The 144179-nt window shown below is 41.7% G+C and overlaps 1 protein-coding gene across 2 annotated transcripts; it reads right to left on the reverse strand.

Annotated features, from left to right (window-relative positions):
• Positions 1-22711: 22711 nt before the first annotated feature.
• On the reverse strand, positions 22712-93302 carry LOC109899537 (enhancer of polycomb homolog 1-like). 2 transcript variants are annotated; one of them, XM_020494860.2, is made up of 15 exons: positions 92994-93302; positions 86236-86343; positions 59238-59397; positions 47811-47956; positions 47435-47641; positions 46977-47125; positions 45522-45678; positions 41615-41773; positions 40231-40320; positions 39861-40009; positions 33599-34020; positions 25500-25654; positions 25135-25270; positions 24505-24928; positions 22712-24267 (listed from the first exon to the last, which is right to left on the reverse strand). In XM_020494860.2, exons 3-15 carry the CDS (start codon positions 59335-59337, stop codon positions 24195-24197), a joined length of 2367 nt encoding a protein of 788 aa, XP_020350449.1. In that variant the 5' UTR covers positions 59338-59397; positions 86236-86343; positions 92994-93302; the 3' UTR covers positions 22712-24194. The 2 variants fall into 2 exon arrangements, with proteins under 2 accessions (XP_020350449.1, XP_020350448.1); XM_020494859.2 differs by lacking the exons at positions 86236-86343; positions 92994-93302 and adding an exon at positions 72626-73132.
• Between the last annotated feature and the right edge of the window lie 50877 nt (positions 93303-144179).

A 144179-nucleotide genomic window follows, 5' to 3' on the forward strand; every position in this document is an offset into this window, starting at 1 on the left:
ACTCTGCTAACATTCTTCATTAACAAAACATTTCCCTTTTTTACAAAAGATTTCACAGACTCAAGCTCACGCTCTTCCTCCTCCCCCTCTCTTTCTTTGACCCCCTCTGCCTCTCCTTTTCCCTCCATTCCTCCTCAGTATTCCAAGTATAAGTCTCCTTGAGTTAAAACTGCACTTCTCCTGACATATATCTTGTTCTTGCCTTGTCAAGGGACGCCATTTAACCGGCTGTCACAATCTCCGTACAATCAGCACGAACCCCTCGGGATGTTTCTGTGGGTTTTATGGCGGACTTACAACCCAAAAATGTGTATTACCGCCACCAACAGGATGAACATTTTATCTGTTCATCTTTCCCTTATGCCACAGTTTGTACATCTCAGAAACCACATTTGTTTAAGCAAGTCAGCCATATCAGCTATGTTTTTAAAAAATGCATTAAATGAGGCTGAGTTAACTGTTTCGATGCCAGACAAGGCTCCGCTGATAGCCAGGGGTAGTGGTGGTAAGGAGTCACTCCATGGTGCTGAAAAGAAAGCTCTGCTGTTGGCACAGTTGTATGTAGGCCCTAACAGTTTGTGGGCACTGTTTGTCACCAATAGTGCCATTAATGTATTGTTTAGTGTTGCGCTGTGTAGTGGCTTTTCTGGCATGCATAAAAATACATGATTGCGTTTGCCCCACCAAGATTGACATGCCACTGCCATGACTCCCTTCTCCCCTCTTGTTGTAAACAAACAGGCAGGGTTTGGGTAGCTTCGCTAATCGCTACGGCAGGGGTTCCCAAACCTCTTTGGCCCACGACTTCATTTTGATAACTGAAAACTCAGCCAATGTTTACTTTTTTAATTGGGGCTATAGGCAGTCAATTGCAAAACATTTTTTTGTTGTTGTTGAATTTTACCCCTTTTTCTCCCCAATTTCATGGTATCCAATTGTTTAGTAGCTACTATCTTGTCTCATCGCTACAACTCCCGTACGGGCTCGGGAGAGACTAAGGTTGAAAGTCATGCATCCTCCGATACACAACCCAACCAAGCCGCACTGCTTCTTAACACAGCGCACATCCAACCCGGAAGCCCGCCGCACCAATGTGTTGGAGGAAACACCGTGTATCCATTATAGATCAGTGGGTGTACATGTGCCCATATGGCAGAGGGAGGGAGACATTCATAACTAGAGTGAAGAGGCCTGCCCACAGTCCCATGATAGATGGAGCCCCATCTGTGCAAAAGCCCACCATTCGATCCCAAGGAATCTGTTTTTCGTCAATATAGCCACACAGCACACTGAACATCGCCTGTGCTGTTTCATGCTTGGGTATCGTGAGACAACAATATATCCTCGTGAATAGCACCCCCCAACATGTAGCAAACAAAAGTAATTGCATGGGCATCTCGGCCCTCACAGCTAACGACCATTTGGAGAGCATAAGGTGGGGAGTTTTTGAGTTGTCCAGTAAGTTGCTTCTTGATTGCTATAGCATCAATTCTTCACAGTTTAATCTGACAAAGGTATTGATGTGAGTTTCTGTGCCTCTGCCTCCCCACACATTATTTTCACCATATCAATTGTGTTCGGTAATATCAAAGTCTCTGCAATAGTGTGTGATTTCATCGCGTAGGGGGCTTAGCCATTCACCATGGGAATGATTCAAGTGCAATAGTCAAGTGCAGCCTTTTCCTCAAGATCTAAGGACACTCTCTGGTTGAATAATTTTCCTTTAGATTTTTAAGGTTAACCACATTTACAATGATTTTGAGAGACAAAGATGATATTATAATGTATATTTAAACACAGTATATATTTTTTTTACCAAGATTTTGGATATTGTTTCGTGACCTCATTTTCACATCAAATGACCACACAGGGGGCCGCGACCCCTAGTTTGGGAACCGCTGCACTACGAAGTATAGCACAGCTAGCTATGACAAGGCAGATGATTGAAAAGGCAGATGCTCGTTGGGCAAGTCAGCAGAAGGTAGGCGGCAGGTAGCGTAGCAGTTAGAGCATTGGGCCAGTAACTGAAAGATCTCTGTGTCCAATACCACGCCGATAAGGTGAAAAATCTGTTAATGTGCCCTTGGGAAAGGTACTTAACCCTAATTTGTTCCAGGGGTGATGTACTACAATGGCGGACCCTCTAAAACGACATATTTCACTGCACATATGTGACAATAAAACTATTTATAATTAATTTTTGGGTTATGACCACTTGCCTGAAAATGTAAATTAGCTATTTACATACAGAAATTCCATATACAGTAGGCTATTTCCTGCCTTTCACCTACACATAAAGGAGGAATCAGAAAGATCAGTTCTGGAATTCTTAGTATTGTGGTTGTTGTCATTAAAACAAATTGCAGAACAGACTCAAATCAAATCAAAATCAAATTTTATTGGTCACATACACATGGTTAGCAGATGTTAATGCGAGTGTAGCAAAATGCTTGTGCTTCTAGTTCAGACCATGCAGTAATATCTAACAAGTAATCTAACAATTTCACAACAACTACCTTTTACACACAAGTGTAAAGGAATGAATAAGAATATGTACATATAAATATATGGATGAGTGATGGCCAAACGGCATAGGCAGGATGCAGTAGACGGTATAGAGAACAGTATATACATATGAGATGAGTAATGTAGGGTATATAAACATTATATAAAGTGGCATTGTTTATCAAACGCTGCCACCTGGTGGTCAGGATCAGTCTTTCAATGAGGAATGGTTTTAAGATTGAGGGCCACGGCTATCAGCGTTTCAGATGAAACATAAACCTGCTATGAAATGATGACATTCTTATGTAGATTTTTAACTTATACGCACGCCCATACACAGGCACACGCAAACATACAAACGCTCTAGAATGAAAGCGTACCCAAACACGGTTCAGCCCAGCTTGTACCAAAACGCACGCACTCACTCACTCACTCACTCACTCACTCACTCACTCACTCACTCACTGTCTCTGAGAATTCCGTCCTGTCCATCTCCCAACAGAACAGCCTCTTAATTATGGAGGTCTCTGCTGCTGCCAATTAGTGTAGCAGTCCCACTGGTCTTAATTATACAAACTACACTGATAATGACTACAACACAAACACACGCTGTCATTAGACTGGCTGCACACAAACACTGTGCATGTAATTCAAAACAACATGATGTTATACACAATTGCTGGAAAATAGAGCAGATTCTTAGTATTGAATTCACAATATGTTCTGAAGATTAAAAAGGATTATTCATCTAGGTATGGTACACAGTCACCTTGCTATTCATATGAGCTATTCATAAAATAAAATATGGTATTGAGATGTTCTAGACATTCATCTAAAGCAGTTTTTCACGAAGGTGTGGAGTACTTAGATAAGTAGCTGTGTGAAAAGTAATACATTTTTTAGGGGACCACTAGATGGCAGATGGAGCTCTAGTCTGAAAATGGGTAGGTTTAGATAGTCTGGTTGATACCGAACTCAAAATCCTGCTGACTTCATAATCTGGAAAAGCTGTTTTGATGTTGTCGGCACGATGCTTTGATAATGAATGCTGTACTTTACTGGTTGGTTCTCCCATGTGTCTTTCTCACTCAAACCCCCACAGGCACAGCCACACACACAGTTCCCTGTGTTGTTTTTGTGTTATTGTGAACAAGCCAACTCTTTCTACTGACACACTGGACTAATCATTCTTGAAGTACGTTGACGACACTATTATCAATGGAACCATTGGAATTTATGGCTCAATTATTCTCATACTTTGAAATCAGGTTGTGAGAAAATGTCTTCTGTTGGATTATTTTGTTGACGAGAGGCAAACCTTCTTATTCTGCCAGCCCTTTAAACACACACCACCAAACTCTGTTTGGCTAAAATCAATCAGTGCTTTAACCTCTTTGACTGGGGTCATACAATTTCCTCTATAACCCCACCCTCTCTGCCTGGGTCTACAGTAATTACCAGGCCATTTACTGAGTGACGTTCATGCCACACTGTCACGCGAATCATTTCTGAGCTAAGGGAGTGGTGAAAAAGCAATTCAGTGACAAAAGCGGGCCCCCAGGTGTGCGGTTGATGGAGATAACAGGAATTTTCTGTGTGCGCGTGCGTTACACTGACTCCTTTCCTTGATTATACATGTACACGGGGCTGGACATCACACACACATTCTCTCTCAGAAGGATGGATATAGGATACAAAAAGATGAGGGCCAATTCAGGATTATCCAGGGCCACACTCCAGTGTTAATACCACATTCAATCACATTGATTCAAGATACAATTTGAAGGTTGTTACAATTTGTTCCCGAGGCAACCAGAAAGGAAGGAATACACTGTAGCAAGGAAAAACATCAACTGAGTCTGAAATAAATGTAATGTTTGTTTTCCCTGTAATTCTGCCATTCATTCATGATGCCCATTTAATCTCTGCTTCCTTCGATATGCTCCCCATTAAATTCCCTTAAAGCAATACAGTGGCTTGTAAGAAAGTACTTTTTTCTTCTTTTTTTTTTACACAGTGAAACTCATTCTCACATTTCACTCTCTGTTCCCTTTTTTCCACAGTGAAAAAGAAACATTCACTCCAAATGACATCTTTTGTTTTATTTCTTATCAAAGACATTGTTTTGATGCAAGAACATGATATCAGTTTAAATGTTACTCTGCTATAATACGATACAGATCCTTATTTTTTTTTAAAGCGGAACACATTACACTACGGGGGAGGAAGATGATGTTATTCTCCATTTCAGTTTTCCTCGTTATTTCACATATAATCCCAAAGGCTGGCAACAACAAAAAAAGCTCTGGCACACAAAAGGACTAAACCACTTTGATCCAGAAGACTGATTCAATATAACTACACTTCTTTCTAAACAAGCATTGATGTGAAGACTATGATAACAGCACCACTGCAATATGGGACACACGACTCCAGACTCACGAACCAAGCAATCTACATATTCTGGACAAGAAGCTTTTGGATTGGTTCACCGTTTTTCATTTCCTCCATTGAGAAATATGAGATGTAACCAATAAAGTGAATAGTTAGTTTATTTCAGATAAACACTCAATCTCAGGATGGATCAATAATCAACCTAAAATCAAAACAAGGATTGGGGATCCACACTAACTTGCCCAGTTACAGTGCCTTGCGAAAGTATTCGGCCCCCTTGAACTTTGCGACCTTTTGCCACATTTCAGGCTTCAAACATAAAGATATAAAACTGTATTGTTTTGTGAAGAATCAACAACAAGTGGGACACAATCGTGAAGTGGAACGACATTTATTGGATATTTCAAACTTTTTTAACAAATCAAAAACTGAAAAATTGGGCGTGCAAAATTATTCAGCCCCCTTAAGTTAATACTTTGTAGCGCCACCTTTTGCTGCGATTACAGCTGTAAGTCGCTTGGGGTATGTCTCTAACAGTTTTGCACATCGAGAGACTGAATTTTTTTCCCATTCCTCCTCGCAAAACAGCTCGAGCTCAGTGAGGTTGGATGGAGAGCATTTGTGAACAGCAGTTTTCAGTTCTATCCACAGATTCTCGATAGGATTCAGGTCTGGACTTTGACTTGGCCATTCTAACACCTGGATATATTTATTTTTGAACCATTCCATTGTAGATTTTGCTTTATGTTTTGGATCATTGTCTTATTGGAAGACAAATCTCCGTCCCAGTCTCAGGTCTTTTACAGACTCCATCAGGTTTTCTTCCAGAATGGTCCTGTATTTGGCTCCATCCATCTTCCCATCAATTTTAACCATCTTCCCTGTCCCTGCTGAAGAAAAGCAGGCCCAAACCATGATGCTGCCACCACCATGTTTGACAGTGGGCATGGTGTGTTCAGGGTGATGAGCTGTGTTGCTTTTACGCCAAACATAACGTTTTGCATTGTTGCCAAAAAGTTCAATTTTGGTTTCATCTGACCAGAGCACCTTCTTCCACATGTTTGGTGTGTCTCCCAGGTGGCTTTTGGCAAACTTTAAACAACACTTTTTATGGATATCTTTAAGAAATGGCTTTCTTCTTGCCACTCTTCCATAAAGGCCAGATTTGTGCAATATACGACTGATTGTTGTCCTATGGACAGAGTCTCCCACCTCAGCTGTAGATCTCTGCAGTTCATCCAGAGTGATCATGGGCCTCTTGGCTGCATCTCTGATCAGTCTTCTCCTTGTATGAGCTGAAAGTTTAGAGGGACGGCCAGGTCTTGGTAGATTTGCAGTGGTCTGATACTCCTTCCATTTCAATATTATCGCTTGCACAGTGCTCCTTGGGATGTTTAAAGCTTGGGAAATCTTTTTGTATCCAAATCCGGCTTTAAACTTCTTCACAACAGTATCTCGGACCTGCCTGATGTGTTCCTTGTTCTTCATGATGCTCTCTGCGCTTTTAACGGACCTCTGAGACTATCACAGTGCAGGTGCATTTATACGGAGACTTGATTACACACAGGTGGATTGTATTTATCATCATTAGTCATTTAGGTCAACATTGGATCATTCAGAGATCCTCACTGAACTTCTGGAGAGAGTTTGCTGCACTGAAAGTAAAAGGGCTGAATAATTTTGCACGCCCAATTCTTCAGTTTTTGATTTGTTAAAGTTTGAAATATCCAATAAATGTCATTCCACTTCATGATTGTGTCCCACTTGTTGTTGATTCTTCACAAAAAAATACAGTTTTATATCTTTATGTTTGAAGCCTGAAATGTGGCAAAAGGTCGCAAAGTTCAAGGGGGCCGAATACTTTCGCAAGGCACTGTACTTATTGCCATTAGGAACTATGTAAAACGAGACTATAACATCTATGGGATTGTGTGCTCTGTCTTTGAATGTGACTCAATCCATGAACAGGCACCCTGTTATTCATGTTATCCTGTTACCTATCCTCGAGAAACTGTGACTCTACATATGAGGTGTGCATGTCAGTACAACCCCTTGTGACCCAAGTATCAATCCATTATTTGTTCAATTGTTGCCATGAGGTTATGTCGTTAGGGTGGGACTAGGGAACCAGATAGACAAAGTATCAATCTTATGTTCTGAATGGGATAACCAGGGGTAATCTGGTAAAAGGTTGATCTCTGTGCAGATCTGGTCATTGGAAACTAGAGTGTTGGTCAGGGCCTGATTAGTGCTAGTCCCCTAGTATAGTTTAGTGCAGTTAGCATAAGATATCTCCAGATTAGGGCTAAAATGTTTGTTAAAACATTATTCAACGGATTAAAATGTTACTTACTCAGAGGTTAAACCTGGACAATACAACAAGCACTGTGCAGGCAGAGGAGATTGTTGTTAGAACTGCTAGAATGCTAGAATGCTAGAACTGAATAGACAAAAATAACCATTGTTATTAATAGAAAAGGCTTCTGATAGCTTCACCAATAACTTGGTTAAATATCAGACATGATTTATTGTGATACTTTCATTCAGTCCCCTCACTCTTCTCATGTCGAGAGTGTTACTTCATCCTAGTACATGGAAAAGAATGATCTGATTATAGCCAAACAGCATGCTTATCGCAAAAACCATTCCACTACCACTGCATTGGTTGACATGACTGACCAGTGGCTCAATGCTATAGATAATGGCAAATTTGTAGGTGTACTATTTTTATATTTCGGTGCAGCATTTGATTTAGTGGATCATTAAATAATTTTGACAAAATTAATGCATTATGGTTTTAAGGAGGTAGCATTGAAATGGGTACAGTCATATCTAACTGACAGGAAACAGTCCACCTATATCAATGGTTCAATTTCTTCCCCTCAAGTGTTAAACTGTGTAATACCGCAGGGCAGCTGCCTTGGGCCACTTCTTTATTTAATATATACCAACGACCTTCCCTATGCCTTAGCTGAAACTCAAGCTACTATATTTGCAGATGATACTACAATTTATGCAGCAAGACAATCGGTTCAACAGGTACAGCAAGCTTTAGAAGGAGATTTGGAGAATATCAGGAAGTGGGTTTGCCAAAACAAACTTGTTTTAAACACCAAGAAAACCAAAGTTATGTTGGTCTGTTCAACTAGGAAAAGGCCAAAACAGCATGGGATACAATTAAGTATGGGAGGAGTACAAATTGAAGAAGTGGCAGAAACCAAACTACTGGGAGTGCAGCTAGACAACTGCCTATCATGGTCGTCTCAAATAACTAATATATGGAAAACAAAATATTAAAACAGCATGCATAATCAGAAGGATAGCTAAATATTTACCAGGAAAAATTATTCAGCAAATAACACAAGCTTTAATTGAGAGTCAGGTGAACTACTGTTCGGTGGTTTGGGGAAATGCATCATCAAGAGAAGTTAGGAGGTTGCAGAATGCACAGAATAAAGCCGCAAGGATTGTTTTAAGGTGGAGATATGGTTCTTCTGTTGCAGTCATGCGCAGTGTTCTTGGTTGGTCATCAATCGACAAGATAATTGAAAAAACATGCTTATTTTATTTCATAATATACATCATTTAAAACAGCCAAGTTCTATTTACAACGGTATTCAGTTGGTAAGAGACAGACATTCCGTAAATACTAGGAATAGATTGTCCACCATCTATGTGTTATCCAGAAAGAAAAGAGAAATATGCAAAAGAACATTTCGATTTAGAGCAATAAAGAAATTGAATAAATTAACTGAGCAAACTAGAAACCTTTCAACATATACATTTAAACATTATTTTAAAACAATTGAAATATAATACATAGAAATGTTGTGGGACTATAGTAGATGAAGAATCAATATTTTTTTAGATTGAGTATTTATTGGGTCATTATGCTAGTATATTATGTATGTTTGTAATAGTGTGTTATATTTGAAAATGTGTTTGTATTATAAATTCTATTTTAATGTTTAAGGACTCTTGGTCCAAATGGTCACTAAAAGAGATCCAAATCAAATCAAATCCTAGGGCACGCCAAACGCCCAAACCAAAGCAAGGGGCGATTAGGGACTGTGATACCTGCTCATGAATACATTTCAGATGGGATATGTCCCAAATGGCAGCTTAGGTAACACTGTATTTGAATAGTCCATCTTTAGATGCTCTAGAGACTATCAGTAACATTTCAACTATCTACTAACCTTAGCTCTAACCCTAACCTTAACGGTTATCCTAAACATAACCCTTAACCTAACCCTAATCGTAACCATAGCAAGCAGTTGCATCTAGATCTACAGATGGAAAATCCAGACTATCCAAATAAAGTGTGTGAAAACCTTGTGAAGACTTACAGAAAACGTTTGACCTCTGTCATTGCCAGCAAAGGATATATAACAAAGTATTGAGAAACTTTTGTTATTGACCAAATACTTATTTTCCACCATAATTTGCAAATAAATTCATAAAAAATCCTACAATGTGGTTTTCTGGATTTTTTTCCCCTCATTTTGTCTGTCATAGTTGAAGTGTACCTATGATGAAAATTACAGGCCTCTCTCATCTTTTTAAGTGGGAGAACTTGCACAATTCGTGGCTGACTAAATACTTTTTTGTCCCACTGTTATAGTGGCTGGCTGGTGTGCGTGTGTGTGCGTGTGTGTGTGTGTGTTGGAGGAGGGATTCTCCCCCAGGACTGGAGGCAATCCTAATCCACGTCATTAACCACACACACTAGAAGCGATCATTAATTAGATAGACACACACAGCTCGCTTGTATATGCCTATTTGCATAGCATACACACTCTGATGAACAAACAGTCACACACAGTGGTAAAACACACAGGCATTCATTAATTCTAACACACAAATATATCAATGCTTGCATCATGTATAAATAACAAATAAAACAGCCTATTTTTTTATTATAATGCACTGACTATACCAGACACTAGGAACACCTTCCTAATATTAATTCCCCTTTTGCCCTCAGAACAGCATCAGTTCATTGGAGCATGGACTCTACAAGGTGTCGAAAGAGTTCCACAGGGATGCTCATGTAGACTCCAATGCTTCGCACATTTGTGTTAAGTTGGTTGGATGTCCTTTAGGTGGTGGACCATTCTTCATACACACGGCAAACTGTTAAACATGAGAAACCCAGCAGCATTGCAGTTCTTGACACAAACCAGTGCAAACCAACTACCATACCCCGTTCAAAGGCACTTAAATATTTTGACTTTCCCATTCACCCTCTGAATGGCATACATACACAATACATGTCTCAATTGTCTCAAGGCTTTAAAAATCCTTCTTTAACCTTTCTCCTCCCCTTCATCTACACTGATTGAAGTGGATTTAACAAGTGACATCAATAAGGGATCATAGCTTTCACCTGGATTCACCTGGTCAGTCTATGCAATGGAAAGAGCAGGTGTTCTTATGTTTTGTATACTCAGTGTATATTCATAGCTGCCAGTAACTATCTGTAAAGATGCATAAGAAATAGAGGAAATAGAATGGAATGTTGCGAAGGAATAGAATAGAATGTTGAGTAAAGCCAGAAAGGTTTAGTGACACAGCAATGGGCTCTATATGGGACACACACTCCTCAGATCCTGTGCCAAACTGTGTGGGTGTAACACACACACACTGCCTGGGTGTAACACACACACACAAAACCTTTGTGTTACAATCTATAAATATTGTTTCTGTGTAAATCTTTAAGCGGTTTGGCAGAATTCATACTTTTGACATAAGCTGCCTATTTATTCATGCTGTCTTTTCCATATTGGCAAAAAACAGCAATAACAAACTGCTTCGTAGATATAACAGTTTAATTGAATAGTAACTCAGATTTTTTTATCATCCATTTAGCTCTGATGGTTAGAAGAAATTGGACCGATACAACCAAGCAGAACAATGCAACCTTTGTAACCTAGATGATCAACATGTATCCATGGACTACAGACCAGGTGGTCCATGTTGACACGTGGCTGCCTATCTAGCCACACACCATGCCCCAGATCTGTGTGTGCTAATGGCTCTCTCTTCCCTGCACCATGACACATACCATGGTCCACCACTTTCTAAATGACACCCTATTTCCTATTTAGTGCCGATACCATAGGTCAAAAGTAGTGCGAATAGGGTGTCTTTTGGGACACATGTTATGTCAAAAACATTGAATATCCCTTTGAGCATGGTCAAGTTATAAATTACACTTTGGATGGTGTATCAATATACCCAGTGACTACAAAGATACAGGCGTCCTTCCTAACTCAGTTGCCAGAGAGGAAGGACACCCTAGTGATTTCACCACGAAGCCAATGGCTGTGATGGATCAACAACACTGCGGTTACTCCACAATACTAACCTAAATGACAGTGTGGAAAGAAGGAAGCCTCTACAGAATACAAATACTCAAAAATGTGCATCCTGTTTGCAACAAGGCACTTAAGTAAAACTGCCACAAAAATCGTCAAAGAAATGTACTTTATGTCCTGAATACAAAGCGTTATGTTTGGGGAAAATCCATCACTGAGTACCACTCTTCATATTTTCAAGAATGGTAGTGGCGGCAAGAGTGTTGACAGAATTTTTGGGGACCATGAAAAAAACCTGCCGGGCCCCTAACATAGAAATCGGAATGTTTCAGATTAAAATAACGTACTGAACAGTAAGTTTAATGAAATGTACTAACTATAAGCTTCTGCTGCTCTCTACTACATTTGTGCAGATTCTAGTTTCCACCCTCATCATTTTCCTATATTTCCTATATATATATCAGTATTGCAAATATTCACAAAAGTTCTCTGTGTCATGAGATTTTTATGATGCTTTATTATAAATAACTACACAATTGGTGACTTATTTTTAATATATGGTATTGTAGTTAGTTTTAATGAAGAAATTACCAATGATCCATGTTTCAGATGAAATAATTGATTACCAACTCTTATGAACAAGGCTAAACCTCTTCTGCCCTATGCATAATTCCTAAATATATGCCTAAATATCACCCCCAAAATAAAACAAAATCCAGAACTATGTGGACTGCAGGCATAAATGTGGTACCTGCAGAGAACAAGCATCTGTGAAACTGCAACTGTGGTGTCAAGACCTTATGTGAGCATTCCTGAGTAAGTTCAACAGGAGATAAACAGTGTCACATCCACAATCCTTTCTAGAAGTGCCTTGTTTTTATACATTCCTGACTGGATTTGTTTCTGCAGCTGACTGTCTATACCTGTAGCTGTTGTTACGGTAATGCTGCAGATTTTTTTCAATTTCCAGTAACAGTTCTTGTGAGACACACCATCCTCATGCTCTGGTAGTGTGTCATACATTCTCTGCCATTTCTTTGATGATATCTTATAGACATCCTTACTATTCAGAGAACTGGGTGATGGTTTACTTTGCTCATGAGAAAAAATAAAACATGGAATGCAATATAATGCCTTTACACTCTTACTATAAATAAGCCAGTCTCTCTGCACCTTTTCTCTTCCGTTTGCTGACTTACTGTTCTGTAAATAGTTGGGGAATAGCTTGCCTTCTGAGTCTGGGGGCATGACTTTTTTTACAGTTCTCTGTTGGCTAGTCTGCAAACAATAGCTTCTCTTTCATGGTCTTGTACTTTCTCTGGCCACAGTGCTGGATCATCTAAAACCTCATCTTCCTCACTTTGAATCTGTCCATACTCTTCCTTTCCCTTATTACTTGCTTGTTCAATCTCTTCTGTCACTCCTTCATTGGCACTGCTGCTACTCCTTAACTCCTCTTCCTCCTTCCTGCTCTCCTCTGCATCAGAGTCTGTCTGACAGCTTTTTGCTGAGGTTCTGCCTACCTGGGTCACTCTAGGCACTAGGAAGTGGGTAAACAAAGGGAATGTTTGGGTTAATGTGCCTAACTTTACAAGTAAAAAATGGTCTAGTTATGCTTCTGCTACAAAACAACTGCCTCACCTCCAAGATCCACTGTTTCAATTTCATGTAGTAGACACACGTTGGGATGATTGGATAGAGAAGCCTGATCTGATTATGGTTATGCGTTTTAATTTTCATCACAGATTTTTAAAACACCTATAAAATTATAAACAAATCATTCTCTAAACATTTAGGGGGCCCTACCAGGCTAGGGGTCCATGAATCATTCATGTTTTCCCGACCTTAATGATGCCCTTGGGTGGCTGCATCATGTTATGAGTATGCTTGTCATCGGTAAGGACTAGGGATTTTTGGGGGGGGGGGGGGGGGGGAATAGAGCTAAACACAGGCAAAATCTGAGAGAACCTGGTTCAGACCTCCTTCCAACAGACACTGGGAGACAAATTCACCTTTCAGCAGGACAATTACTTATTGGTGGACACAAGACCAAATATACACTGGAGTTGCTTACCAAGATGACATTGAATGTTCTTTAGTGGCCTAGTTACAGTTTTGAGTTAAATTGGCTTGGAAATCTACAGCAAGACTAGAACATGGCTGTGTAGCAATGATCAACAACTAATTTGACAGAGCTTGAAGAATATTGTACAATCCAGGAGTGCAAATATTGTACAATCCAGGAGTGCAAAGCTCTTAGAGACTTACCCAGAAAGACTCACAGCTGTAATCACTGCCAAATGTGATTCTAACATGTATTGACTCAGTGGTGTGACTCAGTGGTGTGAAAACGTATGTAAATGAGATATTTCTCTATTTCATGAAAAAAAAAAATGCTAACAAATTATAAAAACATGTTTTCAATTTGTCATTATGGGGGTATTGCATGTAGATGGGTGAGAAAAAAAGCTATTTAATACATTTTGAATTCAGTCAAAAAACAACAAAATGTGTAATAAGTCAAGGGGTATGAATACTTTCTGAAGACACTGTATATTCTTGTTACAGTATGTAAGTACTCTTGAACAGGAGGACAAAAGGTGATGCAAAGCACTTCTACAATATTTGTCTACGTAGGCAAATAAATAAAAAATACCAGCAAAGACAGCAGATAAACCATTGCAATCACGGTAATTATTATGTTCAAACTGCATTCTGTATTTCAAGATGAAGTACCATCGATTGACCGTTGACGGGAAGAATGTATGTCCTTGTAGAAAATTGCTTTTTTAAAATTTTTATCCTAAGATGAGGAAGGAAGGTGGATTTACCAGAAATTACGTTTTACTGTCAGTCTCAGAAAAAAAGGAAGTAGATGCCATCTCTAGTAGACTTGGGGAGCTGGTATCTAGCTGAGATGCTAGATAATGGCCACATGCAGGTAGAATTTTTTGAACGGGGAGACAAACAACTTCAAAAACCACCGTTGGGAGGAAGTTGCCTACCTGGCATATATAGAGATGTTTTTGGCTTTAAACTGAACCGTAAAAAGCCCTCTTTGTTTGTCTGGATCAGAGCTTCAAATGCAGCAGAGAGAGAGAGAGAGAGCGCGGGAGAGAGGACCCCTTAAAGCTACTGAAGCCTGTTCTGAGAGGGGCCCTCTTTGGTGGGTGGTAGACGGAAGGGAGGGATGTAGCTAGGGAGGAGAGGCAGGTGCTGAGGAACAGTGACACTGTTGTGGGTCCTCTCAGTCTCTCTACTCTCATCCCTCTCTCCATCTCTCACTCCCACCATCACCAGGAAACAGGTGTGTGTGAATCCCTGCCTCCATGTCTGTCAACTCTCTGCCTCTATCCCTCCATCTCTTCATTCCCACCCTCTCTCTCTCTCCCACCCTCTCTCTCTCTCTCTCTCTCTCTCTCTCTCTCTCTCTCTCTCTCTCGCTCTCTCTCTCTCTCTCTCTCCCCCCCTCCCTCCCTCCCTCCCTCCATCCCTCTCTCTCTCTCTCATATGCATGCTGTTTTAGAAGGCAGTTTATTGACAAAATATATTTTTGTGTATTATATTCTCATCATCTTCAAGGTCTCTTTCTGTCACACACAAATTCTGAATCCCCTGAGTCTATCAGACCCTGGAATATAGAGGAGACAGGGTGCCATTTGGGACGCCCACGTTCCTTTATCACCTGAACATGAGCTCATCAACCCCTTGGAACCCTGCATGCGTGACAACATCGTCAATGTGACAACATCATCATAACAACATCGTCAAAGGTAATGTGTTCTGATAGGAGCCATAAAAGTCAATTAAACAGCAATCAACTTCCATTTGGGTTGGCGTTGATGACTAGCACATGGCGATAATGCTGAATTTATTCATTCATGCTGCTCTGCTGAGGTCACCACAGCACAGAGGCAGAGTACAATCCACCAATAATAACATGAAGACATTTCTAATTTAAGGCGTAATGTTATCATTTCAGTGTGTCAATGTGAAGTAGGCCTAGGTTGCGTCCTAAATGGCACCCCATTCCCTATATAGTGCATGATATAAGGAAAAGGGTGCCATTTGGGATGCCCCCGTAATCTTTGATCCCCACCCTCACATTGCCTTTGACTGTTGGATGGATCAATCATAGATAGACGCAAGGCTGAGCTGTCTATTGACACAGATAATGTGACAATTGGCTGCTCTCATTACATAATGTGTTGAGCAATGTTCATACTGTTGGTAAAACAATCATACGTCCCAAACAGCACCTTATTCCCAATGTAGTGCACTACATTGGGAATAAGGTGCTATTTGGGATGCAGACCATGTCTTCATAATTGGTGGAACAGGTGTCGCTGTATACAATCCTAAGCGTCCATTCTCCGACGGACTCAAATGCAATGTATTTTTAATTTGTCTTTTATTGTTGACACACTGACACTCTGAAGCCTTGCTGCTTAGCAACAGAAGCCTGCCGGCTGCTGTTTTTCAAACTTTTGTCAGGGAAAGACCATCCTCTTCCTGTCCCCTGGGATAGATGGAAAGGTCACATCACTCATCCACTAGTCTATCCACAGAAGATGTACCTGTCTGTCAATACAGAGGAAGGAGGAGTGTTTGCCATTGCCTGTCTGTCTGTTGGCACAAAACATCCATTTTGGGACAATGGGAAAAGCATCCATACATCCATGTAACCTGGCACTGATATCCACACTGAATATCGCTCTGTTTCACTATTGTTTTGTGTGCGTCCCAAATGTCACTCTATTCTGCCATTTGGGACACATATTTGACTTTGCACAGTGTCCCAGTGTCTATTGGACTTCCGATCTAGAGTCCTCCTCTGAACTAGTTTTTAAATTATCCTCTCCCAAAGGAAAATAACATGACAATAAATATACTTTATTAATCCCAGAAGGGAAATTGGTAACATTTTACTTAAATTAACTTTGTTTGGCTACAACAGAAAATTATTAAATAAATATAATAAACCCTAACATCTTTTTGAAAAGGCATCTAATTTGACATTTCAGGGACGAGAGTTTCAGTCCTCCATCGTCACCTTGTTGTGAATCTTCTCACCCAACACACAGCTCATACATTCATGCATTCTCCCAGACGAAGCAATCAGGACCAGGAGGGTTTTCCGTCCCTTTGACTTTCGTAAATATAATGGTTTATCAATAAAGCAGCTCATTTAAAGCAGGCCAAACACACATTGCAGAAGCCCAGTGTGAATGTGAAAGCCCCCCCCCCCCCCCCCCCCCCAAAAAAAAATGGCACCCTATTCCCTACATAGGCCCTATGGGTCCTGGTCAAAAGTAGAGCACTATATAGGGAATAGGGTGACATTTGGAACACAGACCAGGTCTAAGTCTGAATTAGCATGCTATTCACTGCTGGTCATTCTGAGCAGCCCTTTTCCATTAAAGGCATTATTGATGGAGTAGTGCACATAAAATGTTATAATAATTCTAGGGCTTTTGTGCCAAGTGAAAAGCGGCGTGATAGATAAAATGATGAAATGGGTGTGCCTCCCAATTAGCTCCCTATTCCCTTTAGAGTGCGCTACTTTTGACATTGGCTCCGGTCAAATGTAGTGCACTATATAGAGAATATGGGTGCAATTTGAGATGCAACAGGGGAGTTGGCCTGAGGGGGATGTGTTGTGAGAGGCTGTACAGTACAATACTGGAGGCTGTTATTCAATCACACAACTAACCGACCATCCGCCTCTCTCCCAGTCAGTAAGTACCTCTTCTGAAGTGACAGGACAGCATCACCCCTCTTTGCTTCACGGGAGAGCTGTCTGACTGCCTAAATGACTGACACACACACACTGATTACAAAGGTACTTACTGTACCATAAACTCTATCTGTACATTCAGTACCAGTCCCACTCATTTAACTCTCTGCTGCTCTATACATAGTACTGTATCAAACCCTCCTTACTCATTTCTAAGAAAACTGAATCAGAAAAGTATGGATCTTGAAGATGAGGGTAAAACGTTGCTGTGGCAACTGCGCTCACATAGAGTTGAGACTGAATGACACAAGAATTAAATTGCTATCCCTAACTAATCAAGCATGTGCAATCTTCCTCACTAGTACAAAATGATTGGAAAATTGCTAATCTAATCATCCAGAAACTATCAAGATAGAGAAACAATTTATTATTGCCTATGTGCCTCTGATTGTTCTTCCGAGGCCCCTATATACCACCTAACTTACCTCTATCTATCTCTCTGTCCCCCTCTCTCTGTCTCTCTCACAAACGCACGTGCACGCACGCGTGTCAGAGGAAGCGGTGTCAGAGGAAGGCCCTAAAGACCCCAGACACCCCGGTCATAGACTGTTCACTCTACTGCCGCATGGCAAGCGGGACCGGAGTGCCAAGTCTAGGACAAAAAGGCTTCTCAACAGTTTTTACCACCAAGCCATCAGACTCCTGAACAGGTAATCAAATGGCTACCCGGACTATTTACATTGTGTGCCCCCAACCCCTCTTTTACACTGCTGCTACTCTCTGTTTATCAAATATGCATAGTCACTTTAACCATACATTCATGTACATACTACCTCAATTGGCCTGACCAACCAGTGCTCCCGCACATTGGCTAACCGGGCCAACCCCTCTTTTATGCTACTGCTACTCTCTGTTCATCATATATGCATAGTCACTTTAACCATATCTACATGTACATACCACCTCAATCAGCCTGGCTAACCGGTGTCTGCATGTATCCTCGCTACTTTTATAGCCTCGTTACTGTTATTTTTCACTGTCTTTTTACTGTTGTTTTTATTTCTTTACTTACCTATTGTTCACCTAATACCTTTTTTATACTATTGGTTAGAGCCTGTAAGTAAGCATTTCACTGTAAGGTCTACTACACCTGTTGTGTTCGGCGCACGTGACAAATAAACTTTGATTTGATCATTCTGTCCTATAGTTTGTGTCCCCAGGGCAGCCCAGACTGACTAATTTCCTGTGTCACTGCAGCCCATCTTCATCAGGTTCACATGACACTGAGAAAACTCAGTGGCTCACAAACGCACAAACACACCTGTGCAGAAATACCCAGTTTAGATTTGAAAACATTTTCAGCTTGCAGATAAAACATCTATACACCTAGGGAAACACAAACATACACATCAATTACTGATTGAGCTCTCTTGCTGGAATAAACAGTACTAGAAAAATATCCAACAGTGAACACTCTTAGACCGGCCAATAAAAACCCAGTGTTCCTGTTAAAAACCCAATGTTACTTATAACTCTGTAAAAAGCTGCCATAAGTGTTTTCAAAAGTGTTTTCTCCTCTTGAGCAGAGCAACACTCATGGAACCAAGCAAAGAGAATGGCCTCTCTCTATATTGAGTGCAATTTTCTCTCAAGGATGGCACAAGCACAATAGCACCGGCTGGCTGCTACATCTAGCCTGGCTGGCCCAAAACTCCTCACATGGAGGAGAATCAAGTTTGTTTCAGCCTAGCAAAGGTGAGTGGGTGTTGCAGAGTAGACATCCAGTGAAAAGGAATATTTTAATACAGATTGATCTCACACCACAACTGTGTCCATGGTGACAACAGTGGAGAGTAGTTCTGGCTCTGAATTATTCTGTAGCTACGTAACAAGTGGCACCCGTTTCCCTATAGAGTGCACTCCTTTTGACCAGAGCCCTATGGACCCTGGTTAAAAGTAGTGCACTACAAAGGGAAAAGAGTGCCATTTGTGACATAACCACAGAATCATTCAGGGCCCAAAACTACTCACCGCTCATACCGTTGGAATGCAGATTCTGTTTACCACGGCATCATGTTCACAGCTTCAAACAATGCACATTGCATGTCAAGGTGAAGACAGAACCAGCTTGAAATCAGACCGGAGTCTGACTACATCACCTCACTAGAATGAAATAGGATTTTATCCCAAATGGCACCCTATTCCTTTTATAGTGCATTACTTTTGACCAGGGTCCAAGAGGTTTTTATGTTCCTCCATCTCTCTCAGCATCTACCCTACTGAGACAGGAATCATAATTAATCCTTGAGTAACATGATCATGTTATACAGGAAAGGCTATCTCTCTCCAGATGTAAAATTATTTCTGAGTTAAAGAGGGACCACAGATGTTTCCATTGCATTGACAGGGAAGTCATATCATAGAGAGCACCATGGTATGAATCAATAACGTCCTGACTCCTTTTCAGACTACTCTCCACCTATTGGCCAGGGTGAGGGGGGACAGAGAGAGAGAGGGGGCCGAGAGTGGGACAGCGAGGGGGTAGAGAGAAAGAGGAAAAGAGGGGGAGAAAGAGAGCGAGGGGTTAAACCTGCTTGGCCATCAGCCCTTCCAATCCCCTCCCTGATGAAGACATCTGATCCAGTGGTGGTAAACAGCTGGATCTTGTGTTGCCATTAGGGTTATTTTGGGCAGCGCTTTACATTTTTTCCTAGACTCTGAATGCTAAACCCATGCCAAGGAGAGAGGGAGTTTTATATTTAAGCTGTTTGCGTCGAAGAGTTAATGTAAAGCAGAGTAATTCTACCATGTGCTACATGGATGTATGTTGACAGCACAGCATTGTCATGGTGAATCTTCCCTGGGAGCTGTGTGTGTGAAAATGTAAGCACTCTAGTGTAAGTTGTTCTAAGAGCGTCTGTTAAATGTTTGTATGTGCTGTTTTTTTTTCTTCACACATGAGCGTGGAGCAGCCGAGCGCCCTGCATTGTGTTGGAGGTATGGCCTGTGTGCCAAATCGTACTCAAAACAGTGCACTATATAGGGGTTACAGGTTACCATTTGGGACACTATGCAGTAAGTTCATCATTGATTCCACAGAAGCGGAGCGGACCCCCTCAGCCCAGCCAAGGTAATTCAGTCCCTCTTAAACCACCAGTCAAGCTTTGTCATTACAATGTTCTTCCCTATTCCCTACATAGTGCACTACTTTTGAACAGGCCTTGAGAGCAACTAATTGTCAGTGTGAAGTGGAGCGACATGACACAACTTCCGAAAAAAGCTGAGCAGACAAAACGCAAACTGCAGAGGACATTTTACTTAATCAAAGGAGTTCCAGTCTGCCGTGAAGCATTTATTCATGTATACGGGTAAGTCTAACGTTAGCTTCATGTACATATATTATTCATATCTTATTTGGTTAGAAAGTTGTTTGCATTGCTAGTTAATGCCTACTGTTAGCTAGTTAACATTAGCTAGCTAGTTAAGTGGCTAAGTTGCTTGGTATCCAATCCAGCTAATGTTATAAATCGTATCTCATTTAGTCAGAAATCCATTTGTATTGCTAGTTAAAGGCTAGCTAGCCAACCTTAAACCTTGAAGACTTCTACTTACACCACACTACCTTAACCATTCAGTTTTGCTCATGGCCTCATGTGAATACTTAGAGATGGGTGGGGGTAAGGCTTAAGAACAATGCTTAATGGGCGTACTACAAAAAGAGCTAGAGAGCAAGTGTGGAATAACAAGTTGTCCTATTCAAATAAACAGAACTTTCACAAGTTTCCCCCAACTGCAGTGTATGATATACCATTTGAAGCTCTGAGTCCGTTATTTTATAAAATGTACAAAAAAAGCCCATTTATAAATGGTACACAAGACTCAATTGGGAAATGTAGTCACAAATGACATGTTAACAAAGACTTAAAAGTGAAGACATAATTGAGGCGCAGGTGGAGGGTTTTCTCCTTAAAAGCAATCATGCCGCAAATAGAATTCGAATTCAGTCACCATGTGGATCACACCCAGTGGTGGAAAAAGTACTCAATTGTCATACTAAAAGTAAAGATGCCTTTATAGAAAATGAAGTGAAAGTCACCCAGTAAAATACTACTTAAGTAAAAGTTCTAAATGTATTTAATTGCTAAAAAAGTATAAAAAGTAAAAGTATAAATCTTGGCCTCCCGGGTGGCGCAGTGATCTAGGGCTGTGCCACTAGAGACTCTGGGTTTGCGCCCAGGCTCTGTCGCAGCCAGCTGTGACTGAGATGTCCATGGGGCGACGCACAATTGGCCGAGCGTCGTCCAGGTTAGGCCGGTAGGGATATCCTTGTCTCAAAGTGCACTAGCAACTCCTGTGGCGGGCCGGGCGCAGTGTGTGCTAACCAGGTCACCAAGTGCACGGTGTTTCCTCCGACACATTGATGCGGCTGGCTTCCAGGTTGGATGCGCGTGCCGCACTGTGTTAAGAAGCAATGTGGCTTGGTTGGGTAGTGTTTCGGTGTACACATGGCTTTCGACCTGCGTCTCTCCCGAGCCTGTACGGGAGTTGTAGTGATGAGACAAGATAGTAACTACTAACAATTGGATACCACAAAATTGGGGAAAAAGGGGGTAAAACTGATTTTTATTAACCAGACGGTACAATTGTCTTTTTTTACAGATGGGCACACTCAAAAATACATAATTTACAAACAAAGCATGTGGACACCTGTTCGTCTAACATCTCATTACAAAATCATGGGCATTAATATGGAGTTTGTCCCCCCTTTGTTGCTCCACTCTGCTGTGAAGGCTTTCTTCAAGATGTTGAGACTTGCTTCCATTCAGCCACCAGAACATTAGTGAGGTCGGGCACTGATGTTGGGCGATTTGGCCTGGCTCACAGTTGATATTCCAATTCATCCCAAAGGTTTCGATGGGAAAGGGCTTTCCCCAAACGGTTGCCACGAAGTTGGAAGCACAGAATTGTCTAGAATGTCATTGTATGCTCTAGCCCAAACCATGAACAGCCCCAGACAATTATTCCTCATCCACCAAACTTTAGTTGGCACTACACATTCGGGCAGGTAGTGTTCTCCTGGCTTTCGCCAAACCCAGATTCATCCTTTGGTGAAGCTGATTCATCACTCCAGAAAATGCTTTTCCACTGCTCCAGAGTCCAATGGCGGCAAACTTTACACCACTCCAGTCGATGCTTGGCATCGCGCACCGTGTTCTTAGGCTGCTCGGTCATGGAAACCCAGCTCATGAGTTATTGTGCTGAAGTTGCTTCCAGGGGAGTTTGGAACTTGGTCGTGAGTATTGCAGAGGACAGATGATTTTTACGTGCTAGAGCACTCGGCGGTCCCATTCTGTGAGCTTGTGTGGCCAACAACTTTGTGGCTGAGCCGTTGTTGCTCCTAGACGTTTCTACTTCACAATAACAGCACATACAGTCGACAGGGGCAGCTCTAGCAGGGCAGAAATTTGACAAACTGACTTGTCAGAAAAGTGGCATCCTATGACGGTGCCACTTCAGTAAGGCCATTCTACTGCCAATGTTTGTCTATGGAGATGGCATGGGTGTGTTCGACTTCATACACCTGAGAGCACCTCCAAACAATACGATTACTCCAATACCAATATACACACACACACAACACTGTATGACATGAGTAGTTTCAAAATGACACATTTTTTATTCAGATGTAGATTTTTTGCTTACACACCCACACACGACCATGACATTCAACCAACAAAAGACAGCGAGCCACATAATCCACATAATGCCCTGGGCTTTATTGTCTGATTTTATCGTGAGAGTTCGGTCACTTTTTTTCACACAAAAATATATTTTTTCAGCCTCCAGGTGGGACAAGAAAACTTCAAGGATAAATCCTGCCATTGGACTGGGTATTCAGATTGTGACGACACAGACAAGTACAACTAGCAGCACTGTCTTTGTGCCTTACTCTTCACAGAAGAGAACACATAGTTCCCCAAGGGAAGGCACCCGATACTTGTGGTTTTTGGCCTTGCATCCTTCTGGGGAGAAAAGAGAAACGCACCCTTTCTCAATTAGCTAACCCCCTTCAAGATTTTTCTTGTCAGAAATAGGAATGATGATACACGTACAGCAATTTTAACTGTCATTCACCGCCCTTATAACCTATGCATGAACAATTAACAAAATAATGAAGTCTTTCAATACGAAGAAGCTTAATCATTTTTTACCACAAGAAAAATACAAAAATAACAATTCTGTTTACAAAAGAAATGAATTGTGAGAGGGGGGAGAGATACCATTGCATGAAAACTAGGGACAAATTATACAAAAGCAGCATTAAATATCAATCAAATCATTAGAAAAAAGAAAAAAATAGTGCTTTGAATCAGAAGCAGCAGGAAGAGACTTCATCCCTAGTTTTGTTACTTGTATCGGGATAACAATGTAAATGGAAGATACCGGGAAGAGATATAACCACACGAAGTAAAGTGAACCAAAGCTGACCTTCTCCTCTGGCTCCCCTCATCCCCAAAGAGTCTCTTTATGTCACTATTGAATTCCATATGATCCAAAGAAGTACAGGGACCCAAAAGGGGGAAAACCTGCTTTGTGTTCACAATATACAAAATACCCAGGAGTCCGTAGCTACCTAACATTTACTACAGCACAGGAACCAATGAAGGTACAGTGTACAAATAAACAAAAGAAAAAAACTGTAAACACAGCACAATAAATAGATAACAGCAGGCTCTGCAACATGCAAGTCATGAAACGTCTTAATTTGAAACTTTCATCTATAGTTTATCGCTTTTTTCTTTTCATTCCCAAGTGCAAAACATCACAAATGAATAAGTTTCTGTATTCAAGTAACGTATATACAAGGGGGTATTACAAATATGTAGTTATAGTACAGATACTATTTAGCCATATTCATATTTTACAAGACGTCAATTTTTACTCATTAACGAATACAAAAACAAAACAAATATTAAAAAAGCATGAGATGAGAATTGCAACAATACATTCCCACAGTTGCCGTGGAAACGTGTCTGTCCGTACTACGTATGTAGTCTTATGTGTGTGGAGTCCCACCTGCTGCCCTATTTGCATTCCCAATGCTACGGTGCACAGCACCTAAAGAGTGAACTCAGAGGGTAGCAGCAGACTCTAAGCAAAGAACTGGTTGTGCAGCAGAGGGTTGGGTAGTGTTGGGGCTGCCTGTCATGGCAGCTAGCTGCACCACCACCACTCTGCTACGTCACCTCCATGGCCACTGTGTTGTCAGTTATACTGTTTAGAGCTGGCTTGTCTTGATTGTGATTATCTCTGGAGGAGGAATACAAACAGTGTCAAACTTCTGTTATAATACACAGCTCCCACTAGACACATGGCTTAGGCATGACATTAGGCAATCAAGACATGGCACCAGATTCAATATAAAAAGTACACTACTTTTGACCACTTCCCAAAGGGCTGTGGTGAAATGTAGTGCACTACAGAGAATAGGCTACCATTTGCGAGACATACATAGTACATCAGTCAGAGAATGTCAACTCATCTCACCTGGATCCTATGTCCATGGTAGAATCCCCGGTGACATTGTTGGGCATCTGACAGTTGGTGTTGGCAGCCCTCTTTAAGGCAGAGGAGGGCACGGCTCCCAGGGCCCTGGGTATGTGGCGTGTGGTGGTGCCGCCCAGGCTGGGGAGGGCAGGGGAGGAGGATGAGGGGGGAACGCTCAGACGGATGTTATTTGCAATCAGGACCTGAGTGGTGGTGGGGGAGGTGTTTGCAGCATTATTACCCAGGTGGGTGTGATGGGCATTGGGAGGGAATGTGAGAGAAGAGGCCGTGACGGGGGACGGAGAGGTAGAGGAGTGGTTGGACGAGGGCTGGAGGAAGGTGGGGGTTGATGGAGGAGGGGTGAGAGTCTGGTTGCTATTAGGGTGGTGGGTGGTGCTGGCCAGGTGTAAGCTCTTGTACACTCCTGAGAGAGATGGGGAAAGACAAAATACATTTACAAGAGATCAATTGAGGAAGTGTTCAATGTAACACTTGACTTGCAATGACTGATAAGTGGCTGACTAAGTCACTCTGGATAAGAGCGTCTGCTAAAATTACTAACATTTAACTCCCCAGTCTCATTTATTTCATTTGCTATGAAGTGAACGACAGATCAGCGGTGCTGCTCACCTGAGCCTGGGAGGACCCCGTTGACTCCACTTCCCAGAACCCCCTCCTCCTTGAAGGCCATCAGCTGGTCCGTGGTCACCAGGGCAGAGGCAGCAAACTGGGCGCTGGCCGAGTCTAATGTCTTAGAGATTATACACTGGAGGGGAGGGAGGACAAAGCGACCAAGTCAGACATTCTACATACCATTGAAGAAATAAAATGCTCAAAAGGAATGATAGTGTTTCCCCTAATATATTTTATGAAGGGGCTAGAGGGGGGCCTGCCATGCCTTTACAATGGTAGGGGAAACGCTGGGTGAAATACACATCGACAGGGCTATTTTGGAGCTTTGTGTGTGGTGTGTGTGTGAAGGAGTGGTGTCTGACCTGTGTGTTGGGTGGTGTTGCTGTGGATGTTGTAGTAGTAGAGGATGTGTCTGTGTTGGGCTGTGTCTGTTGCTGATGTTGAATCTGCTCCAGCTGCTGTTTCTGCATCAGGGCCAGCTGCTCCTGGTGCTGCTGGTACTGCTCTGCTGTGAACGCTACACAGATACAGGATAACAGTGTTATAACACACAAGGGTTATACACACAGGAGAATGAAGAGTTGAGGTAATATGCAGATCCTATCTCTCCACCAGTCATAGATAAAGCAAAGAAATACCTGCACAGTGCACACAGTAGGCTATATGCCACTCCCATATATACAAAACGTTTAAGTCTTATCGCCTCCTTCAAGGCTGACTGACCTTGTAGCTTGTCATCTAGATCAACATTCAATATCTTCACCAAGCTGGTGTGAAGTACCAGTGGTCTGGCTTTGGCTCCAAGTGAGAGCAGGTCTGTGTGCGTCTTGCTGATTTCCATCTCTAAGGCAGCCGAACGTTCTAGGCAGCTGAGCGTGTATACAGACCGGTAAAAAGTGTGTGACAATGAGTTTGTTTTGCGTCGCAATATATGCTGATATTCTGGCGAGAGTAAATAGCTGCATGTAACTCATCAGCTAAGAAGAACATGAAGTCGCTCGACTGCCTGTTTGTACAAACATGTCAATAATGTATTTTGTGTAAAACATGTAAATAGCTGCATTTAGCCTACTCCCCTCCTGAAGAACAAACATGAAATGGTGCTTATACTTACTGAGGCACGGAATGCAATAGTTCTAACAGTTGTGTAAAACATGAAGTTGGTAGGCTAACCCATGAACGAAGGCAATCAGAGGGGGGAGTGGCAGTGGAGCACGCCACACAGCTGGTACGTAGGCAGCGGAGTGAGCACTCGGCTACAGGAAAAAAAATGCTCCGAAATATCTATTTTTAGCCTGGGAAAATTGGGATACAGAAACTCTATCGTAGCCACTCCATTATCTAAAATACATTCTCAATACACAACCTACACTTAACCAGCCGCTCTGCTTTGGGAGTAAATCTTTCCAGGTTTGAGATGGGGAATGTAACCTCTAATCAGGTCACTATGTCAAAGTGTTGACTTGAGTCCATACAAATACATCCTTCAGAACAATTGAGCCTGAAGATTGCTTTATCAGGAGAAAAACCAGGTTAGCTATGAACTACCTTCTATGGTTATCCTTTGATCTAAGCAAAACAGGTGTCAAAGCCACTGAATCGCCAGAACATAACCTACTCTAACACAAATCCGCCTAGTGACATCAAAAGCCAACAAGGTGAACACAGCAACGCTCACATGGCAAAAAATGCCTCCCCAAAATTGTAATGCAGTTTAATGCCTGGCCTAGCACAACACAAGGGGGTATGAAAAGAAAACACACATTTGAGCGTTCTGACATCAAACAGCATTCTAAAACGTACATTCCTGTGAGGTATATACTGACCTTTAGACACTAACATGACTATCACGGTTAAACTCCAATCAAGCCAATATTCTAGCTTGAGACACTGCAGTATGCAGCAGACTCCCCCTCTACTCTATGGCCAATGACCCTGACACCCCAGCACCTCTTCTGAATCTATTTACACAACAACATTTATACAACACCTGAGCCAGGAGAACAGGAATGAATGTATTCTCAGGAATGAATGCATTCTAATAAGGAAGCATTCATTGTATGAATTAGGGCTGTCCCCCAACTTTAAAACACATCTGTTGACCAAGAGTAGTCTGTCCTTTCAACCAAATGATTGGTAGATATTTTTAAGCATGCATTTTTCATATATAGACACCATCTGTCAGCTTTTCCCCAAAGCTTGGTGATTAGTTGATTATTTGAATGAGCTGTGTAGTGCTAGGGTAAAAAACAATTATTTCTGATGAAAAAATTAAGACAATGAGTTGAGGGAGCCAGAGATCAAGATAACCAGAAAAAATGAAAAACTTTGCGACCCTCCTCCTCCCCTTTGCAGATCTGAATTACTGAGAAGCGCCACAGCTTATTAGTGATGGGGAGTTAAAACTAAAATCAGACAACCCCAGTTGGGCACATTTATACATAGGCCAGGTAGCCCAGGCCTAACTTCTAGCAGTGTTTTCCATTGGCATTTTCCACCTCATATGAACTTATGGCTTGTGGCGCTATTTTCACGTCCGGTTGAAAAGTGTGCCCAAAGTAAACTGCCTGCTAAGGCCCAAAAGCTAGGATATGCATATTATTAGTAGATTTGGATAGAAAACACTGAAGTTTCTAAAACTGTTTGAATGATGTCTGTGAGTATAACAGAACTCGGAAAATCTGAGGTTTGCGGTTTTTGAAGTGATTGCCTATCCAATATACAGTGTACATTTGGCCCGATTACACTTCCTAATGCTTCCACTAGATGTCAACAGTCTTCAGAACCTTGTTTGATGCTTCTACTGTGAAGGGGGAGCGAATAAGAGCTGTTTGAATCAGGGGTCTGGCAGAATGCCTTGAGTTTAGTCACGCAAGCTCCGTTCTTTTTAATTTCTAAACACAAAGGAATTGTCCGGTTGGAATATTATTGAAGATTTATGATAAAAACACCCTAAAGATTTATTCTATACATCGGTTGACATGTTTCTTTTGACTTTGTCGTCTGGACTTAGTGCTCACGCCTTGTGCATTTGGATTACTGGACGAAACGCTAACAAAAAGGAGGTATTTGGACATAAATGATAGACTTTATCGAACAAAACAAACATTTATTGTGGAACTGGGATTCCTGGGAGTGCATTCTGATGAAGATCAAAGGTAAGTGAATATTTACAATGTTATTTGTTACTTCTGTTGACTCCAACATGGCGGATATTTCTTTGGCTGGATTGGGCTCTGAGCGCCGTACTCAGATTATGCTTTTTCCGTAAAGTAAAAAAAAAATCTGACACAGCGGTTGCATTAACCTGTTATGGCTGGATCGCCGTACAGGGATCAACATCGGGGGAAATTTCAGAGTGACAACTAAAAATACAACTTCGTAACATTAAACATTCTTGAAAATGCAAGTGTCTTACACCCTTCAAAAGATTAGAATCTTGGTAAACTACATTTTCCAATTTAAAATAGCCATTACAGAGAACAATTACCATGCTTTTGTTTGAGAAGAGCAATCAACAACAAGAACATTTTTCGCCATGACAGTTTTTACACATTCACATCTGAAGGTAAAATTATGACTTTACATTCTGATATCTTGCTCTTATTTCTCTTCCTGAGGGTCCCAGTGATCAAATGAAGTGCAGTTTTCTTTGATAAAATCAATTTTTATAGCCTAAATCGAAACATTATGAAAACCGTTTGTGCCGTGAATTCCATCTATACATTTTTTACAGAGCAGTCGACGTGATTACCCACCGTAAACAATCGTTTATCTAGTCATGGTTGGTTTCAGTGCATTCCTCTGGATGTTTGCAACACAGCCAAACGTCATTGTTTTTTTTGAGGGGAGTATTGACCGAAGTGAACTGATTTGAAGACAACGAGCAATGACTACCGTACGCACCAATAATTTTCGTGAAGCTTCATTGATTGACTATATTTCTGCCCAATGACCACTGATCTTCTTGAAATCTAGCTGGGTAGATAGCCAATGAGCTGAGGTAAACGCCAGTATGTAATGGTTTTGGGTTGGACCACAATTCCTTGTTTGTAATCGCACGCGCAGGGAACTCCATTCTCGCCTTGACGATCAGAGGAGTTGCTGTAAGGCTTTTTACGCGCAGCTGTATTTCAGAAAGTTGTAGTTTCAACGATTTCATTGAAGATATCATGGCGAATAAATCATGTAAAGCAAAGTCAAACTCTAAAGTGAAAGTGAAAAAGTGAAAGTGAGAGATTTTTTGTTTGAGGAATCTTGGAGTGTTATGATTCAAACGAACTGAGGAGCTGTTTCTGCAAGGACAGGACGTACTTCTGGACGGGTAAGTGCTAATGCCGTTTTATGAAATATATATATATTATATAAAAATTGCAATGAAATGTGTGGTTTGTTTGTATGTATATATATATATAATTTTTTTTCTTCCCATGTCAGATTATATTTTCCATTTTTTTATTCAAATGGAATGGAGTAGAACAGCAAACACACATGCCACACATGCTACTCCTCTTCACTTCATTTCCATATGAAATAGCCATTGGGTGCTGGGGGCGAGTGCAGGCCCACATCAATGGCCGGAGTTGAATGAAACAGCACTTCACCTTAGTGACTGTTCCCTCTGCTCTATACAATACATATCTGTTTATATGTGATGATAAAAGGCTCATACAATACAAATGTTTTTTAAATGTTTTCTTTCACAGTGATAGCGACTCCGACTGGGAGCCCCCGGTGCCAAGCTGCCCGCTCTACCTCTGCCCCCAGTGGTGTTCATATGCCACAGTTCATTACTGCAGGCATGACTGTGCCTCAGGGCCAAAGGGGCACAGCATGGAGGCGTCGTTGTGTTCTGTGTCGCATGAAATGCACCACTTGTTCAGTTTGCCTCTGCTTTACATCAGAAAGAGACTGCTATGGGACATGGCACAGACAGCAAAATATTGTGACGAGCACCTCCAAGGGGTATACTGTTTTTTCCATTTAGCATGGGTGACTTCATGCTAAATGTCATGTAGCTCACCCATTCCTGAAGTTATCAGTCTGAAACTTTTCACACCTACAGTTGCCCTCTTGTGTTATCCATCAAAAGTATCTCCAGCATCCTATTCTAGTACATGTGAAAGATGATACTACAACAATAAAACACAGAAAATGTATGCTCTTTCTTTTTCTTTTCTTCCACCAGATCTGTGTTATATTCTCCTACATTCAATTAACATTTCCACAAACTTCAGAATGTTTCCATTCAAATGATACCAAGAATATGCATATCCTTGCCTCTGGGGCTGAGCTACAGGCAGTTAGATTAGGGTATGTCTTCAGGCGGAAATTGAGAACAAAGGGATGTAGCCATAACAGGTTAAGGAGAAGTCTTTCTTTAATTCTGTGAATAACACTTGTATATTTTATCAATGTTTATTATGATTATTTCTGCTAAATCACCGGATGTTTTGGAATCAAAACATTACTGCACGTAACGCGCCAATGTAAACAGATTTTTGGATATAAATATGCACATTATCGAACAAAACATACATGTATTGTGTAACATGAAGTCCTATGAGTGTCATCTGATGAAGATCAAAGGTTAGTGATTCATTTTCTCTGACTCGACTCCTCTCATTGGCTGGGAAATTGGCAGGGTTTTTCCGTGACTTGGTGGTGACCTAACATAATCATTTGTGGAGCTTTCGCTGTAAAGCATTTTTGAAATCAGACACTGTGGCTGGATTAACGAGAATTTTATCTTTAAAATAGTGCCTAATACTTGTATGTTTGAGAAATTTGATTTATGAGATTTCTGTTGATTTGGCGCCCTGGATGGATTTGGATTTTTAGCTTGCTTCAGCCTGCAAACTGAGTTAATTCACCCGTTTCCATACGTTTCATTTTAAAACATTTATCTTACAAATAAGTTGTTTAATCTAACTGCTTAACTATTTATATGTACATGGAATTGTAGGTGTTTTTTAAAACAATTTCCCCCACTAATCTTCACAGGAAAATGCCACGGGCACTATCTGATGTGTGGCGACATTTCACTGCAGCTAAGGTATAGGGAAAAGCTGTGTACATTTGCAAATACTGTGTCAAATCATATGTTTAGAATGCAACAAAGACGCAGAATCCTCTGGCCTAGTGCATAAAGTCCCCTCAGCGCTCACAACAAGCAACCTCTGACATAAGTCCCTCCTCCTAATCAAGGTAAAAATTATGAATCAGACACCTTATCGATAGCAACAGCTCATGGTCCTCCTGGAATCAGAAGATTTTTTTTGACTCAATGGAGGAACATAGAGAAATGCTGATGGATGTCTTGCTCGAACTGTGTATGCAACAGGTTCACCTTTGATGCTCACAGTCAATGTGTATTGGAAGAGATATCACAATGTTCATCGTCCAACATACACTTACATAACATAATCTACTCATTTGCTAGATGCAACAGAGTTCAAGTAAATGTCAAGCAAATCATAGAGAATGCAGACTGTATTGCAATCATCTCTGATGGGGAGTTGAATGTTTGCGGGCAAGGAATAATTAACTACATCATCTCCACCCCTCAACCAGTATTCTACAAGAGCATAGACACAAGGGACAACAGACACGGACGGTCTCTACATTGCAGATAAGCTGATAAGCTGAAGGCAGTCAATGCCCTTGGACCACAGAAGGCACTTGCACTGCTGTGAACATGAAGGTTGCTTGGTCTAAAGTGGAAAGAGTCCTACCCTCACATCACACCCATTGGCTATGCTGCTCATGCATTGAATCTGCTCCTCAAGGACATCATGGCACTGAAAACCATGGATACACTACAAGAAAGCCAAGGAAATGGTTAGGTATGTGAAGGGTCATCAAGTTAAAGCAGCAATCTACCTCACCAAGCAAAGTGAGAAGAATAAGAGCACCACATTGAAGCTGCCCAGCAACACCTGAGTTTCTTAGAAATGGCCATATCACAATCTGCCTATATGGACAGCCCCATCAAGAGGATCCTCCTGGATGATGTATTTTGGTAGTGGTAAGCAGCCAGAAACTCCTGAAACCCATAGCAGTAATCGTTGCACGGATTGAGGGAGACAATGCCATCCTGTCTGATGTTCAGACTCTGCTTGCAGATGTAACAGAAGAAAACTGTACTGCCCTGCCCACTTCACTGTTGCGCTGAAATACATCAAAAAGCATGAAGACTTCCGCCTGAAGCCCATACACGCCACAGCATACATGTTGCACGCCAAGTATGCTGGCAAGAGCATCCTGTCTGGTGCAGCTAAATACAAATATATTGTATGTCACAATCATTATTAAAAAATTAATTTAAAAGTTTCCCCCCCGGCTTGGGCTCATATATAGGCCTATGTGTATGCACAAGCTCCAACATGCCTATGGATGTTTGGAATTAAAATCAATCAACTTATGAAGTGATGTCCATTTTGTTGCGTTAGGCTTCGAAACATCCCCAAAAACCATGTTATACACTCAGTTACAACCTGTTGAACTTCTTTCTTCAAATTGATCAATCAGTGTGTTTTAAAGTGAGATGTGATTTTCGATTGCATGTGCATTGATGTCAGTGGTTAGCGGGATAAATAGAGCCCTGAGAACCAGGCCATTAGCAAATTGATGGTCTTTAGCGATTTGCGTATTCCCAACACAAATCAGAGTGCACAAAAGGAGATTACGGTCATGACTCATGACCGCTGGTGCTGTGACAGTAATAAGGTCACCGCAACAGACCTACGGTCACAGCAACAGACATGCGCGCACGCACACGGTCAATGAAAATATGGCAGCTCACAATTCAAGTCATGGAGAAATTTTACAATTACACCCCTCCCCACACACTCAAAGCCTGCTGATTTCAGATTTTTCCCACTAAACCTTCATAGCTCTTCCAGAACAGAAAAACTATTCAAGAGATTATGATCATGTAACAAGGTCAAAACAAAACAACCACCTCCTTTACCTGCCTGACAAACTCTTTACAATCTCTAAAGATAATTTCTAAAAAGAGAATGCGTATCCTGCATAACATCGACATAGTGCCCTAATGCAAGAGGGTGGAATGCGGCACCCCTTTCCCCTTATAGTGCACAATTATTATTATTTTTTTTTTTTTACCAAAGTCCTATGGGCCCTGGGTCAAAAGCATCTCAGAGTAGGAGTGCTAATCTAGGATCAGGTTCTCTCTACTATTTGTTATATTTAAAAGTCAAAACAGAATGTCAGAAACACACCCCATCACAGGGCTGGGGTCAATCCCATTTACATTCAGGAATCAGAAGCAAATTAGCATGCACCGTCAGGCCTATACCTGCATTGCGTAAAGCAAAGTAGTGAGTGACAGAAACAAAGTACTCAGTACTCTCAAGCAGGCTACCTGATGCCTGAATACTAGCATAAACCTCCTTAGGTAGGGATGAGTGCTCCAGCACAGGACAGTGGACTAACTCACCGGTGACGGGGGTAGCTCCAGGGCCAGTGCAGGGTCGGGTGTTAACTCCACTCCCAAGGAGCTTGCTATGTCCCGAGGACGTAGTCCGGTTAAATCCTCTATAGCGTGAGATGTCGCCTCCACCCAGGGGGTGATGGGATAGTGTCCGCGGCCTAAAGTGCCTCCAGCGGCACGACTTAATGTTCAAAAGAATCTCACTGAGGTCCACAGATGACGACAAAGAGGGGATGGAGGAGGAGGGGTGGTGGTTGTTGGAAGTATTGGTTCGGACCGAGGTATTGGCGTCTGAGGTACTGGCTGGCTCTACGTTGCGGAGAGGAGAGCTTGTGGAAGATGAGTCTTGAAGTGGTTCGGTTTCGGGGTCCGAGTCCAGGCTGTGGAAAATGCTGTCCAGGTCTGTGTGTGCTCTGTCCAGTAACAGCCTGAAACATAATCAGAAAGACACTCTTTACAAATCACAGTAGGGACGCAAATTCCAGTCAATTTTGCTGCCTACTAAGCGGCCCCCATTGACGGGTTAACAAACGGTTAAAAACTAGTTCCAGTAAAATTACGCAACAACCCCAAAATCTCTGCATGGGTACAAGAAATGAACATTTTTCATAACTAGCTTAAGAAATTTGACAATAGCAAGTCTATCTTCTCATTATTGAACATGCAACTAAACTACTGTTATGAAGTAGACAATGTAATACATTGCATTTCCGACAGTGTGGGAAAACAGTGTTCTAAAAAAGACGCACCTGGTGCAAGCAGGTTCATGTGACAGAGATAAACATCTCCGTTAGAAACTTAGTGGGGAAATCTGAACATGCAAGAGAAAGATAGGAAATCTAAACATGCAAGAACTAGGATAGGTTGTTAAAATTATAACAATTGTGCCTTTGGCTTCAGGACAATGAAAGGAAGTTTATGAAAACCAGTAGAACAGGAGAGTAATGCTAAGAAACTTTTCGGTTGCTAGCTTAGCCATTGTTCGCTGCTGCATGCTGCTCCTCTGTCTCTCCCTCTGCAGCAGCCAGTGTTGCAAATTTAGTGACATTGAGTTCAGACCCCTCCAACAACTTTTCTTGGTAGAGGAGGCTAGCGTCAAATTCAGCTACTTTTCAGGCTGCCTTTGGGGAGTTTTGACAGAGGATTTCTATGGTTTTGAAAACATTTAGCGAGTTTCCCCACTCAATTCTGCTTCAAACGAGAGTGGGAAAAGCTGTCTATGAAACAGATGTCACAGCAACAGCACACACACAGGTAAAGAAGCACAAGCTGAGGGGGTGTGTGCCAGGTGAGGGGACCGCAGTTGGGCTTCAGCAAGGCAAATTGGTGCTGTGGCGTCATCGGGGCAACGGCAAAACGTAATTTAGTGATTATCTGAAAAATAGTCTGCAACACTGGCTGCTACAGTCTGCGTCGCTTAGTAACATGTCTCCGCTCTGGTTTGCTCGTAGAGACCAGGTGTTCAAACTTTCACTCAGGCCCCCCTCCAGCAACAGGGAACATATCACGCCTGCGCGGACACCACATCTATTTCTATAGGCACAAGTACTGTTAATGAACAACACCCCTCTTGTTGGTGGAGAGTCATGTCTAATGTATATTCATGTGATATTTAAGCGACTCAAACATTTAAAAAATCTATGGGCTAAAAAACCTAGCTAAAAATGTTCTGACATGGGCCAGTTGATCTGGACATTTCTGACAAGTTATAAATAGCCCGCTACGGTGTGCACTGACTGACATGGCAAGAGGAAAACTGATTATGGTTTACCCAATTTCAAAATTGCACCTTGTGCATCCTACTATTACAACTTTCAAGAGTAAGTTGAAAGCCGGACTGAGTTTCTTAAAATATATACACTACATGGCTAAAAGTATGCTACACGGCTCAAAGTATGCTACAGCATACAATGACATTCTAGATGATTCTGTGCTTCCAACTTTGTGGCAACAGTTTGTGGAAGGCCCTTTCCTGTTTCAGCATGACAATGTCATCGTGCACAAAGCGAGGTCTACGCAGAAATGGTTTGTTGAGATCAGTATGGAAGAACTTGACTGGCCTGCACAGAGCCCTGATCTCAAACCCATCGAACACCTTTGGGATGAATTGGAATGCCGACGGAGTCAGGCCTGATCACCCAACATCAGTGCCCGACCTCACTAATGCTCATGGCTGAATGGAAGCAAGTCATGCATGTTCCAACATCTAGTGGAAAGCCTTCCCAGAAGAGTGGAGGGAGGCTATTACAGCAGCAAAAGGGGGACCAATTCCATATTAACGCCCATGATTTTGGAATGAGATGTTCGGCGAGGAATGACTTTTGGTCATGTAGTGTATTTTTTTGTCTGGGGGAGTAGCAATGTATCCATCTAATTGTTTCCGGCACTGAGCAAATTTCAGGTCTGCTGAGCACAAACGTGAGCGTGTGAAAATTCTGTGCAACTTTCAAAGCACATTTACTATGATCACTGTGACTATACCCACTTTAAGTTACAGTTTTAACAGTGGCCATGTAGGCTACTGTGGCTATTTCATCATAATGTAGGCCTACCATCAAAAACTCTGGAGAAAATGAATCCCATAACATAGTAACATGGAAATAGCTGTTCTATCATTCAACCTACAGTAGCAGCCAATGTGTGGTTTTCAATGTAGGCTTACATTCCATCAGACTTTTGAATAAAAAAAGAAAAACATACAGGGCTTGACATAAACCTGTTTATCCACTTGTGCTTCAGAAAAGGGGACAACTGAATAGGTTGTGTTTGATGCAAGAAACCACTTAAAATAAACCACATTATTCCCATACCATTATTACAGAGAATCAGAAATTATACTACCCTCTCCCTATTGGCTACTTAGCTTATTCAGGCCCAAAATACAACACTGACCCATATAAAAATAAATAAAGCTCTTTACCTGACTTGCGTTTCAAAGAGGTCTAGAAAGGTACACATTTTGTGCTTTCTTGGGAAATCACTTACTCCCCTATAGCCAACTATAAATTACCTGGCTAATAAATAACTCACTAACTAGCAGAGGATATGAACAAAATGTGCACAAATGGCTACACGCAGCACTCGCTTTCACCTCAAAACAGGAGCATCTACTCATGTCGTAAACAGTCCAGTTCAGAGTAAATGGCACAGATCCACATATGGCAATGGTATATTTGCATATAGGCCAACTGCAGGTTGTTCATGCCGCAAAGGTCTGTGTAGAATCCAACTCCGATGCGTTCTGCCGACCAACAAAATCTCTTGCATAGTTAGTTTTGTTTCAGTATGTTGCATTGAAAGTGGCTAATATTGCATGGGTTCGATCACAATTGCCACAGTAAAGGGAAGCGTTGACAGTGTTAACAGAGAAAACTCTAGAACACTGGTCACCAACCTTTTGAGTCAAGATCACGGAGTCCAACAAAGCCGAGAACTACCGCTTATGTTTTAAGTCAAGCAGCGACAAAAAATCTAAGCCTATACAACATTAACCAATTAAAAACAGTATTTTAGCAGAGGATTTGGGGTAAGCTTTTGGCCCAATACATTACCACTGCATATTGGCTTTGCTTGAATTGCCCTGCCAATGCATTGCTGTTTGGAACATAAAACAATATATACAGTAGCAGTCACACAACTACTCATTCAAGGGTTTTTATAGATTTTCTCTGTTTCCTACATTGAATAGTGAAGACATCAAAACTTTTTTTTTTTTTAAACACATGGAATCATGTAGTACCCAAAACCAAAAAAGTTTAATAATTCTAAATATATTTTATATTCTTCAAAGTAGTCACCACCCTTAGCCTTGATGACAGCTTTGCACACTCTTGGCATTCTCTCAACCAGCTTCACCTGGAATGCTTTTTCAACAGTGTTGAATGAGTTACCACATATGCTGAGCACTTGTTGGTTGCTTGTCCTTCACTCTGTGGTCCAACATCCAAAACCATCTCAATTAGGTGATTGTGTCTCAAAGACACAGTGGTTGGAACCAAAGGACAGTTTTCCACCGGTCTAATGTCCATTGCTCTTGTTTCATGACCCAAGCAAGTCTCTTATTATTATTAGTGTCCTTTAGTAGTGGTTTCTTTGAAGCAATTCAACCATGAAGGCCTGATTCACAGTCTCCTCTGAACAGTTAATGTTGAGATGTGTCTGTTACTTGAACTATGTGAAGCATTTATTTGGGCTGCAATCTGAGGAGCAGTTAACTAATGAACTTATCCTCTGCAGAAGAGGTAACTCTGGGTCTTCCTTTCCTGTGGCGGTCTTCATGAGTCAGTTTCGTTACTTTGAAGAAGCGCAAATATATTTAGATATGTTTAACACTTTTTTTGGTTACTAGATGATTCCATGTGTGTTATTTCATAGTTTTGATGTCGTTGCTATATTTCTACAATATAGAAAATAGTAAAAATGAAGAAAAACCCTGGAATAAGTAGGTATGTCCAAACTTTTGACTGGTACTGTACACATTTCAACATTTGAGTTAGGCTATATGATCACACCAGTAATAGATCCGTTGTTGTATTACATGTCGCACAGCTGAGTATACATTTCTCCCAAAAAATGTATTTGTCACATGCGCCGAAAACAAACAGGTGTGGACTTTAGCGTGAAATGCTTACTTACAAGCCCTTAACCAACAATGCACTTTTAAAGAAAATAGAGTTAAGAATATATTTACTAAATAAACTAAAGTAAAACATGTAAAAAAAAAAAAAAAGTTACAAAATATCAAGGATGAGGCTACATACAGGAGGCTACATTACCTTGACTAGCCTTGACCGGCTAGTCAAGGTAATAATTTTAAAAAAGCGCCTTTAATTTTACTGGGCTGATGGTGCCTGCATCTGATGGTCGGTCTCAGTGGAGGGAGAGAGCAGCAGACTGATGGTGGTGGATCCCCTCAGTTTGGGAACCACTCCACTAGACACTAAGCCATTAGTTTACGTTAAACGCAAGTCACTTTCTAACTATAAACCCATTGTAAATTTTTTGGAACGTGACACTGTTCCGGTTTTATGACTGACCAGATGTTAAATTCTGACACCTACAGTATTTAATTAAACAAAATAACGCAAATCAACCTATAAACATATGCATGACTGGACAAATATAACTGTTAACATACCCTAAATCACTTTATTGATAAGACTGATGCGGCACCCTATTCCCTACATAGTGCATTACTTTTGAGAAAGGCCCATTGGTGGAAAATAGGGTGCCATTTGGTCAAAAGTAGTACACTGTACAGGGAATAGTGTTACATTTGGGATGCAGTTATAGACTCATCTTCCTAAAACACAAGACGGTAAGTTCTGGATATATATTCAGAACCCCAGGCAGGTGGTATAAGTGTGATTACATTTTGCAGCTGTAATTGCATATCACACTATGAGGGTACTATAGTTCTAGCCTTCCTCAAAGACCTGATAGTTGATTCCAATATCTCTCGTGTGGGCACGCGCGAGAAACAGTCGCCAGCTAAACGTAATCTCCTAAACCAGAGGTTCCGAAATCAAGGGAGGGACTTCCTTTGATTTGAATGGTAATAATAATTGTAAAAATACATTTAAAAACAATTGTTTATTTCAATCTAAAACGACGCATTAAACCACGATGGTTTAGGCTAGAAACAAGCAGTAAAAAACAGAGGAAGATTCAACTGATGCACATCGGAATACCTCTAAAATTCAGAAGCTGAGCTACAAATTTGGACTATTGGACTTTGCTTGGAAAGTAATCTTATACAATGTGTATAAGACTGTCGCCGTCAATTGTTCAAATCACGTTCTGTACAAAAGAATATGTATAGTTACAAAGAAGGTTCATGTAAAAGACCATAAAACATTTGATAGCGGAATAATGTTCGAGGAAATAGGGTCCAGATTTGAATTTCTTTATCCATGTATATTATTATCATCATCATAATTAAATCAAAAAAGTGTAAAGAGTCTTGTTAAATTACATTGAAACACATTTGCTGCAATTCTAACAACAATTTTGTCAAATGTGAGTTGGGGCCCTAGAGGAAAAAAGGTTGGGAACTCCCTGTCCTAAACGCCATCAAGCACAGAAATAGGATCCTGTCAAACGAACGGCTACTATACCAGGCTAGTAGAGCCACAAGGTGAGATTTGGGATGGGTCCCAAATGGAATCCTATTACCTTTAGACCTGAGCCCAAAAGTACAGCATTACATATGGAATAGGGTGCCATCTAGGACACAGCCTTAGGGAGCAATAAGGGCGCCTGAACTCACCTGCCCCCTCTGCCCGTGCGCCGCCGTGCCAACCCTACGCAGCGCCGGGGCACCGTTAGAGACGTGAGACAGTAGCGGAAACGAGGGTCCCCCAAACCGCCCTCCGACGGGCTGACCCATGGCCAGTTACCACCCTGGTCCAGGCGAGACTGAGACAGGGAGAGAGAGGAGAGCGAGAGAAGATAGTTCGAGACAAAGGAGGAAAGCTCCGTCAGAAAGGTATTGGTGTGGCCAGCAGAATGTGGAAGATAAAAAAGCAGCAGGACCAGTGGCAACCCTGGCTGTGTGTGGCTGGCCGTCCGAGAGAGTGCCGTAAGGGCTATAAATAGAGCAGTTGAGTCACAGGAGGGCAGGCAGCTACTCTACTCACAGCATAGTACTGACAGCCGGCCTTCCTCCGGAACACAAAGCAGCCATCTGGGTCATTCTCCTCCTCTGCCTCCGAGGAACCTGAATGGATCTAAACATAAACGCAGAGGGGGAATGGGTGAGTTACATTAAGAGGCAGAGACCATAAGAACAACGTGGCTGGCTACCTAGACAACGGCCACGATTGTGATCATGTCCCCAACTACTGCTACTACTACTAGTTCTTCTACTTCTACTATATCTTCTTCTACCACTAGTTCTTCTGCTACTAGTTCTTCTACCACTACCACTAGTTCTTCTACCACTACTAGTTCTTCTTCTACCACTACTAGTTCTTCTTCTATTAGTTCTTCTTCTTCTACTCCTACTAGTTCTACTACTCCTTCTACCACTACTAGTTATACTAGTGCTTGCTCTGCCACTACTAGTTCTTCTTCTTCTACTCCTTCTACCACTACTAGTTCTTGTTCTTCCACTACTAGTTCTTGTTCTTCCACTACTAGTTCCTGTTCTTCCACTACTAGTTCCTGTTCTTCCACTACTAGTTCCTGTTCTACCACTACTAGTTCCTGTTCTACCACTACCACTAGTTCTTCTACCACTACTAGTTCTTCTACCACTACTAGTTCTTCTTCTATTAGTTCTTCTTCTTCTACTCCTACTAGTTCTACTACTCCTTCTACCACTACTAGTTATACTAGTGCTTGCTCTGCCACTACCAGTTCTTCTTCTTCTACTCCTTCTACCACTACTAGTTCCTGTTCTACCACTACTAGTTCCTGTTCTTCCACTACTAGTTCCTGTTCTACCACTACTAGTTCCTGTTCTACCACTACTAGTTCCTGTTCTACCACTACTAGTTCCTGTTCTACCACTACTAGTTCCTGTTCTACCACTACTAGTTCCTGTTCTACCACTACTAGTTCCTGTTCTACCACTACTAGTTCCTGTTCTACCACTACTAGTTCCTGTTCTACCACTACTAGTTCCTGTTCTACCACTACTAGTTCCTGTTCTACCACTACTAGTTCCTGTTCTACCACTACTAGTTCCTGTTCTACCACTACTAGTTCTTCTTCTACCACTACTAGTTCTTCTACCACTACTAGTTCTTCTTCTACCACTACTAGTTCTTCTTCTACCACTACTAGTTCTACAACTGCAGCTACTACTACTACTACTACTACTACTGCAGCAACTACTACTACCGCAGCAACTACTACTACCACCACCAAATACAGACCGATACTTAACACCATCGCCTTCACTACCATCATCTATGCCCTAAATGGCATCCCACTTCATAAACAGTAAATAAATAAGGTATAGGGTGCCATTTAGGACGCATCACTCATCGCCACCAGCAGTGTTATTTATGAGTTCACCTGGGAAAAGGGTTCGTCGTCAGAGCTGGGGAAGTCGTACTGGTTGAGGTCCTTGGGGTTGAACACAGAGGGGCCAGAGTGTTGGGGTGCAGAGAGAGGAGGAATCTTAGGCTTCTTCTCGTACTTCCTCTTCATTCGGACCACTTCAGTTTTCTCTGGCTGGAAGAATATAGAAGACTAATTAATGGTCCATTTACTTCACGAGCAACAGAAATGTGCCTGAGCCCTGTAGAATTTCTTATGGAGGTGGTGCTGTGATGGGGAGAACCATTTAGAAACAGAAGTGTAGTGAGTTAAGACTCATTGATATGCAGATGGTGGGCGAGGCATGTGCCATATCCTTCTGCCCAGACAGATGGTGCCTCTCCCTGACCAGACCCACCCACACACACACACCACTGCTGAGGGTTAGTGAACTGAACTCCCCTTCAACCCAAGGCCCCAGGGGGAAAAGGCAGGGAGAAATGCTACAATACAGTGGAGCAGGGTGTGTCATAAGTCAAAACAATGGAAGGAACGAAAGCAAAGGGACAGCGGGGTTTGGACTCGGAGTGTGGAGGGTCAGCGTTACATCAACGGATGAGGTTGGGAGAGAAACAATAGAGTCGCTCATCACCCAGTGATAAGTAGTATAGGGATGCGCATCTTTAAATTTCAAGATGATTCGATATGTACCTTGGGGCTGGGCAATATATTGAATTATTTCCAAAATGTCTATCGCATGAAGCAAGTATTTGTTTTATAAGCGTTTACATCCTCTTGTTCTCATGTTGTCTTTTTGGTATCTTCTCCTTCTAATCTTCAGTGCTGTGTGCACCTTCCCTTTTACACACACAAAGCCCCTACCCATGTGACTCACAAAAACAAAGCTGAGATTAATTCTTCCTCTGACAAGTGGTTTCAAATGAGCTATTTGCATTCGAGGTTTGGTCCAACAGTCTCGGTCATATGGAAAGTGGAATACGTTGATACATTATTTTACTGTAATAGAAGTTAACTTTTCTAACAATACCATGTCTCAACTCCTCAAATTGCACGCAGAGCAAATGCTACAAAAACAGGAAACGGAAGCATCAATGAACATTGATTATGGAAACGTAATGCTTAGTTTGTCTCGTGCGGCATTGCGGAACCACGTACCGATAGCAGTATTTTAGCCATGAGGAATGCTTTTCCGACAGTCTTCAAGGAGTTCCCACATATGCTGAGCACTACTTGCCAGCTTTTCCTTCACAATGCGGTCCAACTCATCCCAAATCATCTCAATTGGGTTGAGGTTGGGTGATTGTGGAGGCCAGGTCATCTGATGCAGCACCATCACTCTCCTTGGTCAAATAGCCCTTACACAGCCTGGAGATGTGTTTTGGGTCATTGTCCTGTTGAAAAACAAATGATAGTCCCACTAAGCGCAAACCAGATGGGATGGCATATTGCTGCAGAATGGCGTGGTAGCCATGCTGGTTAAGAGTGCCCTGAATTGATGAGATCCTGAGGCCCATTGTAGTGCCATTTATCCGCCGCCAACACCTCACGTTTCAGCATGCTAAGGTCGCAAGGCTCTGTACACAATTCCTGGAAGCTCAAAATGTCCCAGTTCTTTCATGGCCTACATACTCAAGACATGTCACCCATCAAGCATGTTTGGGATGCTCTGGATTGACGTGTACAACAGCGTCCAGTTCCTGACAATATCCAGTAACTTGCACAGCCGTTTAAGAGAGGGACAACATTCCACCGGCCACAATCATGTGAAATTCATAGATTAGGGCCTAATTTATGAATTACAATTGACTGATTTCCTTGTATGAAATAACGCAAATGTCAGAAATCTGACCTAGTTGCATTTATATTTTTGTTCAGAATAATAAAGCTGTTACTGAAGATGCCATAACGCTTTTCAGTCTCCTTATCAATACAACAGCTATGGGAACATCTGCATCTTGAGGGCCTAAAATGAACAAGGCCACCTCCGGGTCAATTTTGGCATTGGCAGGTCTATTTCACCAGCCACTCTGTCGGGTGGTCAGGGCTCCACTGTGTGAGTAATTCACTTGTATTTGTGAATAAAAGTAGTCAAGTATGACCACATTTACAGTTGAAGTCAGAAGTTTACATAAACTGAGTAAATGTATTTGGCTAAGGTGTATCACAATTCCTGACATTTAATCCTTGTAAAAATTCCTTGTCTTGGGTCAGTTAGGATCACCATTTTATTTTAAGAATGTGAAATGTCAGAATAAAAGTAGAGAATGATTTCAGCTTTTATTTCTTTCATCACATTCCCAGTGGACTAGGGGCGTACGTACACTCAATTAGTACTTAGTAGAATTGCCTTTAAATTATTTAACTTCGGTCAAACGTTTCAGGTAGACCTTCCACAAGCTAACCACAATAAGTTGGGTGAATTTTGGCCCATTCCTACTGACAGAGCTGGTGTAACAGTCTGGTTTGTAGGACTCCTTGCTCGCACATGCTTTTTCAGTTCTGCCCACAAATTTTCTACGGGATTTAGATCAGGGCTTTGTGATGGCCACACCAATACCTTGGTTTTGTTGTCCTTAAGCCATTTTGACACAACTTTGGAAGTATGCTTGGGGTCATTGTCCATTTGGAAGACCCATTTGCGACCAAGCTTTAACTTTAACTGATGTCTTGAGATGTTGCTTCAATATATCCACATACTTTCCCTTCCTCATCATGCCATCTATTTTGTGAAGTGCACCAGTCCCTCCTGCAGCAAAGCACCCCCACAACACGATGCTGCCAACCCCGTGCTTCACGGTTGGGATGGTGTTCTTCGGCTTGCAAGCCGCCTTCTTTTTCCTCCAAAAATAACAATGGTCATTATGGCCAAACAGTTCTATTTTGTTTCATCAGACCAGTGGACATTTGTCCAAAAAGCACGATCTTTGTCCCCATGTGCAGTTGCAAACCGTAGTCTGGCTTTTTTATGGCGCTTTTGGAGCAGTGGCTTCTTCCTTGCTGAGCGGCCTTTCAGGTTATGTCGATATAGAACTTGTTTTACTGTGGATATAGATACGTTGCTGTTGTTCTGGGATTGATTTGCACTATTCGCACCAAAGTACGTTCATCTCTAGGAGACAGAACACGTCTCCTTCCTGAATGCTATGACGGCTGCATGGTCCCATTGTGTTTATACTTCAGTGCAATTGTTTGCACAGATGAACGTGGTACCTTCAGGCTTTTGGAAATTGTTCCCAAAGATGAACCAGACTTGTGGAGGTCTACAATTTTTTGGCGTGATTTCTTTTGATTTTCCCATGATATCAAGCAAAGAGGCAGAAGTTAGGCCTTGAAATACATTTACAGGTACACCTCCAATTGACTCAATTAGCCTATCAGAAGCTTCTAAAGCCATGACATTTTCTGGAATTTTCCAAGATGTTTAAAGGCACAGTCAACTTAGTGTATGTAAACTTCTGACCAACTGGAATTGTGATACATTGAATTATAAGTGAAATCATCTGTAAACAATTGTTGGAAAAATTGCTTGTGTCATGCACAAAGTAGATGTCCTAAACGACTTGCCAAAACTATAGTTTGCGAACAAGAAATTTGCGGACTGTTTGAAAAACTAGTTTTAATGACTCCAACCTAAGTGTACGTAAACCTCCGACTTCAACTGTATATAGTAAAATAAATGCTGTTTTTATATAATTTTCAGTTTTGTTTCATAGCTGGTAAAATAATTGCACAACGTTAAACTTCAAATACTATATAGCCTTCCTCGAGCTGCAACACTGCCTGCCTGGCTGGGGGCTATGCACATGTGAAGAGCTGAGTGAAAAATGCATTTTTAGAAGCGTTGCACACAGGCTAAACAGTTGGTCTAATTTACTTGGCGGGTGGACAAAAAAGTACATTTTATGCCCTCTGTGTCTCTTACCTTCGTTTTGTAGTCCTTCATGTCCATGTGGTCTTGGTGACGGTACTGGTTGCTGTTGGAGAGGGGAATGATGGGTATCGTGTAGATGGGCTTCACCAGAGCCCTCTGGGCCAGGGCCTCAGCCATCACCTCACTGCCGTAGTCAGGCATGCCGTTCCTGGGAAAGACATACGGAGATAAAGGGGGCTTGATTAAGAAAGACTCGGAGAAAGGCCGTTTTGGGTCAAAACATTGCACAATAAAACAGTGTGCCATCTTTTTGTATTTCTTCACTTTTCGTACTCTGCACCTGCAGGTTACTGGATTTCTAAATTTGAGAAAATGACCAGGAAAGTACAGTGAAGGAAGTTAGCTACCTGTGTCTCTGCCATGCCACTGACACACCTTTTAGCATGAGTGCAAAACATCTCCCATCAAAAATAGAATATCCCAATATAACTAAGTAAAAATAAAACCATAGGAATAAAGGGAGCCACCAGCTGATAACAAGTCAGAAATTGCAATGTCACTACAAATCAGAAGCACAAAAAAATCTGAAAGTCTGAAGTCAGTGACAGCTACTTTCAGATGAAATCCATTCCATTCTAATACGTGATATTTGGATAGTTAAGTCCCAAATGGCACCCTATTTCCGATATAGTGCACTACTTTTGTCCAGAGCCCAATGTGCCCTCTTCAAAAGTAGTGCACTATATAGGAAATAGGCTGCCATTTGGGACGTATTATAGACTGCTCCACAAGGGAACAACAAGCCCCAAAACAAGTATTAAGAAATATAATACGCAACTAACCAACAGTAAGCCCAGCTTATTCTATTCCATTCTGTGCCGACAATGCCATGTTTTTTTAATGGGCAGCAGTGTAACGAGTCAAAGTCAATGAGCTCATTGCTTCGACCTTACTGCAAAAATAAGGTGAACTCTATTTGATAATGCATGCAAAACAGAGCACTGAACGATGCTGCCAATTAATGAGCAGCAGAGCCTGTCTCCTTAAAAAAAAAACATGCTAATACCATCATACAGGATGCTTCCCATATTCCCTATCCTGTGCACTACTTTTTACCAGGGCCCATAGTGTACTAGGGAATAAGGTGCCATTTGGGACGCATCCTGTATGATGGGTATTAGCACGTCCTTTTTTGAACAAACATAGCAGTTTTAATCAACCAGACAGGCTACTGCAGATTGCCAAAGATACAAAATGGCCGGTTTGTCAAAAAAAAGAACCTGTTCAGTTAATAGTCTGCTACAATCGCGGAGAAAATAACGGTTTCATTGTTTTCAGGGACAATTCATTCATAATCCACAACAGCAGAAAAGTCCATTAACTAAATCCCAGAGAGAAATGGTGGGGTTTTGATTACAAAGTTATCCATTCTTTTCTCATGGTGATGACCTCATCAGTCTCCCTCATTCATATGAATAAAACGTAAAAATATCAAATATGTATCACCTCTTCTCTACAATCTCCAGGGTGAGGTGGAGCAGCTCTCTCTTGCTCTTCTCCCTCCTCTTAATCATCTCCAGAATAGTGACGGCTCGGCTCAGATCCCTCCGCAGTTTCAGCATCTTCTCATACCCAGCCTCGTCGTTCTTACGGTTCTGCAGACACAAGTTAGATGTTAACATCTATGTTGGTGCAGGAATAAAGCATGGGAGCAGCATTTAAGTTAGGCATTTTCCTACTTTAAAATGTTAACTGGGTTCTCTGCTATACTGTCACTTCCTGAGAATAGTTCATTGCTAAATTACACACTAGTGAATACAGAAAGGTGGGTAAGAACATTCCCTCAACCATGCCCTGGGTTGCAACGCCCTGTGAAAAGGCCACCTTTCTGAAAGTGAAATGGTTTATTATACTTGCATGCAGCCCTTGTTCAGTTCCGTCATCCTACCTAGGACGTGGCTCACCTTTCTAGTTTGCATCTTCTCGGTCCTCCTGCGGAAGGCCACGTAGGGGTCTGAGGTGCTAGATCCGTCCCTCTTCTCCTGCTTCACCGTGGGGATGAGAGAACTGCTCTGACAGTTTTTCCTCTTCCTGGTCCAGTAGTCAAACACCTCCTTGATCAGCTCGTCATCCTCCTTCAGCAGCAGCTTTGCCTCCTGCAGGTTCACCAGCTGAGCAGACAACACACATTTAGTCACACTGTTCTTTCTAGTACTCAAGCCTTTCAACTTTTTTATTATCAAATAAGCAGAAAGGTAGTCGACAAAAGGTTTGATAAACACTGGCATACGTCCCATTTTCGGAGAGAACTGCCTTCAGCATTGTCGTTTGGTAAAGTACCTGCGTGCCACTGCCTTTCTCCAGCCGGTCGATCATGTCCTCAAACTGCAGAGAGGTGATCTCCATCTTCTTCTTCAGCTTATTCACAAACACCTCATCCTCTGAATCCAGGTCGTAGTCCGGCTGCTCTGTATCCAAACTGAAAGCTGTGATAGAGAAGACAGGTTGAAGTAAACAAAAAATAACCAACTTGTTTTTAAAAAATATATTGTTTTAGGTGGTAGACCAGCTTTAATATATTGCAGATAAATTGTGTGATCTAACAATGTAATTATGTATCCTTTCAAATTCCGCATATTTTCTTTTGTAATAAGTATGTTCCTTTATTATTTCTCCCTGACCTTACCACCTCTCCCCTAATTTGGAGTAAACTAAATGGACAACACCACGTAGGCTTCTACTTCCAGCTTAAGAAACGTCCTCCATCTGTTGACTGCATTTATTTTCATCAAACTTAACATGTGTAAATATTTGAATGAACATAAGATTCAACAACTCAGACAAGCTGAACAAGTTCTACAGACATGTGACTAACAGAAATTGAACAATGTGTCTGTCCCTGAACAAAGGAGGGGAGTCAAAAACAAAAGTCAGTCAGTATCTGGTGTGGCCACCAGCTGCATTAAGTATTTCAGTGCATCTTCTCCTCATGGACTGCAACAGATTTGCCAGGTCTTGCTGTGAGTTTTTACCCCATTCTTCCAAGGCACCTGCAAGTTCCCGGACGTTTCTGGGGGACTGGCCCTAGCCCTCACCCTCCGATCCAACATGTCCCAGACATGCTCAATGGGATTGAGATCTGGGCTCTTCGCTGGCCATGGCAGAACACTGACATTTCAGTTTAGCAGGAAATCACACACAGAACGAGCAGTATGGCTGGTGGCATTGTCATGCTGGAGGGTCATGTCAGGATCCAGGAGGAAGGGTACCACATGAGGGAGGAGGATGTCTTCACTGTAACGCACAGCGTTGAGATTGTACGGACACTGCAATTTATTGCCCTGGCCACATCTGCAGTCCTCATGCTTCCTTGCAGCATGCCTAAGGCACATTCACACAGATGAGCAGGGACAATGGGCATCTTTCTTTTGCCGTTTTTCAGAGGCAGTAGAAAGGCCTCTTTAGTGTCCTACGTTTTCATACCTGACCTTAATTGCCTACCATGTGTTAGCTGTTAGTGTCTTAATGACCGCTCAACAGACGCATGTTCATTAACTGTTTATGGTTCACTGAACAAGCATGGGAAATGGTGTTTAACCCCTTTACAATGAAGATCTGTGAAGTTATTTGGATTTTCACTAATTATCTTTGAAAGACAAGGTGCTGAAAAGGGACATTTTTATTTGCAGAGTACATGATATATACATTTTACGGCAGTATATTTTACATTAGTTATATTTTGACTTTAGTCCCAGCGTTCAGCTACCCTCAACTCCTCCCATCTATCTCTGAAGACCATCCAGTTTTGATATCTTACTGACATATTTTTTCTGTGCTGTTCCTCTAAAGTTGTTAACTTTTCCATTCTAATAGTTTCTACAGATTGTAAATTAAAAAAAAAACATTTTTGCTGTGAGTATTCTATTACTGATCAATTGACTAGGACTTTTCAAAATCACCCAGCAATGCTATTTGCAGCGTTAGCTCCAAGTAAATGTTGCAATTTTGCCATTCCTGAACTTGCGAACAAAAACAAGCCACATACCTAAACAAGTGATCTAATGATGCTGTTTCTTCTCAGAAAAAATGTGCAGAGATGTATCCCCCATACAAATAACATTCTGGGGCGGCAGGGTAGCCTAGTGGTTAGAACGTTGGAGTAACTGGAAGGTTGCAAGTTCAAACCCCCGAGCTGACAAGGTACAAATCTGTCGTTCTGCCCATGAACAGGCAGTTAACCCACTGTTCCTAGGCAGTCATTGAAAATAAGAATTTGTTCTTAACTGACTTGCCAAGTTAAATAAAGGTCAAATAAATAAATAATTCTATAGGTTTCAAGGTAGTTGTATAATTTAAATAGAAAAACGAAGTTTTGAATCTGCCATTGTTTATGAATTATACACAAAACAATGTGCCATAGAATCGGTACATTGAAAATCTCCTAACTGTTTTGCAACCTGTATGGCACAGCTCTACATGTTTTGGTCATTAAATGAAAATGGTATACTTTATCACAATTTTGGTCTTTTATGCAGTGCCGAAAGAAGTTCCTTAACTTCTCCCCTTTACACTTGCCTCCTCCGTTTGAAGTAATGCTGCAATCAGTTGGATAAACTTTTTGATAGAGCTGCATGTGTAACAACTTCACCAGTCCTATTTATGATATGTACAAACTTCATCCCCCAAATGTTTGTCTTTTTTCTTTATAAATTTGTATATTTGAGTTTAACCATAATATTTGTTCAAATATTTCTGCCTTTTCTTGTGGCTCAAACTGAAATTGCAACCAGCTTTCTATGGCTTGTTATAAAAATAGATATATTTTGGAGACAACTTAATCTTCAAATAAGCAAAAGTGAGAGGCTATCTGAATGAAGGGGAAAGGGTCATTTTTGAACACAAGATGAGACATTCTTACTAATCTGCTTGAGAACCAGTTCAGATTAATATAGTTTTTGTATGACTAGAGCCTTTAGCAAGAGATCCAATGCTTTACTATTTAAAATAATTTCTCTCCTCCGAATTCATTATATACAGTGCTTCAGAAAGTATTCACACCCCTCGACTTTACGTACTTTGTGTTGCAGCCTGAATTTAAAATGGATTAAATTAAGATTTGTTTCGTCACTGGCCTACACAATACCCCCAAAATGTCAAATTGTTACCATGTTATCCAAATTCTTTGCCAAATAAACATTTTAAGCTGAAATGTCTTGATTCAGTAAGTATTCAACCCCTTTGTTATTGCAAGCCTAAATTTGTTCAGGAGTAAAGATGTGCTTAACAAGTCACATAATAAGTTTCATGGACTGTGTGCAATTATGGTGTTTAACATGATTTTGAATGACTGCCTCATCTCTGTACCCCACACATACAATTCTCTGTAAGGTGCCTAAGTCGAGCAGTGGATTTCAAACAGATTCAACTACAAAGACCAGGGAGGTTTTCCAATTGGTTGTTTTAAAAAAACAAACAGGCATTAAATATCCCTTTGAGCATGTTGAAGTTATTAATTACACTTTGGATGGTGTATCAGCACACCCAAAAGAAACGGGTGTCCTTCCTCACGAACTGCTTTGCTTTATCTTGGCCAGGTCGCAATTGTAAATGAGAACTTGTTCTCAACTTGCCTACCTGGTTAAATAAAGGTGAAATAAAATAAATAAAATAAAACTTGCCGGAGAGGAAGGAAACAGCTCAGGGATTTCACCATGAGGCCAATGGTGACTTTAAAACAGTTACAGCTTAAATGGCTGTGATAGGACAAAACTGAGGATGGATTAACAACATTGCTCCATAATACTAACCTAATTGACAGTGTGAAAAGAACAAAGCCTGCACAGAATAAAAATATTCCAAAACATGCATTATGTTTGCAACAAGGCACTCAAGTAATACTGCAAAGAATGTGGCACAGCAATTCACTTTTTGTCCCGAATACAAAGAGTTGTGTTTAGGGCAAATCCAAAACACTTTACCGAGTACCACTCTACATATTTTCAAGCATAGTGGTGGCTGCATCATGTTATGGGTATGCTTGTAATCGTAAAGGACTTGAGTTTCTCAAGATAAAAAAAGAGAAAGCAAAAGAGCTCAAAACACAGGTAAAATCCAAGCGGAAAACCTGATTCGGTCTGCTTTCCAACAGACACTGGGAGATGAATTCACCTTTCAGCAGGGCAATAACCTAAAAGGTCAAATCTACACCGCAGTTGCTTACCAAGACGTGTGGTCAAGCTACAGTTGACTTAAATATCCTGGCAAAACCTGAAATGGTTGTCTCGCAATGATCAACAACCAATTTGACAGACCTTGAGGAATTAAAAAACGATAATAAAATGGGCAAATGCTGCACAATCCAGGTGCGGAAAGCACTAAGAGACTTACACAAACATTCACAGCTTTAAAATCGCTGGCAAAGATGATTACATACAGCCGGGAAGAACTATTGGATAAGAGCAACGTCAACTTACCAACATTACGACCAGGAATACGACTTTCCCGAAGCGGATCCTCTGTTCGGAACACCACCCAGGACAATGGACCTGATTCCCAGTAGCCGACCCAAAACACCGCCGCAGCAGAAGGGGCAGACGGAACGGCCTTCTGGTCAGGCTCCGTAGACGTGCACATCGTTCCAGAGTATACTACTCGCCAATGTCCAGTCTCTAGGTAGACGAAATACGAGCAAGGGTTGCCTTCCAGAGAGACAGAAACATGGCTCTCTCGGGATATGTTGTCGGAATCGGTTCAGCCAGCGGGCTTCTCCATGCATCGCGCCGACAGAAATAAACATCTCTAGGAAGAGGAAGGGCGGGGTGTATGCTTTATGATTAACAACTCATGGTGTAATCATAACAACATACAGGAACTCAAGTCCTTCTGCTCACCCGACCTAGAATTCCTTACAATCAAATGCCGGCCATTTTACCTAACAAGAGAATTCTCACCCGTTATAGTCACAGCTGTGTACGTTCCCCCACAAGTGAACGGCCCTCAAGCAACTTCACTGGACTCTATTTAAACTATATATCCGGAGGCTGCATTTGTTGCTGGGGATTTTAACAAAGCAAATTTTAGCTACCTACATTCTATCAGCATATTGATTGCACGACACGCAGGGATTATTCTCTCGACCACTGCTACTCTAACTCCGCATAACAAAGCACTCCCCTGCTCTCCCATTCGGCAAATCTGACCACGACGCCATCTTGCTCGTTCCGTCTTATAGGCAGAAACTCAAACTGGATGTACCAGTGACGAGAACCATTCAACCCTGGTCTGACCAATAGGAAACAACGCTTCAAAATTGTTTTGATCACGCGGGCTGGAATATGTTGGTCAACCTCAGAACAACATTGACCTATATGCTGACTTGGTGAGTGCGTTTATAAAGAAATCCATTGGCGCTAACCATTGTGACTATTAAAACCTACCCTAAGCAGAAAACGTGGATGGATGGACGCATTCGCACTAAACTGAAAGTGCGATGCACTGCATCTAACCATGGAAAGGGGTCTGGAAATATGGTTGAATATAAACAGTGTAGTTATTCCCTCTGCAAGGCAATCAAACAGGCGAAATGCCGGTACAGGGATAAGGTGGAATTGTAATTCAACGGCTCAGACACGAGACGTATGTGGCAGGGTCCACAGGAAATCACGGACTACAAAAACAGCCACGTCACAGACACTGACGTCACGCTTCCAGACAAACTAAAACACATTCTTTACCCGCTTTGAGGATAATACTATGCCACCGTAACGGCTTGCTAACAAAGACTGCGTCCCCCCTCTCTTCCTCCGTGGCTGACGTGAGTAAAACATTTTAAATGTGTTAACCCTCGCAAGGCTGCTGGCTCAGACGGCATCCCTGGCCACATCCTCAGAGCGTGCGCAGACCAGCTAGCTGGTGTGTTTACAGACATATTCAATCGCTAACTATCCCAGGCTGTTGTCCCCACATGCTTCAAGAAGGCTACCATTGTTCCTGTACCCAAGGCAGCAAAGAACTGAACTACTACCGTCCTGGAGCACTCACTTCTGTCAACATAAAGTGCTTTGAGAGGCTAGTCAAGGATCAAGCACCCACCTTAACGGCCACCCTAGATCCACTTCAGTTTGCATACCGCCCCAACTGGTCCACAGATGACAGTATCACCATCACATTGCCCTATCCCATCTGGACAAAAAGAATACCCATGTAAGAATGCTGTTCATTGACTACAGCTCAGCATTCAACACCATAGTACCCTCCAAGCTCTTCATCAAGTTGGAGGCCCTGGGTCTCAAACCCACCTTGTGCAATTTTAAAATGGATTAATTCATCCTAAAAATATAAATTAACTCCCGTGGCATAATTGTGTTAGTGTTCGCAACAATATATAGAATGGGCGATATTTTTACTTTTGTCAGGACTTCTGCGCTTCAATGTCATTAAGTATAACAAAAGTAAAAAGCCATTTTAAAGCATATCACATGATGGTAATCATGAAACTAATTGACATAATGAGTCAATCGGAGTTGAACCCGTGGATGGTTTCAAGGCCTTCAAACTCAGTGTCTCTTTGCTTGAAATCATGGGAAAATCTAAAGAAATCAGCCAAGACCTCAGATTTAAAAAGAAAACAATTTATTATTTTTTGACCTCCACATCTGGTTCATCCTTGGGAGCAATTTCCAAACGCCTGAAGGTAACACGTTCATCTGTACAAACAATAGCACGCAAGTATAAACACAATGGGACCACGCAGCCGTCATACCGTTCAGGAAGGAGACGCGTTCTGTCTCCTAGAGATGAACGTACTTTGGTACGAAAAGTGCAAATCAATCCCAGAACAAAAGCAAAGGACCAGGTGAAGATGCTGGAGGAAACAGGTACAAAAGTATCTATATCCACAGTAAAACAAGTCCTATATCAACATATCCTGAAAGGCCGCTCAGCAAGGAAGAAGCCACTGCTCTAAACTGCCGTAAAAAAAAGCCAGACTACGATGGGGACAAAGATCGTACTTTTTGGACAAAAGTCCCCTGGTCTGGTGAAACAAAAATAGAACTGTTTGGCCATAATGACCATTGTTATGTTTGGAGGAAATAGGAGGCTTGCAAGCCAAAGTACACCATCCCAACCGTGAAGCACGGGGGTGGCAGCATCATGTTGTGGGGGTGCTTTGCTGCAGGCAATGCTACCGAATACTAATCGAGTGTATGTAAACTTCTGACTAGTGGGAATGTGATGAAAGAAATAAAAGCTGAAATAAATCACTATTATTCTGACAGTTCACATTCTTAGAATAAAAGTGTTGATCCTAACTGACCTAAGACTGGGAATATTTACTAGGATTAAATGTCAGGAACTGTGAAAAACGGAGTTTAAATGTATTTGGCTAAGGTGTATGTAAACTTCCGACTTCAACTGTATGTGGTACTCAAAATAAAATGTTATTTTTTCTGGGTAGTTATATTTCTGCCAAGCATGGATATAATAACCTTGTGATTACAAAAAAATTGCTATAGTTATTATATATTTTTGAAACACTATGTTATACTGAATCACAATAAAAATGAATTGGCTTTATTATTGAATATAACTAATTAGGTGACATTTTTTTGCTACTTTGAAAGTCTTACACGTCTTTGACCCATATACTGTATTTTATACCGTCTACTGGACCTTGCCTATGCCGCCATGGCTCATCCATATACTTATATGTACATATTCTCATTCATCTCTTTAGATGTGTGTATTCTGTAGTTGGGGAATTGTTAGATATTACTGCACTGTTGGAACTAGAAGCACAAGCATTTCGCTACACTCACATTAATATCGGCTAACCATGTGCAAGTGACTAATAAAAGTTTGATTGGATTTGATTAGTACTTACTCAGGGGTATGAATAATTAAGTAAATTAGATATCCGTATTTCAATTTCAATATGTTTGCAAAAACGTCTAAAAAGGTGTTTTTACATTGTCATTATAGGGTAGTGTTAGTAAATTGGTGAGAATAAAAAAATAAGTCAGTATTTATAATGAATGTTTAATTCCGGCTGTAACTAAATGTGGAATACGTCAAGGGCTATGAATACTTTGAGGGCACATAGGCCCGTTTCAATTGTGTCTGGCTTGCGGTTTCAAATAAAGCAGAATATTTTGTGCTCATGTAATTAATAAAAAAAAGTTGTCAGAAGTAGGCAGGGCCATAAGTAAATAGGTAAACTAGGATATGAATAAAGAATGAATCAAGGTGATTTTTCCACAAATACACAGGTATTGTCCTTTCCATCGTAGCAAAATCTTTGACATTTTCCAAACGTGAAAAAATACTCTCAAATTGTGCACAAATCTGTTTACATCCCTGTTAGTGTGCATTTCTTATTTGCCAAGATAATCTATCCACCTAACAGGGTGGTATATCAAGAAGCTGATTCAACAGCACAATCATTACACAGATGCATCTTGTGCTGGGGACAATAGAGTTTTAAAATGTGCGGTTTTGACAAAACGCAATGCCACAGCGAACAATTGGCATGCTGATTGCAGTAATGTCCATCAGAGCTGTAGCCAGAGAATTCAATGTTAATTTCTCTACCATAAGCCTCCAACATCATTTTACAGAATTTGGCAGTATGTCCAATCACAGGCCACAATCAACAGCCTGATCAACTCTATGCGAAGGAGATGTGACGTGCTGCGCGAGGCAAATGGTGGTCACACCAGATAGTGACTGGTTTTGTGATCCACGCCACTACTTTTAAAAAACTTTTATTTTTTATATATTGTAACCAACAGATGCATATCTGTATTCCCAGCTATGTGGAATCCATAGATTAGGGCCTAATTGACTTCATTACAATTATGTTTTATTTATATATTTTTTGTTCAGTATATTTATAAATAGTATACGTAAAAAAAAATTGAATGAATTATTTAACAAAATTCCCTAACTAGAAAAGTGAATTTATAGTTTACTTATAAACTGTTGGATTTTGGGGATTTTACCCATATTATTATTTACGGTCATCCGTGTCAGTCTTAGAGTCTAGTTTTCTTTTAGAGTTTGGTTTTTCATTTTGTCTGTGTTAACGCTATGCCATGTTTTGGTGTTGACTGCGTCAGTAGTATGTTAATAAAATTCTCTAACCTTACAAGTTGTTTTGAGTTATATTATCCAGTTTGGATGATTTTGGCCAGGAGTGCGCAGATCAGTGATAAAGCACATTAATTTCTACGCTTTTTTACAAGGCATTCTGCACCGCCATCTTCAGTCCATACTCGTGCCTTTTAGCCCAAGAACATGTTCCAACACTTCAAGTGGTAGTGCTTCCCAAATGGCACCCAATTCCCTATATAGTGCACTACTTTTTAACAGATCACCAGGGCCCTAGAAAAACAGTGTACTTAATAGTGAATAGGGGTTACAGAAAGATGACCATAGGAACTCTGGTAAAAACACACATCTCTAAATTTAGCACAGATCACAATCAGCAGCTTAATGCTGCGAACTCCAGAAATACACTAAGCTTGCAAAAAGCCTGCCCTCCCTTTGCCTTTGGTTCGACATGAAAGCCCCTTAGAAAAAAAACAGAGCTGACAGGAGTGTTTGTGAGCTGGGGCTGAGAGGGGGTCCCCTGGGCTTAGACTATTCAGTGTCCCACACCCCCCTGCCTAGCCTGTGCCCCTCTACCTTCCCATATGTGCCCTCTCTCACTGTGCGAGTGTGCTCAAATGTTTTCAGACCACAGGACACCTCTGGATCACACTGCTGCTATTAGAGAAACCCCAGGGGCTGACAATCACTTAAAGGTCCAATGCAGCCAATTTAATCTCAATATCAAATTCTTTGAGTAACAATTAAGTACCGTACAACCTTATTTTTTTTTATTGAAAACAGAAACAAAAAACAGGTTCTTAAAAGGGCAATTTCTCAAACAAGAACTTTACAACGACTGTCTGTTAGTGGTCTGAGTTGGAAGGGTAAAACTAAAAGAAAATAGCCTTTATTGGCAGAGAGGTTTGAAACGCTATCTTATTGATGTATTGCACCTAACTAATTTACCGCATGGTGACGTCAACATTGAAGGCCAAAACTCCATCCTACCAAAAAAGAAATTTCAGGGTCTTTTGAAACTACTCTTAAACTAAAACTACATTTTCATAATTTTCACAATTTCACAATATTACTCCAACCTTGTGGAAATATATACACTGCTCAAAAAAATAAAGGGAACACTTAAACAACACAATGTAACTCTAAGTCAATCACACTTCTGTGAAATCAAACCGTCCACTTAGGAAGCAACACTGATTGACAATACATTTCACATGCTGTTATGCAAATGTAGAGACAACAGGTGGAAATTAAAGGCAATTAGCAAGACACCCCCAATAAAGGAGTGGTTCTGCAGGTGATAACCACAGACCACTTCTCAGGTCCTATGCTTCCTGGCTGATGTTTTGGTCACTTTTGAATGCTGGCGGTGCTTTCACTCTAGTGGTAGCATGAGACGGAGTCTACAACCCACACAAGTGGCTCAGGTAGTCCAGCTCATCCAGGATGGGACATCAATGTGAGCTGTGGCAAGAAGGTTTGCTGTGTCTGTCAGCGTAGTGTCCAGAGCATGGAGGCGCTACCAGGAGACAGGCCAGTACATCAGGAGATGTGGAGGAGGCCGTAGGAGGGCAACAACCCAGCAGCAGGACCGCTACCTCCGCCTTTGTGCAAGGAGGAGCACTGCCAGAGCCCTGCCAAATTACCTCCAGCAGGCCACAAATGTGCATGTGTCTGCTCAAACGGTCAGAAACAGACTCCATGAGGGTGGTATGAGGGCACGACGTCCACAGGTGGGAGTTCTGCTTACAAGCCCAACACCGTGCAGGACGTTTTTAATTTGCCAGAGAACACCAAGATTGGCAAATTCGCCACTGGCGCCCTGTGCTCTTCACAGATGAAAGCAGGTTCACACTGAGCACATGTGACAGACGTGACAGTCTGGAGACGCTGTGGAGAACGTTCTGTGGCTGGAATGTGTCAGCAGTTCCTGCAAGAGGAAGGCATTGATGCTATGGACTGGCCCGCCCGTTCCCCAGACCTGAATCCAATTGAGCACATCTGGGACATCATGTCTCGCTCCATCCACCAACACCACGTTGCACCACAGACTGTCCAGGAGTTGGCGGATGCTTTAGTCAAGGTCTGGGAGGAGATCCCTCAGGAGACCATCCACCACCTCATCAGGAGCATGCCCAGGCATTGTAGGGAGGTCATACAGGCACGTGGAGGCCACATACTACTGAGCCTCATTTTGACTTGTTTTAAGGACATTACATCAAAGTTGGATCAGCCTGTAGTGTGGTTTTCCACTTAAATGTTGAGTGTAACTCCAAATCCAGACCTCCATGGGTTGATAAATTAGATTTCCATTGATAATATTTGTGTGATTTTGTTGTCAGCACATTCAACTATGTAAAGAAATAAGTATTTAATACGAATATTTCATTCATTCAGATCTAGGATGTGTTATTTTAGTGTTCCCTTAATTTTTTTGAGCAGTGTATATAACATAACACCACATTTTGACTGCACTGGGGCTTTAAACATACCCTAGACAGAGCACACATGCACTGCAAACAAACAGCAGCATGAACAAACTGCAGTATGTGCACACACTCAAGAGAAGAAAAACAAGCATCTACCGACTGACCAAAGAGACAACAGAAAAACAAAGAATGCTGACAAACAGGCTACATGAACAGTAATACTCCTTACGTTGTATGTGAATGAGCTGCTTTGGCATCTTGAAGTCCCCAGGGTATAGGGACTCGTAGTAGGCGATGTTGCTCCCTGCTTCGGGGACGGGGATGACCATGTTGTCCCGTTTCTCCCCATACACCTGCTGTGCCGAGATAGCCCGCTGTAGATGGTGCTCCTGTGGGGGAGGAAGGTAAAGGTCAGTAGGCCTACACTACAACTGCAGCAGTTAAAAAATAAATTATACGTAATTACACCAAAAATCAAACTGAGCACGCTTTCTAATGTTTCAAAAACAATGATTAACAGTAAGTAATAATGGGGTATAACTGCTTAATTTAGTTTTTGTGACCGTCTTTAAACCAATGTTAAAATAATTTAGATACAATAATAAAAACAAACATATCTACAACTGAACATTAAGCATCAACAAAGTGCCTGTCCTGCCACAAAATGCTGAGTGATATTGCGTATTTATTATTATAGTTCAGGGATCTACGCTGACATTTTTTACAATGAGTACATGATGTACGCCTAAGTAGAAGCACACAAATAAAATGTAGGCAACAAAGAACTTTCTTCTGATACTCGTCGGTCTATTCTTGTTCTGAGAAATGAAGGCTATTCCATTCTATTCAAGGAATGGCCTTCATTTCTCAGAACAAGAATAGATTGATGAGTTTCAGAATTAAGTTGTGTTTGCCATTTTACGCCTGTAATCGAAAACACAAATGATGATGCTCCAGATACTCAACGAGTCTAAAGGCCAGTTTTATTGCTTCTTTAACAAGCACAACAGTTTTCAGCTGTGCTAACATAATTGCAAAAGTGTTTTCTAATGACCAATTAGCCTTTTAAAATGACAAAATTGGATTAGCTAACACAACGTGCCATTGGAACACAGGAGTGATGGTTTCTGATAATGGGCCTCTGTATGCATATGTAGATATTCCATTAATTTGCTTGTGTTTCCAACTACAATAGGCATTTTACGTTTATTTTCTGGCTGGAGCTCACATTGCCTCCATTGTTTTCCTTACAAACAAATGTGTGTGGATGTGTGCATCAAAGTAAGTGCCTTATTTTCTGTATATCGTGTTGTCGTTTCTACTGTAGCATGAAATATGCATGTATGCATGCTTGCATGTATGTATTTACAGTTTTATTCACCTTTTCATGTACTGGTGACAAATAATGCATTCTAATTATTGCATAAATTGTAATGGACACCTATGATGTGTGTAAAATACTTATTTGAAGGTCGTACTAATTATAATGAGCTAATGCTAAGCTATTTGCCAGCTATGCGTGGCGCCGTGTGTTGACATTATATAATGCATTCTGGCTGTCACGTAAACGTCTGTCAGACGTTGTGGTCAAGGAATGGTTCACTCATCTTTCGAGTAAACTTCCGGCAGTGAATGAAGGTAAGTAACTGATCGTAGACGACACACCCCCTTCAAAATGAATACTGTAAACAGACCAAACTAATCTTGTCTCTTTTACATGGCGGCACACACAAACTACCCATCGACGGATTACTTACTCAAATATTTAGATCAATGTTGAGCTCTATTATAAATAGTAATTGGTATTAGATAATTCATATTGTGGTCTCTGTCAGCCTAAAGTTTCCTAATATGCTTGTGTTAAATCAATGTCTCCTCAGTTAGCGCTTGGACGAATGTAGTCCACATTTTCTGGTTTGGATGAATATGTATGCTGTTGCTATTTCTGTGAATGTCTTAACATTCCAAAATAAACTTGTCACATTCAGGACATAACTTTGTACGGACTGTTTGTGCAAAATGGTTCTAAAAAAGTGTGGCTAGCTCAAACGCTTACTGTTGCGTCAATCGAAACTGGACGTTCTTGGTGAGCTTTCTAATCCAACCGGTTTAAGCATGCGTGGCAGGGACCACTGTAGAAGGTTCACACGTTTGTTGGTACCTGTGAAAAGGTTAAGCCCCCCCAGTAATTCAACATATAGGCTTACACCCCCGACTATCCAACAGTAGGTCCATTGTCCCCATCCGAGGTCACATTCACAGTACTCATCCAATTTTAATTCACATTATGGGGGAAATCAATTCAGGGGACTTCGAGGTCGGACGTTCAGCATCCTCAGATCAACTCAAAACAATATCAGTACAGGCGAGTCTAAAAACTTTGGGATTCATGTACACACAATCAAGTTCTCATTAGGTTGGTTGAGTAGCTAGAAACAGTTGGGCTGTGCCAGACACTAAAAAAAATTGTGTTCAGCCGCAAGTGTTTTTTTTTTTAGATCAATTGATTGGTAGAAAATGTAAAACATGTATTTTTCCATATACAGACACACCCTGTGGGTTACTTTAGCCCTATTCGCAGGGGACTAGTATTACTATTGGACATCGGTTATGTAATTATCACCCCAGCATGTCCGGTGTTTTTACAGTGGACGATTTGGGCGGGATTAGTTTTACCCCTGTAATATTTTTTTCCCTCATTCAAAATTAACTGTTATGACGTCAGCCTGGAGGCTCTTCTAGACGTGAAGACATTTCAAAGGTGTATGGATAGCCTAATATTGGATAACTTTCTTGCCAAGTAAAAATTACCAAGATGGCAGAGTCGGACAGTACAAAAAAATTACGGATGTGGCGATTTGTGCTTGTGCACAACTACATTAACTTCTTTGGGGTAGGGGGCAGTATTGGGTGGCTTGGATGAAAAACGTGCCCAAATTAAGCTGCCTGCTACTCAGCCGTAAAAGCTAGAATATGCATATAATTAGTACATTTGGATAACACTGAAGATTCTAAAACTGTTTGAATGATGTCTGAGGCCCTCCGATAGCGTCTCGCCAGTGAGCCATGTTTCCATGAAGCAAAGAACGTTACAGTCTCTGATGTCCCTCCGGAATGCTACCCTTGCTCGGATTTCATCAACCTTGTTGTCAAGAGACTGGACATTGGCGAGAAGAATGCTAGGGAGTGGTGCACGATGTGCCCGTCTCCGGAGTCTGACCAGAAGACTGCCTCGTTTCCCTCTTTTTCTGAGTCGTTTTTTTGGGTCGCTGCATGGGATCCATTCCGTTGTCCTGTTTGAAAGGCAGAACACAGGATCCGCGTCGCGAAAAACATATTCTTGGTCGTACTGATGGTGAGTTGACGCTGATCTTATATTCAGTAGTTCTTCTCGACTGTATGTAATGAAACCTAGGATGACCTGGGGTACTAATGTAAGAAATAACACGTAAAAAAACAAAAAATCTGCATTGTTTCCTAGGAACGCGAAGCGAGGCGGCCATCTCTGTCGGCGCCGGAATGTTGGGTGATATTAGTTGTGTTTCACTTCCCAAGGCTTCCACTAGATTCCACAGTATTTAGAACCTGTTTTAAGGATTTTACTCTAAAGGAGGGGCTCATAAGAGCTCTTTGAGTGAGTGGTCTGGCAGAGTGCCACAGCCTCGGTCTGGCGCACTCACGTGAAAGGTAGCTACGTTCCATTGCTTTTCTACAGACATAGGAATTCTACGGTCGGAACATTATTGAACATTTATGATAAAAACATCTTAAAGATGGATTCTATACTTAGTTTGACACGTTTGTATACTTAGTTTGACACGTTTGTACACGTTTGTATTTGTTTACCAAACGGCCTAACAAAAGAAGCTATTTGAACATAAATGATGGACTTGATGGAGCAAATCAAACATTTGTCGTCGAACTGGGATTCCTGGGAGTGCATTCTGATGAAGATCAAAAGGTAAGTGAATATTTATGATGCCATTTCTGACTAATGTTGACTGCGCAACACGGCGGATATTTATTTTGACTGTTTTGGGCTCTGAGCGCCGTACTCAGATTATGCTTTTCCGTAAAGTTTTTTTAAATCTGACACAGCGGTTGCATTAAGGAGAAGTTTATCTAAAGTTCCATGCAAAACACTTGTATTTTCATCAACATTTATAATGAGTATTTCTGCAAATTGATGTGGCTCTCTGCAAAATCACTGCATGTTTTGGAACTACTGAACATAACACGCCAATGTAAAATTAGATATTTTGGATATAAATATGCCCTTTAACGAACAAAACATACATGTATTGTGTAACATGAAGTCCTATGAGTGTCATCTGATGAAGATCATCAACGGTTAGTGATTAATTTGATCTCTATTTGTGCTTTTTGTGACTCCTCTTTGGCTGGAAAAAATGGCAGGGTTTTTCTGTAACCTAACAATTGTTTGTGGAGCTTTCGCTGTAAAGCATTTTTGAAATCAGACACTGTGGCTCGATTAACGAGAATTGTATCTTTAAAATGGTGTAAAATGCTTCTATGTTTGAGAAATCTGATTTATGAGATTTCTGTTGATTTGTATTTGGCGCCCTGCAATTTAATTGGCTGTTTGCTAGCGGAACCCCGTTCCCAGACAGGTTAAGGCAGCTTGCTGCCGAAAACAGTTGTTTATTTTTTATAACAAACAATGCAAACAGTGCATCAGAGCAAGACTGAACATCCTATTACAACTACAACATTAACAGCGATCTGAAGCTAGTCCACAAACATTAACAGGCCAGTCTTAGGTCTTCTGTTAGCAGTTGAAGCAAATCATGATGCAACACCCAGCTCACATTCCCTTCAACACAAGGCATGTTTAATAAAATTCAGAACAAATATTTGATATTGACATGTGCAATATCCATAAATAGCAAGAGTCTGCGATTTTCATGTAATTATTAAAAAAATAAAAAATTCAATCCATTAATACAACTAAAAAATAGACTTACGATACCGCCAATGAGATGCGCTAGACTCTATTCATTCACTCTCTACATGCAGAGGATGCTGACTAATCACAAGCAGGCTCTCACGTGGCATGGCATGTACATGCTGGCCAATCACAAATGTCCCTGTGTACAGTTAGACGCTGGTGATGAGAGAAAGGGCTTTACCTCAGTAAACCTCGGAAATATGAGAGCTGCGAGTGCTAACGAGATTGATTTGGTGCCAAAGAAAGGCGTCTTCAGTGGTATGGCAGTATTTATGCAGACAAACCAATATCAACCAAATGCAAGTGTTGCACAAAATGTGTTTGCTTCAGTGTTGTGGCGACTAACATATTCAAATCATTTATAGAACCATCCCCTACTTTACGACAATTGCAAGGTGAAAAAAGCTCTCGACAGCAGCAAAGCCCCTCAGCTACAGCCAGCCACCTATGTTAAACAGGGATGGATTGCTGGTGGGAAGGGTTTGGCCGGCAGGGATGTTCTTATTCCATCGCACTCTAGCGACTCCTGTGGCAGGCCGGGCGCAATGCACGCTGACACGATCGCCAGGTGTACTGTGTTTCCTCCGACACATTGGTGCGGCTGGCTTCCGGGTTAAGCGGACATTGTGTCAAGAAGCAGCGCGGCTTGGCTGGGTTGCGTTACGGCTCTCAACCTTCGCCTCTCCCCAGTCCGTACGGGAGTTGAAGAGATGAAACAAGACTAACTACCAACTGGGAAAATAAATTAATAAAAGACAAAGGCCGTAACCTACCACATAGCCAAAGACATGGCTCCTATTTACACAGTAAGCAAAGACAGCTTCAAGAAGATAAACAAGCTTGACAGGAGATACAAGACTCCACCTAGCATGTTTCTCCCAAGTCGCCATCCCAACACTGCATAACAAAATTTAAGGAGAAGTTGAAACAGAGCGCACACGTTGTTTACACGCCTACAACAGACCTTTAGTTTACAAGATCAAATGAGCCCTACAGTAAAATACATTAGTTTGACAGTACACTTTATTAATGAGTTTCAACTGAGAGGGCGGTGCTTGCAAACATTATAGACTACTTCCCCGGAGATCACACAGGAGAAAAAGTTGCTCTTGGGTTGAGACGCTTTAGCCGCCTGGGGCCTGAATAAGGAGCAGCAAGTGTGCATAACGTTAATGGCGCAAACGTGGTAAAGGCCACACCTTGCAATTAGTAAGCTACATTTCCTGGTTGCCAACATTTGTGTTGTTTGCCTAATTTCAGTTTGTGACAAAACAACATCTACAGTTGAACTCGGAAGTTTACATACAACTTAGCCAAATACATTTAACCTCAGTTTCACTACTCCTGACATTTAATCCAAGTAAAAATTCCCCGTCTTAGGTCAGTTAGGATCACAACTTTATTTTAAGAATTTTCCTGCCTCACGATGCCATCTATTTTGTGAACTGCACCAGTCCCTCCTGCAACAAAGCAGCCCCACAACATTATGCTGCCTCCCCCGTGCTTCACAGTTGGTACGGCGGTCTTTGGCTTGCAAGCTAGAGGTTGACCGATTATGATTTTTCCCTGCCGATACCAATTATTGGAGGACGAAAAAAGCTGATACCGATTAATCAGCCGATTTTTTTTATATATATATATATATTTTTTTTTTTACATTTGTAATAATGACAATTACAACAATACTGAATGAACACTTATGTAACTTAATATAATACATCAATAAAATCAATTTAGCCTCAAGTAAATAATGAAACACGTACAATTGTTTAAATAATGCAAAAACAAAGTGTTGGAGAAGAAAGTAAAAGTGCAATATGTGCTATGTAAGAAAGCTAACGTTTCAGTTCCTTGCTCAGAACATGAGAACATATGAAAGCTGGTGCTTCCTTTTAACATGAGTCTTCAATATTCCCAGGTAAGAAGTTTTAGGTTGTAGTTATTATAGGAATTATAGGACTATTTCCCTCTATACTATTTGTATTTCATTAACCTTTGACTATTGGATGTTCTTATAGGCTCTTTAGTATTGCCAGTGTAACAGTATAGCTTCCGTCCCTCTCCTCGCTGGGCTCGAACCAGCAACACAACGACAACAGCCACCATCGAGGCAGCGTTACCCATGCAGAGCAAGGGAAACAACCACCCCAAGGCTCAGAGTGAGTGACGTTTGAAACGCTATTAGCGCGCGCTAACTAGCTAGCCATTTCACATCGGTTACACCAGCCTCATCTCGGGAGTTGATAGGCTTGAAGTCATAAACAGCGCAATGCTTGACGCACAACGAAGAGCTGCTGGCAAAACGCATGAAAGTGCTGTTTGAATGAATGTTTACGCACCTGCTTCTGCCCACCACCGCTCAGTCAGATACTTAGATACTTGTATGCTCAGTCAGATTATATGCAATGCAGGACACGCTAGATAATATCATCAACCATGTGTAGTTAACTAGTGATTATGATTGAGTGTTGTTTTTTAAAATGCTAGCTAGCAACTTACCTTGGCTTACTGCATTCGCGTAACAGGCAGTCTCCTTATGGAGTACAACGAAAGAGGGGCAGGTCATTATTGCGTTGGACTAGTTAACTGTAAGGTTGCAAGATTGAATCTCCAAGATGACAAGGTGAAAATCTGTCGCTCTGCCCCTGAACAATGCAGTTAACCCACCGTTCCTAGGCCGCCATTGAAAATAAGAATGTGTTCTTAACTGACTTGCCTAGTTAAATAAAAGGTATTAAAAATATATTTTTAAATACAGATTTCTGATTGTTATGAAAACTTGAAATCAGCCCAATTAAATCAGCCATTCCGATTAATCGGTCGACCTCTATTGCAAGCCTCCCCATTTTTCCTCCAAACAGAACGGATGGTCATTATGGCCAAACAGTTATATTTTTGTTTCATCAGACCAGAGGACATTTGTCCAAAAAGTACAATCTTTGTCCCCATGCGCAGTTGCAAACCACAGTCTGGCTTTTTTACGGCGGTTTCTTCCCTGCTGAGCAGCCTTTCGGATTATGTCGATATGGGACTCATTTTACTGTGGATTTAGATACTTTTGTGCCCGTTTCCTCCAGCATCTTCACATGGTCCTTTGCTGTTGTTCTGGGATTGATTTGCACTTTTCACACCAAAGTACGTTCAGGATGAACCATACTTGGAGGTTTGCTGATTTCTTTAGATTTTCCCATGATGTCAAGCACAGAGGCACTGAGTTTGAATGTAAGCATTGAAATACATCCACAGGTACACCTCCAATTGACTCAAATTATGTCTATTAGCCTATCAGAAGCTTCTAAAGCAATGACAACATTTTCTGGAATTTTCCAAGCTGTTTAAAGGCAGTCAACTTAGTGTATGTAAATGTCTGACCCACTGGAATTGTGATACAGTGAATTATAAGTGAAATAATCTGTCTGTAAACAATTGTTGGAAAAATTACTTGTGTCATGCACAAAGCAGATGTCCTAACCGACTTGCCAAAACTATAGTTTGTTAACAAGAAATTTGTGGAGTGGTTGTAAAACGAGTTTTAATGACTCCAACCTAAGTGTACGTAAAATTCCAACTTCAACTGTAAACCACTACGAAATATGTTTTTCATCATCAAAAATATTGTATTTTCAGCAGTTTGAAGCTGGTGTAGAAAACAGAAAGTAAAAGCCAAACTTAACGGGAAGCATAAAATTAAGGCACATAGAACAGATCTACCGCTTAGACTCAGTTATGCCGCATGGTGGCGCTGTTAGACATGAAAAACAGTCATGCAAACTCATTGGCTCATATCAGCCATACTGTTTGCGCTAGAGTCCTGGAAAAAGTTGCATTTAAGACATGGGTACAGAGATGACATAACAAATTTGGTGCCAAATCAGTCCAGGAGAAGACGTTTTAAAGTCAACATCTTTGAAAATAGTCCAAAATACTTCATAAGCATGTTTATTGGATAATTTATTCAATGTGTTGTTCTGATATTTGGTAAGTGTGGTAAACAGTACAGAAGTAGCTCATCTTTGCGCAATGTTTCCAATTTGTCCCGATGGTGGCACAGTGGGCTTATAGCTGAATCCTGGCAACCATTGCGGCACTCACTAATTTATAAAATAATACACTCCAGACAACGTCACTGACAGGATGTTCATATCAGATATGATAGCATATAAAGTAAATAAAGAATAAAACTCTCAATGAGCCGTTTATGAATGTCTCAGCATGGCCCCAAATCACCCCCATGAGGCCTAAGGCAGCACACACACCGCTGAACTCCGTGCAGGGTGAAAACTTGCATAAGGAACCAATTGGAAGCAGGCCTAAGCCAGACTCCTTTGCAAGCTCCTCTGGAGAACGCGATGCAGCGACCCACTAACCTGAATCACAGCTGACCTGACGATAGCAAAATTACTCACAGCTGCTTGACTGAGCTTAGTGAAGTTGGGGACCTTCCTCTATTAATGTGTACGCACATGGTAGTGATAAAGGATGTCTGTGAATGAAACAACCAATGAACAAAATAGTCACCGCAGGGAGAAGGACCGTACATTAGATCATTTAGCTAGGTTATCCTCAGGTAGCCTACCTTCTTATGGCCTAGCAGCATTAGCTAAGGCCGGTGCAACATGTCGGGCGGGTGCTAAATAGAAAAGCACCCTGTCATGAAAATCCATGATACAGAAACCTTGCTACAAGCATCAGCTTACTTGTGTCAGTGCTCGTATTTGTGCCATCATGCCAACTCCATGTTTTGGCATGACAATGTGAAGAGCTGAAACATCTGATACTATTAGACTACCTGATACACACAGCTAGGACACCTGGGCTAAAACAGAAACACAGGTGGGAAAGTTTTGCAGCCTATTTTCACAGAGACATGCATTTCCCTCAATGTAATGTTCCTGAGGAACAGGATGTAGACGCCAATAAAAAAGTGTGGCCTCCAGCAGGTGTTCATTAGACAAGCTGATTGCGGTTTACATACACTATTACATAAACTAGTTTTTCAACCATTCCACAAATTTCTTGTTAACAAACTATAGTTTTGGCAAGTCGGTTAGGACATCTACTTTGTGCATGACAAGTCATTTCTCCAACACTTGTTTCCAGACAGATTATTTCACTTATCATTAACTGCATCACAATTCCAGTGGGTCAGAAGTTTACATACACTAAGTTGACTGTGCCTTTAAACAGCCTGGAAAATTCCAGAAAATTATAACAACCCTCTTCCTGGAGATCTCCGGTTCAGTCCAACCCTAATTTAGCATCGCTGAATCAGCTAATTTAGGTCTTGTTGAGCAGCTAATTAGTAGAATCAGGTGTGTTTAATTTAGGGTTGACTGAAAACCCACAGAACTGTAGATCTCCAGGAAGAGGGTTGGGCAGCCCTGATATTTTATTTTACTTGGCAAGCCAGTTAAGAACAAATACTTATTTTCAATGATGGCCTAAAACAGTGGGTTAACTGCCTTGTTCAGGGGCAGAATGGCAGTTTTTTTTTACCTTGTCAGCTCGGGGATTCGATCTCGCAACCTTTCGGTTATAAGTCCAACGCTCTAACCACCTGCCGCCCCAAAATGGGCATATAGGGAATAGGGTGCCATTTGGGATACAAACAATGACTCATAGCCAGTCTGTTCAGTCGGACAATGGCATCTGCTAAAGGAAAGAGTTGTGTAATCAAAGGTAGAAGTAGGCAAATTTTCTTATATTCAATTAAATTAAAACGGTCGTCACAGGCCTGTTCAAGACCGAGTTCAGTATTCAAGTAGGTTTTATAATTACGGCCTTAGTGCAGATTCTGTTTTGATTGACAAATTGAAGTAGCCTAGTGTGTATAGTAAATTCTAGTAAAGAAGCAGATGCAACAGCACTGCACTCAAATCATGCAGCATATGTCAACATTTCAGTAGGGACATTAGCTAGGTGTACTGTATGGTTTCAGCAGGGATGTTAGCTATTAGGCTAGGTGTATTGTCAGTGTGGAAGATTATGAAACACTGGCTCAGTCTGACTCATGTTCCTCTTGAAGGATTACAAAACTCAAACTGGGAGAGGCAAGCAGGGGGTGGAAATTGTTCACTACATGGGACACCGCTTAGCGCATGCATTCTCAAACTTTTTGGGACCGGGAACCCTTTTCTGTTACAGGAAACTCATCAGGAACGCCCTCAAAACAACTTGAATGAGAAAAATAGCATACCGAGTTTTACCATGACTTCAGCATTGCTGAATTGCTGGACGGACTAAGTCTCGGATCTTGGGAAGGAACATTTTAAAGGCCTCTTGGCATTGGAGAGAATGTTGCAGTTTTGAAGTTAATTTCCTGCAATGTATGCTTTGGCCACAAATACAGGTATAGGATGTGTCAACATGATTTGGGTTCGAGTTAATAGAATATTAACTTTAAAAGGTGAAATTGACTGGACAGTTACTTTAAATAAATAAAAACATTTTGGGGGAACAAGAAATATTGAGTTGAAAATTAGAAAACTGCCCATAAAAATAAAGTCCTGTGAGCCTCACAGGCCCATGTTGTGCAGGGTTAACAAGATCAATTGTAGATCAGGGATGGGAAAATAGTCTGAGGGCTGGAGCTGTGCCACCCCCCCATCCATCCCTTGAAAAACACAGCTGATTAAACAAACTGCATTCTAAACAGAAGATTAGTTTAGTGTGTTAGCTGGGACAAAAGGGTTACACCAATCAGGCCCCCGAGGACTGGAGTAGCCCATCCCTGTTGTAGATTAATATCACATTGTATTGTTTTACAGCCTCATCTTATTCCAAAGATCCTTTGGCCAAAATATGTTTAATCAGCAGTTTAAAAAAAATGGAGGATGGGGACCCACTGCAGTACCTTCATGGACCTCACTTTGAGAACCCCTGGCCTAGTGCTCACCCATCAAACAAATCCAAGACCTCATACAGATTTGGCACAGTCCATTCAGTAACCAAGTAGCTTAATTGTGCAAAGAGAAATCCACCAAGACAAAAATAATAATTTTGGACTTAATGGAACTAGAGGACAGTCAAGGAAAAAGACATAGGTCAAGCCAAACAGTCTTCGATTTCTTAGAGGGGTAAAGCAAACCCTGTTCCTGGAGTGCTGCATGATTTTGTGTAAACACCTGCCCAACTGAGCTAATTGACCTGCACACCTGGTCTTCCAAGTTGGTTAAATCAAAAAAGGGTTGCCTACCCATGTCCTAGAGCAAAGCATGATGGGGAAAGAACACTTCCAACATTGCATAAAACATTGAGACGTATAAAATATATGCTGTTGATTCCTATATGGTTTCACTATAGACAGCCAGCCACAGAGTTTTGCTTTCCAGATTTAAAACAACCTGGTCAGGGGAAGCTAGCTAGCAGTTCATCCATTCAGTCAACCAGCGCCAAGACTGCATCCCAGATGTCACAACTTCTGGACCACTAACCCAATGTACAGTAAGACAAAAGTAATGCACTATAAAGAGAATAGTCCAGGTTTTCCATCCAGTTCCCACCGGGGTAGATGAAGGTCAGACAAAGTAGCCATGCTGCATATCACTTGAGCCCCTGTAGTAAAACACCTCTCTCCTCTGTCACTCCAGGAGGTTACATAACAGAGAGCACAGGAAGGGAGATGGGGCTGGCGGTATTCTTCTGGTAGTTAAATTAACTGCACTACTGCTCCCCCATCCCTCCGATGCTCTAGTTGAGACATTGCCGATCATCACACCAAAATGCTCAAAATTGGTCACTGGGTTTGTTTTGGATTATAACCCAGAACGGGGTTGTTTTGCCTCACCCCGACAGGCAAAAAAATATGCACATCACATCAGCACTCAGATCTCCTATATATTATATTCAGGAGATCATGTGCTTCATTACCCTTAGGCAGGTGCTCTTTACTTCCATAACTAGTTTACTACAGCCTCCTACTCTGAGGTGCTTTATGAATACCTGGACTGGCTTCTAAATTGCAGATTCTGTCAGTTGTAGTTCAAGCTTGAAAGAATTTGACTATGGGTATACATTCCAACAGAATCAATGTCCCTGTCAATTTGAGACATTTGGCTAAGCATAGCTTTTGTGCACATATGTATTAGAAAAAAAGCCTGTGCAGTCTGGCAAGAGGTATCAGCGCCGTAGAGTTTGCACGTTTCTGTTCAGTTATTGACTGGTAGTGCCAGTCGCACAGCGTCGTGCGTGTGATGGTTGTTTTACCGATCTGTCCAAATGTGTAGCCCATTCAAAACATGCATAGGAAAGACATGTCGACTCAGTGTCTCCCCCTGGTATTTGTTCGTGGTAATTGCACCACTTCAAAGCCCATCCCCAACTGTGTTTTTGGCAAAGACAACGTAAACAAAATGGCGGATGCGAAAAGAATCACGTGACCCCTTTGTGTTTTCCAATGTAAATCCAAGTGAAATAAGTGGATGCAACACGGCTTACTAGCCTACATTAGAAACAATACACGGCTGGGATAATGTTGACCGTAAATTTTCGGTGTTACACGCACATTTCGTCGCAATTTACACTTAAGAGAAAACCGACACGGCAGCCATTTTGTGCAAACTTGCGCAGGCAAGATAGGGGCGACCCCGATATTGTGAACATAGTGCAAACATCTTAAATATGAATCTGACAGCGATAATAAAACATACCGATTCCTCCTCTTTCTCCATCCCAGTAGGCATTTGCGGCACTGCCCGATTGATAGAGGCATATTCGTGCAGGTCAGGCAAGTCCTCGCAGCGGAAAACGGGTAGAAGCTTGGTAGCGTCCAGCGCCCGTGCCCGAAACGACAATTTACTCATTTTTTATAATGTGAGATGCAGCATAAATCTACCGATCTAATAATGTTCACAGCAGTACTGGTTTGAGTTCTCATGGATGGATCTGTGATGTTCATCAGAAGTCAACCGTTCGCTTGGTACCAGGGCAGGTATACGGCGATGCGAACGGGAGCCGGGAAGGCCCGGATTTTGGTCGATTACTACTATCGGTCTCTTTTTTTCCGAGGCTCCACTCTCCCTCCCTGGTTCAATACGCCATAGCCAACATGGCGGACATTACAAATTCTTGCAGCTGTCCCTTCGCTCCTGGCGGCCCAACCCCCGATCACACAACAGCCATTCCCTTACGGTATCGCGCGCATGCGTGCTCGCGGAGCCCCGAGGGGCGGGAACACTAGGGGAAGGGGATATCACTAGTTACCACAGCCAGAAAGTAAAACCCCGCCTATTTCTACAATTTCTTCTCAAATGTGATATAAAAAAAACTAAACCACACTCCTACATTTAAATTAAGACCAAAAAACGATATGTTTTAATGAACTTTTACGACAGTCAATTTTGACATTGTGGTTGTGGTAACTAGTGGAAACCTGGTGAAAGGAGAGTACTCACGCTCCCTCCGTAGAAACGGACTGATATTCACATATTAGGATAGGCAGCTGAAAACCACTGTGCGATACCGGGGAACGAAATCACTTGCATTACTAATGTACTTTTTATTGAACAGTATAGAGACAGACAGCCCTGCAGTGATAATTAATATTTTGGACAAAACGTGTATCAGAAAAAAAAAAAAATGCAATACACTGTACCAGTCAAGTTTCTTTATTTTTACTATTTCCCACATCGTAGAATAAAAGTGAAGGCATCAAAACTATGAAATAACACATATGGACTCATGTAGTAAGCAAAATCGTGTTAAACAAATCAAAATATATTTTATATGTGAGATTCTTCAAAGTTGCCACCCATTATGACAGTTTGCAAATTCTTGGCATCCTATCAACCAGCTTCACATTGAATGCTTTTCCAACAGTCTTGAAGAGTTCCCACAAGGGATGCCCAATACATCGGCAAGCACATCAGAATCTTACGATATTAGCTAAATGTCTCGTTTAACAAACGATTTGCAAAACCGATGTCAAAGCGGATGTCAATGCAATCGGGCGCATATCAATGCATATAACGTAGGTACATGATGTAATGAACCACAAAAAAATCTAGAGCTACACGTGCCACACAGCATTCCTAACCTAGACCAATGTCTGCTGTGTGGATCGAGCAGTCAACAAGTCGAGCAGTCATTTGAAAGAGTAAGAACATTTCAGCGAGACAACTCAAAAGGCAAAATCCATTAACGGCAAGATAATGGAATTCATTCCCCTTGACAATCAACCGTTCCAAATCACATACACATGGTTAGCAGATGTTAATGCGAGTGTAGCTAGTTTGTGCTTCTAGTTCCGACAATGCAGTAATAACCAACGAGTAATCTAACCTATGCTTCCTGGCTGATGTTTTGGTCACTTTTGAATGCTGGCGGTGCTTTCAGTCTAGTGTTAGCATGAGACGGAGTCTACAACCCACACAAGTGGCTTGGGTAGTGCAGCTCATCCAGGATGGCACATCAATGCGAGCTGTGGCAAGAACGTTTTCTGTGTATGTCAGCGTAGTGTCCAGAGCATGGATGCGCTACCAGGAGACAGGCCAGTACATCAGGAGACGTGGAGGAGGCCGTAGGAGGGCAACAACCCAGCAGCAGGACCGCTACCTCCGCCTTTGTGCAAGGAGGAGCACTGCCAGAGCCCTGCAAAATGACCTCCAGCAGGCCACACATGTGCATGTGTCTGCTCAAACGGTCAGAAACAGACTCCATGAGGGTGGTATGAGGGCCCGACGTCCACAGGTGGAGGTTGTGCTTACTACAGCCCAACACCGTGCAGGACGTTTGGCATTTGCCAGAGAACACCATGATTGGCAAATTCGCCACTTGCACCCTGTGCTCTTCACAGATGAAAGCAGGTTCACACTGAGCACATGTGACAGAGGTGACAGCCTGGAGATGCCTTGGAGAACGTTCTGCTGCCTGCAACATCCTCCAGCATGACCGGTTTGGCGGTGGGTCAGTCATGGTGTGGGGTGGCATTTCTTTGGGGGGGCCGCAAAGCCCTCCATGTGCTCGCCAGAGGTAGCCTGACTGCCATTAGGTACCGAGATGAGATCCTCAGACCCCTTGTGAGACCATATGCTGCTGCAGTTGGCCCTGGGTTCCTCCTAATGCAAGACAATGCTAGACCTCATGTGGCTGGAGTGTGTCAGCAGTTCCTGCAAGAGGAAGGCATTGATGCTATGGACTAGCCCGCCCGTTCCCCAGACCTGAATCCAATTGAGCACATCTGGGACATCATGTCTCGCGCCATCCACCAAAGCCACGTTGCACCACAGACTGTCCAGGAGTTGGCGGATGCTTTAGTCCAGGTCTGGGAGGAGATCCCTCAGGAGACCATCCGCCACCTCATCAGGAGCATGCCCAGGCGTTGTAGGGAGGCCATACAGGCACGTGGAGGCCACGCCTCATTTTGACTTGTTTTAAGGACATTACATCAAAGTTGGATAAGCCTGTAGTGTGGTTTCCACTTTAATTTTGAGTGTGACTCCAAATCCAGACCTCCATGGGTTGATAAATTTGATTTCCATTGATCATTTTTGTGTGATTTTGTTGTCAGCACATTCAACTATGTAAAGAAAAAAGTATTTAAGAATATTTAATTCATTCAGATCTAGGATGTGTAATTTTAGTGTTCCCTTAATTTTTTTGAGCAGTGTATATATATATATATATTTATTTATTTTACCTTTATTTAACCAGGCAAGTCAGTTAAGAACAAATTCTTATTTTCAATGATGGCCTAGGAACAGCCCCTGCCTTGTTCAGGGACAGAACGACGATTTGACCTTGTCAGCTCGTGGATTTGAACTTGCAACCTTTCGGTTACTAGTCCAACGCTCTAACCACTAGGCTGCCGCTGCCGCCCCATATGAATGAGTGATGGTACAGAACGGCATAGGCATAGATGCAGTAGATGGTATCGAGTACAGTATATACATATGAGATGAGTAATGTAGGGTATGTAAACATTATATTAAGTGGCATTGTTTTTTTGTTACCTTTATTTATCACCGGTGGTGATTTGCTGTGAGGTAGCGGAGAAACAGTCTATAACTTGGGTGACTGGAGTCTGATAATTTTACGTGCATTCCTCTGACACTGCCCATGATCTCGGTCCTGGATGGCAGGAAGCTTGGCCCCAGTGATGTACTGGGCCATACGCACTACCCCCGTAGCGCCTTACGGTCAGATGTCGAGCAGTTGCCATACCAGGCGGTGATGCAACCGGTCAGGATGCTCTCAATGGTGCAGCTGTAGAACTTCTTGAGGATCTGGTGACCATGCCAAATCTTTCCAGTCTCCTGAGGGGAAAAAGGTTTTGTCGAGCCCTCTTCACGACTGTCTTGGTATGTTTGGACCATGATAGTTTGTTGGTGATGTGGACACCAAGGAACTTGAAACTCTCAACCTTCTCCACTACAGTCCCGTTAATGGGAGCTTGTTCTGCCCCGCCTTTTCCTGTAGTCCACGATCAGCTCCTTAGTCTTGCTCACATTGAGGTAGAGGTTGTTGTCCTGGCACAATGCCAGTTCTCGGACCTCCTCCCTATAGGCCGTCTCATCGTTGTCAGTGATCAGGCCTACCACTGTTGTGTCATCAGCAAACTTGATGGAGATGGAGTCGTGCCTGGCCATGCGATCACCCCTACCACCTGGGGGCGGCCTGTCAGGAAGTCCAGGATCCAGTTGCAGAGGGAGGCGTTTAGTCCCAGGGTCCTTTGCTTAGTGATGAGCTTTGAGGGCACTATGGTGTTGAATGCTGAGCTGAAGTCAATGAATAGCATTCTCACATAGGTGTTCCTTTTGTCCAGGTGTGAAAGGGCAGTGTGGAGTGCAATAGAGATTGCATCATCTGTGGATCTTTTAGGGCGGTATGCAAGTTGGAGTGGGTCTAGGGTTTCTGGGATAATGGTGTTGATGTGAGCCACTACCAGCCTTTCAAAGCATTTCACGGCTACAGACCTGAGTGCTACGGGTTGGTAGTCATTTAGGTAGGTTACCTTAGTATTATTTGGCATAGAGCCTATGGTGGTCTGCTTGAAACATGTTGGTATTACAGACTGACAGGGAGGGGTTGAAACTGTCAGTGAAGACACTTGCAAGTTGGTCTGCGCATGCTCTTAGTACACGTTCTGGTAATCGGTCTGGCCCTGCTGCCTTGTGAATGCTGACCTGTTTAAAAGGTCTTACTCACTTCAGCTGCGGAGAGCGTGATCACACAGTCGTCTGGAACAGCTGATCTCATGCATGTTTCAGTGTTACTTGCCTCGAAGCGAGCATCGAAGTAATTTAGCTCATTTCGTAGGCTCGTGTCACTGGGCAGCTCTCGGCTGTGCTTCCCTTTGTAGTCTGTAATAGTTTGCAAGCCCTGCCACATCCGTCGGAGCCAGTGTGGTATGATTCGATCTTAGTCCTTTGTTGATGCTTTGCCTGTTTGATGGTTCGTCTGAGGACATTGCAGGATTTCTTATAAGCTTCCGGGTTAGAGTCCCGTTCCTTGAAAGCAGCAGCTCGAGCCTTTAGCTCAGTGCAGATGTTGGCTGTAATCCATGGCTTCTGGTTGGGATATGTACGTACAGTCTCTGTGGGGACGACATCATTGATGCACATATTGATGAAGCCAGTGTCTGATGTGGTGTACTCCAATGCCATCGGAAGAGCCACGGAACATATTCCAGTCTGTGCTATCAAAACAGTCCTGTTGCTTTCCATCTGACCACTTTTTTATTGATCGAGTCACTGGTGCTTCTTGCTTGAAAGCAGTTATCAGGAAGATAGAATTATGGTCAGACTTATCAAATAGCCAGTCTGGCTATCAAGTCAGATCATCAAATTTCTGTGCTGCTAGAGCTGCCCTGGTCAACTGTAAATGCGGTTATTATGAAGTTGAAATGTCTAGGAGCAACAACGGCTTAGCCCCGAAGTGGTAGGCCACACAAGCTCACAGACCGGGGCCGCTGAAACGTGTAAAAATAGTCTGTCCTCGGTTGCAACAGTCACTACAGAGTTCCAAACTGCCTCTGGAAGCAACATCAGCTAAATAACCGTTTGTCGTTAGTTTCACAAACTTGGTTTCCATGACTGAGCAGCCGCACACAAGCCTAAGATCACCATGCGCAATGCCAAGAGATGGCTGGTGTGGTGTAAAGCTTGCTGCCATTGGACTCTGGAGCAGTGGAAACGCATTCTCTGGAGTGGAGCTCACCATCTGGCAGTCCGATGGCCAAATTTGGGTTTGACGATTGCATTGGGGCAGGTACCGTTCTCTTGGCATAGTGCCAACTGTAAAGTTTGGTGGATGAAGAATAATGGTCTGGGTCGTTTTTATTTATTTTTTATATATAGTTTGGGCATGGCCCCTTAGTTCTAGTGAAGGGAAATCATAACGCTAAAGCATACAATGACATTCTATCTAGGCGATTCTGTGCTTCCAACTTTGTGGCAACAGTTTGTGGAAGGCCCTTTCCTGTTTCAGCATGACAATGCCCATGTGCACAAAGTGAGGTCCATATAGAAATGGTTTGTCGAGATCGGTGTGAAAGAACTTGACTGGCCTACACAGAGCCCTGACCTCAAACCTATCTTACACCTTTGGGATGAATTGGAACACCGACGCAAGCCAGTGCCCAACCTCACTAATGCTAATGGCTTAATGGAAGTTAGTCCCCGCAGCAAATGTCCCAACATCTAGTGGAAAGCCTTCCCAGAAGAGTGGAGGCTGTTATAGCAGCAAAGGGGGGCAACTCCATATTAATGCCCATTATTTTTTTTTATGAGTTGTTCGACGAGCAAGGGTCCATATACTTGGTCATGTAGTGTAACTCATTTTAACTGTAAAACAAACAAAAGTTTCTACAAGTTACAAGGAATGCACAAACTCTAGATGGGCTACTTGAGAAGTTGAACACAAGTGCAGCAGACTGGTGTGAGAAATGATGACCCTGGCCGTGACCTCACTCCCTGCGGGTGTCTCAGGGGAAGTTGGGTTAGGCAAGAAATCTAATTGTATTTGTCAGATGCGCCTAATAAAACTGGTGTAGACCTTACCGTGAAATGCTTGCTTAAGAGCCCTTCCCAACAATACAGAGTTTAAAAATAAAATGGTAACACAAGAGGAATAAAATAAAATACAAGAATGGAGCTATATAAAAGGGAATACCAGTACCAGATCAATGTGCAGAGGTACAAGGTATTTGAGATAGATATGTACATGACGGCAGGGTAAAGTGACTAGGCATCAGGGTTGATAAGAGTCAAATAAGAGAGTAGCAGCTGCAAATGATGTGTAATGTGTGTTTGTGTTGTTGGTATGCAGGTGTGTATGTTGTGTCTGTGAATGTGTCAATGTAGTGTGTGTGTGTGTAGATGGCGATATGTAGATATATAATATAGTCTAGTGAGTGTGTGTGTGTGTGTGTAGGGTCAGTGCAGATAGTTTGGGTACCATTAATTGACTATTCACCAGTCTGGCTATTTAGCAGTCCTATGGCTTGGGGGTAGAAGCTGTTTCAGAACCTTTTTGACGGAGAGTAGCAGAGCGAAGTCTATGGCTTGGGTGGCTGGAGTCTTCTGCAATTTTTCAGGCCCTCTGACAACTCCTGATATAGAGGTCCTGGATGGCAGGGAGCTCAGCCCCAGTGGTGTACTTGGCTGTCCGCACCACCCTCTAACGCTTTGCGGTCAAGGGCGTGCATTTGCCATACCAAGCAGTGATGCGGCCAGTCAAAATGCTCTCGATGGTGCAGCTGTAGAACTTTGAGGATCCAAGGGTCCATAAATATTTTCAGCCTCCTGGGGGGGAAAAGACACTGCCGTGCAGGTGTGTGTGGACCATGTTAAGTCCTTAGTGATGTAAACCCCAAGGAACTTGAAGCTCTCAACCTATTTCACAACAGCCCAGTCGATGTAGATGTTCTCTCCCCTCTTTCTCCTATAGTTCACGATCAGCTCCTTGGTCTTACTGACACTTGTAACAGGACAAATATACGCATCTCCCCAAATGATTTGATAACCAAATTTGAAAAGCAAACCACGACTCAGTGTACTGTAATTTTAGGGGACCTATATGTTAGTCAATGTCGCCCTCTTGTGGCATTCCCTAAGTACTGCAAAGCGTTGGTTGTCATACTTCAACTGGTCTTCTATATTGAACAAAAATATTTAAAAAACACAACATGCAACAATATCAACAGTTATAATGAGTTACAGTTCATAAGGAAAATCAGTAAAACCAGGTGAAAAAGCCCGGAGTTGGTCCTGGTCATTTTGTTTAATCTTTGCATTCTAAAATAATTATTAACAGGCATCTACAATGAGTGTACAAAACATTAAGAACACCTTCCAAATATTGAGTACTGTAGTTTAATTATTTTTTGAGTAGACAAAGTTTCAGAATTCATAGGCAGTGCAGCCTATTTAGGTTGGGGAAAAGTAAATGCAAAACATGAATTTAAACTGTTTACAGGTCCACAACAATTTGCAATCATTTTGTCTTTCAGAAACAGTCAGTGACATTTGCTGTAGCCTGAAAAATAAAATATTCTGTATGCATCCCCAAAAACATTTGATGTTCCCCAATGATATTTCCTTTAGATACTGTGTCTTTGCCTACTTCCAAAATATACAGAAAATATTGTCACCATTAAAGGTGAATGACGGGCGATTATCAGGCGACGTTACAATGCTCGTTCACAAGCGGTTTTACGACAGGTTTGATTTATAACCGGAACAATGTGTATATGGCGTGCGCCAAGTTAGTAAATCAATGTTTGTGCTTGCTAAGTCTTTTCAGAAATGGTGTAAGTAGATTGTGTAAATGTTTCACAGGATGTTTAAATCTGAAGCATCCGTTTGACATTACCACTCACCACCAAATATGGTGATGAGAGGAAGCCCAGTGGCCGGCAGTGGGAGAAGATAGATTTTAGTCGACATTATGCAAATTTTACTATTGATGAAACACTTGATTTCAATACAGCTTTCTGTTCACAAAACTTGAATCTGTTACTAACAGAGTGGGCCAATTTATTGCATTGTTGAGAAACAGTGCTAGCGCAAATCGAGTTATTGCGCACGCACATTTCAGAGTGTAGGCGTTCCCAAATGGAAATATGCTCATTTATGCTGCAGTAGTTTGTGTGCCGGGGGGCTGGGGTTAGTCTGTTATATCTGGAGTATTTCTCCTGTCTTATCCGGTGCCCTGTGTGAATTTAAGTATGCTCTCTCTAATTCTCTCACTCTGGCCCTGAGCCATAGGACCATGCCTCAGGACTACCTGGCCTGATGACTCCTTGCTGTCCCCAGTCGACCTCGTCGTGCTGCTGCTCCAGTTTCAACTGTTCAGCCTGCGGCTATGGAACCCTGACCTGTTCACTGGACATGCTACCTGTCCCAGACCAGCTGTTTTCAACTCTCTAGAGACAGCAAGGCGGTAGAGATACTCTGAATGATCGGCTATGAAAAGCCATCTGACATTTACTCCTGAGGTGATGACCTGTTGCACCCTCGACAAGCACTGGGATTATTATTATTTGACCCTTCTGGTCATCTATGTACATTATAACAGAACATGGCCAAGATGTTCAAATCTCCACCCGGCACAGCCAGAAGAGGACTGGCCACCCCTCATAGCCTGGTTCCTCTGTAGGTTTCTTCCTAAGTTCTGGCCTTTCTAGGGAGTTTTTCCTAGCCACCGTGGTTCTACACCTGCATTGCTTGCTGTTTGGGGTTTTAGGCTGGGTTTCTACACAGCACTTTGTGACATCAGCTGATGTAAGAAGGGCTTTATAAATACATTTGATTGAAATACATGCTAGAACGCGCAAATAGGGTCTCGCTAGCTCGTTCTTGGCTCTGTCCACCTCTCTGCTTGTTCTGTCACTGATTAATATGCTCCCATTGGAAACGACAGGTTGTGGTCCATCTTGGGTTAGTTATAAAAATTTAAAAAAGATTTCGTATTAACATTTGCAGCGCCATTGTGGGCTTCCACCATTTTAATTTAGTCAACAGGGTGGGACTTCCAACTTCATTGGCTGATCACTCCTGGTGACCCTGTTGGAGTCATGTCCAACTGGTTCTTCAGGAGAGATCAGCCAATTGTAAGGAAGAAAATGTGCTACTTCCAAATGGAGATAGCCTCATTCACAGATGCTATAATGGCACAGATACAAAGACGAGTCCTCGATCTCTCTCTATGACCTAATGCTGGTAACCATGCTATGCTGATTGATAGAATCAGGTGTGGATATTTGCTCCTTAAAAAGGGATAAATCCATCCCCAGAAAATAAAATAAAAATCATGCAATGCTTGTCAATTTGGTGAAAGCCTTAGTTCTATCAGTGGGTAAAATAATTTCCCCCATGATTTAACTTCTAAGTGGTCCATCTGTGAAATCAGGAAATCGTGTAGGAATGTGTCATGGTTACATGGTTTTCGTTACTGGGGATAACACACTATCACGTCATAAGGCTTTTAAAACAATTACCTGCACTCCAGATCGCCAAATTAGACAATAGATGGTATGGGAATACTTGTCAAGAACACATTCATTAGTTTATATTGTCACAACAAAGTATATACAGTGCATTTGGAAAGTATTCAGACCCCTTGACTTTTCCCACATTTTGTTACAGCCTTATTCTACAATGAATAAAAAATTAAAAAACATCAATCGACAAACAATATCCCATAATGACTAAGCAGAAAGAGGTTCGTTTTTTTTGCAAATGTATTAGGAATAAAAAAACAGATATCCCATTTACATAAGTCAGTACTTTAACCTTTGGCAGCAATTAGCCTCGAGTCTTCTTGGGCATGACGCTACAAGCTTGGCACACCTTTACTTGGAGAGTTTGTCTCTGCAGATCCTCTCAAGCTCTGTCAGGTTGGATGGGGAGCGTCGCTGCACAGCTATTTTCAGGTCTCTCCAGAGATGTTCGATGATGTTCAAGTCCAGGCTCTGGCTGGGCCAATAAAGGACATTCAGACACTTGTCCCGAAGTCACTCCTGGGTTGGCTTCGCTGTGTGCTTAGGGTCATTGTCCTGTTGGAAGATGAACATTCGCCCCAGTCCGAGGTCCTGAGCGCCCTGGAGCAGGTTTTCAAGGATCTCTCTGTACTTTGCTCCATTCATCTTTGCCTCAATCCTGACTAGTCTCCCAGTCCCTGTCGCTGAAAAACACACTCACAGCATGATGCTGCCACCACCATTCACCGTAGGGATGGTTTCATCAGACCAGAGAATCTTGGCTCTCATGGTCCGGGTATTTAGGCAAACTCCAAGCGGGCTGTCATATGCCTTTTACTGAGGAATGGCTTCCGTCTCACCACTCTAAAATAAAGGCCTCATTAGTGGAGTGCTGCAGAGATGGTTGTCCTTCTGGAAGGTTCTCCCATCTCCACAGACATTCTAGAGCTCTGTCAGAGTGACCATTGGGTTCTTGGTCACCTCCCTGACCAAGGCCCTTCTTCCCCGATTGCTCAGTTTGGCCAGGCGGCCAGCTATAGAAAGAGTCTTGGTGGTTCCAAACTTATTCCATTTAAGAATGATGGGGTCCACTGTGTTCTTGGAGATCTTCAACGTTGCAGACATTTTTTGGTACCCTTACCCAGACCTGTGCCTCGACACAATCCTGTCTCGGAGCTCTACAGACAATTCCTTCCACCTCATGGCTTAGTTTTTGCTCAGACATGCAGTCAACTGTGGGACCTTATACAGACAGATGTGTTTCTTTCCAAATCATGTCCAATCCATTGAATTTACCACAGGTGGACTCCAATCAAGTTGTAGAAACAGCAAGGATTATCAATGGAAACAGGATGAACCTGAGCTCAATTTCGAGACTCATAGCAAAGGGTGTGAAAACGTATGTAAATACAGTATTTTTTTAAATGATAAATTAGCAAAAATGTCAACCTTTTTTCACTCTGTCATTATGGGGTAGTGTGTGTAGATTGATGAGGAAAATATGTAATTTAATCCATTTTAGAATAAGGCTGTAACTAGTGATGCACCGATATTACATTTTTGGCAGATACCGATATCCGATATTTTCCTTGCCAAAAACCCTGATACCGATATTTAAAATTTGAGCAGCCTTTTAAGCATTCTAGTACAGTTAACACACACACACACACACACAAACACACAGGTCTAAGGCACTGCATCTCAGTGCAAGAGACAAAACAACAGTCCCTGGTTCGAATCCAGGCTGTATCACATCCCGCCGTGAAAACAGCAAAACAATGTTTCATTATGTACAGTTAGCTAGCTAACTATACAGCTAGGTGTCATCTAAAATAACTTTAATTTATAAGACAGTTCTTATTTGATTAATGGTGGTTGGACCCATCTATGTGAAGTTGGCACAATAAGGATTAGCCACAATAGTGGACTTTGCGGTTAGCCTTCAAAATAAAAGTATGGCACAATTCCACTATTTGTATGACTGTCAATGGCACTTTTATTTTGAAGACAAACTGCAAATTCCACTATTGTGCCTAATCCTTATTGTGGCTAGCTTAACAACACATAACCCGGTCAGGTCGAGCCTTAATAGCCAGATGAAGCTCGGTGGCTGCTTACAACATTAGAGTTGGGCAACAGGGTTAAGTATTTTTCTATTTATCTTCATCTTCAATTTCAATATGGTGCCAGGTTTCCTCCTGTGTGCAAGTAGAGATACTAGGGTGCAAAAGAGCAAAAATAAATAATATGGGGATGAGGTAGTTGGGTGGGCTATTTACAGATGGGCTGTGTACATGTGCAGTGATCGGTAAGCTGCTCTGACAGCTGATGCTTAAAGTTAGTGAGGGAGATATGAGTCTCCAGCTTCAGAGATTTTTGCAGTTCGTTCCAGTCATTGGCAGCAGAGAACTGGAAGGAGAGGCAGCCAAAGGAGGCTTTGGGGATCACCAGTGAAATATACCTGCAGGAGCGTGTGCTACGAGTGGGTGTTGTTATGGTGACCAGTGAGCTGAGATAAGGCGGGGCTTTACCTAGCAAAGACTTATAGATGACCTGATGCCAGTGGGTCTGGTGACGCATATGAAGCGAGGGCCAGCCAAAAAGTGCATACAGGTCGCAGTGGTGGGTAGTACATGGGGCTTTGGTGATGAAACAGATGGCACTGTGATAGACTGCATCCAATTTGCTGAGTAGTGTTGGAGGCTATTTTGTAAATTACATCGCCGAAGTCAAGGATAGTCAGTTTTACGAGGGTATGTTTAGCAGCATGAGTGAGGGAGGCTTTGTTTTGCGAAATAGGAAGCCAATTCTAGATTGGAGATGGTTTATGTGAGTCTGGAAGGAGAGTTTTCAGTCTAGCCAGACACCTAGGTATTTGTAGTTGTCCACATATTCTAAGTCAGAACCTTTCAGAGTAGTGATGCTAGTCGGGCGGGTAGCAATCGGTTGAAGATCATGCATTAACTAGCGTTTAAGAGCAGTTGGAGGCCACGGAAGGAGTGTTGTATGGCATTGAAGCTCGTTTGGAGGTTTGTTAACACAGTGTCCAAAGAAGGGCCAGAAGTATACAGAATGGTGTCATCTGCGTAAAGGTGAATCAGAGAATCACCAGCAGCAAATTACTGCAGTTTCTACTGGTCATTGTTTTCAGGCTGGTTGTATTGGTGCTAGCTATATACCAAGCTAAAGCTATCTCCCCTAGAAGTTGTGGTCAAACAAATTATGCTTTATTACCAACACGGTATTGTTTACACATTGTTCGTGTCCGGGGTTTGCTTGTTTGCAGACTTTTTTGTACAGCTTTGACAGTGCAACTATCTTTTTACACGCAAAGACCCAAACAGCGTTCCATAGTTCCATGTACTGTATGTTGAGAAGCCAATAGCAGTGACGCTATTACTGTGTAACTCCAGTAGGGCAACATCTGAAAAATAGAGCGCACTTGAAGGTGTGTACCGGAGCTCGACCAGTGGGCGAAAGCCAACATCACCCACGAGAGAACGGTTGATTGTCAAGGGCAATGAATTACATTATCTTGACGTTAATGGATTTTGCCTTTTGAGTTGTCTCGCTGAAATGTTCTTACTCTTTCAAATGACTGCTCGACTTGTTGACTGCTCGATCCACACTTGTAGCGCAAAATTTTACGTGGCGTCATTACATCATGTACCTACGTTATATAGATATGCACGGTAGCTTTGACATCGGTTTTTAACTTTGGCGTTGAACTAAATTCCGATATCATGCATCCCCAGCTGTAACATAACAAAATGTGTGAAAAGGGAAGGGGTTTGAATACTTTCCGAAGGCACTGTATGAATGCATATAGCTTAATCTCACCTGTACTGATAGGAGGGTGTGGTCTCCTGCCTGTAGAGCGGGGGGGTGTAGTCCACACGCTAAGAACGTACTCCATGCTCATCATCCATTTGGGAATGGGATAGTGGCCTGGAAAGCAGACACCGAAATGAAACTGATGTCATTGTGTACATGTTGTTCAAAGGACGTTAAACCTATACCCTCAAATTCAAAATCTGGATCTTAAAGGAAGTTCACTGCTTCTCCCCCCCATTATTCCCCACTATTAGGGACTGGTTTGGATCTGGGACACCAGGTCGGTGCAATTAATTAGGTAGAACAGAAAACCAGCAGTTTTCCGACCTCGTAGGGTAAGAGTTGTCCCAGGGATATACCCATGTTTGGAGTTGTACTGTAGATGATGTATTGTCACTAGCTAGATTCAAGTCACAAGATTTTTGTTACACCCACAATAATATCTGCTAAATATGAGTATGTGACCAATAACATTTGATTTAATGTAGCCAGCAAGAGCATCAGCATGTGTGGCTACTAGCCAGTCAACCATTACCATTTCACTTAGCAGTATGATATTATGCTGGGAGCACGATAACAGATTTAAGAGTCCCCCTGTAAAGACATGCTAAACGTTGGGAATATCAAAAACAAATAGTTTCCCCCAGTATTGCAAACACCTTCGAAAAAAATCTATTGATAAATGAAATTCGTCAAATTATACTACAGATAGTGTAGGCTGTATTTGAAGAAATACACTTAATAAAATATAAGTTACTGGAATTACTCAAGTCTTGAAAACTTCAAATTTGTCTCGTGCTGGGCAACAGGTTTAATACAGAGTACTGGTGACTCCTTACTCCACCCACTGCAATGTAGGGCTGGGCAATTGTTCAAATTAATTTGAATTTATATTTGTGTGATATTTCAAAAGCCTGTATCGCAAGAATCAAGGTTGTGTTATTTTCCCTTTTTATGAGAGTTTGTGTCTGCTTGTTCTCATGTTGTATTTTTGGCCTCGTCTCATTTGCTCCTCCATGCTGTGTACCATCCCCATTCACACCAGAGATGTTTATATAATGACAAGATTTTTATGTAACCTTTATTTAGTCAGTTAAGAACAAAATCTTATTTACAATGACTGCCTACCCCGGCCAAACCCTAACGATGCAAGGCCAATTGTCCGGTTGTGATACAGCCTGGAATCGAACCAGGGTCTGTAGTGACACCTAGCACTGAGATGTAATGCCTCAGACCGCTGCACTACTCGAGATGTACGTCTCCGCACTTACAATTTAAGTTGTCCCAAAGCGACAAGATTATTCCAAAATAAGCCCATAGAAACACATTTCCCTTATTTTGAACATATTTTAGCAAGGGAAACCTCTCGCTTCACCTCTTCGGTTTATACACAAAGCCCATCCCCCTATCTCTCATTCCAACAAAGTTGAGACCACATCTTTCTCTCTGGCAAGCAGTTTCAACTCACTATTTCCATTTGAGGCTTGGTACAAAATAATCTCTAATATGGACACCAAAACACATTGAGACATTATTTGACAGAAATAGAGAAGTTCATTGTTTTAAACAATACACTTTTTAGGTCTCACCTACTCAAATTACACGCAGTACAGACAACTATAAGATGATAGTATCAATTTACATGAATTACTGAAAATGAATGCTCCGTTTTACAGCTAGCCGCATTTTAGCCAAAGAAAGTTACTAGCTGTCTAGTCTGTTTTATGAAAGTGCAATAAGCATAAAACAATTTAAGAAATTGGCACATTTTTACAAATAAGGCAGGCCACTTGACTTCAACATCTGAAGAAAGTGGACAGGCTAACATGCTTTCCAAACAGTTGGAGACAGGATGTGTTCATAACAATAACTGTTCAACCTTGTTAGCTAGCAAATAGATCCAAGTTGGCTAAACTTGAAATATAACAACTGGTTGTTGATGAGATCTATATTAATTTTCTATAGCCCAATGCCTGCTACAATAAGTTAGTCATCATTAGTGAATGTGCATTATGCATGGCTCTAGTTAAATTTGGAACAAAATAAATACATTTTCAAACATTTTCAAACTTAAAAGCTGTGATTATTGCAAAAAAAAGCAAGTTCAAATAATTTTATTATTAGGGGTTCTTATGGTTGTGGAAGGCCTATATTTAGCCTAGGTATAACTTCACAAGCCCTCAATTCATTCGACTATTGCTGTGTATTTTACCTTTAAGTTCTACGTTTAAAAAAAAAACTTTTTAAAAAACCAGTTGATTTTTAAACCATATTGCCCAACCCTACTGCAATGCAATACACATTATACATATTGGGTTGTAGAGGACAGAAAGAAAAAAAACACTACTCATCTCAGCTAAAGTGGGGTGGGAAATACTCAGCAGTCTTTACTAACCAAATGTGTAGTTTTGGAGGGGGACTGTGTCGTACATACCCAGCAGCACCTCCATAGCCTCAATGCAATAAGCTAATCGACTTTACATGGGATATATTGGCTTGTAGTGAGAACTGGTCTACCTGTCTCAGCTAAAGAGGTGTGGAAAATACTCAGTAGGGTCTCTACTAGTGTTGCACGGTATACCAGTCCCACGGCTATATTACGGTACCAAAACGTTATATAAAATATTTTTATAAAATAACTTGTCCCTATCTATCTAAAGAACCCGCTGGCACCTGTTATAAAATGTTCAGTTTATAGCTTCTGTTTAATTGTTGAAGGAACAGCAACTAGTCTCGTATGCACCGCTCCAATAATGTCCACTTCACTTTCACGCACATATCATGTGTGGCAGCTGTGAACAGCCAGCTGCATCCCCTACCAGCCCTCACTCACCTGCTCCTCTCTGTCCGCATCTATTCCGCCATCAGTTTTTAAATATATATATAATTTAGCAGTGATGGAGAGCGAGGATGGAGACCCTGATCAGTCTTCTGCTGTTACATTAGAGCAGCACGAGCTAAAGTGATACATTGTATATAATTGAATCCCTGGTATAACCAAGAGCACAAGCCAGTCTGAGTATAGGCTTTGCAAGTTCACTGTCAAGCAGCAGTGCCAGAGAAGAAAAACAGCTTCGCGACAGACATGCTTGCAGCGTTACAGCATAGCAAACGGCTTGTCTCTAGCTCAAAATAAATAAATGACCAGAGCTACCTATTTTCTTCTTGCAGGATGTTGCACGCATTTGATAGAATTTCACAAACCATGTCACATTAGGTATTCTTTATTGCACAGGAATTAAAAGGAAAAGTGTCTGCCACTCATGAATGATTCAAAAAAGGTAGGATTCATATAGGCCTAAATTATATTTAAAAATATATATTTCTGGTGCCAAACATTTTAGTTGGGAGCAGTGTGTGTGTGTGTGTGTGTATATATTTGTGGGCGAGAGAGTGGTGTCAAAATACAATTTTATTGGTCACATACGCATGGTTAGCAGACGTTAATGTGAGTGTAGCGAAATGCTTGTACTTCTAGTTCTGAACATGCAGTAATATCTAACAAGTAATCTAACAATTTCACAACAACTACCTTATACACGCAAGTGTAAAGGAATGAACAAGAATATGTACCGTAATTTCCGGACTATAAGCCGCTACTTTTTCCCCACGCGTTGAACCTCGCAGTTTATACAATGAGGCGGCAAATTTATGGATTTTTCCCGCTTTCACAAGATTCATGCCGCCAAAAAACTGAGCACCATCCCATAATGTGACGTAAATCGAGCGCGCTCAAACTTCCCATCATTCTGATTTACGGTAGTCATTTTGTCACCCTCATCATGGCAAAGACACAGAGAAATGCATATGATGCAGCTTTCAAGTTAAAGGCGATCGATCTGGCTGTTGGAAAAGGAAATAGTGCTGCTGACAGCGTGGAGCATTGTCAAAAAATCCAATATCATCAACGGGTTTCGAAAGGCTGGACTGCTGCGTGTTGAAGAGGGCAGCGATCCAACATCGGATGAAGCAATTCTGAGGCTATTCAACTCTGACACCGAAGGAGATGACTTCAGTGGTTCCAGTGCACAGGAGGAGGAAGATAGTGACCATTGACTTTCTCGGTAGGCTACTGTTTAATTGTTGTTACAAGCCGTGTTTCGTTAAAGCCTATTTATTTTTGTTACAAGCCGTGTTTCGTTTAAAGGCTATGTAAAGTTAATTTGTTTCAATGTACCGGTAGGCACCTGCGGCTTATAGACATGTGCGGCTTATTTATGTACAAAATAAATACAAATTATAATTCAGTGGGTGCGGTTTATATTCAGGTGTGCTTAATAGTCCAGCAATTACGGTACATATAAATATATGTATGAGCGATGGCCGAACGGCATAGACAGGATGCAGTAGACAGTATAGAGTAGTGTATACATATGAGATGAGTAATGTAGGGTATATAAACATTATATAAAGTGGCATTGTTTAAAGTGGCTAGTGATACATTTATTACATCCAATTTGTAATTATTAAAGTGGCTAGAGATTTGAGTTAGTATGTTAGTGATGGCTGTTTAACTTCTTTGGGACTGGGGGGCAGTATTGAGTATCTTGGATGAATAAGGTGCCCAGAGTAAACTGCCTGCTACTCAGGCTCAGTTGCTAATATATGCATATTATTAGTAGATTTGGATAGAAAACACTCTGAAGTTTCTAAAACTGTTTGAATGTCTGAGTATAACAGAACTCTAATGGCAGGCAAAAACCTGAGATTAAAAATCCAACCAGGAAGTGGGAAACCTGAGGTTTGTAGTTTTTCCAACTCATGCCCTATTGAAGATAGTGGGATATTGGTCATGTTGCACTTCCTAAGGCTTCCACTAGATGTCAACAGTCTTTAGAACCTTGTTTGAGGGCTCATAAGGGCTGTTTGAGCAGAGTCTGCTCTGTTCCATTGCATTTCTGAAGACAAAGGAATTCTCCGGTTGGAACATTATTGAAGATTTATGATAAAAACATCCTAAAGATTTATTCTATACTTCTATCATCTGATGAAGATCAAAGGTTAGTGATTCATTTTATCTCTTTGTGCTTTTTGTGACTCCTCTCTCTGGCTGGAAAAATGGCTGTGTTTTTCTGTGACTTGGCTCTGACCTAACAATCGTTTGGTTTGCTTTCGCTGTAAAGGTTAGACATTAGGCATTCCAATTCATCCCAAAGGTGTTCGATGGGGTCGAGGATCTGTGCAGGCCAGTCAAGTTCTTCCACACCGATCTCGACAAACCATTTCTGTATGGACCACACTTTGTGCACGGGGGCATCGTCATGCTGAAACAGAAAAGGGTCTTCCCCAAACTGTTGCCACAAGGCTGGAAGCACAGAATCATCTATAATGTCAATGTACACTGTAAAGTTAAGAATTCCTTTCACTGGAACTAAGGGGCCAAGTCCGAACCATGAAAAAAAGCTCCAGAAAAAAGGATCCACCAAACTTTACAGCGGGCACTATGTATGCATTGGGGAATGTAGAGTTCTCCTGGCATCCACCAAACCCAGATTAGTCTGTCGGACTGCCAGATGGTGAAGCGTGATTCATCACTCCAGAGTACGCGTTGATCTTAGGTTTGTGCGCGGCTGCTCGGATATGGAAACCAATTTCATGATGCTCCCAACGAACAGTTCTTGTTCTGACGTTGCATCCAGAGACAGCTTGGTACTCGGAAGCGAGTGTTGCAACCGAGGACAGACTACGTTTACCCGCTACAGCACTCGGCAGTCCCGTTCTGTGAGCTTGTGTGGTCTATCACTTTGTGGCTGAGCCATTATTGCTCATAGACGTTTCTACTTCACAATAACAGCACTTACAGTCGACGGGGGCAGCTCTAGTAGGGCAGATTTTTTTTAGGAACTGACTTGTTGGAAAGAAGGAATCCTATGACGGTGCCACGTTGGAAGTCACTGAGCTCTTCAGTAAGGCCATTCTACTGCCAATGTTTGTCTATGGAGAATTCATGGCGGTGTGCACAATTCTATACACCTGTCAGCAACCGGTGTGGCTGAAATATCCGAATGTACTAATTTGAAGGCGTGTCCACATACATTACTAAACTATATATACACAGAAGTATCCATCAACCTACGTGATATCAAAGAGGGCCAACCAACTTTCTGGTAGAGAATGCAGTGTTGAGACACAAAATGGTACAACAATATCGTACGTTAGCGAGATTTGCTTGGTGGTCACTTGACTTGGTTATGAATGTCGAATAATTTGGCTAATTTGCAGTTATAAAAAAAGTAGGTAACTAGCACCGTTAGCTAGTTGACTGGCTAGGTAAGTTAGCTAGCCAACTTGTCGAGTTAACGTTACGCCCACGATAAAAAAAAAATCTACATTTAATAACAGCTTTTCAATTATTGACCTTAGCGAATGTTTGGTCACACAGTCCAGGCAGATGTTGCGGAGCTAACTTAGTTAGCTAACGTTCGTTTTTTTTTTTCAAGAACGAGAACAGTTAATGTTAACAGCTAAGTTAAATAACTTTACAAATGTATAGATGAATAAGAAATGTGCGTATCTAGCAGGCTAGATTGTGGGGAAGGGCATTTGATATCCAAGTTACTTTTACACCAGCGTTTTTAAAAACGAGAGTTGTGAATTAAGACATGGGCGTCGATAGCCAACGTCGTTAGCTTGCTAACATTAGCCAATTTCTTCCTTTTCTTTGGCTAGTTACATAAAAAAAAATTGTCAAATGTACATTACAATATTTATTCTAGTATAGATAGTCTAAGAGAGACAAACCCCACACTAGAAAATTTACTTACCAGAGAAACCACCAGGGAGGACGATGACAACTCTGGTCGACATGAGTCGAATATCCCAGCTAACGTTAGCCATAGGAAACTGTCCGCATTATTAGTTGCTAGCTTTAGCTCAGCAATCCACAAACACTATGCAGTATTTAGAACATAGCTACACATTTCTCTCGGTTGTCATTGTAAATTGTGTGTTGGATCAATATTTTGCTCTCCAACATCAGAACTTGAAAGGATATCATAGCTGTTGCGAAAAATATGTCCAAAAAGATTATAGCTCAGCTGACCAAGCCAAAATTTGCATTGTCAAACAGACGGTTTGTGATTGGACAGTTTGAGTGGCACCAATCACCTGTGGCGACGATGAGCTCACTGTTAGTTTACTCCAGTGGACCTAGTAAAAACATTACTGAACTAGATTAATATTATATTCCACTTCTACTCCATTAATTATTGATGGAGGCCAATAGTAAGACTGTGAAATGTGTGAATGTATTGTACTAAAATTGAATTGTATACACTTTTGGCTCATTTGATGTAAATTCCCTGCAGCCAGACAATATACATGGAACATTTAATATGACCTGATAATATGAATTTAGTGTGGAAATGTACTGCTGGAGCAGTAGTGTAGACACATTCATTTACCAGGCAGACAGACACAGTGACAATATTCCATATGAAATACATTGTTGCAATGAGATGCAACATTTTCCTTCCCCACTCAAGGTAAAGGAGTGTTTTGCTAATTCCTACCCCACCCCCACCCCCTCTCTCCCTTTCCCTTCACAGCTTTTTTGTGCAAAGATCCGTCCTGCTTTCAGCTGCTTCTGGGATGGGCTAATGCTGCAGCCCATATTGCCCATCAGACACAGATGAGAGAGAGAGGGAGAGTCGGAGGAAGCATATGGAATTATCTAGAAATAAACCTCCTCTTGACTGTAAAAACTTTGCATGTCACAGAGTTCTGTGCTAGCTAGATGTTTGCATCATGTCACAGAGGGAGGGTAGAACATAGTGATTAATATCACATTCTCAGCAATGTCTTCAGCAGCCACCTGGGTTTATACAAATGTTTATGAGAAATTTACTGTAAAAATTCTGTGTCATGTGATCACAAATAGATCCCTCTTTAGCACTGCCCTGTGGTTTACAGTGAGAACAGTCTAGGATAGATGATTGTGGCTGAGACAGGTCAATGGGTTTGCAAAGGAGAGACTAAATTTGTGTCCCAAATGGTATGTAAGAAATAGAAATAGGGAGCCATTTGGGACAAATTTAGTCTCTCCTTTACAAACCCATTGACCTGTCTCAGCCACAATCATCTCTCCTAGACTGTTCTCAAATATAATTATTTCAAGATTGCTCAAGATTGCTCTAGTGTGGTAATTGGTATTACCGAGAATGAATATAAAAACTTTGGGAGCCAAGCTCCCAGTGCCTTGGGAAGATTGTTCCATTTAATTAGATCTGTTTCATATTGTTGAGTAAAGTTATCTTTACATATTTGTTGTTTGTTGTCACTTATTAAGCATCCTAAGTACTTGATATTTTTTGTGGTCCACTTAAAGAACTGCTGTAGATCATGAGTTATTACTTTTCTTTTTCCTGTTGCCCAATATTTATTTTTTTCCAGTAAATTCTATATCCTGAGATTTTTTTATCCCTTTTTCTCCTCAATTGGTAGTTACAGTCTTCTCATTGCTGCAACTCCAGTACAGACTAGGGAGAGGTGAAGGTCAAGAGCCGTGCGTCCTCTGTAACACAACCCAACCAAGTCACACTGCTTCTTGACACAATGCCCACTTAACCCGGAAGCCAGCCGCACCAATGTGTTGGAGGAAACACCGTACACCTGGCTACCGTGTCAGCATGCAATGCACCCGGCCCACCACAGGAGTCACTAGTGTGCGATGGGACAATGTCGGCCAAACCCTCCCCTAACCCAGATGACGCTAGGCCAATTGTCCACCTCCCCGGTCTCCCGGTCGCGGACGGCTGCGACAGAGCCTGGACTCAAACCCAGAGTCCGTAGTGGCACAGCTAGCACTGCGATGCAGTGCCTTAGACCACTGCGCCATTCGTGAGGCCCTTATATCCTGAGACTTTACAGTATTCTGAAAATATTTTTAGCAAGAGGGGCAGTGAGTTTTCAATATTGTTCAGGTATATCAGGAGATTTTGGGGCAGCAGGTAGCCTAGTTGTTAGAGCATTGGGTTAGTAACCAAAAGGTTGCTGGATTGAATCCCTGAGCTGACAAGGTAAAAATCTGGCTTTCTGCCCCTGAGCAAGGCAGTTAACCCATTGTTCCCCGGTAGGCTGTCATTATAAATAAGAATTTGTTCTTAAATGACTTGCCTAGTTAAATAAAGGTTAAAAATCAAAATTAATCTGCAAATAAGTTTAGTTTATATGAATGTTTACTGATACCTGTTACATTTGGGTCCTGTCTAATTCTTTCTGCAAGCGGTTCAATTGCCAGTGCAAACAGGAGGGGGGAGAGATGACATTCCTGTCCTGTGCCACTTTCTAAAGCAGTTTCATCAAATAATATATTATAACATTTATATAGCATTTTAACATCATAACATTTTTATAGCATTTTTACTAAATGTATTATTTTAGCTGGAAAGTTGGAAGCTTCCAAAGTTTTAAATAGAAATGTCATGACTTCCGCCGAAGTCGAACCCTCTCCTTGTTCGGGCGGCGTTCGGCCGTCGATGTCACCGGTCTCTAGCCATCGCTGATCCACCTTTTATTTTCCATTTGTTTTTTCTTTGTTTTCTACACACCTGGTTTCATTCCCCAATTACATGTTCATTTATTTAACCCTCTGTTTCCCCCATGTTTTTGTGCGTGATTGTTTCTTTTGGTACGTTATTGGCTGGTTTTCGACGGGTACCGTTTTCACCCGTGCGTAATTGATTACCGTTTTTTGTTGGTGAGGTGTATTGTTACCTTGTGCCTTTATTTTGAGAAAGTACATTGCTCACTCATTCTGCTCTCCTGCGCCTGATTTCATGCACCAGCTACACCCACCTTCTGACAAGAAAAGGTCATTCAAGAAATAATTTTGGCATCAACGGTCATTATTGAAAGATCTATATCTAGTTATTTAGCATATCGTATTAAACTGAAACATGTTCTTGTATTTGTAAGTGTCTATTTTTAATAAACCCTGTTCATTGATATGTATCAAGTCTGGTAAGACTTTTGCCATTCTATTTCTAAAGAGACTTGTTATTATTTTGTCACAAATTATTAAACTTATGGGTCTGTAATCAGCATGGCACTCCAGATTTTCCTGTTTTTAATATAACTCAAGTAACCATTTGATAAATGAAACTAGAGGGCACTGAATTCAGTGACATGTGGGTTGTCATTTCTGTAAATATGAGTGCTACTTTGTCCCAAAATGTTAGAATTCTATTTATGGGAAAGACGTACATTCCTGGTGCTTTTCTCCATGCATATGTTTTAATAGTGTCTACTATCTCTTTTGGGTGATTGCTGCAGCACCCTGACCACCCCTATTTCCTGTGGCTATGGGGGCCATGGGAATATACAATGCCAACACAATCTCACACTCAATTTATGTAAATATTTGCAAAAGTATTTCAGCAGATTTCTTGCGTTTTTGTGCGCATTTGTGTGAAAAAAATATATATAATGTGTGACTTAATTCATAGGAAAACATACATACACACATTTTTTGTGCTACTTCATTCATAGGAAAATACATTTTGGGGGAGCAAACTTCAGAACAATATTTTGAAAGTTATTGGAGCAATGCATTTCGGGCAATGGTGTTCTACACTGCCTTTTTTTATCTCCCACATTGATTTATATATATAAAAAAAACACGTTAACAACCCAATATTGATAATCAACCAAGTTGTTACAGAAATACTTGTAAGAGGAGCCTCATGTTTTTTTCAACCTTTTTGATGCTCTTTTCTATGCTTGTTTTTGTCAGATTTTATGAGGGTTGCCAGATTGGAGTAAAAATCTACATTTTTCTTATTTTCATTTCTGATATCGATGAAGGTATTTGATTGGGGACTGGGGATACATTTTCATGATGGGGAATTCATTAATCAACAAATGTGGGGAATCAGAGGACCTGCCAATAAAATCTGTTTGGTTTAAATTCCGCCGGTGCTACTGCATGGTATTTGCAACTATAACTAGTCTGGACTATGATCAATTAATCCATATCAATGCAGTTAAACAGGTTAATGCAAAATAATGAGTTATGTTGGCTTACACTTATGGCACTTCCAAGGCCGTTTCATGATTATTATTACGGTCGCGTCAATCAGGCTATTGTAACAAGGTATATTAGGCCTACTGCCTCTGCCCAGAGCCCTACTAGGCTTTCATGGCCTACTAGACTTTCATGGCAATGGCAGTGAGAGCTCACTTTGCCACGTATGAGCCCTGGTTAGAGTCCCTGTTGTAGCTTTCACTTTCTTCCGCTACACTGGTGGCAGCATTGGGATCCCGTCTAGCTCACCTCTAGTTTTGTGATCTAGTGGTGGGAAGCATTCTGTTTTTCAACATTGTGTTGGGTGTAATTACACTGATATATCTAGTGAACAATGGATAAGCAACAATGGGCATGATGGATAGATGTAGTCACTACAGGTGTAACCAAGCCTTACATAAAAATTTCCTGAAACTGATGTGTTATGCCCTGACCAGTTATTCAGAAGAAAAGCCTCTGTGACTGACTAATTTTAATAAGTTAACTTGCCAATGTGGACCCAAAACAAACACATTCTACACATTTACAAACTACCTGTTTAAAAAAACAAATCAAATCACATTTTATTGGTCACATACACACATTTCAGATATTATTGCGGGTGTCGCGAAATGCTTGTGTTCCTTGCTCCAACAGTGTAGTAGTGTTATTACAACCAACCAAGTGTTATTACAACCATGGTGTTATTTTGTTACTGAAGCTAACAGTGCCTTCGGAAAGTATTCAGACCCCTTGATTTCTTCCACATTTTGTTACATTACAGCTTTATTCTAAAAAGGATTAAATAAATAAAAATCCTCAGCAATCTACACACAATACCCCATAATGACAAAGTGAAAACAGGCTTTTAAAATGTTTGGTAAAATCATGAAAATAAATTACTTATTTACATAAGTATTCAGACCCTTTGCTATGAGACTCGAAATTGAGCTCAGGTTCATCCTGTTTCCATTGTGTCGCGAATCCTGCCGAAGATGGTGACTCTTCCTGTTCGGGCGGCGCTCGGCGGTCGTCGTTGCCGGCCTACTAGCTGCCACCGATCCGCTTTTATGTTTCATTTAGTGTTGTCTGATTAGTTGCACCTGTTTCTTGTTTAGGTTTTGGGCTATTTAAACCCGGTAGGCCCGGCGGCTTTTGTGCGGGCTTGTTTTTCTGTTATTGGTGTGTGTGATTTTTGTGGATTTTATTTTCCGAACCGTTTTGTGCTGTTTGTTTTGGACTGGGTCTTTTAGCACCCGTGTGTGTGTGGCGTTGACCGACACTCTGTTGCTTTGGGAATAAATATATCCACGTATCTAACTACCCTGCTCTCTGTGCCTGACTCCTCCACCCACTACTTTTAGAAGTCTTGACACATTGATCATCCTTGAGATGTTTCTACAACTTGATTGGAGTCCACCTGTGGTAAATTCACTTGATTGGACAGGATTTGGAAAGACACACACCTGTCTATTTAAGGTCCAGCAGTTGATAGTGTATGTCAGAGCAAAAACCAAGCCATGTCGAAGGAATTTTCCATAGAGCTCAGAGAAAGGATTGTGTCAAGGCACAGATCTGAGGAAGGGTACCAAAACATTTCTGCAGCATTGAAGGTCCCCAAGGACACCTTGGCCTCCATCGTTCTGAAATGGAAGGTGTTTGGAACCACCAAGACTTCCCAGAGCTGGCCGCCCGGGCCAAACTGAGCAATCGGGGGAGTAGGCCCTTGGTCAGGGGGGTGACCAAGAACCCGATGGTCACTCTGACAGAGCTCTAGACTTACTCTGTGGAGATTTGGGAACCTTCCAGAAGGACAACAATCTCTGCAGCACTCCACCAACCAGGCCTTTATGGTAGAGTGGCAAGACGGAAGCCACTCCTCATGACAGCCCGCTTGGAGTTTGCCAAAAGGCACCTAAAGATTCTTAGACCATGAGAAACAAGATTCTCTGGTCTGATGAAACCAAAATTGAACTCTTTGGCCTGAATCCCAAGTGTCATGTCTGGAGGAAACCTGACACCATCCCTACGGTAAAGCATGGTGGTGACAGCATCATGCTGTGGGTATGTTTTTCACCGGCAGGGAACTGGGAGTCTAGTCAGGATGCATGAACGGAACAAGGTACAGAGAGATCCTTGATGAAAACCTGCTCCAGAGAGCTCAGGACCTCAGACTGGGGTGAAGGTTCACCTTCCAACAGGACAACAACCCTAAGCACATGGCCAAGACAACGCAGGCTGCTTAGTACCCGCTCATACTGCCCTACCACAGCTCTAAAAGCAGTATTCCGCACAGTCCACCTTGTTGAACATAGGGGTTTCAGGGTGGCTAGATGTGTATCTTTGGACGTGGCAATTGGTTCAAACATGCTCTTAAAATTTCCTCACTGGCCATAGAGGACACCTAACTTATGGACCCAAGAAAGGGATCCTGGATCAGTGGAGGCTGAGCAGCCAGCCTGTGTAATCAGATTTACACAGTATGCTCCACAATGCACATAGAGGGCTAATGGCTGCTGCCTCCTTACAATTGCCCGTGCACCTGTGTATTTTCCTGCCATTTTTGAGGCACCATCGTAACCCTGCCCACGAAGCCAGACATTGGCAAATTAAGCCTCAACAACACATTTAGTTGCCACTATGGAAAAGCACTCGCCTGTTGCCTCTGACACCCTGTATAGTCCAATAAACTCCTATTGAGGGACAAGGTCATGGTCAACATAACGCAGGCAGACACTCTCCTGTTCAGCACCAGAGACATATTGAGTACCATCAACAATTACTGAAAATTGTACAATCGGAAGAGACAAAATCTCAGCTGCAATGCCTCGAATGACTGTATTGGCCATGATGTTCAGAATTTCCTTCTGTGCTTTGGGGCCTGTGTACATCCCTGTTAACCATGTCAGTAAAATGGGATCATCCTCTTCTGCCCTAAGTTTCAAAAGCTGGTATAAATTCCCACTGTCATCCGTGTGGCCTCTAAAGGCTGTGCCACTGTGCCACAATGCTGTGCCACTGTCCCCTATAATTGGTGCTGCTGGCAACAAAGTTGACATCTGGTCCTGCCGTAGCTGTGACAATGTCCTCTGAAGTCTCTCTCCTTGGCTCTTTCCCGTTCACCACCCTCACTGACACACAGTCTGTCTCCTAGAAAATAAACAAGGTTTTTGCCATACTCTTAACTACCGGTACCCAAAACTACACAATTAATCACAACACTAATACCATTGCCTTAAACAAATCTTAGTTCAGTCACCAGTTTAAGTTGAGAGTGGGGGGTATCCATGGCCTTTTCAAATTATGTCCCTATTTTACAAGTCTAAAAAAGAGAGAACCTTTCACAATGTTGCCAAACAAAGACTCAACAAACTTACCTGAGACTCCCTGTCCCTTTCAGTCTGTCCCTGCCTATCTGTCCCCAGCTCCGCTGTCTGTGTGCCAGCTGTTGCCTGCTCTGCCTAATGACGTCATTATGACAGTTTTACATTAGCATTTCACTTATTTCCTATGAACATTTTATCAACTAGTCTTTGAGATATTAGGCTATTAGGTGTTCTTACTTTGCGTTTTGGTGTACTGACAAATGCTCTTGTAACGGTTTTCTTCCACTGAAGGAGAGGAGGACCAAAATGCAACGTGGTTAGTGTTAAACAGCTTTAATATAGACGATAACCGAGAACACTACAAAACAATAAATGTTAAAACCGAAACAGTCCTGTGTGGTGAAACAAACACAGACACGGAAACAATCACCCACAAAACAACAGTGAAACCCAGGCTACCTAAGTATGATTCTCAATCAGAGACAACTAACGACACCTGCCTCTGATTGAGAACCATACTAGGCCAAACACAGAAAAACAACCTACACAAAACATAGAATGCCCACCCAACTCACATCCTGACCAACTAAAACAAACAATTAACACAATAACAAGGGTCAGAACGTGACAGCTCTGATGTCCGTCTTTTTTATTTTTTCTGCCATTTTGCTACCTGTCTGGCTGACTACACACACACACACACACAGGTTATTTACAGTAGGAAATGGGCTTCGGTCATAAATGTAGGAGGAGACTGGTGTCGGTTATAAATGTGTTTTCTTGTATTGAGTGGTAGAAGTAAAGAAATGTCTAACATATCCTTTGTTTGAACTACTTACTGGAGGTCAGCCATCAACGATAGACTCTGTCAGATTCCCACACATGCACAGTACCTGCATCATGTTTTTATTTTTTATTATTTTTATTTCACCTTTATTTAACCAGGTAGGCTAGTTGAGAACAAGTTCTCATTTGCAACTGCGACCTGGCCAAGATAAAGCATAGCAGTGTGCTACTGCTGATGGCTGGGGAGGGTGGGAGGCAGTGGATCAAACCATTGTGAGGGGACGGGGGGACGCAATCTTTTGAAACTTAAAAATGCGCTGTTAAGTGTCTATAATCAGCACAACTGCTTTCATTGCGTATTATGAATATGATTTAAATTACATAGTTATGTTTACAGTGATGTATTGGGGGGGACAAGTCATATTTTTCCCAGGATGGGGGGGTCGTGTGTCCCCCGTCCCCCTGGGATTGCCGCCTATGGTGTGTGTGTGTGTATTATGGTGTGTATAATAATTTCCCATCATAAAATGTATCCCCATTACCCAATCAAATACCTTCATCGACACCAAAAACAAAAATTCTGTACTTTTTTCTCCAATCTGGCAACCCTCATAAAATTTGACATAACCTTGAATAAAATGCATTATGAAATAAATGGTGTAATGGACACAAAAAAATTGGGGCCTTGTACTAAATTCATTATGAAGAAAATTGTGTAATGTCGGGTCCACAAAATATTAAATGCGTTATGAAGAAAATCGTGTAGGCCTACTCCTACACGAAAAAAGGGCCTTTTTGTGTACATCAGTATCCCAAAGTTTTAAGTGAAAACAAGCATAGAAAACAGCATTAGTATTAATTTAAAAAACAACTACGTAAGGCTAATATTATATAATAATTATTTTGGTGACCACGTGTGTAACGATGTGCACTGAGAGCAAGTTCAGGGAGTGAGTGTTTTACAAAATAAACACAACATAATACAACATAAGAAACACAAGCAACGCACAGACATGACACAGGAACAGAAACAGGAACAATAACGAGTGGGGATGAAACCAAAGGGAGTGACATAATGTCACGAGAATTATGTTCTCAATGTTCATAAACCCAATTCAATTAACTACTCAGCCTGAAACCCAGAATTTGTGAGAAACTGGTTGAAATGAATCAGACGGAGGCCTAGCTACGATAGTCAGAAAATGTATTTCCGAGAGCGCGCTGCTCTATTGTTCAAAACAATTCATTTTATACTGGCTTCTCACGCACACCCATTCACACAAACATACGCACACATATTCACACTAACATACACACACAATGTCCTGCTACCCAGCCGACAAAGATTAGGGGATTCTGTGAGACTTACTCCCCCTCCTCCCTCAAGATAGGGAGACTGGGAAGTACTGTTAGTGGCCCCAGCTAAGGTCGGCACTGAATCTTGCTCAGATGTCTGTTATTCAAATAAGGTTTATAGACATCAAAAAGAAAGGAGGACCAAGGCACTCTTCATATAATTAATTAAAATGCCTTTATTAGTATGGTATGTTCAATAGAAACCATGTTTTTTTTAAACCGACGCGTTTCGGCTGCATGGCCTTCCTCAGGGAGTACAAAAAATACTATACACATTAAAAGGTGAAATACTGTAGCTAAGTTATCTTAAAAATACAACTCCAAGCTAGAAGTATCAGAAGACTAAAAGGTAGTTCTAACGTTAAATATGACTGGGAGAAGTGTCAAGAATAAGAAAGCAATTATGTTCCATAGTACACTAGAACACAGCAAAACATGAACAACAACAGTCTAACCATAGCTGAGGGCAAATTAAGCTAAATGTTCACTGGATGACTGCAAATGGACCCATCACAACCTTACAGGAAGGGTGAGAAATCCGTATCTTCATTTAAACCAGGGTATTTAGTGGCCTGTAGTTTGTAAATCCCAAAACTTTCCCTTTGGTTTAACTGTTTAAGACAATCCCCTTTTCTAATAGAGGCCGGAATATGATCAATTACCCATAGCTTGTAGGGAGGCAGGGTTGCCATGGTGTAGGGACTTGTAGTGCCTTGCCATGGGGTAGTCTTCATTGCCTATCCTTATGGCGTACTTGTGTTCGCTAAGCGGTCTTGAAGGCGTCTCTTTGTCCGTCCAATGTAGAACACCTTGCACTGTGGACTTTCCAATCTATAGATGACATGAGTGGTTTTACAGTTAATGAAATGCTTGACGTAATACTCCATTTTGGAAGCTGTGTCAACAAAATACTTATTCTGTGCAATATTACTGCAATGGTTGCAATGGTTACATTTAAAGGAGCCCTTGGGTTTGTGGTCAAGCCAGGTTTAACAATGGACTAATTTGTCATTTAGGGTAGGACATCTCTTAAATCTTATTACTGGTGGCTCAGGAAAGACTTGGCGTAGTAGCGTATCACTTTGGATGATTCCCCAATTATTTTTAATGATTATTTTCATGTTCTCTGCTTCAGTGCTGTATTTTGTAACAAAATACACTCTCTCTGATGTATCACGAGGCACGGTTTATAGACATATTGTACAGACTATGGTCATACATAATTCTAATCAATTTCATACTCATACGATTATACGGTTTCAGGGTGGATTATTCTAGTCATTCATATAAATCCCATCAACACATATATAGGGCAGGTAATCAAGGAGGTGATGGAGTCCAGGTGAGTGTCATTATGCGCCTAACGCTGGTGACATGTGTGCGCCCTAACGAGCAGCCTGGTGACCTAGAGGCCAGAGAGGGAGCACACGTGACAGTACCCCCGCCCGACGCGCTGCTCCAGTCGCAGGATGCCGACCAAGATGACAATCCCAGGGATCAGGAGCAGACCGTCACCTCCGGTAAGGCGCAGGAGCCTGTCGATCTGGCTGAGGCACGGGAGGATGACGACTTAGAGCGCTGGAGAGAGAGCATATGTAACAGTGCCCCGGAGCGGACAGTTCGCCTCCGTAGAGGCGCAGAAACCTGACTAACTGGCAGAGGAGTGAACCTGATGAGCCGGCTGAGACCTCCCTGGTTGCCTCGGCTGAGGCACGGGAACATGTTCACCCAGCTTCGGCATGGGAGCCTACAAACCGGCTGAGGCTTCCCAGGTAGCTTTGACTCCAACACCCGACATCACCCCCAACACACAAAAAAATGATGTGCGCTGAGTGTCAGGAAGCAGTTCAGGGAGTGAGTGTTTTGATAAATAAACAAAATATAATGCAAAATAAGAAACACGAGCAACGCTTAGACATGACACAGGAACAGAAACAGGAACAATGACGACTGGGGAAGAAACCGAAGGGAGTGACATATATACAGCGGCTACACCCCCCCCCCCCCAATGTCAATACTTTGTAGAGACACCTTTTGCAGCAATTATGGCTGCAAGTCTCTTGGGGTATGTCTCTATAAGTTTGGCACATCTAGCCGCTGGGAGTTTTGCCCATTATTCAAGGCAAAACTGCTCCAGCTCCTTCAAGTTGGATGGGTTCCGCTGGTGTACAGCAATCTTTAAGTCATACCACAGATTCTCAATTGGATTGAGGTCTGGGCTTTGACTAGGCCATTCCAAGACATTTAAATGTTTCCCCTTAAACCACTCGAGTGTTGCTTTAGCAGTAAGCTTAGAGTCATTGTCCTGCTGGAAGGTGAACCTCAGTCCCAGTCTCAAATCTCTGGAAGACTGAAACTTTTGCCAATAATGCCAATAGTATGCAAAGCTGTCATCAAGGCAAAGGGTGGCTACTTTGAACAATATAAAATATAAAATATATTTGAATTTGTTTAACACTTTCTTGGTTACTACATGATTCCATATGTGTTATTTCATAGTTTTGATATCTTCACTATTATTCTACAATGTAGTATGGTTGCGAAAATTACAAGATTATGCAATACTGTAATTGCATCAAATGGTTGTTTAATGCAACAGAATAGAGTGTTCTTATAACTCTATTGTGTCTGTGTGGACTGAAAGTGGACCTTTGGGAGATTTAACACTGACAGACGATTTACGTTGTTTTTGGGTGATAAGCCTAACAAGACTGCATTCCATAGCATGCATTAATGTTTCTGTACTGGGGTACCAGGGGGAGATGGCTCAAGGGCCAGACCCTGGTCTCTACACAATGAGAACAGCATTTACAGCATATACTGTTCGCAGTGAATTATTAGCAACCTTGTGACCCATTCCATACATCTGTTGTTTGTCATGGATTTTGCTACAACATGCTGTGGCTCATATCCGCTTGCTGGGGCTCTCAACGAATTACCTACAGGAGGCTCGTTGACAAGCTCCTTACTACAGTAATTAAATAATAAAGTTGGATTGTTTTGAAGAAATCTAAAAGTATCTCCTTTTGATTAGAATAATTCCACGATGGTAGAAAATAGTAAAAATAAAGAAAAACCCTTGAATGTCTCCAAACCTTTGACTGGCACTGTGGGGCTGCAGGTAGCCTAGTGGTTAGAGCACTGGGCCAGTAACTGAAAGGTTGCTGGATTGAATCCCTTGAGGTAAAAATCTGTCGTTCTGCGCCTGAGCAAAGCACTGTTCCCCAGGCGCTGAAGACGTGGATGTCAATTAAGGGGGGTTGGGTTAAAGGCGGAAGACATATTTCAGTTGAAGGAAAACAGCTGTACAACTGACTAGGTATCCCCCCCAATATGTCAGCAAAGGTGAGTGGTTACCTCTTAGTACAGACTTTTGAGTTGACGTTCAAGCACGTGGGGGACTACCCCATAGACCTGTACCACCATGGACCTCTGCTTCTTCATGGAGGATGACCTACCCAATGTCAAGAGGCTGAGGACACACCTGATGGAGGAGATGAGGAACACCACCAGCGACTTCAAAATGGGTATGTGTGTGTGTGCGTGCCTGCCTGCTTGCTTGCCTGGCTACCTGCCTGGCCGTACTGATTGGCCCAGATTTGTGTAATCATTACTGCTAAACAGTATTTTGCATTATTTCCCTGAAGGCTTTGGAGCATTTGTGGACAAGACACAAAATAGTACCACAGAGGGGATGCTCCAGAACCCATGCAAAAGGACTGAGCCCTGGCCCTGCTCCCTTCCATTTCACATTGACATTTTAGTCATTTAGCAGACGTTCTTATACAGAGCGACTTACAGCATTCATCTTAAGATAGCTAGGTAGGACAACCACATATCACAGCCTCAATAACGTAGCTATCAGTAGAGTCAGCGATAGAAGGGGGGGTCAAGGTGAGGAGGAGGATTATTTAAGATACTGTTTGAAGATGTATGGTTTCAGATATTTTCGGAAGTTGGGCAGGGACTCTGCTGCTCTAGCTTCTTGGGGAAGCTGGTTCCAACATCGGGGTGCCAGGACAGAGAAGAGCTTGGACTGGGCTGAGCGGGAGCTGCCCTCCCATAGGGGTGGGAGGGCCAAGAGACCTGAGGTGGCAGAATGTAGTGCTCGGGTTGGGATGTAGGGTTTGAGCGTAACCGGAAGGTAGGGAGGGACAGTTCCTCTTGCTGTTCCGTAGGTCACTGCTTTGATGTTTGCAGAGAATGACAGGGTGTTGTCCAGGGTCACGCCAAGGTTCTTTGCACTCTGGGAGGGTGACACTGTGAAACTATCAGCTGTGATGGATAGGTCTGAGCGAGAAGTCCTTCCACAGGAGGAAGAGCAGTTACATTTTTTGAGGTTGATCTTGAAGAACATATGAAGATCATCAAAGGTAATTGTAATCAAAGGTAAAGGTAATTGATTAATTTTATAGCTATTTCTGACTTTTGTTACTCCTCTACTTGGCTGGAAAATGTTTGTATGGTTTTGTGTTCCTGGCGCTGTCCTCAGATAATCGCATGGTATGCTTTCGCCGTAAAGCCTTTTTGAAATCTAACACAGCAGCTGGATTAACAAGAAGTTAAGCTTTATTTTGATGTATTACACTTATATTTTTGTGAATGTTGAATATTTATATTCCTGTAGTTTGAATTTGGCACACTACAATTTCACTGGATGTTGTCAAATAGATCCCGGCTGAAGGGATTGGCGTGTGAAGAGATCTCTAAGAGGTTTTAAAAGGCAACAATAAAATAACAGTAACAAGGCTATATACAGGGGGTTCCAGTACAGAGTCAACATGTGGGGGCACAGGTTAGTCAAGGTAACTGAGGTAATATGTACATGTAGGTAGAGGTAAAGTGACGATGTATAGATCATAAAAAGAGAGTAGAAGCAGTGTAAAAAGGGAAGGGGGTCAATGCAAATAGTCCGAGTAGCCATTTGGTTAGCTTTTCAGGAGTCTTATGACTTGGGGTAGAAGCTGTTAAGAAGCCTTTTGGACCTAGACTTGTGAGAGTACATGGTGAGAGTATGTGGTGCAGACACCGATCCTCTCCAAGTCACCTGGTAGGATCGGTCTGCCTGGTAGGATGCAATCCAAGAATATGCAGGGCCTAAGATGCCCAGCCCTGAGAGGAGGATCTGATTGTTTACGATGTCGAATGCTGTGGATAGATCTAGGAGGATGAGAAAAGAGGAGAGAGAGAGTCAGCTTTGTCATTGCAGAGAGCCCCCGTGAAACAGAGAAGAGCAGTCTCGGTTGAGTTACCCGTCTTGACTGGTTAGGGTCAAGAAGATCATTCTGTGAGAGATAACGAGAAAGTTAATCAGAGACAGCACACTCAAGTGTTTTGGAAAGAAAAGAAAGAAGGGATACAGGTCTGTAGTTTTTGACGTCAGATAAGTTGAGTGTTGGTTTATTGAGGAGGGGAGCAACTTGGGCCATTTTGAAGTCAGAGGGGATGCAGCCAGTGGTCATCGATGAGTTGATGAGGAAAGTGAGGAATGGGAGAAGGTCCAGAGATGGTCTGGAGGAGGGGATGCGGTCGAGCGACCAGGTTGTAGGTCGGCCAGACCACTAGTTGCAGGATGTAATCTGGAGAGAGAGGGGAGAAAGAGGTCAAGGCGTAGGGTAGTTCTTCCTTTCACTTACCACGACCTCCTGGGCCTCACGGCCAATATAAGTCTGTTCATTGAGCTGATGGGGGGACAGCCGATCTCAGGAAAACTGGACTCAACAGAGGGGAGCCTGGATGCTTGATGTGAATTTTTACGTAATCATCACTGCCCCTCAATGTGGGTCTGGCACCAGTACGGGATAGTCCCGGGTGGTCATCAAGCCCCAGGGCTACAGTGAGGAGGTGGAGACTATGCTGAAGACCATATCTGACTGTCCATGTCAGAGGGATAGGAAAGTTGTGTGGCATGTCAGAGCGTTGTGTGAGAAAGTAAAGCCGAGCATGAAGAATCATGGGAGACACCTTTGTCGCCATGACAACACCTCAGAAGAGTGCAGTGGGCAAGGCGTGTGTGTTTCAAGAAAGTGTGTGTTCCATAAAAGCCACAGAAATCCCACCCTGCATGCGTACTATGGGCAGTTCTGTGAGTGCAGTGACTTCCACTATGACCAGTACCGGGCTTACCATGTGGAGATAGGTCTGTGCTCTCTTTCTGACATCTGACATACTGTTTAATCAATCAATCAATCAATCAATCAATCAATCAAATGTATTTATAAAGCCCTTTTTACATCAGCCGATGTCACAAAGTGCTATACAGAAACCCAGACTAAAACTCCAAACAGCAAGCAATGCAGATGTAGAAGCACAGTGTCTAGGAAAAACTCCCTAGAAATGCAGGAACCTAGGAAGAAACCTTGCGAGGAACCAGGCTCGGAGGGGTGGCCAGTCCTCTTCTGGCTGTGCCGGGTGGAGATTATAACAGTTCTACTGCTTTACATGGGCAGGTCAAGACAAGGGGCACTATTTACACAGTTAAATAGCGCCCCTTGTCTTGACCTGCCCATTTAAAGCAGCAGAATACAACAGTCGACCTGGTCGTGCTGCTGCTCCAGTTTCAACTGTTCTGCTGCGGCTATGGAACCCTGACCTGTTCACAATTAAATTGATTGGACATGATTTGTAAAGGCACACACATTGTTTATATAAGGTCCCACAGTTGACAGTGCATGTCAGAGCAAAAACCAAGCCGTGAGTTTGAAGGAATTGTCTGTCGAGCTCTGAGACAGGATTGTGTCGAGGCACAGATCTGTGGAAGGGTACCAAAAAATTTTTTGGTGGTAAGAAAGGATGATTGACATAATTTTTCAAGTTTCATTACTCAGTTATTATATTTTTGTTAAATTTAACAAACCAAATTTTACATTTAGCAAACTTAAGTAAAAATATAAAATATGGTTTGCTGCCCAGCCCTTACTAACTTTATTGCTAAGTAGAAAATGATGACTTTAATCAACTTCATCTCACTCACAATTTCCACAATATCAAAAAAATATATACTGTAACAAATAGACTCACTGACTAGAATAAGGGCAACGCCAACAACCCAAGGAACACCTTTGAATTAATGTTTCTCTTTCTAAACATCACTCTTCTCGCTCCTCCCCATTTTTATCCATAAATGCATTTCTCCTTTTTTGTCTCTCACCCAGTAATGACAATTAATCAACCATGAAATTGACAATCGTGAGTGTTGCCAGCAAGAGGAATTCAACGAGAAGCAGGTCTCACATAGACACAGTGTACTAAACTAGAGAGAGCAGAGAGAGAAGTCTGTCTGTATCTGAGCAGAGTAGTCTGCTGCGCACAAAGCAGCAACTTACACATGTTCCTCACAGACTCCTTTTATTATGCTATTTCACACCTGGGAGGCAGAGAAGTCAGTCATAGTCACTTTGCCTGGAGGGAGAAACAGGATTTGATTGAGCTCAGTCACAACTAAAGACCACTGTTTGTTCCTCCTAATCATTGTGTTGTTCTGATAATTTATTGTTAATGTCTTGTATACATTCAATATGTCTTGGTCAAAACAGGGTTTCTAACTAAAAATGGAGGTGAAAGCTACATTATCAACACATACAATATTAGTAACTCACACATGGGTTTAAAGTTAAAACAACATGAACCAACTAATATGACCGACGGTCTATATACTGTACAATATGATGGATCTTTATACTTTCTACAAGTATTGTCTCCCAATATCAATACAATAAATACACTGTTCAGAGAGAAAAATTGTGTCAACTTATCTTTGGAAGTGGGCTACCGCCACCTGAAGTAGAAGTTGATTTTCTTGTTTTATTTTGTACATTTTCCATGTAAAAAAAAAATGGCTTTATTAGGTTTGGTGGAAGGGGCAAGATCCTGAACCACATATCATTGCTTAGGAGAAAGTCAGTTGAGGAGAGAAAGGGACAATAAGCCTACACTCCAAATTGCACGCTACTCCCTATCTACATAATGCACTACTTTTGACCAAAGCCTTATAGTTCCTGGTCAGAAGTAGTGCTCTACATAGGAAATAGGGTGCCATTTGGGAGGTGACCTAATAGGAGAAAAAACTACTGAGAAAGGTTTATTGAGCAACATCTTGTTAGCTGTTAAAGAGCGAGAGGAGGATGTGGAGTGTCAGTTGCTCACTTCAAGCTAGCTTTGTTAGCACCAGGATATATTCTCACCTGACAAACATATAATTACAACGAATGAAGGAAACGCTAGAGGCTAGGATTACAGCTCTGATGTGAATGTGTGGATAATACACTCTGAATAATGTAAAACTGCATGCAAGCCTCTCAGACACTCACTGCTAAAGATTTATTAGCTGCTGTTACGGGAAGTCGAAGCCAAGCAGGGTTTTCCCATAGCAACAAAGACAACCTTATATAACATTAGTACATTTATACCATATATATACCACATTAGTAAATACAGTATATACCACTATAATAGCACTGTAATTTAAGGCCATTGGAATTATGTAGCCTGATGTTTTAAATCGACTATCTAACTAGCCTGCATGTATACTCTAATGCAGGGGTGGGAAACTCCAGTCCTCGGGGGCCTGACTGCTGTCACTTTTTCTCCATACCGAGCAAACACAGCCGATTAATCAAACTGCATTCTTAACTGAAGATCATGATTAGGTGATTATTGGAGTCAGGTGCATTAGTTGGGGCTAGGGCAAAACTGTGACACCAATCAGGCCCTCGAGGACTGGAATTGCCCACCCTTGCTAATGCCAAACATACATTACCATTAAAAACGAAATATCATTTTTGGGCGGTATTTTTTTTAAATGTCATGACTAACGTGCAATATAGAGAGGAGATTGTTTTTATATATAATAGTGTATTACATTTGTAAAGCGCTTTTCATTATACAGAATAATATGCATACAATAAAAAAAAGAAAAAAAGAAATGGACACAACTAGACAGGCAACTTTCACAAAGAACACAGCTGATGCTACGAGGGACAAGGACACCAAAGTGCACAGCTATCAACAGAAAGCCTTCCTAAAGAGAAAGGTCTTTAGGACCATTTTAAGGGAGCCCAGCATCTGTGGTGCCTTCAGGTGGTCCGGCAGAACGTTCCAGAGTCTGGTGGCAGTCGAGCTGAAAGCCCGATCACGCAAGGTGCGGAGCTTGGTCCAGGTATAGACTGCTGAATTAATTTACAGTCCCCTCACTAGGTGGCAGTCTGGGCTAACCATTAGAAGCATGCATAGCTCTTGCTGCTAAATCTACCATACTGATGTTTGGGTCAGTATTGTGTGGCTTTTGTCAAACTCGTGCTATACTTCATGCTTTATTGCACACACACACACACACACACACACACACACACACACACACACACACACACACACACACACACACACACACACACACACACACACACACACACACACACAAAGCCCAGAGGCAACTTCCTCCCCATGCCTCTGTCCTCAATCCCTCATTGCATCCTCCTTCCCTTCGTTCAGTAGGGTATACAGTACATGTGAGTTTCTACTACAGAGCCAGAGGCGAGGGTTGTGAAACCTGTGTCTGTGTGTCTGTGTGTCTGTGTGTGTGTGTGTGTGTGTGTGTGTGTGTGTGAAGGAGGACTGGGGTTCAGGCCAGGTGACTATAGGCTGTTTGCACAGAACCCAGCAGGTCTCACCTTTTATTCACTGTTTGCCCCCTGGGTGACACCTGGGCTATCCACCATTTCCTGCCCCGCTTTTTCTCTCTCCTCCTCTCTGTCTCCCTTCTTTCTCTTTCTTTCTCTCTCCTTCTCTCGTTCTGTCTCTCCCCTGCTATATTACTCTCTCTGTCTCCATTTCTCTCTCTGTTTCACTCTACCTCTGCCTCTCTCTCTCCCTTTCTCGCCCTCTCTCCTCACCATTTACTGTAGGGGAGAGTGGGGTAAGTCGTGCCAAAGGGTTAGTTGAACCACCCATTGTTTCTAGAAAACCATGCACAAATGTCTATGACCAAATGTTCAGGAAGAGGTCCTCATTTCATGGAGTCTGTGAAGGAATAAATGGAAATGCTAAGCAACTTAGGTCCCAAAAAACGGATTTTCACAAAGTAATATGAATTTACTGTGTTATAGGTTTCATGATGCTTAGATCCAGTGGTGATCCGTCATTCAGGTCAGGTGGGACTTACCTGTTTTGCATGTTATTTTGGCATTAATACAGTTGAAGTCGGAAATTTACATACACTTAGGTTGGAGTCATTAAAACTCATTTTTCAACCACTCCACAAATTTCTTGTTAACAAGCTATAGTTTTGGCAAGTCGTTTAAGACATCTACTTTGTGCATGACACAGGTCATTTTTCCAACAATTGTTTATAGACAGATTATTTCACTTACAATTCACTGTATCACAATTCGTCAGAAGTTTACATACAGTAAGTTGACTGTGCCTTTAAACAGCTTGGAAAATTTCAGAAAAATATGTAATGGCTTTAGAAGCTTCTGATAGGCTAACTGAGATCATTTGAGTCAATTGGAGATGTATCTATGGATGTATTTCAAGGCCTACCTTCAAACTCAGTGCCTCTTTGCTTGACATCATGGGAAAATCAAAAGAAATCAGCCAAGAGATAAATGGAGAGTCTGGTTCATCCTTGGGAGCAATTTCCAAACGCCTGAAGGTACCACGTTCATCTGTACAAACAACAGTACGCAAGTATAAACACCATAGGAACACGCAGCCATCATACCGCTCAGGAAGGAGACGCGTTCTGTCTTCTAGAGTGTACTTTGGTGCGAAAAGTGCAAATCAATCCCAGAACAACAGCAAAGGACCTTGTGAAGATGCTGGAGGAAACAGGTACCAAAGTATCTATATCCATAGTAAAACATATATCGACATAACCTGAAAGGCCGCTCAGCAAGGAAGAAGCCACTGCTCCAAAACCGCCATGAAAAAGCCAGACTACGGTTTGCAATTGCACATGGGGACAAAGATTGTACTTTATGGAAAAATGTCCTCTGGTCCAATGAAGCAAAAATAGAACTGTTTGGCCATAATGACCAGCATTATGTTTGGAGGATAAAGGGGAGGCTTGCAAGCCGAAGAACACCATCCCAACCGTGAAGCACGGGGGGAGGCAGCATCATGTTGTGGGGGTGTTTTTCTGCAAGAGGGACTGGTACACTTTAAAAATAGATGGCATCGTGAGGGAGGAAAATGGTGTGGATATATTGAAGCAACATCTCAAGACATCAGTTAGGAAGTTAAAGCTTGGTCGCAAATGGGTCTTCCAAATGGACAATGACCCCAAGCATACTTCCAAAGTTGTGTCAAAATGGCAAAAGTTACTTGGTATAACAGGGAGAGCACAGTAACATCAGCCCATGTTCTGAATTCTGTCGCTGTACATTTCAAAAGTGCTAAACAAATAGTTATATTGACTAACGTTGACTAACGTTATGTTAGTCAATATAACTATTTGTTTAGCACTTTTGAAATGTACAGCGACAGAATTCAGAACATGGGCTGATGTTACTGTGCTCTCCCTGTATACCAAGTTAGAAACGTAAGATAAATAAAGGGGGCATATAATATAAGCAGACAATGAAAGCTTGTACAATATTCAATGATTGCATTTTTTTAAAACAGGGTATAGTCTACAGTAGAACAGTCAGAACAGTAGGCAAAATTAAGAGGGGTGTAAATAGACCAAATTATTATCAAAGCTACTGTACATATAACGTGATTTGACGTATTTATCTGTGTCCGATGACCTTGAGCCTTCTTGGATGGGCACTTCTATGGCAGCAGCCGAAGGGCTAGAATTTTCAATGTCTCCTCTTACACTTGGCAGTGACCGATACCGATACCGATTATTGGAGGTCCAAAAAAAGCCGATACCGATGTCCTAGCTCGCTCATTGTCTTAATCGAAATTACGGATTGCCTCTTATACGCTTGTCGTCCCCTTATGCCATAGTTTATACTAGAGGTCGACCGATTATGATTTTTCAACGCCGATACCGATACCGATTATTGGAGGACCAAAAAAAGCCGATACCGATTAATTGGCCGATTCTTTTTCCCATTTTATTTGTAATAATGACAATTACAACAATACTGAATAAACTCTTATTTTAACGTAATATAATACATCAATAAAAATCCATTTAGCCTCAAATAAATAATGAAACATGTTCAATTTGGTTTAAATAATGCAAAAACAAAGTGTTGGAGAAGAAGGTAAAGGGTAATATCTGCCATGTAAGAAAGCTAACGTTTCAGTTCCTTGCTCAGGAAGGAATGAGAACATATGAAAGCTGGTGGTTCCTTTTAACATGAGACTTCAATATTCCCAGGTAAGAAGTTTTAGGTTGTAGTTATTATAGGAATTATAGGACTATTTCTCTCTATACGATTTGTATTTCATATACCTTTGACTATTGGATGTTCTTATAGGCACTTTAGCATTGCCAGTGCAACAGTATAGCTTCCGTCCCTCTCCTCGCCCCTACCTGGGCTCGAACCAGGAACACATCGACAACAGCCACCCTCGAAGCATCGTTACCCATCGCTCCACAAAAGCCGAAGAGAGCAAGGGAAACAACCACTCCAAGTCTCAGAGCGAGTGACGTTTGAAACGCTATTAGCGCGCACCCCGCTAACTAGCTAGCCATTTCACATTGGTTACACCAGCCTAATCTCGGGAGTTGATAGGCTTGAAGTCATAAACAGCTCAATGCTTGAAGACCTGCTGGCAAAACGCACGAAAGTGCTGTTTGAATGAATGCTTACGAGCCTGCTGCTGCCTACCATTGCTCAGTCAGACTGCTCTATCAAATCATAGACTTAATTATAACATAATAACATACAGAAACACATTAATATGGTCGCATCCGGAAACTATCACCTCGAAAACAAGACGTTTATTCTTTCAGTGAAATACGGAACCGTTCTGTATTTTATCTAACGGATGGCATCCAATTTCACCTGGTTAATACTGCCTGCTAACCTGGATTTCTTTTAGCTAAATATGCAGGTTTAAAAATATATACTTCTGTGTATTGATTTTAAGAAAGGCTTTGATGTTTATGGTTAGGTACACGTTGGAGCAACGACATTCCTTTTTCCAGCGAATGTGCACCACATCGCAACGCAGGACATGCTAGATAAACTAGTAATATCATCAACCATGTGTAGTTAACTAGTGATTATGATTGATTGATTGTTTTTTATAAGATAAGTTTAATGCTAGCTAGCAACTTACCATGGCTTCTTAGTGCATTCGCGTAACAGGCAGGCTTCTCGTGGAGTACAATAAGAGGCAGGTGGTTAGCGCGTTGGACTAGTTAACTGTAAGGTTGCAAGATTGAATCCCCAAGCTGACAAGGTAAAAATCTGCCGTTCTGCCCCTGAACAAGGCAGTTAACCCATCGTTCCGAGGCCGTAATTGAAAAAAAATAATGTGTTCTTAACTGACTTGCCTAGTTAAATGAAGGTGTAAAAAAAAAACGTTTTTATTTTATTTTTTAAATCGGCCAAATCGGTGTCCAAAAATACAGCCCCAAATTATCGGCCATTCCGATTAATCGGTCGACCTCTAGTTTATACATCTCAATTGTCATTTGAAACCACATTTGTTTAAGCAAGTCAGCAATATCAGCTATGTTTTTTTAAAAAGGCAGTAAATGAAGCTGAATGAACTGTTTCGCTGCCAGACAAGGCTGATAGCCAGGTGTAGCAAACTTTGTTAGCTTGCTATCACTATAGCACATTTTGTTCGCCCATTATGATGTTATTCAGAGGTATTGACCTCACAGTATGCCAGATTCGAGTAACTTACATTTCTACTCAAAAGCTGCACTGACAGATAACGTTAAGCTAAATAACGAACTAACTAATGTGAGGGACTACCCAGTCTAGCTAGCAGTGCTGCTTCATTAGCAACCCAGCAAACACTTCCATGGGGCATAAAGAGCCTGTTGTGATTCTGCATGGCCAGATTGCTAGCAAGAATGACACTGTCATGTGGGGAACCATAAGTGTCTTATTTCAGCATGTTAAATCATGCTATTGATACCATGTCTTGTTTTGAGGTGTTTTCACTGATTCCATGTCAATGCAAATATGGCAAAAAAATTCACTAGCTAGCTAACCAACAACTGTAATTATGTATTTGTAACAACAAGTGTTCATGGTGCAAATATATTTGTTTTCAATAAACATTGGAGACGTAATATAGCTTACATGTTAACAATCTAAGCCAACCTCATCTGTTCTGCCACATGTTTGCATGCATTTTGATTTTGTTGCTAAAGCGACAGAGAGAGTTCAAAGGTATTGTGGTTAGTGAATGGTAAGACAGTTGAATGTTAATCAGGTTTAAGATTGAGTGAACTGCTAATATCATTGAGGAACAGAAATTATCCTAGATTTTACCTTTAGCTCAATTCAGGTAAACATTATTTGCATGTTATTCATAGTGTGAGTGTGTGCACGTATATTGTTTCTTTGTGTGTTTGTCTGTTCAGAATACTCCATATTCCTACACTATGCCGTCTCTGTAATAACATTCAGGAAAGCAGAACTTCAGTCAGGACAGAGCGAGAACATAGAGAGAGGGGAGGCAACATAGAGAGAGGGGAGGCCCACAAAAGATAAACATGGCATATTCCTCTCAAGCCAAAGGAAGTAGTCCTTGCTAAACTTTACCTCTCAAAAAGGTATAAATTGTTAAACCCTGATATGTTCCCATCACTGAAGGCAATCATACAGGCCGCGTTGACCATTCCAGTTCTTTAAGGTGTCTACATACCCAATGACCCAAGAGAGAATGTCAATTTATGACAATTTACAAAGATAAACATACTCAAATGCTTGGGAGAGAGTAAAGTCATAGACTTTTGCACCTACAGATTCATTTGGTTTCATTTCTAATCTTTATGGATGGACTAACATCCTAGTACTGTGTAATATAACTTGCAAACATTTAGAATATTTAGTTGGAGAAAGGATTATATGCTGGTATGCACATGTGTGTAAAATTGTGCAGTGTTGTTACTACAGGGGTGTTGGAGGGGGTGTATTTGTTTTTGTGTAATTAATTAGGCAGAAATATTGTCCTGTAGCCAATTGACTTTGGAATCTGTGATACATTACCACTAATACTGTAAAACCATGAGTTTGGTGCCTGCTTTGTACATATTATCCTGTGTTTGTACATATTAACTGCATACGTTTTGCCCCCCCACTCTACAGTTATAATACATTCCTACTTCTAATATGAGTTTTTGCAGTTTCAACATAATCCAAAGGATGGGAGACTAAAATTCCAATCATGCTATACTGCACGTAACTATAATTATTTTTCATGCAAAACATTAATTTGTGGTTTAGGCTGTCACCATTTGGATTACTTTGGAAATGCACAGTGCACACAGCATGACTAACTCACATTAGTTAGCAGTAATGTGACCAACATCAACATGACGCTTTTTTTATTATTACCAATCAAATATTGGATATGTTTGATGAAAACATTGCAACAAAATGCTAAATACGTTTTCACCCCAAAATTGTAAATGGAAAATTACAATAATAGTTTTGCACTTGTACTTGCTAGTATATATTTTTTATTTTTTATTATTGACGCCATATTCCATGGGTTTACTGACCACAATCCATTTAGTTAATATTAATTGCCCCGGAGTCAGCCCCAGGTCTTCAGGGCTGAGCCCCGGACGTTCTGAATGTCTAGTAACGTCCCTGCTTGGCAGTCATTCTAAATACAAGTTGTCGGTGATTAACCATATCAGTCCCAAAACCCCTGCCAAAATCGGCTTTTCATTTATCTGACAATCATTTTTCTGCAAGTTCAGCCCTTATATTTAGCCTCACAATGAATTGTTTAAACTCTATTTTCAGGACAACCAGGGCTACAAGTAGGCCACAATCCAATTTGACATAAATAGTTGGATTCATGAGTTTTATTGGCAAATTTCAATAAAAAAATAAGGTCTGCCAAAGCAAAAACCTGATAAAAAAATGAATTTATATGACTGATGTAAGTACAGGAAGTATTTGCTCAATGGGAAATGAATATCCAATTAGTAAGTGACTGTGTGGAGTTTGGAGTTTGTGACAGCAACTATGTGAGCTTATTACGGTATTATAGACACTATGTCCTTGGATTTCCTATAATCTTCTATATAGAAGAACCCCTTACCTTCTAACAACTCTTGTGTAGCTTGTGAGTGTCAGAGAGCGTCATTGTAGCTCAAACCATTCGGAGTCTACAGACGTTATTGTAAAAAGACCTGGCACAGGGCCCCTTCAGGATCTGCCCTTGTCTCACAAACACCGCTCTAGCTCAGTCCCCATTAATTCACACAGACTAATAGTTGATAGCAACGTGTCATGAACTTCCTTGGGGGAGTTTCATAGGACGGTAGCACCGAATAACGGTAGCTTTGGAAGTGTACATTTCTCAGTTATTCGTTTTCTACCTGAATGTTGTGTAAAATATATTATTGAATATGAAAATATTTGTGAGAAGATGTAATGTCATGTTGGCCTTCTAAATTAGACACTTGTTTCGTTATAAAGTTTTAGCTAGTCAGTCAGTGGCCACACCCCTGTGAGCCCAGACATTACATCAGGCGTCATAGAACTGCCCCTTTTTCCACAGAGTATAAAACCCACTTCCTACAAAATGTACATTTAAGTTAGAGAAAGCCGGGTTGGAATGGCTACAATCCTATAGACCATTAGACCATACTGCTGTAGTTTTGGCTACACGAGTGGAAATGGTTAAACTCTGAGACTATCAATCACAACAGAATAAGAGAAAATCTTAGACGTATAATTACTAGTCTGCAGCTAGAAATGACCTAAGTCTAGTACGAGAATACAGACAACCTCCGAAACTATGAGAACATTTCCGAATGGTTCTCTGAAGTATCCATTCTAACCACAAACAACCACTAAGGACAATGTGATGACTGGGGAAGTTAACCAGAGACTCTCTGATGAAACTCCCCCAACTTCTCCTGTCCTATTCGGTGTCCTGTGTGAATTTAAGTCTGCTCTCTCTCTTTCTCTCTTTCTCTATTCTTTCTCTCTCTCGGAGGACCTGAGCCCTAGGACCATGCCTCAGGACTACCTGACATGATGACTCCTTGCTGTCCCCAGTCCACCTGGCCGTGCTGCTGCTCCAGTTTCAACTGTTCTGCCTTATTATTATTGGACCATGCTGGCCATTTATGAACATTTTAACATCTTGGCCATGTTCTGTTATAATCTCTACCCGGCACAGCCAGAAGAGGACTGGCCACCCCACATAGCCTGGTTCCTCTCTAGGTTTCTTCCTAGGTTTTGGCCTTTCTAGGGAGTTTTTCCTAGCCACCGTGCTTCTACACCTGCATTGCTTGTTGTTTGGGGTTTTAGGCTGGGTTTCTGTACAGCACTTTGAAATATCAGCTTATGTACGAAGGGCTATATAAATAAATTTGATTTGATTTTGATTTGAACTGACTCTCCAGCAGACGGTATACTAACACAGAAGACATACGGGCGTAAATATATACACTACAGTTAAAGTTTGAGCTCACTTAGAAATGTCCTTGTTTTTGAAAGAAAGGCAATTTTTTTGTCCATTAAAACAACATCAACTTGATCAATACAGTGTAGACAAAAAAATTCAAACGGAAAAGTGGTGCGTGCATAGAAACATCCCTTTTTCAGGACCCTGTCTTTCAAAGATGATTCGTAAAAATCCAAATAACTTCACAGATCTTCAATGTAAAGGATTTAAACACTTTCCCCATGCTTGTGCAATGTACCATAAGCAATTAATGAACATGCACTTGTAGAACGGTCATTAAGACACTAACAGCTTACAGACAGTAGGCAATTAAGGTCATAGTTATGAAAATTTAGAACAATAAAGAGGCCTTTCTACTGACTGAAAAACACCAAAAGAAAGATGCCCAGGATCCCTGCTCATCTGCGTGAACGTGCCTTAGGCATGCTGCAATTAAGCATGAGGACTGCAGATGTGGCTAGGGCATAAATGGCAAAGTCAGTACTGTGAGATGCCTAAGACAGCGCTACAGGGAGACAGGACGGACAGCTGATCATCCTTGCATCATCCTTGCATCATCCTTGATCATCCTTGCATCCTTGCAGGCCACATGTAACAACACCTGCACAGGATCGGTACATCCGAACATCACACCTGCGGGACAGGTACAGGATGGCAACAACAACTGCCCGAGTTACACCAGGTTACGCACATTCCCTCCATCAGTGCTCAGACTGTCCGCAATAGGCTGAGAGAGGCTGGACTGAGGGCTTGTAGGCCTGTTGTAAGGCAGGTCCTCACCAGACATCATTGGCAACAACATCACCTATGGGCACAAACCCACCGTCGCTGGGTCAAACAGGACTGGCAAAAAGTGCTCTTCACTGACAAGTCACGTTTTTTTCTCACCAGGGGTGATGGTCGGATTCGCGTTAATGATGGAAGGAGTGAGCGTTATACCGAGGCCTGTACTCTGGAGCGGGATTGATTTGGAGTTGGAGGGTCCCTCATGGTCTGGGGCGGTGTGTCACAGCATCATCGGACTGAGCTTGCTGTCATTGCAGGCAATCTCAACACGCTACGTTACAGGGAAGACCTCCTCCTCCCTCATGTGGTACCCTTCCTGCAGGCTCATCCTGACATGACCCTCCAGCATGACAATGCCACCAGCCATACTGCTCGTTCTGTGCATGATGTCCTGCAAGACAGGAATGTCAGTTTTCTGCCATGGCCAGCGAAGAGCCCGGATCTCAATCCAATTGAGCACGTCTGGGACCTGTTGGATCGGAGGGTGAGGGCTAGGGCCATTCCCCCCAGAAATGTCCAGGAACTTGCAGGTGCCTTGGTGGAAGAGTGGCGTAACATCTCACAGCAAGACCTGGCAAATCTGGTGCAGTCTACGAGGAGGAGATGCACTGCAGTACTTAATGCAGCTGGTGGCCACACCAGATACTTACTGTTACTTTTTAAAATATTTGTATTTCTTTTTTTAAATGTTACCCCCTTTTCTCCCAAATTTCGTGGTATCCAATTGTTAGTAATTACTATCTTGTCTCAACGCTACAACTCCCATACGGGCTCGGGAGAGATGAAGGTCGAAATTCATGCGTCCTCTGAAACACAACCCAACAAAGCCACACTGCTTCTTAACACAGGGTGCATCCAACCCGGAAGCCACTGTGTACCTAGCGACCTTGGTTAGCGTGCACTGCTCCCGGCCCGCCACAGGAGTCGCTGGTGCGCGATGAGACAAGGATATCCCTACCAGCCAAACCCTCCCTAACCTGGACGACGCTAGGCCAATTGTGTGTCGCCCAACGGACCTCCCGGTCGCGGCTGGCTGTGACAGAGCCTGGGCGCGAACCCAGAGTCTCTGGTGGCACAGCTAGCGCTGCGATGCAGTGCCCTAGACCACAACTGTTACTTTTGACCCCCCTTTGTTCAGGGACACATTATTCCATTTCTGTTAGTCACATGTCTGTGGAACTTGTTCAGTTTATGTCTTAGTTATTGAATCTTGTTATGTTCATACAAATATTAATGTTGTTGTTTGCTTTTTGTTGAAAATAAACGCAATTGACAGTGAGAGGACCTTCCTTTTTTTGCTGAGTTTCTGTATTCACCCCCTTTGCTATGAAAGCCCGTAAATACAGTGCCTTGCAAAAGTATTCATCCCCCTTGGTGGTTTTCCTATTTTGTTGCTGTATTTTAAATGGATTTTATTTGGATTTCATGTAATGGACATACATAAAATAGTCAAAATTGGTGAAGTGAAATGAAAAAAATAACTTTTTTTTTTTAAATTACAAAAAATAAAAAACAGAAAAGTGGTGCATGCATATTTATTCACCTCCTTTGCTATGAAGTTTTGAAGAAGTACAGATCAGGGTTGAGTTCTAAAAAAAATATCCAGAACTTTGAACATCCCACGGAGCACCATTCAATTCATTATTAAAAAATGGAAAGAATATGTCACCACAACAAACCTGCCAAGAGAGTGCCACCCACCAAAACTCACGGACCAGGCAATGAGGGCATTAATCAGAGAGGCAACAAAGAGACCAGATTATTTCTTGTTTCGCGATAAAAAAATATTTTGCATCTTCAAAGTGGTAGGCATGTTGTTTAAACCAAATGATACAAATCCCCCAAAATATCAATTTATTTCCTGGTTGTAAAGGCAAAAAATTACGAAAAATGCCAAGGGGGTGAATACTTTCCCAAGCCACTGTACTCATGTAAATGTGATGTTTTTAAAGTATTTTTTATATAGATTAGCAACAATTTCTAGAAACCTGTTTTTGCTTTGTCATGTGAAAAAACAACAATTGAATCCATTTCAGAATAAGACTGTAACGTAACAAATGTGAAAAAAGTCAAGGGGTCTGAATACTTTCTGCAGGCATTGTAGATTTGATGATGTTGAAATGTTGAAGTCAAAATGCTAGCATAGTGGCCACAGTTCTCATTTTCTTTGCGACTTGCAGTAAATCAATAGCTGTTTAGTGGTCCAAGTATTTCGGGAAAAATGTACTTGCTTGACCATGCTGTAGGTCATGTAAATGTTTGTTACATGCAATATGCTTTGTGGACTTCGTCTGACAGAGGTTGCTTTCCGGTTTTGTGAATCAACAAACAAAGGTGTGGTTGAATTGATTCTGCCGCTGTCTTATTGTCAACGCAATTATCACAACACATACAGTGGCAAGAAAAAGTATGCGAACCATTTGGAAATACCTGGATTTCTGCATAAGTTGGTCATAAAATGTGATCTTCATCTAGGTCACAAACAGTCTGCTTAAACTAATAACACACAAACAATTATACACACCGTGTAAACATTCACAGTGCAGGGTGGGAAAAGTATGTGAACCCTTGGATTTAATAACTGGTTGACCCTCCTTTGGCAGCGATATCTCAACCAAATATTTGCTGTATTTGCTGATCAGACCTGCAGAATTGTCAGGAAGAATTTTGGACCATTCCTCTTTACAAAACTGTTTTAGTTCAGCAATATTCTTGGGATGTCTGGTGTGAACTGCTCTCGGTCATGCCACAGCATCTCAATCGGGTTGAGGGCAGGACTGGGCCACTCCAGAAGGTGTATTTTCTTCTGTTGAAGCCAATCTGTTGATTTTCTTCTGTGTTTTGGGTCGTTGTCATGTTGCATCTGAGCTTCAATTGGTGGACAGAGCCTAACATTCTCCTGCAACAAAATGTCTTGATAAACTTAGGAAGTCATTTTTCCGTCGACGATAGCAAGCTGTCCAGGCCCTGAGCCAGCAAAGCAGCCCCAAACCATGATGCTCCCTCCACCATACTTTACAGTTGGGATGAGGTTTTGATGTTGGCGTGCTGTGCCTTTTTATCTCCTCACATAGTGTTGTGTGTTCCTTCCAAACAACTCATCTGTAGTTACATCTGTCCACAGATTATTTTGCCAATAGAGCTGAGGAACATCCAGTTGCACTTTGCAAACTTCAGACGTGCAGAAATGTTTTTTTTTTCTTCCGTGGTGTCCTCCCATGAACACCATTCTTGTTTAGTGTTTTACGTATAGTATCCTCAACAGAGATGTTAGCATGTTCCAGAGATTTCTGTAAGTCTTTAGCTGACAATCTAGGATTCTTCTTAACTTCATTGAGCATTCTGCTCTGTGCTCTTGCAGTCTTTCCAGGATGGCCACTCCTAGAGTGCAGCAACAGTGCTGAACTTTCTCCCATTTATAGACAATTTGTCTTACCGTGGATTGATGAACATCAAGGCTTTTATAGATACTTTTGTAACCCTTTCGAGCTTTATGCAAGTCAACAATTCATAGGTCTTCTGAGATCTCTTTTGTTTGAGGCATGGCAATGCTCCACATCAGGCAATGCTTCTTGTGAATAGCAAACAACATTTTTGTGAGTGTTTTTTATTAGGCAACGTCTCCAATCTCGTCTCATTGATTGGACTCCAGGTTAGCTGACTCCTGACTCCAATTCGCTTTTGGAGAAGTCTTTACCCTAGAGGTTCACATACTTTTTTCCAACCTACACTGTGAATGTTTAAATGATGTATTCAATATAGACAAGACAAACACAATGATTTGTGTTTTATTTGTTTAAGCAAACTATGTTTGTCTACTGTTGTGACTTAGATGAAGATCAGATCAAATTTGATGACCAATTTATACAGAAATCCAGTTAATTCCAAAGGGTTCACATACCTTTTTTTTGCCACTGTAGCTTTTAATATGGCTTTTTTTACCCACACACTGCTATTGAACTTTGGTGGTACACCAAAAAGGCAAATTTGTACCTTTCCCAAAGGTGCACTTTTGTACCTGTGGACTACAAGTAACAAAGGAACTATCTCGCCCCCTAAGGGTACACTATTGGCTCTTTTAAAGCTAGTGTCCTTAATTGAAACTATAAAAAAGTGGTCACCCACCTCGGTTTTGTTTATAAGCCGAGAGATGGGCCAGGAGAAATGTAACCACTCTCAAATCCATGAAATCCGAATTCTCTAACCATGTTTTGAGGCGATATGGTATTTGTTAACATTTACATTGTTTACAAATATTGGAGTAAAAAAGCTTATATGTTGGGTTCTGATGGGGTACAACAGTTGAACTAAGCTCAGGATGCATTTATAAGTTATATTCTTCAATAATCAATGGGTATCATTAATTTACAAGTCCAAAAATGGATGTAGGAACTAAAGAGTCAAGCTTTAAGGTACAAATTGCAAGAGTACAATTATATACCCATACCTAAAGTAACAATGGGCATACTTTACAAGATACAACTACAGTGAAAAGTGTTTGTACCCCTTTAAGTACTATTCTAAATATTTTTTTCTGAGTGTAGGTAGGACCCTAGGGATGACAGACCTTTATACATAATGTGAAGCATACGTCCATTATATAGCTTAATATAGCTGTCATCTTAATAGCTAATCAACATAATCGGAATATGTGTGTGTGTGCGTGTGTGTGCTCATGGACATGTGTGTGGGTGGTATGAGAGAGCGAGAAACAGTCTTTTGGAACACTACAGTGAACAGGTGTCAACCTCACGCTGTCAACATGTGATTAACGTCTAATTCATCAAGGACAAAGCTCTGCATCGATATGATGACTTCTCAATCAATCAAATGTATTTATAATGCCCTTTTTACATCAGCAGATGTCACAAAGTGTTATACAGATACCCAGCCTAAAACCCTGAACAGCAAGAAATGCAGATGAAGAAGGAAAAACTGCCTAGAAAGGTGGAAATCTAGGAAGAAATATTGAGAGAAACCAGGCTCTGGGTGGCCAGTCCTCTTCAGGCTTTGCTGAGTGGAGATTATAAGAGTACATGGCCAGTTAGAACAGATTGTTCTTCAAGATGTTCAAATGTTCATAATTGACTAGCAGGGTCAAATAATAATCACAGTGTTTGTAGAGGGTGCCCCAGGTCAGCACCTCAGGCGTAAGTGTCAGTTGGCTTTTCATAGCCGAGCATTCAGAGGTCGAGACAGCAGGTGCGGTAGAGAGAGAGGGGTAGAGAGAGAGGGAGAGTCGAAAACAGCAGGTCCGGGACAAGGTAGCACATCCTGTGAACAGGTCAGGGTTCCATAGCCTCAGGTGGAACAGTTGAAACTGGAGCAGCGGCACGACCAGGTGTACTGGGGACAGCCAGGAATCATCAGGCCAGATTGTCCTGAGGCATGGTCCTAGGGCTCAGGTCCTCAGGGAGGGGAGGGAGAGAGAGAGAATTAGAGGGGGCATACTTAAATTCACACAGGACAACAGATAAGACAGGAGAATTATACCAGATATAACAGACTTACCCTAGCCCCCTGGCACATAGACTATTGCAGCATAGATACTGGAGGCTGAGACAGGGGGGGTCGGGGTACACTGTGGCCCCGTTCGACGATACCCCCGGACAGGGCCAACCAGGCAGGATGTAATCCACTTTGCAAAAGCACAGCCCCCACACCACTAGAGGGAGTAACAAACCACCAATTTACTACCCTGAGACAAGGCTGAGTACAGCCCATGAAGATCTCCTCCACCGCACGAGCCTGAGGGGGTGCAAAACCGGACAGGAAGATCACGTCAGTGACTCAACCCACTCAAGTCGAGTATAGTGCAAAAAAGCCTGGCATGAATGATGCACCTCTCCTAGGGACGGCATGGAATAGCACTTTCGCTGCTATGCAGATGACACACTTCGTGATGAAACATGGTAAAGCGACTAACTGATATCTTTCTGACAGATAAGGCAATAATTTGTCCGTGTAGACCAATTAGGGTTTCCAATCTCTCCAAAAGAATGTGTTGATCAATCGTTTCAAAAACGGCACTAAGGTCTAGGAGCACAAGGACAGATGCAGATCCTTGGTCTGGCGTCATTAAATAGTAATTTACCTCCTTCACGAGTGCAGTCTCAGTGCTATGATAGGGTCTAAAACCAGACTGAAGCATTTCGTATAAATTATATATCTTCAAGAAGGAAGCGAGCTGCACAACAGATTTTTCTAAAAAGTTTGAGAGGAATGGGAGATTCAATATAGGCTGATTGTTTTTTTTAACGTTTTCCAGGTCAAGGTTTGGCTTTTTCAAGAGAGGCTTTATTACTGCCACTTTTAGTTTGGTACACATCCGGGAAGACAGAGAGATGTCTATTATGTTCAACATGGGAGGGCCAAGCACAGGAAGTAGCTCTTTCAGTAGTTTAGTTGGAATAGGGTCCATGCAGCTGGAAGGTTTAGAGGCTATGACTGTTTTCGTGAATGTGTCGAGAGATACAGGACTACAAAACTTGAGTGTCTCTCACGTTGGTAGCCTTCCCCCTGGTAAACAATGGATGATTATTTTACAGTCTAATATTGCAGGTAATGGAGTCTAATATTGCAGGTAATGGAGTTACCAAGGATTTTCAATTTGTCAGCGCTAATGGTGGAAGGCTTGGGCGAATCAGTCCCTGTAACGAGTGGAGGAGAGACATGAGAAGGCTCGGCCTCTGACTCCGACTCATTGCTTAATTGGGAGAACCGGTTGAAAGTTTCTGTAGGCTGAATGAGCGACACCGGTTGGGCATGTTGACAGCATTTCTTTCCAGAAGCCTTGAGAAAATTGTCCGGCTGCGGGGACTGTGCAGGGGGGATTTATACTACTATCTGTATTTACTGGTTGCACAGATGCATTTTCATCCTTTCCTAAACTTAATTTGCCCTTGCCTAATGATTACGTCTGAAGCTGGGCTTACAACTCGGCGATCCTCACCATAAGGTTTTCCTGCATATTATGAGTACAGCGACTGCCATTTGATGGCATCATGTTAATGTTACTACTTAGCTGGTGGAACTCCTGTAGAACCATGTCCAGATAAGGTGGGCTGCTACAGCTAGCCTCGGTGCCAGTCTGTCTTTGCTCTCTTGCCAACTCCTATAGAATTGGCTTGACATTTAGCAATGCAGTTGGCAAGAGCACAAACAGACCTGGGACCAGGCTATTCTACAGCTGCTTAACAAACATAACATTTCCCCATTTATCCGAGAAATATTTCTGAAATAAGTCTCATAGAAATCCCACCCAGCATGACAGCTATTGTTCCTTTGGTGGTCTGTCTGGTCAGCCTAGCAGCAGTAAACATTGAGATAATAGAGCAAGGCCAATGTAAGGGGGGCTCTTATATGCCAGACTAAAATATCATGCCGCTGCATACAACAGAATTGGGCCATGCTTTAAAGCCTACAGAATAATCCCAGACTGGGGTGTAATCAGCATGAAAGAACAGACCCAAACCTCCCCACACACACACACCACCACCACAGAGACTGAGTTTGTGTGTGTGTTTATGTGTGTGTGCGTGTGCTCCACAGAACAGAGCAGGCTGTTAAAAATATCCAGTTCAGTTACAGCATGGTGCAGAATGGAGAAGAGAGGAGATAAACAACAAGAAAGGCCTTATTTCCTCTCTAAGCATGTTCAAATAACTAAATCAAAAGGAAAGTGGAGAAACCACAACAAACACATACGTATCTGTTCAAGTGTGTCACCGTGCTGATGCGCTGAAGGGGATCAACGGAGAAAAACTTCACATGATGGTTCTGAGACATCCAGTCAGACATTTAGTTCAGTGACTCATACTATTATAATATTAGAACTGAGAGACTGTAGTGAAATAATAATGAGGATATCGTGTGTAACCGTGTGTGTATGTTTTCTGCATGAGTGAAATAGATTCTTCACCTTGTTGGTTTGGATATTCGAAACAGCGACCTTTTGGCTACTTGCCCAATGTTCTAACCACTAGGCTACCTGCTGCCCTAAAAAAACAGTGTGTGACAGTGAAAAACAGTGAATGAAAGACAGTGAGTGAAATCGGAGTTACAGAAAATGTGTTTATGCATAGCAGGCTGTGGATGTGGAAGGACTTCCCTCACCTCTCCATGGAAGCTGTACCTCCCCTTGAGTCTGGGCCTGCTGTCGTCTTCGAAGGGCATGGAACCACTGAGGAGGATGTAAGCAATGACCCCCAGGACCCACATGTCCACCTGGCAGGAGTAGGGTCTCCTCAGGACCACCTCTGGTGCCATGTACGCTGGGGTCTCATACGTGGTCCTCATTGACCAGTCTCTTCTACCGCCACCTCCTCCATCCCCTCTTCCACATCCCCTCGTCCATCCCTTCCATTGCTTCCACTGCCCCCTCCGTCCCTTCTACAACCCTTTCCATCCCCTCCATCACCACCGCCCTCACTATCCACACTTCCTACCTCACCACCCAGACCTCCACACAGACCTCCGCCCCTTCCACTGCCTCCTCCAACCCCACTATCTCCACCTCTGCCTTTGCCATCTCCACTTCCACCAAACCTCGCCCTGTACATAGCCACTTTGTTGTGCCTCTGCTGTCCACCCTGGCCCATCGGCTGTTGAATGCGTGAAGGTACATTGTTAACTCTGATGCTACAAAGGGCTTTCTGCTTACCTTTACACTTCTGTGGCTCATAATGAAACTATTTTCTTTGGTGACTGTAGCCAACTACTGGCTTTACGAAGCTCACAAAACCAATTTTCAAGGGCTCTGGTAGGACTTTGCTGGTCCCGCAACCCATTACTAAAATGCTAAAAATAATATAAAGTGAGTACATTTATGAAGAGGAGACGTGTATTTCAAACGTGTATTTCAAACAGACTTGAGGTGTAGGCAGAGTGAGTGAGCAGACAGGTGACTGGTGTTCAGAATGTGTGAATGGATTCACTGAAAGGGATTTTCTCACATTTCTCTCGCGCAGGTGCACAAGGTAAGGATGCACATCCACTCTTCCACATCAGTCAGGTGCCAAAAATTAAAGCATTCTTGAACTGATAGGAAGGGTAAAGGTACTCCAGCTGTCATTTGTCAAAAAACACTACTTTCTGTCCTGTCTTCCATGTTATGCTATCTGCAATGGGAACAACTGGCCATGCGGGGCAAGCCATTATTCATCATCCTCTGCCAACGCTGTGGGCTATCTCCTGAGCTATACACCAATCAGTGCTGCTTCAACAGCTTCTCTATCTGTCCCTGCATCCACACTGAAGATCATGGGGCGTTGGTCCTGTTGATTCCTGCTTCCTGCTATATAAGATTAAACGCGAAGAAGATTTTGGATGAGGGATGATTTCATCTGTGAGTCCCATGCCTTATATAGTTCGCTATGTCAGCGTTCAACACACAGTCAATAGCATTGCTTTGATGGTTATCGTAATGACTTCAGTGCATAGTAGCTCCAGGTGGTTGGCATGGTGCATATTGCTTAGGTTGGTTGTTTGATAGTAGATATTTCATGTAGGGCCACAGATAATTATGCTACTCATATATTCAATCTTGCGATGGTATGTTTACTTTAGCTAGTCTAGAGTGCCTTGCAAATGTATTCATCCCCCTTGGCGTTTTTCCTATTTTTTTGCATTACAACCTGTACTTTAAATGGATTTTTATTTGGATTTCATGTACTGGACATACACAAATCATTCAAAATTGGTGAAGTGAAATGAAAAAAAAAAAGGAAATGTGGTGCGTGCATATGTATTCACTCCCTTTGCTATTAAGCCCCTAAAAATGATCTGGTGCAACCAATTACCTTCAGAAGTCACATAATTAGTTAAATAAAGTCAACATGTGTGCAATCTAAGTGTCACATAATCTGTCACATGATCTCAGTATATATAAACCTGTTCTGAAAGGCCCCAGAGGCAGCAACACCACTAAGCAAGGGGCACCACCAAGCAAGCGGCACCATGAAGACCAAGGAGCTCTCCAAACAGGTCATGGACAAAGTTATGGAGAAGTACAGGTCAGGATTGGGTAATAAAAAAATATCAGAAACTTTTATCATCCCACGGAGCACCATTAAATCCATTATTAAAAAATGGAAAGAATATGGCACCACAACACACCTGCCAAGAGAGGGCCACCCACCATAACTCACTGACAAGGCAAGGAGGGCATTAATCAGAGAGGCAACAAAGAGACCAAAGATAACCCTGAAGGAGCTACAAAGCTCAACAGTGGAGATTGGAGCATCTGTCCATAGGACCACTTTAAGCCGTACACTCCACAAAGCTGGGCTTTACGGGAGAGTGGCCAGAAAAAAGCCATTCCTTAACCTATCTTGGGTAGGGGCAGTATTTTGACATCCAGATGAAAAGCGTGTTCAAAGTAAACTGCCTGCTACTCAGGCCCAGAAGCTAGGATATGCATATAATTGGTAGATTTGGATAGAAAACACTCTAAAGTTTCTGAAACTGTTACAATTATGTATGTGACTATAACAGAACTGATATGGCAGGCGAAACCCAGAGGACAACCCCCCCCCCCCCAAAAAACAATTGGCCTACCCCTGTTTTCAATGGCTATCACTTTTATTATAAGGCCAATTTATCCCAGATTGCAGTTCCTAGGGCTCTCACTAGATGTCCTCAGTCTTTAGAAAGAGTTTTAGGCTGGATTTTGTAAAAATTTGCCAGGAATGGTAGTTGTTCTAGGTGTAGTGTTTCCAAGCTCAAGGAAGAGTTCTTTGGTATGTTTCTCCGGTAAAGGCAATAACGATTCTCCGATTTAAATGTTATCATTTATTTACGTATTAGGGTACCAAAGGTTTGATTATAAATGTTGTTTGACTTGTTTGGAAAAATGTATTAGTAACGTTTGGGATTCATTTTGTATGCATTCTGATGGAGGGAAACTGGGTGGATTATTGACTGAAGCGCGCCAGCTAAACTGAGTTTTTATGGACATAAAGAAGTACATTATCGAACAAAAAGACCATTTGTGATGTAACTGGGACCTTTTGGAGTGGCAACAGAAGAAGATTATCAAAGGTAAGGCATTTTTTATATCGCTATTTCTGACTTTCGTGTCGCACCTGCCTGGTTGAAATATGTTTTTCATGTGTTTGTATGCGGGCCGCTGTCCTCAGATAATCACATGGTTTGCTTTTGCCGTAAAGCCTTTTTGAAATCTGACATAGCGGCTGGATTAACAAGAAGTTACGCTTTATTTTGATGTATTTCACTTGTGATTGTATGAAAGTTAAATAATTATAATACTGTCGTTTGAATTTCACGCTCTGCATTTTCACTGGATGTTGGCCCATAAGAAGTTAAAGAAAAAACTAAGAAAACACGTTTGGTGTTCGCCAAAAGGCATGTTGGAAACTCCCCAAACATATGGAAGAAGGTACTCTGGTCAGATTAAACTAAAATTGAGCTTTTTGGCCATCAAGGAACACACTATGCCTGGCACAAACCCAACACTTGTCATCACCTCAAGAATACCATCCCATAGTGAAGCATGGTGGTGGCAGCATCATGCTGTGGGGATGTTTTTCATCGTCAGGGACTGGTCAGAATTGAAGGAATGATGGATGTCACTAAATACAGGAAAATGCCTAAGGGAAACCTGTTTCAGTCAGAGAATTGAGACTGGGACGGAGGTTCACCTTCCAGCAGGACAATTACCCTAAAGATACTGCTAAAGCAACACTTAAGTGGTTTAAGGGGAAATATTTAAATGATCTTGGAATGGCCTAGTAAAAGCCCAGACCTCAATCCAATTGAGAATCTGTGGTATGATTTAAAGATTGCTGTACACCAGCAGAACCTTTCCAACTTGAAGGACCTGGAGCAGTTTTGCCTTGAAGAATGGGCAAAAATCCCAGGAGCTACATGTGCCAAGTTTATAGAGACATACCCCAGGAGACTTGAAGCTGTAATTGCTGCAAAAGGTGGCTCTGAAAAGTATTGACTTTAAAACCAAATACTTTTTGACTTTCACTCCAGTAGTATTTTACTGGGTGACTTTCACTTTTTCTTGAGTCATTTTCTATTAAGGTATCTGTACTATACTAAAGTATGACAATTGAGTACTTTTTCCACCACTGGCAAAAACACATCCGCCACGCTGACCATCAACTTGGGTGTGTGCTTAGTTCCCTCTTGTACTCCCTGTTCACCCACGACTGCGTGGCCGTGCATGAACCAACACCATCATCAAGTTTGCTGATGATACTATGGTGATAGGACTGATCCCCAACAACGATGAGGCAGCCTATGGGGAGGAGGTCAGAGACCTGGCATTGTGGTGCCAGGACAACAACCTCTCTCTCAACGTCAGCAAGACAAAGGAGCTGATCATGGACGACAGGAAAAGGAGGGGCGAGCATGCCCCCATCCACATCAATGGGGCTGTAGTGGAGTGAGTCGAGAGCTTCAAGTTCCTCGGTATCCACATCACTAAGGAATTAACATGGTCCACACACAATCACACAGTTATGAAGAGGGCACGACAGTGCCTTTTACCCCTCAGGAGGCTGAAAAGATTATACAGCTGCACCATTGAATGTATCTTGACCGGCTGCATCACTGCTTGGTACGGTAACTGCAAGGCACCCGACCGCAAGGCACTACAGAGTGTGATTAGTACTGCCCAGTCAGGAACTCTATACCAGGCAGTGTCAGAAGAAGGGACATAATATTGTCAAAGACTCCACTCTCTGCTATTGCACGGCAAGCGGTACCAGTGCACCAAGTCTGGAAAAAACAGGACCCTGAACAGCTACTACCCCCAAGCTATAAGCCTGCTAAACAAGACTGCTAAATAGCTAATGAAATGATTGATTACCTGCATTGCACTAACTCTTTTGACTCATCACATATGCTGTTGCTATTTTATCTACCTGACTGCCTAGTCACTTTATCCCTACCTTTTATGTACATACAGTGCCTTGCGAAAGTATTCGGCCCCCTTGAACTTTGCGACCTTTTGCCACATTTCAGGCTTCAAACATAAATATATAAAACTGTATTTTTTTGTGAAGAATCAACAACAAGTGGGACACAATCATGAAGTGGAACGACATTTATTGGATATTTCAAACTTTTTTAACAAATGAAAAACTGAAAAATTGGGTGTGCAAAATTATTCAGCCCCCTTAAGTTAATACTTTGTAGCGCCACCTTTTGCTGCGATTACAGCTGTAAGTTGCTTGGGGTATGTCTCTATCAGTTTTGCACATCGAGAGACTGAAATATTTTCCCATTCCTCCTTGCAAAACAGCTCGAGCTCAGTGAGGTTGGATGGAGAGCATTTGTGAACAGCAGTTTTCAGTTCTTTCCACAGATTCTCGATTGGATTCAGGTCTGGACTTTGACTTGGCCATTCTAACACCTGGATATGTTTATTTTTTAACCATTCCATTGTAGATTTTGCTTTATGTTTTGGATCATTGTCTTGTTGGAAGACAAATCTCCGTCCCAGTCTCAGGTCTTTTGCAGACTCCATCAGGTTTTCTTCCAGAATGGTCCTGTATTTGGCTCCATCCATCTAGGTAAAAATCTGTCGTTCTGCCCCTGAACAAGTAAGTTAACTGGTAGGCCGTCATTGTAAATTAGAATTTGTTCTTAACTGACTTGCCTAGTTAAATAAAGAACAATACATGTGAAAGTGTTTTTTTCACGTGAAACTGCACATTTCATGTGTTACTTTTGTAAGGGAAGTAATAAAATGGTATGGGGGGGGGTTTAGGGTAAGCAGTACACTGTTCAACTAAAATAGTGTAAACATCTTTAATCAATATGATTACATATGACATGATCACTTAGTAGTGATTTTTCAGCATGACCTCAACTGGGATTTGACTTTACATCCTCTGGATTTTGGGTATGATGATCTTCCTGCTGCGCCACAAAGTCTGCAGCATTCTCAGAAGTCCCCTACAGATTCATTATCTATAATACAGCTCGGCACTGCTATTTGAGTTATCAGTTAATCAGACTTTTCTCTCATCATTGATTTAATTTACTTATTTGAGCAATTTGAGGGTTTTCTGTATAGTTGCCTAATGTTGGTGGGACATATTATTCTGTTTTAATGTAACTCCTGAATCACTATGATACATAATAGTTTTTCTTGAGTGTATTTTTTAACAAAGCTGAAATTTACTTTGAAGGACTTCAAGTGAAATTAGTTGGTGACACACATGGTGGTGTAGCAGGAAGTTCAGAGTGCTGTGAATAAAGAGTTTGTGAGTTCAAATCCCAGATTAGGACATGTTGAATTGCTGTATCAATAAATATGCAATCATGTATGTCAAATATGTAAGTTGAAACACTGTGACTGTGTGATGTTCCAGAGACATCCTAACAAAAACATTTTTATGGGGGACAATCTGTGAAATCTCATGAAAGTGTTCCAAAAACACATGATTACACATGTGAAAGGTTATTTGATCACATGTGAAAATCCAAATGTGAAATATAATCACGTGACGTGTTCCAAAACCACATGACTTCACATGTGAAAAAAATATAAATATCAAAAAGTATTTCACTTGAAATCATGTGGTTTGTCCGTAAGGGAAGTCATTATAGAGTAGCTGGGATGGGAAACACTCACACATTATTGAGTGCTGGGATGGGAATCAGATTAGTGGAGAGGAGTAGTGGTCAGAGCACTTCTGTTCGGTCGGTTACTTCATTGCTCTTGTTATGGTTGAGTGATGTAGAATTGAATAGTAATTTGTTTGTCCATCCTGTGAAGGAAATTCGTCTTTTGTTCAGCTCCCAGTAGCAATCACCCTCAGTAATAGACACACACACACCGTTTGGAAAGAGCATAGAATGGATTGTGTGACCATAGGGAGTTGAAGTGCACAGAGGACCTATTTTTTGTCATGATTGTGGTGATTCTTACTTTGAAAATGAAATACATTCAGTTTGACATTGAGTGAAGCTTGAGGCAATGCATGCCATTGAGATACAAGGCAATATTTTAGTTTAGAATTCTTGTTCTCAAATTCATTGAGGCTGTAACCAGAAGATACCACTTGTTTTAGCTGAGCAAAATAAATCACACTAACGTCTAGAATATAGGGTGACCATTTAAAATACCCAAATGCAGGAAAACAGGATGATTTTGGGACAGTCTAGCCTACATGAATATAAAATGTTGGCCGCGTTCTTCACGTTTTACCAGTGAAACCCCAAACTGCATCTGCATGCCAATCATTTGATCTCAATCAGTTTCATGGGAATATGCATTTAGATCTTCTTCAATTCGTTTTTCGTGAGCAAATTAGAGCAGATGGTCTGAAACAAAATATATAGCCTTCCTGTATTTGGTTTCAACCCAAGCAAATAGAGTACCACAGTATGAGTCATAATAATCATAAAACCTAGTGTTCAAACAGGGAAATGGTTCCACTTGTTTTTCCACCATTCATTTTTCCTATAGGGAATTTTAAATGTCTCAAGGTGACTTTTATCAATATTTTCACCTGTATTTATCCCCTGAAAATGAAATGCTAATAAGCTACTAATGTGGCTATCATAAAGAACTATAAATACCATGATGATCTGGACGAGACTGTTGAATCGAGGCAAAGGGAAGAATCTTTGGATTAACTATCTAATGTTAGCTAAATGTAGTAATTAATAAATTGGCAACATGTATTTAAATGGACAATTCTTTGACCTGTCTTTTGAAAGTTTTAAATTGACACAATACCCGTACCTGTAGCTCAGGCCCTGAAGCAATGATATGCATATTCTTGGTACCATTTGAAAGGAAACACTTTAACGTATGTGGAAATGTGAAAAGAATGAAGGAGAATATAACACAATATATCTGGTAAAAGATAATACAAAGAAAAAAACAACCGTTCTTTTGTATTTTTTTTTGTACCATCATTTTTGAAATGCAAGAAAAAGGCCATAATGTATTATTCCAGCCCAGCTGGCCACTAGATGGCATCAGTGTATGTCCAAAGTTTTAGACTGATCCAATCAACCATTGCATATCTGAACCATTGCATTTAAAAAATAATTTGTATCAAGACTGCCCAAGTGTGCCTAATGTGTTAATGTTCAAAACTGTGCACTCTCCTCAAACAAAATAGCTACTGTAAATTGGACAGTGCAATTAGATTAACAAAAATTTAAGCTTTCTGCCAATATCAGATATGTCTATGTCCTGGGAAATGTTCTTGTTACTTACAACCTCATGCTGATCGCATTAGCATACATTAGCGCAACCATCCCGTGGACGGGACACCAATCCCGAAGAAGATTTATGTGTTTATGCTTTAACCACCTACGGGAAAATGAATGGTAGAAAAATGATTGGAACCAATTCCCTATTTGACTGCTAGGTTTTATGGGTATTATACACCTCCACTGTGGGGCTCTATTTTGCCTAGTAGGGCATGCTGTTGGTAATCTGCCTAAATGACTAACGTAGCCCTCACGTTGGTAGCCATGACGTGCTTTGAAAGGCTGGTCATGGCTCACATCAACAGAATCCTCCCGGATACTCTAGATCCAATCCAATTCGCATACCGCCCCAACAGATCCACAGATGACGCAATCTCAATCGCACTCCACACTACCCTTTCCCACCTGGACAAAAGGAACACCTATGTGAGAATGCTGTTCATTTTCTACAGCTCAGCGTTCAACTCCATAGTGCCCTCAAAGCTCATCAATAAGCTAAGGACACTGGAACTAAACACCTCCCTCTGCAACTGGATCCTGGACTTCCTGACGGGCCACCCCCAGGTGGTAAGGGTAGGCAACAACACATCTGCCACGCTGATCTTCAACCCTGGGGTTGTGTACTTAGTCCCCTCCTGTACTCCCTGTTCACCCACGACTGCATGGCCAAACACGACTCCAACACCATCATTAAGTTTTCTGATGACATAACAGCCTGATCACCGACAACGTTGAGACAGCCTATAAGGAGGAGGTCAGAGAACTGGCAGTGCGGTTCCAGGACAACAACTTCTCCCTCAATGTGAGCAAGACAATGGAGCTGATCGTGGACTACAGGAAAAGGCAGGCCGAACAGGCCTCCATTAACATCGACAGGGTTGTAGTGGAGCGGGTCGAGAGGTTAAAGTTCCTTGGTGTCCACATCACCAACAAACTATCATGGTCCAAACACACCAATACAGCCGTGAAGAGGGCACAACAAAATCTTTTCCCCCTCAGGAGACTGAAAAGATTTGGCATGGGTTCCCAGATCCTCAAAAAGTTCTACAGCTGCACCATTGAGAGCATCCTGACCGGTTGCATCACTGCCTAGTATGGCAACTGCTCGGCATCTGACCGTAAGGTGCTACAGAGGGTAGTGCATGCGGCCCAGTACATCACTGGGCCAAGCTTCCTGCCATTCAGGACCTATATAATAGGCGGTGTCAGAGGAAAGCCCATAAAATTGTCAGAGACTCCAGTCACCCAAGTCATAGACTGTTTTCTCTGCTACTGCACGGCAAGCGGTACCGGAGCGCCAAGTCTAGGACCAAAAGATTCCTTAACAGCTTCTACAAAGCTTGTTCAACAAGCTTTCTCTACCCTTAAACTTGTTCTGAACACCTCCAAAACAAAGGTCATGTGGTTTGATAAGAAGAATGCCCCTCTCCCCACACGTGTGATTACTACCTCTGAGGATTTAGGGTTTGAGGTAGTCACCTCATACAACTACTTTTGAGTATGGCTTGACGGTACACTGGCCTTCTCTCAGCACATATCAAAGCTGCAGGCTAAAATTAAATCTAGACTTGGTTTCTTCTATCGTAATCGCTCCTCTTTCACCCCAGCTACCAAACTGACCCTGATTCAGATGACCATCCTACCCATGCTAGATTATGGAGACATAATTAATAAATCGGCAGGTAAGGGTGCTCTTGAACGGCTAGATGTTCTTTACCATTTGGCTATAAGATTTGCCACCAACGCTCCTTATAGGACACTTCACTGCACTCTATACTCCTCTGTATACCCGTCACAAGACCCAATGCTTGATGCTTATTTATAAAACCCCCTTAGGCCTCACTCCCCCTATCTAAGATATGTCCTGCAGCCCTCATCCTCCACATACAACACCCGTTCTGCCAGTCACATTCTGTTAAAGTTCCCCAAAGCACACACATCCATGGGTCGCTCGTCTTTTCAGTTCGCTGCAGCTAGCGGCTGGAACGAGCTGCAACAAACACTCAAACTGGATAGTTTTATCTCAATCTCTTCATTCAAAGACTCAATCATGGACACTCTTACTGACAGTTGTGGCTGCTTTGCGTAATGTATTGTTGTCTCTACTTTCTTGCCCTTTGTGCTGTTGTCTGTGCCAAATAATGTTTGTACCATGTTTTGTGCTGTTGCCATGTTGTGTTGCTATCATGCTGTGTTGCCTCTCTTTATGTAGTGTTGTGTTGTCTCTCTTGTCATGATGTGTGTTTTGTGACATATTTATATTTTAATCAAATGTTTAATCCCAGCCCCCGTCCCTGCAGGAGGCCTTTTGCCATTTGGTAGACCGTCAATGTAAATAAGAAGTAGTTCTTAACTGACTTGCTAGTTAAATCCAAGCCATAAGACTGCTGAACAATTAATCAAATGACAACCGGACTATTTACATTGACACCCCCCCCCCCTCAATTTGTTTTGTACACTGCTGCTACTCGCTGTTTATTAGCTATGCATAGTCACTTCACCCCTGCCTACACCTACCCCTACCTACCTACAAATTACCTCAACTTACCTGTACCCCCGCACACTTACTCGGTACCGGTACCCCTGTATATAGCCTTGTTATTGTTATTTTATTGTGTTACTTTTTATTGTTTTTTACTTTAGTTTATTTGGTAAATATTTGTTTAACTCTTCTTGAAATGGACTATTGGTTAACGGCTTGTAAGTAAGCATTTCATGGTAAGGTCTACATTTGTTTTATTTGGCGCATGTGACAAATAAAGTTTGATTTGTTGAGTTTTAGCCCATAAGATTATATTTTTGTCTATTCAGCTAACCATCCTAAAATCTCATAAGAAATTACTGGTGTTACAGTAATGTTATACTATGCTCTTACATTTGGTTCTGTTATGTAGAATACTAATAAATCATTATGTGATCTTCTAAGACATTGATTCAGCTTTGATCAAACTTTACTAATCGAGCACCATTGTGAGAAGTGGGGGAGCTCGTTCAAGCCACATTACACCCCTACTCCCGCTGCACCAAACAAGCTAATTGAAGGCATGTACGCTATAATATTTTGAATCCAAAAATATTTGGTGATGCTGAAATGAGAGAACATGTGGCTATTTATAAAAATCTGGGTATATTTGGCCAAGGAAACATTTCTAACTAAAACAGTTAGGAATGGAGATTTTTAAAACGGGATTATGTGAAGTAGCAGCAATGTTGAATGAGAAACTAATGAGCATAGAAAGCCTCAGTATTTTGACGAAATTACCTTATTTAAATCAGTCTAATCACGCTTTTTTGTAAGTAGTTGCAACTGTCCTGTCATAGTTTAAATGGAATTAACACAGAAACGATTTGAGAAATGTGATTGGTTGAAAACAGTACTATGACATTGGCCTAGGTCTCGTCTTGCACTGTGTAGAATATCAGATCTCAGCAACAATTGGAGAAGTGTTTAACATCACCAGTACATCATATGTACATCCTTATGATACATGCAGTACCATTCAAAATTTTGGGGTCACTCCGAAATGGCCTTGTTTTTGAAAGAAAAGCAGATTTCTTGTCCATTAAAATAACGTCAAATTGATCAGAAATACAGCGTAGACATTGTTCATGTTGTAAATGACTATTGTAGCTGTAAACGGCAGATTTTTTAAATGGAATATCTACATAGGTGTACAGAGGCACATTAGCAGCAACCATCACTCCTGTGTTCCAATGGCACGTTGTGTTAGCTAATCCAAGTTTATACTTTTTAAAGGCTAATTGATCATTAGAAAACCCTTTTGCAATTATGTTACCACAGCTGAAAACTGTGGTGCTGATTAAAGAAGCAATAAAACTGGACTTCTTTAGACTTGTTGAGTCTAAAGAACTTTCTTCTGAAACTCGTCAGTCTATTCTTGTTCTGAGAAATTAAGGCTATTCCATGTGATAAATTGTCGAGAAACTGAAGATCTTGTACAACGCTGTGTACTACTCCCTTCACAGAACAGTGCAAACTGCCTCTAACCAGAACAGAAAGAGGAGTGGGAGGCCCCGGTGCACAACTGAGCAAGAGGACAAGTACATTAGAGTGTCTAGTTTGAGAAACAGACGCCTCACAAGTCCTCAACTGGCAGCTTCATTAAATAGTACCCGCAAAACATCAGTCTCAACGTCAACAGTGAAGAGGCGACTCTGAGTTGCAAGCCTTCTACGCCTATGTATATATTCCATAAAAAATCTGCCGTTTCCAGCTAAAATAGTCATGTACAACATTAACAATGTCTACACTTTATTTCTGATCAATTTGATGTTATTTTAATGGACAAAATATGTGCTTTTCTTTCAAAAACAAGGACATTTCCAAGTGACCCCAAACTTTTGAACGGTAGTGTATATTTGAAATACGGGACAAATAAAAAATAAAAAATCTAAATTAGTGGTGTTTGAATTTTTGGATAAAAAGCGGAACATGATTGTTTGGTCGCGGGCCAAAGTGCCAAAATGCGGGACTGTCCCTCACAATCTGGGACGTGTGGTCACCCTAAAGAATGTGAAGTTCACAAAAGAAAACAAAAAGTATAGTATAAAGTCAAAACAATTCTAGGTTTGTGATTTTAATGTTGTTATTTCATATCTGTACGCATGGTGTCCACAATGCACTCCCTGCGACTGCAGAACCCACTGTTGTGCCCTTGTGACACACACACACACACACACACACACACACACACACACACACACACACACACACACACACACACACACACACACACACACACACACACACACACACACACACACACACACACACACACACACACACACACACACACACAGCTCTTTTCCACTCAATAATCACAGCAGCTTCCTGTTCACATTAGGTAATAGATATTTTCAGCGGGCCACACATGGCCAGGTAAAATAAAAGGTGTTTATCAATCTCTTAGATATGTTCTTGTATCTGTGGCGAGTCAAGCCACTCACAACCCCCTTCATCAGTAATTAAGCAAATTAACACCACTCTGTAATTGTTGTTTTGCAGCAAAGAAAGGAGCTTGGGGGAGCTGGTATTTATATACAGAGCTTGTTTGCTTATTATAAGCCATTGAGTGGAGAAAAGGAAGAGATCAATGCTTTGGATAACACTTGTTTTTCATACTAGGACAGCTTGACCTGAAGCCTTTCATACAATTCTGGGGAATGGAGTAATGGTGTAACATTATAGTTCTTCTATCCAGAAGCAGTGCAGGGAGCAATAAAGGAAAATACAATGGATGTCTCCCAATTTGCGCCCTATTCCATTTATAGTGCATTATTTTTCACCAGGGTCTACAGAGCTCGGGTCAAAAGTAATTCACTATATAGGGAATAGGGTGCCATTTGGGACACACACAATAGCAGAGAATCAAACCTAATTAAAGTGACAAGTGAGGCGATTGGGGCGTTTGTCAGAGGCAGAGAGCAGAGGAGGAGGAGGAGGAAGCTAAGGTTGTGTCCAAAATGGCACCCTATTCCTTATATAGTGCACCACTTGATCAGAGACCTAGTCAAAAGTAGTGCACTACTTTTGAACAGTGACCTACTGTAGTCAAAAGTAGTACACTATATAGAGAATAAGCTGCCATTTTCAGGATCCTAGGGGATGGCTGACGGATAAAAAATAATAATTGACACACACGCGAATACACACACGTACCGTCCGCACCCCCAGCCAAAGCGGAGTAGAAATGACAGCAGACAAATTGGCCACATTATGAACATTCTGCAAGTTGATAAAATTGGATTCAGGTGATGAATTCTGCTGTTGGTTCACCATGGCTCTTTCCAGTCTCATTCTGTCTATAGACTCATATAACAAACATGGTTTCTTAATTGCTTTTACATCAGGCTAGAGTTAAAAAGCTAATTATGGTGGAGTAAGGTTGTTAATCAGAGTTTATAACTACTCTGATTTTGAATTTGAACTTTTAGGTGAGGATACAGTATCATTGCTCTATTCCAGGTAAAATAATTTTGGACTGGAGCAGAAGACGACTGTGAGTTGTTAATAATGTACTTCAGGTCAAGGATAACACTAGCTCTGGTCCAGGACTTGCTGTTAAAGAAAGCTCAACATCGGCAAACCGCATGTAATGCCTGGACCAGAGATAGAATAGTGCCTGACTCTGAAAGCCATGAAAAAACAAATCACCCATGAAAAAGTTTCATCCAAAAGATCCATCTAGGTGAATAAACTTGATGTTCCTCCTACTTATTCTGCCACTTAACTGTTCTGTTTTGAACCTGACTTTTAATGTGTGGGCTCAGATGGAAATGTCAGACAAAACACTATGATTACAACAGTGCAAAACATGCACAACTGCTGAAAATAACAGTTGGGCAATCTTTTTCATTCTATTTTTTATTTTACCTTTATTTTATCAGTCATACTGAGACCAATCTATTTTACAGATGAGCCCTGAATTACAAAAATTACAGAAAATACACAAATCAAAATATAAATAGAAAATGCAAACAGAAAGAAAGAAAAACAGTCATAAAGAAACAAACACATTTATCAGTAATAAGGTCCTCAATCAGCTTTCTGAATTGCCCTAGACGCAGCAGATCATCAAATGTAAGAACCATTAGAAGATTGATTCAAAAATAAGGTGCAAAAAAACTAAAAGCTGATTTACCTAACTCAGTAGAGACCAAAGGAATTTCCAGAGTTAACCATCACTGAGACACGTTTGTGGTAACTCGTATGTTACTGTTAGGTACAGTGGGACTTTTTGTAAAAGGGTTTTTATAAATGAAAACAATAGCAGTGTATTAACCTGCATGACATCAAAGAGGGCCAACCAACGTTCTGTGAGAGACATTGATGAGTACTAAAATTGTCGCCCGTAATAAAGCGCAGAGCGCTATGATAAACTGCATCTAGC

Source organism: Oncorhynchus kisutch, linkage group LG11, assembly GCF_002021735.2.
Source record: "Oncorhynchus kisutch isolate 150728-3 linkage group LG11, Okis_V2, whole genome shotgun sequence".
NCBI lineage: Eukaryota > Metazoa > Chordata > Actinopteri > Salmoniformes > Salmonidae > Oncorhynchus > Oncorhynchus kisutch.

Coding starts and splice junctions, on each gene's coding strand:
- LOC109899537 (XM_020494859.2), bottom strand. CDS start 72,778: ATGAGTAAATTGTCGTTTCGGGCACGGGCGCTGGACGCTACCAAGCTT. Junction 25,271..25,499: donor CAACACCACCCAACACACAG/GTCAGACACCAC, acceptor CCTCCCCTCCAG/TGTATAATCTCTAAGACATT. Junction 24,929..25,134: donor CGGGGTCCTCCCAGGCTCAG/GTGAGCAGCACC, acceptor CATCTCTCTCAG/GAGTGTACAAGAGCTTACAC.